The 144,179-nt window shown below is 35.4% G+C and overlaps 2 protein-coding genes across 8 annotated transcripts; both read left to right on the top strand.

Moving 5' to 3' along the window:
* Nucleotides 1-34,620: 34,620 nt before the first annotated feature.
* On the top strand, nt 34,621-41,982 carry LOC149780768 (uncharacterized). Its single transcript, XM_089937844.1, has 4 exons — nt 34,621-37,244; nt 37,678-37,723; nt 38,551-38,607; nt 39,196-41,982. The coding sequence occupies exons 1-4, from the start codon at nt 36,999-37,001 to the stop codon at nt 39,597-39,599; spliced, it is 753 nt and encodes a 250-aa protein (XP_089793970.1). The 5' UTR covers nt 34,621-36,998; the 3' UTR covers nt 39,600-41,982.
* Nucleotides 41,983-51,420: 9,438 nt separating this feature from the next.
* On the top strand, nt 51,421-111,414 carry LOC149780767 (tumor necrosis factor ligand superfamily member 6-like). 7 transcript variants are annotated; one of them, XM_089937841.1, is made up of 6 exons: nt 51,421-51,633; nt 63,080-63,101; nt 104,848-104,931; nt 107,202-107,244; nt 107,879-107,926; nt 108,885-111,414. In XM_089937841.1, the coding sequence occupies exons 3-6, from the start codon at nt 104,920-104,922 to the stop codon at nt 109,307-109,309; spliced, it is 528 nt and encodes a 175-aa protein (XP_089793967.1). In that variant the 5' UTR covers nt 51,421-51,633; nt 63,080-63,101; nt 104,848-104,919; the 3' UTR covers nt 109,310-111,414. The 7 variants fall into 7 exon arrangements, with proteins under 7 accessions (XP_089793967.1, XP_089793964.1, XP_089793966.1 ...); XM_089937838.1 differs by having other exon boundaries at nt 63,080-64,215; XM_089937840.1 differs by having other exon boundaries at nt 51,421-51,642; nt 63,080-64,215.
* Nucleotides 111,415-144,179: the final 32,765 nt, after the last annotated feature.

The following is a 144,179-nucleotide window of genomic DNA, read 5'->3' as shown; positions in this document are numbered from 1 at the left end:
ATCAATACTGCTAGGTGTTAACTGGCTGTGGATTTCGAATCCACGAGTAATACAGTGGATAGAGTGGTATGACCAAACCCTGTATGTGAGTGTCATGTGACGCTCTTGCATCATGCACTGCTTTATTACATGCATGTCTGATTGAGTAATAATTCATTTGTGTTCAGTTGAGCTTGATAAACCATTCTTGGTGTTAAACTTTAATTTCCCATTTAACATGTAACTTAATTTTTTTGAATATAAAATTCGGGGGTCTGTAACAATATTTTTTGAACGACCACATTTAACCTGAATGTAGTGATTAATAGCAGCCCTGATAATTTCTAAAATTTTAAAATGGGTTTTTGTGGTAGTCTTCAACTTGGACTTCAGGGAACATACTCGTTAGTGTTGTGGTGACCTTGGGGGTTGCTTCAGGATAATACAATGGCTAGCTTTTGGGCAAAATCTGCAGACTCAACTGATTCAGATCTCATTGTTCTTTTTTGTTGCACCAAGGTTAAATTCGTGTGGCTTTTAATTGGGTAGTAACTACTTTAATATATTTTAAATACTTGCATTTTTAGGTAAAATCATTTATGCACATTTCCTTTTCCACAAAATGTATTTATATAACATAATTGTATAATGTCACAAATATTAATGTTAAGATAAACTACATTTTATTCATTGCAGAGCAAGTTAAGTCTCATTTGTATATAAATGGTATTAAAGATTTAAAAATGAATTTTGTTCTTTTTCTATGTGCAAATAAATAACATATCGCTTTTTCATAATATATGATTTTTAAAAATGATAACCAAAGCAAATTATGTATCAAACAATATTATTTAAGCTTAGATTAATGAGAAGCTCATGATAACTGAATGAATGAATGAAGGAGCGAACGAACGAACGAACGAACGAACGAACGAACGAATGAATGAATGAATGAATGAATGAATGAATCTACCTGTGAAATTGATGTAGCCCCACAGTAATTTTCTTGATAGATTCTGAGTATCGTTACTCAGAGGTGTTTAAGAAATCTTCCTCTTTAAGTGATTTAAAGCGTTATGGTCTGTGATCATCATCCTGATATTTAAATGGGAACCAAACTGGTGCTGGCTCATTCAAACTTCTTGATAACTCAGTTTGTAATATTTCTTTAACTTCAAAAAGCTAGTCAACTACGGATGGGTCAAACTGTTCAATATCTAATGTCTTCGTGCATGAAATCTATCTGATAATGCAAATTTAGCGAAAACTCTTGAATTCTGACATTCCAGTCTCAGCAGTTCGATACTGATACACTATAGACTGATGACCTTGACCTAGCGCAGTTCCAACACCTTTATCAATATTTCTTAAACAAAGTTCCACTACGATTTTGTCAGGAAAGATCAGAAATATTTGTTGCTTTTAGTCTGTTAAATTCAATTTATTAAAATGTTTGTCTTTTGTGTGTTTTTTTTTTTTAAATTGTTCGAATTTTCTTTTCTTTTGCACCTTGTGTCGTGTCTGCCTTCACTGGCAGTGTTTACTTGCTTTACAGTTAGGACATAAATTAACGCAATTCATTTCCATAACGCGGTATCAGTCTGACGGAAATCTTTGTTACCTTTACTGCCTAATGCCATCGCAGTTAGTCTTAAATATTCAAGTTGTCAAAGATGGCTAATAAGCTAAATAATAACAGAATATACCACGCCCTTAGTCAGCTTGCCTCGGGTAATTTGTTTGAGTGAATTTATAAAGGCGATGCGATGATTCGAGTATGTAAGAATTATATCAAGTTTACAGTATAACTGTTGCTGTAGGACACACGGTACTAACGATACGGAAAATGGGAACCCGCCTGGAAATGGGTGTACATGACATAGAGTATATGTATAAGTTTGACTGACCAGGATTGGTTAATATTGTAAGTTATGTTTTAGGGAAAAGAATCTTTTGAGAACTTATCCTAGTTGTAAGTGAAGAAAATAAATGACATTGTTTTTATTGATGGAATTTTAGTCTTTTAACAGCCTTGAGTTTGGAACACTCATTACTAAAATTAGCACCTGACTCTTTGGTGCGGAATTGAAAGCACATGTTTCAAACACATGCAGGTCCAGAAAATACCGCGGCTCATATCCTTTCCTCAACACAGAATCTGACATCCAGGTTTTACCTATACTGATAAATATAGGTTTGATCACGAGCACTCAAATATTTTAAGTTATTGACATTTTAATATGATGGTGTTTGCATGGGTTTACACTGGGAACTGAATTAGTACCTTGATTTCTAAAAGCTATGATAACTTTCATTTTCAGACGGTGACTCGCTATTTTCAGTAGGACACGTTTTTGAATTGTGTGATTTGGATTTTTTAGCGTTGCTTTTGAAACATTTCAGTCATACTGCCTCCATGTCTGCAGCGTGGCAGTTTATAGTGATGTCTAGCACTGGGACATCATGCCGCAGACATCTGTAGCATGATGTCCCACCCAGTAAGGTTTTCCTGACACCAGGCCGACCATTTCTAACATTAACCTCTTAATGCTGGGCGATTAGCGAAGCAGCTGTAAGTACCATTTTTATAAATCTTTGCTATGACTCGTCTGGGATTCGTACCCATGACCTCCCGCATCCGAGGCTGGCGCTTTAACCAGTAGGCCACCGTTGCGGTCGTTTTTGAATTCAGATAATTAAGCATAATTTTAATAAAAATAACGAAACATAACAACATTATACTGGAAATTTCTTAGTCCATAGTGTTGTTGTTGTTGTTGTTGTTGTTGTAGGGTTTAATGCCATTTTCAGCACAAGATAGGCTATACATGGCGGCCAGTATAGCTGGTGGAGGAAAACTCCGGGAAAAACCACCGACCCACGAGAAGCTACTGGCAAGCTTTCTCACGTACCCACGTGAGCCGAGCCTGCGATTCGAACCCACTTAGACAGAGGTGAGATGGCAGTAATCCCGAACGGTGAGCGCTTTAGACCACTCGCCCACTCGGGGCCCCAGTCCATAGTGTAGTAATATGGTAAATCTAGGAATGTGTAGTCAGCTCCTGTTTAATGGATATAAATTAGTATCATGTTTGCCAAAAGAACATAAAATGGTCATTCTTACCATTATATCAAACAGTTATTGTTTCTTTCTTAACAGTTTCAAAAGTAGAAATTTGTTTTCACATTCGGGTCAACGTTGGTTTCAAGCTGAAAGTCCACACTGCCATATTTTTCTTGACATCATATCAACGTCAGACTGTTATCAGGGCAGGGCGTCGGTTTTGCTAGCATTGAACATTTTTATTTGCATAAAAGGTGAAAATGAATGGTGATACTCACTTCTCTTCTCAAATAGTTTTCCCGTTCATACTGACGAAAGCGTGTTCGTACTGACGAAAACTAGTTCCTGCGTTATTGTATCATCAGAGTAGTCAACACCATACACCATTACACGTTACATTTCCAAAGTGCTTCCTGTCAACCTTTCCCAAGCACCTGCCCACGACAGGGAAAAATCCCAAGAGAATATAGCTGCTATTCTCCTGCAGGCATGTGTGGGCGATCCGAAATTTATATCTTTTATATTCAACTACCCCCGCAAATCACTATCGTTCATACCGAACCATCCCCGCAAGTCACTATCTTTTATATCGAACCATCCCCGCTAGTCACTATCTTTTATATCAAACTACCCCGCAAGTCACTATCTTTTATATCAAACTACCCCCGCAATCGAACCATCTCCGCAAGTCACTATCTTTTTTATCAAACTACCCCCGCAAGTCCGTCAAAACGCAAACGGCAGATCAGATTGGAATGTGAAATGCGTGTTATAATTTTATGAATATATCTTCTATTAATACACGATGCAGTATTCCAACTCATGTTATTCTACGTCTGTATTTTTTTAAAAGTATTTAGGATGTACATTCTGAGTTGAATATTTACCCCAGCCAAGAGTTCTCTTTACATTTTATGTGTGTTATATTAGAATACTAGATTTTCATATGTTCATATCGTATGTGAGTGATTTTATATGCATTCTTTTCAAATATCACACGCGTAAAATGCCAAATTGCATGATTTGGACCCAGAATTTCTTAGGTGCTACTGAAAATTCATTTGATAATATCTTAACTGATACGGCAGTAAAAGAAACAACATCCCGGAAATCACAATATAATTCAACGAACGCTGGAAGTGAGGCAGGCTGGAATAATAAGTGTAATTTGTGGAGGACCACATGGTAGATGCATCTTACAAGACCAAATGGTTTATCCTTGTTAAAGGTCGCTGGCCACCTATATTGTACAAACGTGAGTTATTATTATAGTTATAAAGAAAACGCATTGGTTATATATGCACACCATAAAAATATTTAATTGAACTTAAAACTCCGCTTTTTTAAATGAAAATTTTTTTCGGCAATCGCCGTAAACAATCGGTAGTTTCCGCGTGCCAAAACTGGATATGACGTACATTAATCCCTTCTATTCAACCTAGCCATTCAAGTGTTCAATTTCCCCACGTAAATGTCTATGTAATATATCGTACGATCGTGCTTTTGTACAGCAAGTAACAATAGCTTGTACGTTCTTTTTCTTCAACATACAAGTAGATGCTATGTAAGATATTTTTTAATGAAAAAAACTACATTTAAACAGACTATTTTGATATTCTTTGAAAGAAAATAATCATACTTTGTATCGTACATATTTATGAGAGAAAACACAAACTGACATATCTTGCTTGTTCTAATTAAAATATTTATATACATTTTTGATGCTAAAAATATATGCATCTGAACAACGACATTCTCGTTTTAAGTCTTCCGGTCAAATCATCAATAATCATTTATAAAACAATAATACTCAACAGATAATATTCTAAAGAATACGTCTACTTTTTTCTAGGGGTAGTGTACATGAGATATTATAACAAATATACTTAATTTTAGGCTTCACGTTTTAACACTGCTGCATACAATACACACTCGATTACACGAGAGAGAGAGAGAGAGAGAGAGAGAGAATAATGTTGAGCATTTTGTAAGTATTTAGTTGCTTGAATGTGAAGCTCTTACCAGTTAATTTTATTGTTTGTTTTTAATTTTCAAATTGCCTTAGTGTGTGCATGCGTAAATTGAAAGCATATCATTACTGATAAATATTGTCAATCATATTTACTCCTTTATTCCGTACAAATTAGAAAGGAAATAAATTTGTGTTGAATTTGTGTCCCCCCTCCCACGGTACAAAAGAAATTGATAAAAATACACTTGTTTGAAAATAAAATGAAAGAAATTAACCTTGCATTGTTAGCATATATTCCTCCTCTTTTCATCATGCGAAAATTATTTTTAAAAAAATATATATCCACGAATTCCGTATATGTAGCGGATGCCGGCTTGCGCATGCATCCTTACCGTAGTGTGTATCGCTTATGTCAAATAACACAATCGAAAATGAGACGAAAATATCAGCCGATTGCTGGAAGGCACCTGCCATTTAGGCATGATAAGTTACTTATTGCAAACTGACCCAGACTATATTGTATCCAGGTTAACTATAAGACGGTATACCGCAAATAAAAAATCATTATTTTAAAATTCATTCATTGTGATTGTAAATGATGATCTTTTTAGTAGCATGGGTTACAAAAGTATTATTAAAGCAAGTTATTAGTGTGTATACTATTTGCCCTGCAAACATCAATTATGATTACATATGGCAAACAAATAGAAGCCCGGGGGATAAACACAACTGGCAGGGAGAAATAAACTCGTTATTTAAACTTACCGACATGATATCAAATACATAGGTTATTTTATTACAAAGCATACCATCCCCGGAAACTGACTTTGGTATCTTTTTGTGTGCCGATTTTATCTTATGAAGTCGGCGGACAAAAGGAAGTTAAGTTTGGTTCCTTTTTATTCTTGAATGTGCCGATTTCTTTCTTCTTTTTTTAATATAAATTCTGCCGACACAGGGAAGCCATCATTTATTCTTTTTACCTGTATTAACAGGAATTTTCAGAATAAATTAAAACAATGGAACAGTTTCGAAAGCGACACAATCTAGTATGTCGTGCACGCATACCGATATAAGGCTGAAAAGTAAATTAGTTTACATTAGTTTCATCTAAATATTCCCTATCCATAGTTTATAGTGTTTTTTTTTTCGACAAGAAGCATGTACTTCGTCTTGTAGGGATAAAAGTACGTCATTTCCGGTTGGCGTCCTCAATAGGTGTGAAATCGTAACTAAAGGGAAGTAACAGCGTTGTATACTTCTATTTCGAGTAACTAAATAATTATTTCTTCTTTACACTTGATAATAATTTTGTTCTTTTTAGCTACTTTTAATCATGTAATGCAAATCTGATGTAAAAAGGAAAATGTTGGAGTATGGCTGGTGACCTTTAAATAAAGATTATTGTTATTATTATTATTCAGGGTAATCGCCCATTATGAACAGGGCCTGTGCAATGGTATTGGCACCCTAGACGAACCTTCCACCTTGCACTCCCCCTACCCCCGGGCATAGCTTATTATAAAATGTTCATTAGTATCAATACAGGTTCCGCTTGATAATTTTTTAATTTCATTATTTAGTCTACGTATTTAATGATAATAAATAAATAACGACAGCTTACTTCGTTTCTAACGCTCTCTCCCTATCACAACCTTGGCGCCCAAGGCGGCCGCCTAGTTCGTCTGGCGGTTAAACCGGCCCTGATTATGAACCATAATGCACTGAGGTCTGGTACAACACAGATTATAAGCTAGGCAAGCACACTCACGAATCCACAATCTCATGAAATGTAATGGCTCCTCATAATTTAATACACGAATGATGTATCTTAATACTCGATATTACTTTGAATTGTTAAAGTGGACATTGTGTAATGTTACTTTTAACACTAACACATCGTTTTACCATATAAAAACAACAATTCTGACAAGCACAATATAATGTCCAATCATCGCTGTGTATTTCAACAGATACAGTATGAAAAATCTTCTAGTACTTCATTTTAACAGTTCAAATCTGTAGTCACAAGTTACCATACATATATTTCTTTAATTTTGTTTACTACAGTACTGTTGTAGTGGTTTAAAAAAAGATCTGAAATTTACGTAAATAATGTTTAATCTTAACATTATATTTACTGAAGAATAAAACTGTCGTGTGATATTAATTATTTCGTCACTTCGATATTCATAAGTGATAAAATAGAATATGACATTTGTGCATTGCATACGTTATATCTATTTATGTGTGTTTTTTTAAATTTTCTTCTGAGAAATGAAAATTGACAGACATAATCGGGAGTTCTCTGAGAAAAATCGGGAGATATCACGAGATCGGGAGGTAAGTGTGGAAATACCCCCCCAAATCGGGGAGCTTTTTTCCCCGCATGAGAGTTGACAGGTATGAACTATCCGGGACTGTGGAATTTCAGTCATAGCTGGTGAGTTTATTTAAGTCACCAGCCCAGGGCCTGTACCTAAAACAATTTCTTTGAGCACTGACCCGCACAGTACATTTATACCAGACATACTATCAGATCTGTCAATACGCTATCCGTTGCCTGCATGTAAAATGCACTGCAACTGAATCATAAGAATGAAGCTTCTTAATGTTTAAATTAATTACTTATGCATAAGTTACGACCGATGAAACCCGTTCTCAATGCCTATCACACCCCCCTCCGGTAATGGATATTGTTTCACACACAAGTCGGTCCCCGTTCTAGTCTCTGTGCCCAGAATTCAGTATTATCTCTAAGTGTTTCAGTGTTGATGTATATTTTCAAGATGTTAGCCCTTAGGTGGTGTGTGTGTGTGTGTGTGTGTGTTGGTAGGTAATGAATATGTCAATTATATATAATACGATTGTACCTCATCCCTCTTAAATAAATTTATGGCATTATGGTACATTTTTAATTTTTACAATGGGCACCATCACTTAATCCTTATTATATTTTTGTACAGCACGCATCTCATAAAGTATTTATTTTAAAATAACATTTCTTTTTTAAAATTCCAAAATATGAAATATGAGTACCTTCTTACTGTTGTACTTTTCAGCTGTTAGGTCTTAAATACATTGTTAACACACAATTCAACAGATATAGTTATGAGCATATCTCTGAAGCAGATTCAACTTTTGAATGTGCAAACCAAATCTGGTCTCCTTTCTGTCTCGTTCGGTATGTTTCTGTTTGTATTCGAGGACTGGCTAGTATTGCGTCACGGGACCACGTGATCTGTCGTCTCATCAAAACTCGGAAAAACTCGGCAATTTACGGAATCGTGGTATCTTTCGCGCAATATAATCACTACCCGAATACGATATTTAATTTATGAACATTACAGTCTAATTATAATTTGTAAAGAATTATATACATAAAAGGAAGTGTTTTATTTCTGGTCTCATATTCCTTGTTTTGTCGCATTCATGAAATTCCAATATCGATAATTATGCCTTTTTCCTATTTTAGCGATAAGGCCTTTTTCCAATATTATTGATTAGGCCTTGTTCATATACCAGTGATTAGGCCGTGTTCCTATATCAGTGATTAGGCCGTGTTCCTATATCAGTGATTAGGCCGTGTTCCTATATCAGTGATTAGACCTTGTATACACGAAGCTTCTCATTCTGAGTGCACACACAAACTAAAATTATGCACTTAACTGCACACAGTATTTCACAGACAGACAAATAGATAGATAGACTTATCCATGGGTGAACGGAATTTGCTGGGTGGACTGGTTTTGCTGTATAAAGATCAGTGGTTAAGTTTAAAACAGTTTTGTAAAAGAAAGATCGATGTTTATTTACCCGTGTTTTAAAGGTCGAACTATGTTACTTAACCTGAGTTCTTGAGTTGTGTTATTCTTTGTTCTTCATTGTTTTAATATAATACTTACCGATTTGAAGTTTGGTTCATTTGCACAAGTTTTTCAAATAACGCCCATCATGTGTTACAAGGGGAAATTATATCGTGAAAATTTAGTATCAACTTAATATAACATGTCTTTAAAATGAACATTAAAACAATTGAAATAACAATATGATGTCTTTTATCTTTTTTTTTATTATTCCAACTAATCAATGGAATTGCTGCGTATGTCATTTCTTAGACTTTTGCATGCGAATGTGGCTTTTGGAATACCTATCACATTCCATTTCACCTCTGATTCTTCCGTAATCGCGTCGCAACATTTGCCTACCGTTTCATACGGAATCACAAAATAATTCCCCACTACTGTTCAATTAGAAACGTTCAATTTTTGCACGAGGTGTGTGTAAGAAACGCAACTAGACATAGCTGATGGACTCTGATAAACTTGACCAGTTTTATATCCGCATATATAATCTTCAACATGCAAGATTGATCCATCGTTTCAAACGGAATAACAGAATAATTCCCCTCCATTATTTAGTTAGGAATGTCTTGTTTGAAAGACATGCCAGTAGGAAACACAATTGAACATAACGGATGCACTGAGATAAAACTTTACGAGTGAATCACAGTTAAACATGTATCAAAATTTTAGGGGATGGAACTTCCTCCGTAACCGTATATGTATGGAAACGCACAGAACTTGTTATAAAGCATCCATTTTTGTAGGATACTGTACTAAAAATAACAAAAAGACCATAATAGACTTGCACATTAGCTCACTATAAGAGTTAGGTGTTTCTTGATAGTGAAAATAAACATTGGTTCGCTTCCAAATAATGAGACAAGACGGTAGTGGAGACAGATGCTTGGAGAAGGATTTCCAATTCGATAGATCCAAGAATAAAACTTGTCCTGTCATGTGGATAAAACTTGTCTTTATCTCGACTCTCGTTGCCTTATTTGTTTCTATTTTGGTAAACGTTACAGTTCAAATATTAGTCAAGACAAACGTTTACCTGAATGTGTCCAGGCACGTGGAAGTTTTGGATAGTACACAGGTGAGTAATGAATACGAAGTTCACGCATTTGGTAAATGTATTATAGTTGGGAATGTTATCCTGAAATATCCTATATTCTACGGATTTTAATACATTTTGTTTTTGATTGAATAAGTTTTTCGTCAATACCTTTGTCGTGGTAGTTTTCTGATAGTTTTCGTCAATACCTTTTGTCGTGGTAGTTGTCTGATAGTTTTGTACCGTTCCGTTGGCCAAGTGGTTAGAGCGTCCGCTTCAAATGCGGAGGTCGCGGGTTCGAACCCTGGCCCAGTCATATCAAAGACTTACACTAACAGCTGCCTCGGTCGGCGTTCAAGAATAAGAGGTTAGTGTTAGGACTGGTCGGCCTGGTGTCAGGATAATGTGACTGGGTGGGATCATGCTACATGTCTGCGGCATGATGCCCCAGTGCTAGACATCACTATAAACTATCACAAAGCAGACATCGTAGCGATTTCACTGAAATTTTTTAAAGCAACGTTAAAAATACAAGACACACACACACACACACACACACACACACACACACACACACTGATAGTTTGTAAATTAACTATACGTTAGGAAAGTTTAATGATTTTCGATAATTTTGAATGCAAGATACATTATCTCATCTAAATATACTTCTTTCCTTTTTGAAATGGCATTTGCGATATTATAAAACTCCTTTAAAAGAACAAGATCTGACTGTAAAACGTTTGTCCTCAGGTAGTGCTGTATATTACGAACTGATACAGTTCAAGTCTGCAGCAACTACATAGAATTGTCTTTAAATGTTGTACTGGTCTTATTTATTTATACTGAACAATATTTGTATACGTATATTATAACGCCAGTACTAATTCCCGTATCTTCACTTCGTATTTTTCTTTTAGGATCAGATGGCATACGCTCTAAAAGGGACAGCAACAGGTGAAACATTTAAGAATTTTGCTGAAATTCTACCCAACTATGACAGTACTATTACTTCTCACTGAACAAGAATATTCTAATATTTCCTGCTTTTTTTCAAAAATGATTTTCACTTTGAGATTAAATGTAGTTTCTGACATTATGCAACCATATACTCTCTCACGAATTTGCCCCCCCCCCCCCAACGTAGTGAGAATTGTCTGTGGTATGTGATATAAACTTAAATGACGAAATGTTCTCAGCACTCTACGTATATTTTTAGCCTTTTTTCGTTATAATTTTTCATTCGGAAAATGCTGTCTTTTCTTATATGACCTAAAAATTCTGCCATTTGCAATTCAAAGGCCTGCAGACGAGTTAATGAAATATCAAATCTTTAAGATTTTTTGTCTATGAAATAAAAATATGTAATCTAGTGTACAAGTATCTAAAACACAATTTATTATTATTATTATTATTATTATTATTATTATTATTATTTCAGCTGATTCGCCTATAGGACTCGTCAACGTTTTCCTCGATGCGAGAAAATTCAACGAATCCCTCAGTTCAGGTAAATTTATATAGAGACGGGTGGGTATGGGTTAATACTAGCTGAATGCAAATATTTTCAATGAAAATTATAAATTACCGACATTCAAATTACTCAGTGAAAACCATACTTATAATATTCATTTGTTTTAATGATAGCACATGAATCCAAATATGACTTTCTAGTTCTAGACTTCTGAGGCCCAGTTTGTGTACTTTTGAGAACACAGTGTAGCGCTAATATAATGCAAGAAGTGTGTATTATCTAACGAAGCCTTTAAATTGAAATAACCGTAAAAGTATATATTTGATGTATATTCCTGTCTATAGATACTGTTAAGAAACAGCACGAACAAAAGTGTTTTGCAACTAGGTTTAATCGTAATGTGAGAAACGTTTTGATAATTTCCATGTTAAAACTTCCATAACTTGAACCCAATTTCAGGTCATCAGACACGGATACCTTGGGACGCAGCAAAGACTGGTACCTTTATATCTACGGATATACAATATATTCCTTCTAGCCGCCATTTCCAGGTCTCCGTTTCCGGAATGTACGAGCTGAATGCCAAGTTGACTTTCTGGTACGACGAAAGTACCCCACGTGATACTATTCTTTATTCAACATTACTTAGAAACAACACTCAGATCACGCTGGAACGATTTGTGTTTCCTTCCGGTATTAAAATAAACTTTTACCATGTGCAACATGATCTATGGTATTTACTTCAAGCAGGGGACGCAATATCTGTCACGGCCACCGCAGAGGCGACACAATATTTGGATCCAAGATGGAGAGCGAGCTACTTCGGTATTCGTCTTATTCAGAAAATGCAGTAAAGAGATCTATGATTGAAATTCAAATGATGTATTTTGGTCTATTGGACATGTCATAATTTCATGCATACAAATTTGGACCTTCATCGCGGCCATGTTGCAGGTATCGATAAGTTAGAATTGATTATATAGCGCGTTTGATGTGAAACATACAATTCATCGACACCGATAAAAACATTGAAAACATACAGCGTTAGATACATTCGTCATTTATGTGCAAATTTTATTTCAATATGATTAGTCAAAAGTTGAGATTTTTTTGTTTACTTATATAGAACCAGTACCAGCATATCCCCAACATATATAAATTTGTATATTGTTTGCTAGTGACCTTACTGAATTGGGTCTACTTTGTTGAAGTAGCTTAAGAAATATCGAGAATATGAATTTTAAGTCTATTCACGTGTTGATACTTAAAGTTGTAAATACAATGTTAATGTTGGTAACACGACATGGTTTTATTTATATAGGTAATAAAACGTAATTTGATTAGTTTTGATAGTTCGTGTCAAATCATTTGACACTTTCAGATAAGAAATAATAACAGACTCGAAATCTGCATTAAATCAGATCATTGAACTTGCTCTTTTCTCATTGGTACGCTCACCACTAGTTCTCATTGGTACGCTCACCACTGGTCCTCACTGGTACCATCAACACTGGTCCTCATTGGTATAATCACCACTGGTCCTCATTGGTACACTCACCACTAAACTCACCACTGGCTCTCATTGGAACCCTCACCACTGGTCCTCATTGGTACACTCACCGCTGGTCCTCATTAGTACATTCACCACTGTCCCTCATTGGTACGGTCACCACTGGTCCTAACTGCATATACTCTAGCTCTTCTGCAGTGGAATACGTGGGGTGGATTGAAATTTATATGACTGTTCTCCATATCTATACGAGAATTAAGCATAATGCTATGTCTCGCTCGCACCGCCATTGCATAATCCACAAACCGTTCCGAGTCACAAGAACAAGAAAACTAGGTCACTGTCAGTGTTTAAACTTGGCTAAAAACGTTGTAGCCTAGAAGGGCTTAAAGAAGTTGTAAACTGCAAGCTCTTCCTCAGGTCTGTAGGCCCCACGACACGAGCAACGTTCCCTCTAAGCGAATGGTAGATATGCGCGCTATGCGCTCTGCATTGTGCAAGCATTACGGTAATTTGAGCAAAATCTTTAGATCTTCGTCGATTGCGATGCACGGTGATGTCTGAGCAGCTTAGAGGGAACGCTGCCCACGAGAACAATTTTAAACTACAATGTAAACTGTATGTCCTTCATGGGGTCTGTAGGCCCCACAGTAAGAATGACTAAATACGAGGTAACTAGTCTGGTTCCCAGCTTCGTATTTTCCTTGCGTTGCTCTCCGCTATTCGTATAGCGGCGTGCAACGCAGGGAGCAAACGAAGCAGAGAAACAGATTAAGATGTAACCTGCCATTTCTTCATGGGGTCGGTAGGTCCCACAATACGAATGACAAAATAAGTGGAAATACAGAATAACAAATGCGTTCCATGTTTTATGCATCTGCAGTAGGGTCATCATCATCATGGCTAGAAACATCGTCAATATCCGGGTCACAGATTAACAATGCAGAATTGCAGAACATTTCTTTTCAGTCGTCGCTTCCTGTTTAACATTTTTCGCATCCGACCTGGTATACATGCTTTTTAATTATAAACTGTCATAATTTCAATACGTCGTTTGCTTGCTGTTGCTGATCACACTAGTGAGAAGTATCTAGAATACTGATCGGGGGAGGGAGGCGGGGGGGGGGGGGATGGGCGGGGGCGTGATGGGTAAAGGATATGGTGTCGGCACGAAAGAAGTGGAAAGTTATGCACTGGAAACATTTAAGATGCAGAGATTATGGAAGCTTAGCCCCGTGGGTTTCCACAAGGGGGTCACATTCACTTTGTCTACTTGTTTGCGACACCCTCCCGCTAAAGAAGAACGATGTTCCCAAATTCCGCCCCTGGTATCTGTAAAATAACCCACACCCATCAAGTTTAATGAATGTACATTCTGTAGAGTTAAATAAACTGAACTAGATGCCAAAGCCTTACCTGTTTTTCCTGTGACAGACAGTATACCCCACAATGAATACATCCATCATGCTTCGTTACAGTACATACTAAATTAGTATTCAAACCGTGATAAATTCCGAAACTTAATGTTGACGTCTACTTCAATAACAATAACGGCAACGCCATAGAAAATAGGATAGCTGTATATCACCTATGCTCGGCAGGCGAGACAACAATTCAAGTCATGGCATTTGACTTAAAGTTATGAATATTTTGATTTCCTCTTGCCTACATCAATGCTTTGTCTTGAATATATTGTAGTAAATTTAGAATATGTGCACTTGGTTGTAGTGCCCCGTTTTAAGCAATTCTTAGATTTGTGTGATTACTTGTTTGATTATTGGAATTCGGCGCCATGGAAATATTCCTGGCCCGAACTAATGAGCTAATGAATGGGAGCAAACGTCACTTAGTGAAGTGTTAGTGTGTTTCCATGATGTCCCGGTTCACTAGTAGTGAATTCCGACCAAAACCGAATGAATGTCCCTGTCGTAAAATAGTACATATTAAAATCTAGTGGTATACATTGGTAGCGTGACTGCAAGGACAGTACTTACGGTATTAAACCGGTAAACTACACAAGGGCATAAATAAAAAGGGACTTGACAGACACCGTTTATGCCGCCATGTGGGCGAATATGGTGCAGTTATATCGGCGAAATGTGCCTGGAAAGCGTCATTGACTGGCCTAAGGTGGCGGAGTTAAAATAGTTCCCATTGTTAGGGAGTACTCATATATGTTCTAAGGCGTGCACGGTTGGTGGTACGGAAACATAATGAAGCCAAAACACGCAGATGTACGGTTGATAGATAGTTGGCAGTTTGGTTTATCTGTGGTCTTGCATTAATTAGAGGAAAGTTTAGGTATAGAATGGACACGTCGGGCTTTCTGATTTACAACTGAGGTTGTATGGAAGTCTTTGGAAAGTCGGGGAAACTTATGACTTCTAGCGAGAATCGCGCCAGGGTTTGACAACCGCTCGGTCAAGTAAATACCCGTGTGCATGTAACAATATTATTGACAAAGAAAGACACACATGCTAGATATTAAAGGGGAAAATGGTGATATTCAATCTTGAGACGTCTTTCATTTTGGGGGTTGGATATACAGAGAAAATTTTAAACTGAAATCAAGACCACGCATTCTGAAACAATAAAAGTCTGTGGTGTTTGGAGTTTGTGAAAAACATACATTTACTTTTGCTACTCTTGAGTCATGACCATAAATGAACCTTTAGGTTTGTCTTGCGCTTTTTGTCCTTTCTTGTCCATTTAAATATGTGTATATACATATACATCTTTTAAGCTTCGATAAACAATTCTAAAATGAGCGAGGTCATAGATAAGGAAGGGCAAACTCCCATATTAGGCAAACATATGATTTATAATTGTGTTCAATTTCCGACTCAACACACACACCCAACACGTTCACGCGTTTTGAAAAAACTAAAAATAAAAACAATTGGGATATCGTCATAACTTCCATCCGGCCTCATGCATAGCATAGTTAGATATCCATTCACGAGACCCTCTATCAGCAGTTCCATATAATGTAAAGCAGTACGACACGTGTTAAGTTTCCGTTTCCGATTTCGATTCCAGCCCAACAACCAACGTCTCGCACACAAGACAAGGAATGATGTCAAAAGTGAAACAAGTTTTAAATTTTGTACATAGGACTGACAACCAGTGGTCGATCAGGAATATCGTAGGGGCAAGGTGTTGGAGGAGCAGGCTGGGCCCTAGGGCAAGGCGAACGAGGCAACCGCCTTGGGCCCCTCGCTTTCAGGAAACGAACTCTGCAATGCAATTTGTTTGCTTGGGGCCCCGCTCATCGTTTTTGCTGCCTTGGTCCCCGTATGTTGCCTTGTGCTCTGCACATCCTATAGTCGGGCCTGGGGAGGAGGGGTCAGGTGGCGACATATCTGTAGGACGAAACCTAAGGTGGGGTCCTGGGTGGAAAAGCCCCCGGTTGCGTCTTTATTATTAACGTTTACAGTACATAAGTGTATCCATCTGACTGTAAAGAAGCTTACTATTAGAGACATTGCTATTGTATTGAGATTATTTTTAGGGGGAGGGAACTAACGACAACACATACCATCCCCCACCCCACCCCAATCGGCAAAGGTAAAGATTTTTCAAATATCAAAGACGAATTCAGATTTACATATGGCCCCTGGGTCTTTCCATATCCTTTCCACATACGTGGTTTTTGGCTTATAGCATGTGAAATATCCCCAGGCAAGTACAACATAGGCGTGAGAAAAAAAATGCACACTAGACTCTGGGTCCGTCCTTATCCCCATGTACTCAGAATTCGGGTCACGACTTTTAAATTAATAATACCTACTTCCCCCAACAATATATACACATACTGTTCATAAACAGGCGAATACAATATGCAACCTATATTGGTCGCCTGGTGTAACTTTGACCCAGTGACACAAAACTATATGTACTCTAAATGATGCCTGCGTCCAGCGAGAGTCTAGCGAGATTCCTTTGTGCAAGCCTACAGACCATCACATGTAATAAAAATCCACGCTCACCTTCCTACGACCTCTTCTTCAAACAAGCAAACACACGCACACACACGCACTTATATATATATATATATATATATATATATATATATATATATATATATATATATATATATATATATATATATATATATATATATATATATATATATATATAAAGCAGAGGAGGCGAACATACCTTTTGCTGAAACGTAACTTTGAAAACTTAAAACCTCATACAAAAAAAAATGTAAAAAAATAAGGTCAAGAACGTCAAACCAAGGCTCTAACATATCGAGAGCGTCTCTCCAAGCGTCCCATTTGTTTTTTTTTGTTGTTTTTTTGGTTACTTTATCGTTGTCGTTTGTGTTTTTGTCAAAATTTGTATGTTTTTTTTTTGTTTACCTGTCTGACGTCTCATTGAGGTCGCGCCTCCTCTGCTGTTATAACTAGATCAACCAAAAATTGTATAAAGACCTACACGATATCTTGTTCTAGGATCGTGTAAATTTATTGTTATAAATCCGTGTGGGGTAGTTTGTGCTTTTGAGAAGAAATTTCTAAATCTAATTATGTCCATATCTCCGCTGCACCAAGTTTGATGAATATTTCTCAGAGTATGTGTATCAACTCCATTAAAGACAACTAAAATGTTACAGCTATCTCTGATCACTTTTGGTATTTGTGTATATCGCTGAGTGACATAAATAATATCTGTATTTTTATGCCTACCTCGAGAAAATATTCTAGCTTGATTTGATTGTTTGTCCAACATTACGTCATCATATACTACGAGATTATTAATAAACCCGTCTAATTCATCTACGGACGGTGCTTCATCAATATCAGTTATTAAATTAATAACATCGTCACGATCTTCATTTAACAATCTTGCGTTTTCATTAAAAAGTACATCGTATCACCTCTGATCATCAACTGACGGTGCAACTAAATACCACTTGTCCCACTTTAACCATCTCATTATCAAATTAAGTAATAATTGTGTCTTTCCATTTCCAGACGGGCCTATTATAATCATTCTGACAGAATTTGGTAATGCTGAAATATGTTTTATTGGCTCTTGCTTTCGCGTCGCTTAGAAATCAATTACATCCATATTATAAATATACATGAATCTATATTGTTTACGTTGTAGAGTTAAATTCTAACCACTGATTTAGTCACGGTTTCAACAAAATATAGAAAACTAGCATATGGTCGAAAATGTGCAATATGTAACAGAATTTATTTTTCGTTTTTACCTAAAATTCAACGTAAGGATGGTGGTGATATTGCTACATTAATGTCAAAATTTCCAGGAACTCCATGGGCTAAATATCCTGGAGAAAAACATCTTCCATGATATAATTATTGTTGTCCTGGTACCCGACTTGATATCCGACTTGACGAACGAGATCAACCAAGACCTGGAGAGTATCCTATAAATGATATTGATAAAGCATGTGACGTTCATGATGTAGCCTATAAAAATAAAGATTTTCAACAACGACATATTGCAGATGTGAAGTTGATTTATTCGTTAAATTCCATAAAAATAAAAATATCAGAGAATCATTAACTAATTGGTTGGTAAGATCTGCGATGAAAGGTAAACTAACATTAGGGGCTGGTAATTAATTAACCAGTTATTAAAATAATGGAATCAATTTATTATAGCCCAAGGGGATAATGGAGAGGTAGAGCAGCAATCAGTAAACTTGCTGATGCAGCAAACGTTACACGTTCTACTGCTGCAAAATGGTTAGCACGGCAGGCAATATGGCAAAGTTATATACAACCACCTAAAGGAATTCAGCATGCACGTTTTGATGTCAGTATTCCTAATGAAGTTCATGATGCTGATATTCTATTTTTACCACATGATACTATCAAAATCGGAAGAAGTCAATTAACATATAAATACGCGTTTACTGTCGTTGAAGTTGCAAGTAGATATAAAGAAGCAGACCCATTATCAGCTAAAACAGCTGCTGAAGTTGTATCTGCTTTTAATCGAATTTATCAACGAGGACCCTTACGATGGCCACAACAATTACAGGTTGGTCCTGGCAAGGAATTTCTTGGTGCAGTATCATCTCTGATGAAAAAACATAATGTCGAAATTAGACGAGGACATACTGCAATACATCGTGATCAGGCAATTGTTGAACGATTTAATCGAACGCTTGCTGAGCTTTTATTTGGATATCAGTATGCGAGGGAAATAATTCCAGATACGAGATCTCGTGAATGGGTTGCAAGATTACCAAGTGAGATAGCTGCATTAAATAATGAAATTACTCGAACAACCGCCATGAAACCCATTAATGCAATTACAAAAAAAAAAAAAAAAAAAAAATATGCCAATAGAACGAAATGATTTTTCAAAACAACCAGTATTAGGTAATGTTACTGTCAGATATTTACATGAACCTGGTGAACTTGAAGGTGGCAAAGAAAAGCAACTGATCCTATTTGGATTGTAACGACACGTAAACTATCTAGCGTGGTAAGATCTACGGGTAGACCTGCAATCTACAGATTAGATTCAACTGCTCCTCAACGTGGATTTGTACGTGAACAATTACAGATAATTCCTAAAGACACACAATTACCACCGCATTCACTTTTGTAAACTAACGCCTCGACGTCGATTACATTCAAGACAGGTCAGCATTACATTTTCGCGTGTATGACCAAACTTACTATTAATTCTGTCTACGGTAAATTGTCTTGGATCATTACTCGAGTATCGCCACAACATTACTGTATTACAGCTCGCACAATGATTATTTTGCTATTGTTTCAGCATCATTATAAATTCAGCATCAAGGTCAAAGTCGCGTTTATTTTTTTGTCACACTGTTTATAACTATTTTTTTCCCTACCATACCATTGTCACTAACATCGCCAGTGCTTTCTGTAACGTCTATAATAACCCTCCGCAACTGAGATATTTTTCTAACTCTAGACACTGCGAGATAAACTAAATTTGACTATTCGATACGATCATCGACGATCCAAACTCGAGTATCAGAGATGATTAACCGCTGAGATGAATGAATCGTCATCGCGTATCCTAGCGTCCAATGAGTTTTGTCCATAGTTAACGCTCTCTCAGCAACATTGACAGGAACTAAAACAATATCATTTAGCACAATATTTTATTTCTCTGACGATCCTGGTATATCATCGTCGATATACTGCCGGCGCGTATCAATCAGTTGATAACATAATGGTACGGGTAGATTTGAAAATTTTTCTTTATGTAACATAAATAAGTGTATCACGAACTATCTTTCTACTTGCCACTATCAAATCATTTGGTCTTCATAAATTCCAAAAGTTGCTAATAGGAGTTTCTGAAATTATATCACGCATTGTTTCACACTGAACTTTATTCGGTTGTAGTCTGATTAATTTCTTAAACTCTCTTAATTCTAGGTCAAGAGATCTATGATCATCAGCTATTTCTTCATAATAATCAATACAATTCTTTAACCATTCATATGGAGACAATCCAACAAAAGGTGGTGGTTGACCATGATCGCCACGCATTATTACAACAGTAATTTTTGTCAATAACCATTCAAGAAATATTTTTAATGTTTCTAACGACAGTGTACATATTTCATCCCAAACAATTATCTTTGGAGTGTATTTTTCACCCATTCGATCAGGAGTCCATGCTTCTCCTTTCCATCGAAAAAAGCTGTGATAAGTACATGATCTAATATTTCTTCCTCTCATTTCTCTTGCAAGTCTGCGTGTAAGGGTTAAAACGATCATATAAAAATTCCGAAATAGTTCAATCACACGAGTTGTTTTACCAGAACCTCTAGGTCCATTAAGATAAATTGTTTTATATCTAGCTACGGGATCATACACTAACGGTGCAGATGATAGCTTTAATGTCTGATATTTTCTGCAATAAATAACTTTAATCAAAACATCTGCGGATTCAGAATAATCAAGTATATGTTCCTGTTTTATTCTTCATTCGCCCCATGATGCATAAGTGCCGATATTTAATTTTTCCAACAATCCTGAATATTTTTTACTGATATAAAACGAATCCGTAGCGACTCTGAGAGCAAACTTAGAAACTCTGTTTATCATCGATAATATATTTATCGTAACGTACGCGAGCATTGAAGATCTTAAATTAGTAAATTGTGGTGACTCACAGTCCATAAAACTCACAATTATACCGAATTTAGTTCCATTTGGCAAGAAAGCTATTTCACGATTTATAAATTTTCTCGTTGTATCAGCAATTATAAAATCTAAATCAGCATCATCTATAATCAATCTTGTATAAGGTCATTTATGATCATATGATCCTCCTTCTGTGAATTTACCGAATATTTTTCTGCCAAGATCTTTTGCAATTTTATTTCATAATCGTTTATATCAGGATTTTCATCATCAGAAGATTTCTTTTCTGGTGGTAACCAAACTTCTTTCTGCGGACGATATGATATAATTGTTTCACTTACTGTCAGAAATATCATTATTTTTACATCAAGCATATATCGTAATAAAACTATTGGTACCCACATTTTTTCTGAAAACTGTTTGCCAAACCAAGCATAACAAATCGGATGAAAACCTTTAGCAAACTCGAATGACTCGATACAAGCGAATCCAGTTAGGTCAAAATCCGGTATTGGTCCGTTTATCGATACTCTGGTCATTTCGTGTGTGGGATGACCAAATCGCTCAAAATGCTCAGAACACTCTCCCATACCAAGAAAACTTCCGGGATAACATGCAACCATATCAACCGAGATAACATCTCTGTGATCGTATTTACTATTCCACAATCCACCGTGTCCATATTCGACACAACTCGATATTATATCATTGAGAAAATCAAACCGAATTGGTTTCCACGAATTTTTCTCACTAGCAAAATGAGCCGCAGCTGACGGAATCGTAAAACAATTACTCAGTAATTGTTCAGCATCATTGGTATATTTTAACACAATATTTTTCTTCGTGGAGAGGTTCTGTGCGATAAATAACGCCATTATGTTGTACAAACTGATCATAGTTTCCATCATCAGAACTTTTGAAATAACCATACTGATACAGGATCGTTTTTACTTATTTCGTTAATAAAATCAAATATATCTCCTTGACAAAATTTAACAGTTCGATTTCGTGGAAATATCGTTATTGTATTAGTCCACGCGTGCGCATTATGATCAATAATTTCGACCGAAGCTCCTTTTGATTCATATTTTGATTCGTGACAGTAGAATTGCGCATGAAAATCTTCTACGAATATCTTTCAGCATTGATCGTTGTGATAAAAAATTCTAAGTTGTAATCTGTATTAGCACCATGAGACATCGGCCACGCCGCATCATCAGCAGTGTCGGTATCGTTTCTTGGTCGTCTTATATTATGCGGTCTGTGGTCAGGGCTGTCAGTACCGTCTTTGGCGAACATCATTGTCGGGCCGGCTGATCTTGTATAATCATCTGAATATCTTGCTAGACCTATTATCGTCGTGGCAACGTCAACGTCCTTCTGAATTGATTCAATATTTCAATATCGATTATATATGTGGCACTGTCAATTAACGCCATGATATCGTTGTTAACAAAACCAACTCTAACATCAGCTGCGTATTGAGTATTATCTGCTTTTATAATTTCACCTTCTACCTCAGTAAATGCTTCAGCGGGTAAGAAATATCTGCTTGTATCTTGAACTTGTAATTCAACTCGCCCACGCTGATTTGATTGTCGTGCGTCATAAGAATAAAATTGATAATCGCGTATAGATTCATCTTCAAGAACCGGTGCGTCTATATCGAACGCTGGATCGGATGCACGTTTGAACATTGTATTATAATTGTTATCGTCTAACACAAAGACCACTTCTAGCTATCAAACTTGAAGCTATATTTGTTTCTGCTTCACCAGCCAACTCTGATAGTTTCTGGCTTGCGACTTGATTTATTATTTTACTGACATTTGAAGGCATAACTTCAGTACTAGGTAATTTTACTGGTTGTGGTTTTCATCTAATTAGCCGTGCTAGTCTATCCTTGATTGTCGAGAACTCTTTACCGGCAAGATTACCAACAGCGCCAATGCCTTTATCACAAACAGCCTCAATAGCCTTCATCCCTAATTGTTTTACAATCGGTACTGCTTTTGGGGCTATCCTTCTAAATAGACCTTGAACAACATCACCAAGTCCATCTCCATAAATCGCTTTGTAAGTTGGTAATCGTGAGTTCACTACCCTGACCATTACGGGTCTACGTTGTGCATTGTGTACAATCATTTTTTAAATTACATGTTGATTAATTAGTTGTTTTTCAGTTGCTGTGATAATCATCAGCAATTTCATCGATGAGAGAACGATAAATGTTGCAATCCATAATACCGCCAGTAAATAATCTTTGATAAATAAAAGATATTTCATTAATAATTTTCGGCGAATTATTTCCTGCGCATTTTCCTCCAATCAGAACTTATAATCTATCAACGTCGGTAAGAACACTGTCAGGATAAGCAATAAGACCACCTCCTACTGGCGTAGTTGAATAAAAACCACTTCCAGCAGTTCCTGACGTATGTTCGTAAATTTCAACAGGGTCATTCTGTCGCCGTTTAGCTTCTTCAACGGTCACATTTTCTTCTTTAGCTATTATTTTATATATTCCCTATGTCTCATTATTTCTTGTTTAAAGTCAATTCAATCCTGACTAGTTTATTTTCTATCTCAAAAATGGCAGCAATAATACCTGCTGATGATGCTAGATTATTAAGTAATGCATGACTTCCTTTTCTAAATATATTTCTGTAAGAACTAGGTTCTTGCTCAGGAGGTTGTGGTTCTGATTGTTTCAGTTCCTCACTATAAAGTCTTTTTATTTGACAAATAAAACTTTTATACTTTAGATCATTATCTCTAGCTTGTTTTTTGTTGTAAAATACCTACTTAACGAAATTATCATCATTTACAGTATCATAACCAGGTTTTAAAATTTTAGATTTATTAAAATTATCCTTTAATATTACACGAAGTAAATCTTTTTCTTTAATATTTTTAAATTCCTCAATAAAAATCAGTTGGATGTGTTTTTAAAAGTTTGTTTTTTGGATTTCTTAGTTCTTTCTGCTATTTTTCTAGTATCTGTGACAGTCTGCTCTAACGTTGGGCGAAGACCTTCAGTAGCTTCTGCAACTCATTCAGTAACCTTTGTAATAGGTTTAGATAATTTTTCTGTACCTTCTGCAGTTTTTGTCTAAAAGCATCGCGAACAGGTAAAAAAGTTTTAGTTGCTTCTAATCTTTCTCTAGCTAATCTAGCTGTATAAGATTCTGTACCCGGGGGTCAATATTGATATAAAATAATGATCTAATTACAGCAGCAGAGGAGGCGCGACCTCAATGAGATGTCAGGCGGATAAACAAAAACACATATATACTTTTTAAAAAACGCAAACGACAACGATAAAGTAATTTAAAAAAATAAACCAAGAGAGACTCTTGGAAAGAAACTCTCGGTATGTTAGAGGCTTGGTTTAATGTTATTGACCTTATTTGTTTTGTATGAGGTCTTAGTTTTCAAAATTACGTTTGAGCAAAAGGTCTGTTCGCCTCCTCTCCTGCTATATATAAGATAATTTTTGACGGGGTATTTGTTGGATTTCCTAGTGTTTTCTTCAGGGTGGTTCTTCTGAGTTGGTTTCTATCACCTTTCTCGAAGTCCCATTCCTGATTTTCTAGTTGACCTTGGCTAGAGGTCACCTATATCCCGTGTTAGCTATGTGTATATTGCTATATGTATGTGTGCTATATATAGTTTTCTTTGTAGGGATAGCCGGTTATTTCAAATTTTATCCCAGTTGTCTTACAATCTTATATTTTATTAATGGTTATCTTTATTTCATATTTGGAATTTGGCGAAGAAACTATTGGTTTTGAAAGAAAAAAGAAGCCATTGTTGTATGTGTGTGTGTTGGTCTGTGTCGTTCTTAAATTAATATGATTAGGTCGGTTGGGCTCCAACAGGGGTCCACACTTCCTTTATTTACTGTATTTCTCCGTGCTCGAGTTAGTCCGCCTTTATTTATTTTAGATTTTGTTCCAAAAAAAACAAAAGGTAATTTTTATATTTATTTCCCGCTAAATGAGGATGGATACACAGTACTGGAGCTGTTTAACAGAGACAGAGTGAATTAGGTCCAGAGTATATACGAGTAGTTATTTCTTTGTTTTGTACGCCTGAGTTTCCCACCTGGGGATATTTCTAAAACTCTTTCACGGGCCTGTTCACTTCGCGTATCGCCATGTGACGTAGCCCCGTGACTTCATTATCTCGTACTTCCCCCATTAGGGATCTCTGTCCCTCACTGTTTTTCTCATTTCCTATACCCATTAAGAATCAGAGAATGATGGAGAGAAAAAATCTTTAGGTTTAGGAGTTATGTGACTCGAAGATTTGAGTCATAATAATAATTTATGTGTGGGATAGTTCTACAAATATTTAGTGTTAGGAAGTTATATGACTGGGAGATTTTTATATTTACTTGTTAAATGTTTGAGATTTAAATTGCGATTGAAATTAATACATTGAATTTTTTATGTTGTTAATATTTTTGAATATTTTTTTTATTTCCCTATCACTATGATCTGGCCACAGGCTTTCATTGTGTCTACAATATAGTCAGTTATTTGATACAGTGTTTCTTTGTCAAACCTCCCATCTAAGTATAGTAAGTTTTCTTTTCTATATCTGTCGTTCTTACTAATTTTCTCTATAACTCTTAGTCTTTCGACTTTTCTTTTCTCGCACTGAGTGATAACATGATGTTTGCTAAAAATAGTTTTATTTTTTACACAGTGGACAATTTGGCGGTACTCGGACCATATGCCGTCGCACTGCAACCTCTCCCGTCAACCATGCTTCATGCATGTATTTGAAGCAGAGGCTTTGTATTTTAAGGGAGGTTAGTTTAACCCAGTGCTCTTTCCCAATTAATATATAGCTTATCTTCTTCTACTTTATTTTTATACTTTTTGAAGTTATTTCCCTTATCCATTTGTATGTAAGTTTATCATCTAGTTCCCATAGCTCTTTATTCTCTCTATACATATGTAGTAGTTCTTTGATATATCTAAATATTCTAGGTACTTAGTTTTTTCTACAAGTTTATTATTTTGATAGATGTCTCTTCTGTTTCTCATTTAAAAAACAAAAACAAACCAATATACATATATCCCTTCCCACAGATATTCTGGCTCTGTTTGTATTTTTTTAAAATCTATTTAGAATATTAGCATGCTTAATTAACTTTGGATTCGGTATTGCTATTCCTCCTTTATCCCTTGCTTTGTATATAAAGTTTCTTTTTTTACATAATGTGTTTTAAAATCCCAAATATAGTTAATGATGGGTTTATCTTTTTTTTTGCAATGTTGTATTATTAATGTCGTTTGACTTTAGTATGTAATTAATATTTGTATATATGTATATTTTGGCCACTTGGGCCCGTTCCATGAGGCAGAGTCGCGTAAGTGCCCAGATGTTCACATGTTTGTCTATTTTCTCTCTCATTTTCTTACAGTTTGCTTGCTCTTCTCCTTTTCCGAAATATATACCTAGTGCTTTGATTTTTTCCTTGATCTGATGGGAGGAGGGTAATCCAGAGTGATTTCCCCTCCAGTTTCCTATTATTAGTATTTTCGTTTTTTCATGATTGATTTTTTACCCCCGAGGCTTTTCCAAATTTTTCAAATTCCTGTATCAAGTATTTATAGCAATTAGGGTCTTTTATGAAGTTTGTACAATCATCGGCGTGTTGTAACATTTTTATTTCCTCTTTTATGTTTGGAACTTTTATGCCTTCCGTTCTTGTATTTAGTCTTATTTTTATACTTAGCATTTCTATTGCTATTACATATAATAACATAGATAGTGGGCATCCTTGCCGCACTGATCATTGGATTTCAAATTACTCACTACTAGCTACGTTGACCCGCACCTTTGAAGTTATTTTGTTGTACAGGATTCTGGTCCATTTTTGGAAATTGTTTCCAAAACCAAATTTTTCTAGCGCTTTTTGTATGTAGTTATGCTCTAATCTGTCGAAAGCTTTTACCTGGTCAAAAGGTACCATGGCACCTTTTTGACCACATTCCTTTAAATAATCTACAGTTGTTATTATACTTAAAATATTGTTTTGAATATCTCTACCTTTCAGTCCACAAGACTGATTTTTATTAATTATTTTGTTCATCCCCTTCTTAAGTCTTTCTGCTAGTAGTTTACTTAGTATTTTATGGTCAGTGTTTAGGAGAGAGTTGGGTCTCCAATGTTTTAGGTCTTCTCTATCTCCCTTCCCTTTATATCTTAATTTGATTATTCCTTCCCTCATACTTTTTGTCATGGTTTCATTTCTTAGTAAAATGTTGTTGAACAACCATTCAAGAATGGGCGACAACTCACTGCTGAATTTTTGATAGAATTCTGCGGTAAGTCCATCGCCACCTGGGGATTTCCTTTTGGTTAACGTCTTGATTGTATTTAAAATTTCTTCCGTCAAGGTGAGTTCGTCACACAAGTCTTTGTGTTCTGACGATATCACCTCGCATTCAATTTCTTGCAAATAATCATCAATTGATTTATCTTCTATTTCTTCTGTTTTGTATAAACTAGTGTAGTAGTTTTTAATGTGGTTCAAGATTGAGTCACACCGAGCAAACAAAGAGATAAGGGCATTAGAAAAATACTTCAACACTAGATGGATAGAACCAAATGATGGATCTTTTTTGGAATGTACGTACAATAAAAGGAGCCCAAGAGATAGACATGTTAGGATTATCGAGAGATAGAGTGAAGGGAGTAGCCTCAGTTATGACAGTGATTAAAGTTCAACACCCAGACAGCTTGAGAAAAAATATACTCGATTAACCCGAAGGGATATCAAGGATTTATAGTACGCCCAAAAGGAACAAAACCAGTACTACCTTATGGAGAAATTCAGATCGCTGGAGGAAAAGCTTTGATTAAAGAACCTACACCAATTGTGCGTAAAATAAAAAAGCAAACTGGAGAGCTACACCTGTCGGACATTCCATTAGAAATACCTTTGGAGGCTACAGTACACAAATTTTAGGAAAAATTGAAGATAAAAGTTATCTCATCAAGACTGGATACAATCTTCTCGACATCCATATACAACGGCACAAGAATTCTGGAAATAGAAAAAAGCAAATTGACGGAAGTAAAAAATGGTTTTTTTTTTTACCAAATCGTGGTACAAAGGGTGTATATATCACAGAAAGTGCAGCAGATGCCAACGAACTGGACATACAACACACAAATGCCCCCAAAACCAAGAGACTACGACAAGGATAAATGAACAGGAAATACAAAGACGACGACAACAACATCAAATATCCATAGACAAACAAATAAAGGAAATGCACAGCCCAAAACATCAACAACAACAGAGCCACCAACGAAAAGAGAAGCAAATCCACACTGAACAGACAGTACAAATCCAACAGCAGCAAGAAAAAACAACTTCAAATCAAAGACAGAAGGTACAACAGCAACAACAAAGACAACAAGAAGAGCAAATAAAAGAACCAAACCCCCAACAATGGAAACTACAACAACAAGTGGAACGGCAACAGGAACAATCCAAAGAAAAAGACAAGAACAACAAGCAACAGCAAAACTGCAAAATTATCTAAACCAACAATGTCAACAGCACCAGCAAAAAAGAAAAGAATTTTTTTACAAGCCCAGTCATCGATAATAATCTCAGAACAAATACAACCAGCACAAGAGGAAAATCGAGGATTACTACAAACGATAAATCCATTACACCAACAGCAACCTGGATTACAACCAGAGCAAGAAACACCAACCAGGCAGAGAGATCAAATACATCACTCACAACAACAACAAAGGGACCAACAACAACAACAGCAAACGAGACAAAATAGCCAACAATGGGAACAACAGAAACAAGAAAAGGCACGAGCCTCAAACACAATAACAACAATAGAGACTGAAACAGCAGGGAAATCTAACTTTGAACCAACAGCATCAACGAAATCAGCAGGACAAATGACAGAGAATAGAGATATAGTAAAACAAAAGCAACAAACTAGTGCACAAGACCAAGATGCGGAAAGACAATTATCAAAGAGAATGGCACAAGGCGAACAAAATAGGAAAGAGCAGATACCCGCATTATCAACAACGGCAATTACAGAAACTTCAGACCAAAAAAGAGAAAAGGACAAAATTAGGAGGAAAGAGAATAGAAGAAGGCAGAAAGAAGAAGAAAACGCAAGGATGGCAGAAGATTTTTTCTTCTTCTAGAAAAAGTTGAATGTTTAGATTGAAAGAAGAAAAATAAAAATTAAAAAAAAACTTGAAAAACAATATATACCACACAACCAAATATACAATATAATATAGCAAACATTTGGAAGAAGGCAGGAGGCCCTCCCTAACTGATCTCAGAAGATCAAACAGGTGAGAGCACCCTCCAAAAGAAAGAAGAAAAAAAAAGAAAAAAAAGAAAAAAAGAAGAAAAGATATTCATTTCATCCATATAAAGGAATTGATGCCTTGAAACAGGATTTTAAAGGTTTGACTGGAATAATGACTTTGCAGGTGGCGTGGAAGAATATGGGAATCTACTGACAGATAAATTAACACGACTCAAATATAAATATATTCATAAATGGAAGAAATCTTGAATGAAAAGAAAAACCAAATAAATTGGGACGAATTTCGCATCACTATATAACCAATAACTAGACAACACTTGCTTTCAGTTCCCGAGTTTTATATCCGGTTTCAACACATATAAGTTTGGTCAGAATCCTAGTCTTCTGTCCTACTGTCTTGTCTCTTTGACCTCAAATAACACTACGCCGCCGTCTTAGCCGTCGAGAGCGCATCACTTAAGATGCGAAAACGTCTTGTGCAAACAACGTTTCGAAAACAAGCGTCAGATTTGAAGATATATCAGTATATTATGACGGGAAATAAGCAATTAATTAAGATATCCTTAATGCTGAATGAGATAACCATATTCATTTTCATGGGAAAATTGTAACCAAAACTAAGGAAACAAAAGGGATATAATGCCCCCACCTTCTGCATGGATCATGAAACTCTAAATCCCCTGTTTAACACCTAAGTCGTTATGTTTTTTTCAGATACCTATCAGGTTTATTACAGGTATGCATCTAATGCTTCCGTATTAGCTTACCTTGATTAGTTTTATTTCCGCATACATACGTGTCCGATGCATAGACCACTATCTGTTGAGAAAAGGTGGAAAGCAATTGGGCAGTACAATATTCGTCTACCGTTTCATACGGAATCACAGAATACCCCGCCACTATTCAATAATGAAGTTCCTTTTTTAATGATACGTGTGTAGGAAACTTTACCAAGTAATCGCAGCTCGACATGAATCACGATTTTAGGGAATGGAAATTCCTCTGTAAACTTGTATGCGTGTAAAAACATATAACTCTTTAAAAATAATCTATCTTTGTAGGATATCGATCGATATGTATTCGATATTAAGAAAATAACCCAATAAACGTCTACATTACTCTATTTGAGTGTGCGTGTCCTTTTAATAGTGGAAATAATATATTGGTTCGGACGTTGCAAACAATGAAGCAGATGGGTAACGTCGACACTCAAGACGGTAGTGGAAACAGATACCTAGAGTGAGATTAAGAATCGGATGGATCAGAAAATGAAACGTGTCCAATCATGTTGAAAAACAAATTGTCATCTCGACTCTCGTTCCCTTATCTGTTTCATTGTTGTAAACATTGTGATTCAGCTATTAGTAAAGACAAACGAGTACGTAAATTTGTCCAGGGACGAGGAAGTTATCAATAGCACACAGATCAGTAATGTGCACGAAGCTGTTTTAACAAATCAGTACATCATTTATCAAAGATTAGGATTTGCTATGGAGTGTAATACAATGAAACATGTATATTTACATGAGAGTTCATTATTTTTATTTATAGTATTTATCGTGCATGCCTTTGTCGTCGTGGTGCATTGCTTATATTTTTTAAATTAACCTATATGAACATCGACTGTTTAATACAGACAGTACCGGATTAAGGCCTTGCTGGGCCCTATACACTGAAAATCTGATGGTGTCCCCAACCCCCTTCAAAACGTGAACCACCCCACCCACCCCATTAAAAATATTAAAAGCTATAAAAATACTCGTACATATATTATTCATTCAATTTATCATCAGCAGTTAATTTGAATTTTTATGGTGCCCCTGTTGGGCTTGTGCCCTAAGCACGTGCTTAGTTTGCTTATTGGGTAATCCGGCCCTGAATGCAAGATGCATTATATCGTCTAACCATGTATTTTTTCCTTTTTTTTCTTGAAGTGGCATTAGCGATATTATGAACTTTCATATAAAAGAAAGGATATGATAGTAAAGCACATTTATATTTGTGAATTTTAAGTTATCACCAAAAAATTAGCCTTTCAGTTCGTTTTGTGCTTTTTGTCTTCTCTTGTCCTTTTAAATATGTGTGTGTACACTTATATCTTTAATGATTAGATAAACAATTCTAAAATGAATGACGTCATGCGTGGCTGCAGGAAATGAAAAACTCCGACGATCGCAGTCAAGCTTTTGGTCTGGCATTGCTATGGCGTGAATTGTGCGAAATTTTGCACATCACACTTTAAACAAATCCGGGACCTCGTGATAGCTGCTATCCGTCCGTGACGATTTTATCCTCATAGAGTTTTAGAAATCTATTCATGAAACATAGTTCATTAGTTCCTCAAAATGTAAAGTAGTACTTTGTTTCCAGCTCCGATCCGCTGCCACCAATCCAGCCACAACCAAGAGGGATGAAAACAAATGCAACAAAATGAATGAAATTGAACATATTGTATCAACAACCAGCGGCCAATCCAGAAATATCTTTGGGGAGGGAGAGTGTAAAGAAAATAGGCAAAGGGTCTGTGAGACAGAACCTCAGATGGTGTGTGTGTGTATGTGTGTGTGTGTGTGTTTGCAAAGCTCTTGCCTTGCATTTTAAGCGTTTTACGGGCGTACTTGTAGATTAGGCTTACTGTTTAATAGAAGTATTTATAAGCCGAGTCTCGAACAAAGGACCCTTGCTTACAGGGTTTGTTATCTACCACCGAGCTATACAGACCATAGGAGAATTTGGCCAATGGATTATCAAAATATCCTGTAGCCGATTAAATCACCAAAATAGATTTTTCAAATCCACATATGTTTTATCAATGTAGCTAATCGCGAATTCCGGTTAAACTTACCCGTTAACAGACAAAGATTGGAGCTTTTTACAGATACGATTATCGTAATAAAAAAAGGGCTACGGTGATGAACGAATTCAGGTGTAACCAAGCGGTATGCGACTGCTGCAAACGGGTTAAATTAATAACGTTCGATTCTGAGCAAAATAAATTTCTATTATCAAAGGCATTAATTTGTCAGTTCGAAACGTTTTGTGCAAGATAGGTCCCGCATTTGTTGACGACTGATCAAAAAACTCATCCGGGTGGAAATCGCTGGAATGAGAGTGAAAAAAATGATGAAACATGGATTTACTTTTCTGAACCCGACACAAATATTTGAATTAGAGAAAACGAACAAAGATTACAAATCGCTAGACATAGAAGGCTGTGAAGAGAGTTGGTATGTATTATTTTTCCATCTAAAAGATCTTGACGCCCAGGTACCTATGCCTCAATCTACTGGTGTAATTGAAAATTGGCATGCCTCCACAGTATTGCCAAAATTTCTTATATTACGTGCTTAGGCTCTAACAAATAGTAACAAAAGAAAAAGTGAAAACAACAAGCTTTGAAAAGTTTAAAAAATAATGTATTTCCCTGGAAAATCAATGTCAAAATGAAAAGAAAGAAAAGAACTTACGGTTTCAAGAATCAAATCCAAAAATAATCCAAGAATAATCCACAAATGAAATTCTAAAAGTCCTAGTAATGAAATATTCAAATAAATTCATGTTCGAGTCCCGACAAAAAATCCAAAATGGAAGGCGATGACATATACAGTAGTCAGTATAGCGTAGATGAAATATTCAAATAAATTCATGTTCGAGTCCCGACTAAAAATCCAAAATGGAAGGCGATGACGTACACAGTAGTCAGTATAGCGTAGATGTGTTTACAGTTCTTTGCGAACCACAAAAAATAATATTCCGGTGTTTGAATTCCGAATAAAATTTAAAGAAATATCTTTGTCCAAGAAGTCTGTATGAGCACTTAAATATTTTCAGAAAACAAATTAATCTTTTAGAATCCAAATAATTTGAATAAAAATTAAAATGTAACTCCAAACTGGTCACAACGAAACACTTTCCAGTTTCCAATGTAAAAGCCCAAACTGGGAGATATCTCTCAAAACATCGCTATTAAATCTAACTACTGCGCAGTTTCTGAAAACACAGAATTGCGAAATAGAGGCTGTTTACATATATAAAATTACGTCCTCCCAGTATGACCTTGATAAAAACCAATTAATTTACTCAAGAGAATAAAATAAAAATAGAAAGTTGTTCACTTGCCTCTGTGATTTCTCAGTCAAGGTCTGGAATTAAGTCAAAAATAGAAACAGTGTTTCTGTTATTACGCGTTTTCAACTGAACAGTCAGGTCAATCTAATTTCTGGAAAATATCCTAGTAAACAAAATTACATTGCTTTGACATGTAACGAAATTAAAAAAAAAGATCTGAAAACTTACAAAGAATTAAATTAAATCAAATATACATAATTCTCCCCATAAAGAAAACAAAGATTTATATGATAAGACAGTCTTTTTGCCATATATTAATTTATACATGAGGTTAAAAAGAACTCTTATAAATTATATAAAGTGTACATGAAATAATGCATTTCTATACACGTGAAAGTGCGTCTGCTATTAAAATATCTTTCCCGTTGATGTGCATGATATCAATATCATATTCCTGTAACAACAGACTCTAACTTAGTAGCCTTTGATATTTATTTTTCATCTTGCCGATGAAAGTAAAAGGGTTGTGGTCACTAAACACAATAGTCTAAGAAGGAGTTGAACTAATGTAAACTTTAAAATGTTGTAATGCCAATATCAAAGCCAAACATTTCTTCTCGATTGTTGAATAATTTAAGTGGTAATTATTTAATTTCTTAGAAAAATAGTACACCGGATGATCAGTACCATTTACGTCTTCTTGAATCAAAACTGCTCCAACCCCAACATCTTACATCAACAGACACTTTAACTGATTGGCTGAATTTGGAGCTGTAAGAACTGGCGCGCTTTTAAGTATGGCTTTTAACTTATCAAATGTCTTCTGACATTTGTCAGTCCAAGGGAACTTGTTTATCTTACTCAATAAATTTGTCAGGGGTTCAGCACTTTTTGAAAACTTGGAACAATATTTACGATAGTATCCAGATATACCTAAAAATCGCATCAGTTGCTTTTTATTTACAGGACTCAGGGAATTCAGAGATAGTCTTGGCCTTAGCATCAATAGGTTTAGCTTGTCCATGTCCCACGATATGTCCAGGAAAAGTTACACTGGCACGCCATGTATAGCCTATCTTGTGCTGATAAATGGCGTTAAACCCTGCAACAACAACAAAAATCAAATAGTACACAACCGTGTACAAATCAACCACTCGCACATACCTAATGGTGCACGCGACTTTAATCCCGAGTAGTAGTAATCAGCCAATCAAAGCCTCGCTTCCAATACAATAATCACTCAATCAAAGCCTCCCTTCGAAGCACAATCACTTACTGATCGCTAAAAGTGGCACTTTCAATGATGTGTAGGAAATTGTTACATTGTGTTGTTGACGACGTAGTTTTGTTTACGTAATCTCAAGGAAAAACGAGGATATCTCTACCGAAGTAGCGTCGGATAATATTGGAACATAGTGGATTACCCGTGGCTTGCAACGAGCGTGAGTAAAACTGTCCCCGATACTGACCCTACATTTCATTTCACACTGCATGACACAATCAAAGTATCTCTTCTACAAACAGTTATCGATCAATAAAAATCCACGTCCATGGATGTATCCCACCCCTAATGAGCGTGAATTTCATCATTCGCACTGACGACGAACGAACGTATCTTTTGTAGTCATTCTTTTTCATGTTTTGTTTTATTCGTTACAGTTAATGCTGCGTCTCTTAACTTCCTGGTCTAAAAATAGATAATACATGTATAATTGCATCAAATCTTTATTATTGCCATGTTAATCGATTATTAAGAAGTAATATGGCATATGGAGTTTCATTCGGCCAAAGAACTTTGACCTGTCGATCTATCCACAATACAGAGGTACATCTGCATATAAATCGTCATGTGAAAGCTGTGTTACGAGACGGGTGATGACAAGAAAATGTTTTCTCGTTTCATATAGTCACCGTTTTGGGGCGTATGCAAAATTATATAATGGGATCAGATAGTAGGCAGTATGCGAATTTGTGAATTAAAAAAAAAAAAGGCACCGAAAAGAGTATATCGGTAATACAAGCGATATTGAACTTATGATCCCATGCGATTTCTGATTTATTTTGCCAAAGCAAACGGTTTGTAACACACACACACACACACACACACACACACACGGACGGCAACGATAGTTTACGGCTGGTGGTGGTAATGGCTGATGAGTATTTGTGAATTTTGATGTTGCGTAGTAAATTGAATTCACTCAACTACTTTGATCACTAAAGCTCTTTTTATTATTTTGAAACGTATTTGCTAAATAATTTATCCCCTCCCTGGCGATCACCACCACCAAAAAGAACACCCATCCGCGCCTCCCTGGCACTTATTCTGAAATGACAGGGAAAACACGATTAGTGCTCTCCCTACAGAGATGCAATATACAGGTTTTAGCTTTTAATTCTGGTCTGCATGTTTCTCTTCTGATGATCATTTTAATGTTTTATTATTTTCGATATCTTTATATTCTTATATAGTTAACAGCTATATAAAATTTAAAAAAAAAAACGTTTGGAAGACGTCTTCACATGATTTCAGATAATTTATGAAACGTTACGTTTGTGTCCAACATCGAGGTTTTTGAATTAAATTTAAAAAAATATTAAATTCGAACTCTTAGTTGTATATATATTCCCTGATCGAATAGCACTAATAAAATATATGTCTTTAGTGGATAAAAATACTTCTAATTTTCTGTGGAAAAAAATGAGGTCAGAAAAATGAAAATATATTTAAAGATTTATGAAAAGGATCATAAACTAAATTTATTTATTAGCCATGCAGACACACAAACACGTGAACTAGTAAATTATATCGATAAAAAGACAAATACAAAGAATACACGCATCTCTCTTGCAGTTCATCCATCCGTCTAGCTATCTAGATCAGTATATCAAATTATAGAGATAGACAAGCAAAGAATTTCACAAATGTGTAATCTATTCATAGAAAGGGAGAAATGCGAAACAAAGTTGACAAATAATAGGCAAAACTTAATAATGCAAAATAATAGAAAATAATTAGTGAAAAAGCAAAAAATTTTCTTTAATTTCCGCAACCATCATTGAAAGTTTCTATTCATTGTTTTATCCGAGTTTTCCGCTTTTACGGTAATTGTTTGTAGTGATGATCTATATCAATAAGTGAAAGACAACTGCATCACTAATGGTTGGTGAACAAACATGAATCGAGTGGGAATTACCTTCCTGTTATTTTGTTTTAGTATAGACCACTTTATCGTGCTTTCTGTGTTGTGACGTGGGCGAGATTTCCACAGTAGTAGGTATTCCCCAATCTAAAATAGTGATTGATGGGGGGGGGGGGGTACCGGTAGCTTCTGTCACGCGCAGGAAATTTTTATTTTTAAAGATAGATCTGTAAATTCCATATAAAGCATATATATATAGATGGTACCTTACATATGTTTGAGTAGTATCGTGCTATTTATCGTTCATTCATAAACGGGAACACTGAGAACATTAGCCGTTTCAAAACTTCTGGATAACACTCGATCGAATAATAGGCCGGCGATTAATTAATTATTATCACACACTGATTGTTAAAAAGAAAATTGAAAAATGGAACCTAACGGTATCCTACGTGAAGAAGCATTAAGAATTAGTTTTGACGATGAAAAATGTGATGGAAAGAAGTCGAAAATCAAGCGGCGTAATAGATGGAGTTATTACCTATACTATATAACAATACCAAGTGTCGCAACTGTAATTACATTTGTACTTATGGTGGTCATCGACAGAAAATTAATTCCACTATGGTCGCATCCCTTGACAAATTCATCTTCAGCTGAAACAAGTTCATTTCAGGTGGGTATTCATTGCCTACACTCATTTTGAAATAGATGAAATTCTTATATCTTCCGGTAAACATTTTTTGTATAATATAAACACCATGTTTTGGACTGAGTTTTATTCGAAAACCTAGATAAATATGAGATGTGCTGTCGTATACAACAGCAAGAATGTGCTCAATAGTTACAGCATTGTTTCCGCCGTGTGTGTGTGTGTGTGTGTGTGTGTGTGTGTTAACTAAGTAACTGCATAGCTAGAAAGATATGAAGAGACTGACAGCCCATCGCAAATTAGTCACTGTGCCATTATATGCCTTTGGATTTGACGAAAGTGATAGTTGTCTTTTCTTCTCGTTCAAAGACGCTTTGAAGAGCATACATTCATTTCTGGAAGAAACAAAAAATGTAATGGCGTTAATCTAATTTTTTTTTATTTTATACATATTCAGCTGTCTAACACAGAAGCTTCGAAGGCTGTAGAAGATACAAAGCGAGGTAAATATAGCTTACTCAATTAAGCGAAAAATATGCGTGTTTCCTGTTGCACTGGTTTTAAAATTAAGGTAGGAAGGTGGGTTTTTTTTAAAAACATATATATTTAATGTTATTTTTTGTGATTTTGTATTTACCATGTGGGAAAAAGTGCTAGAGTCGGCAATGAGAAACAGGGACGGTCTGAAGACCGTAAACACGCAGTTTTTCCTTATGACTTAACATCTAATTATCATTCTATAATTAATTGACTCATTTCAGAAATTGATGTTTTAGTCTTGCTGTAACATATTGATTAACATGCACTTGTAAGAACTATTCATGTAAAGAAGCCATCTTACATTTAAGTAAAAGATCATTGAATAATAATGTTGTTTTCCTCAATATCAATACTAGATTGTTATCATATTTTTAAATTCACGTATGAAGTATATCAACAACAAAACATTATATATGTCATCGTAAGCAAATTTAGATTTTTTTCGTTTGTTATTAATGACCAATAAGTTAATATGGACTTAAACCATTTTCTGAATAAAGTACTTTTCGATTTAATATTGCGAAACAAAGGTATAAGAGTCATTTGGGAGAGAGAATTTTCAAATTATGTCAATTGAAATAATCATTGAAATTTATTGAAGTGTGTGTGTGTGTGTGTGTGTGTGTGTGAATGTCTACTTAGTTCTTGAAGTGCTATTTAACATGATCGGATAGTACACTGCCATGCAAAAAGAAAATTAAATTCATATCGGACTAGTTTTGCTGACTGGGATAATTAGGTGAATAGGACTACACTGATTATCCATTATTTCTTTTTGTTTTCTTTTCAGAAACACATGCATCAGCCCATCTGTTTTATAACCCAAATTCACGTAATAAAACTTCCGGTGAGTCTTAGTTTAGATTATTTTCGTATCCTCCCCCTCCCCATCTGTATCATCTTTATATTTTTCTTCTGTACAACTACTAGTGCTACCGTTTCTCCTCGTCCATTTTCTTTCAACGCGTCGTCTGCTGCTACTGCTTATACTGATGGGTTATCTACTAGCAAACTTCGTAACTTCCGTTGTTTTTCAAATCCTATCAGTTCCATAAGGCATTATGGGATTGCGGACTACACGCAAGATTTACTTGCCTCCGAAATTGAGAATCTAACAACGAAGTGCTCCAGTGAGCATAGCAATATAGTGTGGCCTCTCTCTCTCTCTCTCTCTCTCTCTCTGTAATCAGTCAGTTTGCATTGAATACATAACACAACAGTGCAAGGTACGCCTTTTTCACATAAACCTGAATACCTGAATATCCATGAAACAAGTAAAATGAAACCAACCGCGATGAATATATATATATATATATATATATATATATATATATATATATATATATATATATATATATATATATATATATATATATATATATATACGTGTGTGTATTAAAGTTTTATTAATAGAAACTTTATGTTACTCTCGTAGGTGCTAACTCCTGTGTGATGTGGGACGATTCAACACCGGGTTCATTTGTTTCGGAAGGGATAATATTCCAAAGCGATAAAAGTAGCTTACAGATTAAAAAACCGGGCTTATATCAAGTTTATTCAAAACTTACATTAAAAAACGAGGGAACAAAGTCTTCAGGAGGGCAGCCAACCAAACCATCTTATTCAGTATTGTTGAAAAATGAAAACCAGCTGACAATGGAACAGTTCCGATTACCGCTTCCTGGCGAGGACAACACGCATCACGTGCTACATTTTGGAATATATCATCTGGATGCAGGCGACAAATTGTGTATCACTATGTCCAGTGACAGCATCAATTACATATGGGGCCGGGCTAGAGCTAGTTTCTTTGGATTAAATTTAATTGGTCCAAAATAAATCTATTCAGGCTTATACAGCATGGACATCGTCTCATTGGCCTGAATGTCTTATTCATACGGCTGGAGTTAACGTGATTTTTTTTTCATCACTGAGCGGAATGTACACCAGAGAAATCATGGCTAAGTAATTTATCCTTTGATGTTCGTGGTGAGATTCCAGCCCGTGCCCTTCTAAACCAGAACCAGAGTCTCTGATCCTGAGCTATGACGCTTTTTGGATAGGTCTGATCCGTTCGTATTTCATTCGTTAAACATAAAGCGCATGGACTCATGTGTAAATTCCAGAAAATGTACGCTACATTGACGTCAATATATTCATATGGAATTATTTGCAAAATATTCACAAAAATGAGAGACATTCGAAAAAAATACACGTGGGAACAAAATGACTTGACACATGTGGAACATGTTTATTTCTACATGCTAAAGGATGTTTTTAATTTAATTAAGACATTGTAATCTGTGAAAAGTCATAAATGTAACGATCTGATTTTCCTCGTATGACACGATAAGGCGACGTGGGATTTTCGATACAGAGGTCATCATTTATGGATACCGGGATTATCTCCCTTTGTCTTCTCTTGCCAGTGTGACGAGCGAGTTTATTATCAAATTCTATAAATATGTAAGCACGCACGTGACTTAATGATTACCAGGAAGTAGGTGGAAGTTATGATTAAGAACAAATAAAAGAAGAGAAAAACAGAAATTTTGTAACCATGAAATTTCCAAAAGGGTGTATTTTTTTTGTATTCGCTTTCATTTCTTTCATTTTGGATACCACTTGATACGTCACAATCCATATATAATCTATGACGGGTGCATTGACGTTGTTTTCCTTCAAATTGTACATTACAAATTCGAAAGTACACAAAATTAATCAGACAGCGAGGAAGGAAGTTCATCCTAATGTTTTAGCATGCGTACGAGTCTTCTTATGGACTTAGCAAACGGAATATACAGGTGACATTTGAATTAAAACTAAATATTAGAGATTTGCCACATTTAATAAAGTTCAGTAAAAAAGTTCTTCTTACAGTAACTACAATATGTAAAATTTATATAAATATACAACCAGATGCAGCTGTACTAATTAAAACTTTTTCCTTGAAGAACTTTATTAACCATTTTTTCTTCTTTCTTATTCTTTTTAATATTTATTAAAGACAAAGCATGGCACCAATACATTTCGGTGATTTAATGTATCAGCTACATTACTCACTCACACCGATATAATCAATCAATCAATCAATCGATTAATCAAGGCATTACATTTAGAAACAGATTAACAGGAACTTGATCAAGTAGGAAGTAGTTTTTTTTGTCCTTCCTTTTGCATTTTGAATTTAATATCAGTTAATTTTCTACCTCATACATGCCAGCACAAGAATTGCATTCATTAAGCGACTACTCACGTATCAACTGATTTCATTGGTTTCATCTAAAAGTTAGTTGTATTAATGTACTCTTGGCCAGTATAAATGACATCATCCGTAATATCACTGTTCCGGAGCATTTCTTTGTTGACAAGAATTTGTGGTTTCCTGGAGTTTGGAAAGCATTTATTTCCTCTTTTATTGGACACACACACACACACACACACACACACATATATATATATATATATATATATATATATATATATATATATATATATATATATATATATATATATAGAGAGAGAGAGAGAGAGAGAGAGAGAGAGAGAGAGAGAGAGTTAAAAATTAATCATTCTACAGTGAGTCCGTACGTTTGTCCATCATTAATCCATCATGAAAGCGAAGGTTAATGATAAATTATATTTGTTGTGTCTTAAATTAATTTCATGATCATGGCGGTTTTTTTTCCCATTAAGGTTGCGTTCCATTATAAATAAGGATAATGTGACTGGGTGGGACATCAAGCTATAAGTCTGCGGTATGATGCTCCAGTGCTAGACATCACTATAAACTGCCACACTGCAGACATCGTAGCGATAGGGCTAAAGAATTGTTAAAGCTACGTTAAATATCCAAATAACACACATATATAAGATTATTCAACCCGTTATACTTTTTGTGATGTCATGATCTGTATACAAAACATGTAATTTATATTAGTTTAATTTATTTAATGTCTATATTTTACATATATGATTGTATGTTATTATAGTTGTGTTATCATGCATTGAGTTGTTACATTGTGTTGATATATATGTACATGTATGTTAAATGGTCGTGCAATAACTATTTAACAATGTTAAATAAAATTAAAATATGATTTTGTCACTTACTCAGAAACCCTCAGGGATTGTCACTTTGTCTTGTAATTTTATTATTTTAATTTTTTTAAAATATATTTCATATTTATATACAAATAAAAATAATGCTGAAACTTAACAATATATTTTGTATTTATTACCAAGAAAGACTGCTACAACAGTTACTGAATTATTTTTCTTAATAATACACAAATCTCTTTCTTTTTTTTTTCTCTCCCTCTCGTAAAATAAAAGGAAAAAAGGATTATCCCTCTATCTGTTTATTTATATGACACACACACACACACACACACACACACACTAAAATTCACCCATAGTGCAAGTGTAATGTTAATGAGAGAAGTTGTATATAAATGATATTAAGCATGAAAAACTAAGACAAATGGATCCATATAAATAGATTAACAGAGTCAATCCTAAACTCCATAAATATGAAGGAGCACTACTGCATAAAGTTTCAAATTTTTTACTTTCCTTTCTTTTTTTATGTTAGGTTCGAAATGTCGAAAAATATTGGAATTATGTTCGATTCATTCTAAAAAGACCGAAAATCGCGTTTAAAGACGGCGTAAGTACCCAACATAAAGTAAAGCAACATTTTCACGCAGTTTTAGAGCAATGAATAAAGCACGTACTGTCTTGAGTTATGGGATCGTGGGGGTCATCTCAACATGTTAAACGTCATCACAACTCTCTATCTCTCTCTCTCGTAGTAGTAGTATTAGTAGTAGTAGTAGTAATAGTAGTACTAGTAGTAGTGGTATAAACTAAAGGGATGAGCCCTCTATATATTTGTATATGATAAACACATACTAATCTTACGTTCACCAATACTGAGAGTTTAATTTAAATAAGTAAAGCTGTAATAGACATTTCAGCATGGACACGGAAGACAGAAGGGCCCACACATATAGACAGACAAAGTGAATCCTATATACCGTCAGCTTATTGACACGAAGGTTTCAAAGGAAATATTTTGAACAGATCGCAAATATTATCTGTGTTGAAAGAAATGGAATGACTTTTACTGGGGTTAATGTAACATACATTGAAATAAAATAATGAAGTATGGCTTACTAAGCTAACATTGAAATAAAAGTAAAATACAAGAAATAATAGTAATTTGCTGGTTCAGCTGGGTTCAGAGATTTTCCTCCTTGTTGCGTCAAAATAAGGGACTGTCCATTTAATTTTCAGAATGGTGTCGGTGGTTCAAACATTTTACTCCCAAATTTACAATGTTCGGTCCTCAAATAGCTTGAAAAAATTCTCTCTCAGATTTGTGGACAAACACTTATTATCTCGAAGGTGAACCACTGCCGCTCCTCCAAAATAAATAGTTGGTTTCTTAGCTATTTCTAGTTCTTCATAGATGCGGCTATTTAAGAAAATGTATACTCGGATAAAGTTTATGTCACTTAATAAGTTCAGGCAGGACAGATGATAAATGAATAATGTATGATAGTCTGCGTGACATCTCTCACTTTCTATGAAGCTTCTTGCAGTTGCAGTACTTCTCAAATTCTTAGCCTATTTCACAAATGTCTTCACGTGAAGGATTCTTAGGAACCAACATATTTGTTATATTAAACTTATGGATGGTAATTTTCAAAACGATGTCATCAGAAGAACAGCATGTCTGCATCCTCATCACTTTTAGGAGCTTTCTCAAACAAGGGTGTTTGCTCGAGAATGATTTCATAGAACCGAGTTAACGTGACTAGAGTTCACGAAGCATTCTTTTACCGAAACATATAATACTTTCTGCATGTGCATTGACTATAGAAAAGTGAATAGTCTGTCTAAAACATATTCATTTCCATTGCCAAGAATCGATGACTGCGTTGTTAACACTGGAAATGCAAAATATAGTACCAAATGTGACCTTCTGAAAGGATTCTGGCAAATTCCACTGACGGAACGAGCATGCTGGACTTAATCAAAGGACATGTATGTATGTATGTATGTATGTATGTATGTATGTATGTATGTATGTATGTATGCTTGCATGTATGTACGTACGTACCTACTTACGTGTGTATAGTGTAAAGTAAATGTTGGTATTAAAGCATGCATACACAACAAAAATAAACGCAAATGGTGGTAAAGTCCTTAAAATACAAAGTAAAAGATGGAATATAAACTACACTTTTTTAAAAACTGGACCTTGGGTCCAGTAAGTGACACTTTAACCATGCAGTATGCAGCTGAACAGGTGTCAATTGTGCGTTAAGATCACAGGGAGTTCAAGCAACCACCCTCTGTCATTTGACACTTAATAAGTATCAAATTTCGCGGCTTAATCAAGGGGTTGTCACATGCGAGAGGAGGCGGAGAAGAAGGTCTTGAACCTTGCTTCGGGTCTTAGCGGACCACATCTTCGCTAACCAAGATTCCGATATGTTTACCTATCACCTTGTCGGATCTATCCGATATTTCAGTGCTTCAGGTCTGTGAATTTCATTGGATACACTGCATCTAACAGCAATTGCTGAAACATTTATGATTGTCACTGTCAACAGCATTGCGACTTGTCAACTGCCTCCACCATTTTCGCCCGATATACAATGCACCGCTCTTACACGTTATTCTGCTTGTTAGTTGGCATTACATACGAAGGGAGCCACCTAGTGAAATCAAATAAATATCGCTAGTTCAAAGCACTGAAGCATAGGATCGATCCGCCAAGGTGTATATAGGTTAACATATCGGAACCTTCGCTAGGGCAGATGTGCTGACCATTTAATGATCTTTCCTAATGTTGATTGTACCCTTTGCTGACTATTATAAGCTTTTCCGCGGAACATCTGAATGTAGCTTCAACTCGAAGGAACATACATTCGAGTCGCTCGAGACGTTACCGATATAATATAACCTGGGATAGACATACATATTACGCATACGTAAGAAACACGTAGGGAATGAGACTGGATACTACAATTAAAAACTCATGGGGGGTTGGGTTAAAGAATCTGATCTTCCCGTTGCAGGCTAGTCAAAAGTACATTCAGTTTGCAACCCACGTAAATTTTGCGCTAATCTACCCAAGTAATACTTTTTATCATTTATTATTATTATTATTATTATTGTTCAGACACAAAATTATTTTAACATCTTTCCTTCGGAACCTCCAAAGATAACTCTACCTGGATATAATTTCTGACATAGATCTCTCGCCACGCTTTGTTCCGTACTTTGTTTACAATTTACAATCAGGTTAAAACACACTGGTATGTGATAGACACCAGGACCCACTCGGCTATTATTTCTGCACAACTTTGTATTGTTATATCACTTGTTGTAAAATGCCCTGGTGATTCTAATATGTAGGAGCCGTATTATTTTGTGAAGTGTTTGTTTTGCATATGTAAGTGGTATTTTTTTCCCCTTGACTAAGAACTTATTTAGCCCGAAACCGTTTCTACCCACGCCTCTCTCTCCCTCCCTCCCTCTCTCTCTCTCTCAATATTTGTGTGTGTGTATATACATTACAGGATCTTTGTTGTTTGCAGTTTCATACCACTTGTAAGCGAATACTTGCGGTAGTTTTGCACTTATACCCAATACATCGTAAAACAACTGAATGCAACGAGTACTTCTTTTAAAAAAATGCTTTATAACGCCTGTTTAATGATTTAAGCATACGGGCACAGGCCAGATTGAATGTGTTTGCTTGTTCATGGTTGTTAGTGTTTACATAATTTTAACTGACCTCTTTTGAACCAGTGTCTGTATCTATCAAAATTTAAATGCTATACATTTGTCTCATCCATGATATAGTTATTTAGACACAAACACGGGTATATATAGAGTGAAAGAGAGAGACAGAGACAGACAGGGAGACACCCCCACACGCACGCACACACGCACACACACACACACACACATATATATATATATATATATATATATATATATATATATATATATATATATATATATATATATATATATATATATATATATATATATATATATATATATAATTAATTAGATGATCGTCAGTCATTTATGTAATATAGATTAGGTTATATCGAACTGGGGAGTATCTGCGGCACTATTTAGTAAACGTTTGTTATTAATTAACAATAAATGAATTAGCAGCAAATCAAGCTGCATTTGAATAATACGTTAAACAAAATCAAGGTATGGTGATCTTGAAAACTGGCATACTATGTTAGATAATAATAATAATAATAATCAATTTGATTTAACGAAGATAGCACATTTGGTCATGAAAAACTCATCTGCCATGCGGTACTCAATTTTGTAAACGGTTATGTTTTAAAAAAATGTCCTTTACGCACACTCAAGTGTCCTCCCACACGTACTCGTACATATTTAAAATGAATTATTATGTGTAACTATACTGCTCCACATATACATATATTAACAATATTCTATAAACATGTATACACATTTCAGCATGCCAAAAGTCGTATATACATATATCAAATAAAACATGCACTATTATTTCTGGACACAGCGATACAGTTCTTTATTGGGAGGCATTGTACATCTCATTCGAAACTGGTCAGAAAAGAATTTATTTAATGAGGTTTAAACGAAGGAAGGGAATTTGAATGGCGTATCCTCACGGGTAAGGAATTACCAAAGGCAGGTGCTCATGCGGAGAATGAGCATTTGTAATGGTTGATTTTTTTTAACGACGGAATCTGGAGGTTATTGCTAGTTGTTGATCGGAGGATTACGCTCAGTCATTGATCATCTTTGTTCTCTTAGGTTAGAGATACAATCTGGAGAAAGAGCGTTTAATGACTTATATGTCATGATGCCTTTAAATTAAGAATACGTTTGTGTATGGGTAGCTATTGTAGACGTCAAAACAAACCATTTGAGGGAGTCATAATAGGAAGTTTTATAATTATTTGGGCGGCCCTTTTCTGGAGTTTGTCAGTTCTGGATATATTTTAACTGGATGTTTTTCCCCATATGGTATACCCGTAATCTATCCGTGGTAGTATATATCCCGAAAATCAAAGTTCAAGTGAATGGGAGAGGTAGACATTTGGCAATTCTTAGAGACTTATTCTTTTGACTACCACTGCAAATATGTGATCGATATGTGTATTCCAGCTGAGCTGTTGATCAATATAGATACCACGAAGATTTTTATTTTTGAAAGTAGACACGTATAAGCCATTTTGAGTTAGAAGTAAATCCAAGTTAGTCCATTGTCGCTGCCTTGTTCTGATTTTCACACAGTGCCGGATTACCAAACAGGCAGAGTAGGCACCGGCCTAGGGGTTCCGCGATAACGGATCAAAATAATATTGATAAAACGTATTAGGAGATAAGTTGCGAGCCCCCCTTCCCCAAGATTTCGACTGCCTAAGTGCCTCCACAGGGATAAATCCGGCAATGTTAGAGACAATAATTTGCATTCTGTTTTATTGACACCACGCTGATATTTTATTGAGGTAGATTTGAAGTTTATTTTCAATGGAGTCAAGCAATTTGCCAGATGTAGAGTAGATGTAGAGTCGTCAGCGAAAAGATCTTTGTTAGAGTGTACTGGACACAGGCTAAGTCATTGATAAACAGTAGGAAAAGAAGAGAAGTGTACAGGTCAATGGAGCTGTAACGGAAAAATTTGACATAGAAAGATCAGTGAGGCAAGATTGCCCACTGTCAATGCTATTAAATGTAATAGCAATAGAAATTCTAAGTATTAAAATCAGAACCAACAAAAGAATAGAAGGTATCAAAATTCCAAATTTAAAAGAAGAGTTTAAAATGATCTAACATGCTGATGATTGTACAAACTTTATTAAACACTCCAATTCCTTTAAACACTTGGAAAAGGAATGCGAATCTTTCGGAAAAGTGTCGGGGTCAAAAATCAATCGTGACAAAACTGAGATACTAAAAATAGGGAACTGAAGGGGAAACCACCCGGGTTTACGACCACACTTAATTACAGACAGGGTTAAAGCCCTAGGAACTTTTTTTTTTGAAAAAAACGAAGAAAAGGAAAACTGCAAAAATGAAAATAAATGAAAATATCAAAATCTGGGCACTTACGCTATTATGCATAATGAAGCGAACACAAGTTGCAAAAACGTATTTATATTCTAATATGAATTAACTTTTAAATTATGTAGATGTAGGGAACAATGAACTTGACAAAATTGATAATGACATTATCAAATATATTTGGAATTTTAAAACACATTATGTTAAAAAATCTACACTATATAGGGCCATGAATAGGGGAGGGCTGACCCTACCAAGCCCAGTTTTAATTAAATATTCCAATATTTTAAATAGATTTAAAAAGCTAAATGACCAACCAAAAACTCTTTGGGAAGCGTTATATATTTATTAGTTTGGTTTTACCATTAGGAATAGAAGTGATATATATAAAAATAATAAGTTAGTCAAAAAACTGGAAGTAACACGGAATTTTAGGAATATAAAAGAACTTTTATGTAAATATAGGGATGTTGATGAACTATGGGGAATTGAAACGAAGAAAAGTTATAATTGGAAAAAGGAAAATTTAACCCTAAAAATAAAAAATAAAGTAGATGCAGAAAATATCTGGTTAACTGGAGAAGTCGCACTACGAAGAAGAATGATTAGAACAATTGTTAAATGCCCCATGTGCAAAAAAAGCAAATTTTACGAAATATCATGCTATAGCACAGTGCGAAGAAAGGAAAACTTAAAGAATTCAATTGATAATGGAATTCTATAAGAAGGAGAAATACGGAAGAAATAAAATCCTATATTTAGACGGAAACTTCGATAAAAATTTAGTAAGGAAGATTACGGATTATATAACTAAAACAATCATAGCATGTGGCCAAGTCATAGCAATTAAAAAATAATAAATTATAATAACTAAAGTAAGATTCATTTAAAGATTTTTGGGGACTATGGACTGGGGATGAGGAGAAGGGGGGCGAGAGATGGCGCTTCGGAGGGCACCCCTTATGGATGTCACCTTGAAACGGACCGGAGCTCCCAGTCTCGCTCCCTGACTCTGAGGCTCTCTGGGCCGTGAGGCAACATGAATCTCTAGATGTGTTTTAAGATTATAATAAATGTAACAATTCTAAAAATAAATAAATAAAATTTAATTTAAGCATAGACACTGTGGGTACCTTAAAAACTATCTTTTTAGATTAAGGAAAATTTTAAATACTCTAAAAAATATAAACAGGGAGGGACAGGGATCCTTAATGGGGAAAGTACGAGATAAGGACGTCATGGGGCTATGTCACCTGGCGCCACGCGAAGTGAACAGGCCTATGAAAGAGTTTTGGAAAACTACCCCAGGTAGAAAAACTTACATGCATAACATAAAAACAAAGACTCTCGTGCAATTTTCTCTTCTATTTCTTTCCTTCAACTGTACAGCTCCCGTACTGTACAAATAATCCCCTTTGTATGTGAAACTTAAACCTTCTTGGAACTTTGGCAATAATCCAATAAATAATTAGAGGCGGCCTAACTCGAGTTGAGAGAAATACAAATGAATAAAGAAAGAATGTGTGGACCCCAACTCGAGCACAGCCGACCTCAATCAATAAATCAATTATGCGAAGAACGACACAGATTAACACTCACATGAAACAATATAGGGAATTTTTTTTCTTTCTTCAATCAAACCAGTATTACACCGTTACTTCGCCAAAATTCAAAATTCAAATGAATTAATATAAAAGTAAAGTTTTGATCCAATTATCATCTGGATCGCAATACAACTGGGGACGATTTGACAATAACTGGCTATCCCTACACGAAAACTATATATATAGCACACATACAATATAGCATATACTCATATAGCACACACGGGATATAGGCGACCTTTAGCCAAGGTCTATTTGGAATCTAGGGAAGGGATTTAGAGTTATGCGATAGAAACCCACTCGGAAGAACAACCCTATAGATAACACTAGGGATTTAAAAAAATACCCCATCTAAAATATATCTAAATACATTTTTGATCTAAATTCTATCTTAAAATAAAACAAACAACATATATGTGGGGGTAACACTTACATACAAAACACCTTTTATTTCATTTTTTGATACGTAGAGGGGGGCATCTGTCTGGTGACCCCCCTCCCAAAAAAAAAAGAAAAAAAAAAAAAGAAGAGGACTTAATATAGATCCTTGAGAAACACCACTTAAGATATGACTTGGTTCGGAAGTATATTTACCCGTGAAACAACATGGGTCTGCTAATGAGAAACGACTTGACCCAACAACTGAGTTGAAGAAATCTTGTGAGCTGAAAGTTTTTTTTTAATGAGCACCGAATGGTCAACCAAAATCAAACGCCCTTTTTTTAAATCAGTGAAGTCTGCGCCAGTAAGTTCGCCTGATTCGATCGCTTTTAGCCATTGGTCTATACGTTTTGTCAGTGCAATTTGGCACGAATGATTCTGGCGAAAAGCTGACTGATTTATGTAGGAGTTGGCACTTGTTAAGATATTCTAAAATATGCTTCCTTACTGGGTTTTTTAATATTTTTGAAAATACAGATAAAATGGATATGGGTCGATATTTTGGATCTGTCATTCTTTTCAATTCCCTTACGAATTGCAAATACTTTTTGCTATTTTTCAGTGACTCCGGAAATTTATAGGAGGTGAGACAACATTTATTTACTTATTTCTACGACTCTGAGATTAAAAAAGAGGACATTTTCAGAGGTTTTGGGTGAATTCCATCTAGACACACTGATTTGTTTGTTTATTTTATTAATAATTAATATCAATTGCGTAATTTATTGCTGTTAGGGAGATATCGAAACTAACATGAGCGGGTACCCTTTCATTCACTAAGGCAATCAGTTTGTCTATTTTGGGCTCTGTACAATTAGATCTGTAAAGTTTTTGTTATATAGTAATAATAAAAAGAGGTTCATTTGGTTGCAATATCGTCTTTATCAGTATAACTAGTGCCATAAAATATAGTCAGCTTCCTCTTATCATTGTTTCATTTGAGCGACACACCCTCAGGCATTTAGATTTTTGACACACTGTGCTCATTATAAGAAGCCATCCACAACCGAGAAAAACAAATGACAAATTTATTAATCAAACAATTTATTATCTATTCCCTCAACGGCGCAAAGCTGATTTACATAACAGCAGAGTGGCCGTGTGGTTAAAGCGCTCACCGTTACGGATCATCTCACCTTTGTCTGCGTGGGTTCGAGTCTCTGGTTCGACTAATGTGGGTATGTGAGAAAGCTTACCAGAAGCTGTTCGTGGTTCGATGGTTCTTTCTGGGGTTTTGCTGGGTTCTTCCTTCACCATTTAAACTGATTGCCATGTATAGCCTATTTTGTACTGAAAATAGCGTTACACACACACACACACACACACACACACACACACACACGCACGCATGCACACATTTACAATCAACATTTTAAGATTCATGTGTCATGGGCTTTGCTGAAATTACCAACAGATCAACGCTTTCCGTCCCTGCCAAGGTCATGTTTGAGTAGTGGGATCTGTTTTTACTTTCTGAATACCTAATATGAAGTAAAACGTGAGGGTTGGCCATGTTCAGAAAACTTCGACTCTATTTCCTGGAACGTCTAAGTTCTATTTTAATGAATGGTATTGTGATGAAATGGAGTATTTATACTGCTTGTCAACTCGGAGAACTTCAAGATCCTTCCAAAGGTTCAGAAACATCAAAGTGGACGTCTGAGAAGTAAACTGAAGAGAATACAATGTACCTAAGCAGCTCCAACTGACGACTGAACGTGGGATCATGGGTAAGATATGTATGTAAATCAAATATTAGTCATATAGATCGTTGTGGTTTGTTTTTGCTTTTTTAAAGTAATACCTCAGCTCAGATTTTAGGGACATTTCATGAGAGAGAGAGAGAGAGAGAGAGAACTGTAGTTACTGATACTAGCTTTTGAGATTTCTTTACATATTTTGACTGTATAAACATATTGTCAAAGACTTGCCACATTGTCACATATTTTGATAGTGCAAATTGCCAGTGTCACGTGTTTTGAAATAAGCAAACCTACTGTCAAAGGCTTGTCACAACATCGTATATTTTAAACTGTGCAAAACATATTGTCAAATGCTTGGACACATTTGTTAAGATTAGCAAGACAGCTCCATTAATCGTGTCACTGAATATACTAATGAGTTTTACTATTTGCAAAGTCAAGTCGATAAGGTTGAAGCAATTGCTAATAAAGTAGATGATAAGTTGAGATGGCGGGGGTGAGGCTAGCGCCATTTTTCAGCACATTATAGGCTATTCATATTGGCCAGTATACTTGCTGCATGGAGAAACCAGAAAGACCCCATTAAGTGCCCCTGGCTTACGTGAACAAACTGGCAGTCTTTCTCATATGCCCACGCTGGTCGAGCCTAGACTCGAACTCACGCAGACAGAAATGAGATGAGTGAATGATCTACATAGATGGCGCACTACGGCTGCCTGTTGTGCATAGTGTTAGATTCCTCAAGAAAATGAATTATCCAGGTTTTCCTCATTCGTTAGTATAATGTATTTAAAAACGGCCATGTACATATATCTGAGTTATTGTTCAAAGAAATTTTATTTCCCTTTATTTGGTGTAAGATTGATGGGTCAATTTGGGTTATATAGTATAGAATTTGGCCTTACTTCAGATGTGCATCTATCAAAAAACTATTACTCCACTTGGTCATGTTCACTTCCTGGACTTCAATATGTAAATTATAAAAAAGCTGATAACCTTTATTACTTTATACACATGTTGTAATTCATTCATTGCATTTTTAGAAGCAGATATTGTCTAGTCGGGTAAAATTCGTTTTCCCTGTTTTAAAACTGCTAACCATAGTGTATTTTAAACTAATTCAGGCTGATTTTTCGAGCACATGAGAGCAGCCATTTTGATTAGAAGTGTGCTTCGATCATGTACAATTTCCACAAGTACAATATCCAAATAAAATTCAGCCACAATACATAATAATAGCATCAGAGGTACGCCAACATTCACTCAACTGTGCATGTTGCAAATGCAAACAACTTCACCTTACACCTGTCACTCTAACATTATTGCACAATATAAGCTAAGGAAGTAAAATATGTAATGGGATCTATTATCTGTGTACGTATTCGTCTGCATTGTTCGGCGGGAACATGATAAAAATTATATCATCATTCGTGAATTAACAGAATTAGGCCTTTGGTGTTGGCGGACGATGGTGGCAGTAGTATTAACAGTAGAAGCACTAGTTGATATTGTAATAATATTAGTGGTGGTGATTGTGCTGGCAATGAGCCTACACACTGGGTCCTCATTTCAATAACTTTCCTTAACTCAGTTCTACTCTAGACTAATCTGATTGTATTTGTCGATTTCGAGGAATAATTTCGACTCGGGAGTAATGTAAAGTATTGGTTTAGATCTGCGGTCTCAAACGCGCATGCGACCCATGGAGTTATTTCCTTTAGCCAGCAACGACACCTTGAATTTGTAAAATATTGAATAATCAAAACATTTGCTTGATGCCAGTTGGTGTTCATACAAATTCGATTGTTATATCGTTTACTTCTTGTTTCCAACATTTCAACTGGTTACCATTTATATGAGTCGCTTTCACTGTATGAAAATGTTTCAGTGATGCGACTCTCGGACCACTGTACTTGTCCTCATGTGACCTTCGTGGTTGTTTGAGTTTGAGACAAACACCGACAAAGCAATCGGAAGATGTTGTCCGACTTGGACGAAATAGACTAGTGATATTTCAATTACCTGTCGTTGCCCAAACTCAAGGTTAAAAATACGGTAGTGTCTACTTCTACTTAGATTTTAAACATTATACCTGGATAGTCTTCCAAGTATTGTATTTTCGATTTTAACAATACTGGCCCTGTGTTTAAAATCTATACTCTTCCCATATAAAACTTCTTAAATCCAGGAGATGTATTAGTTGTGGGTGTGAATAGATCAAAATTTAGAATCCTTGTTACCTTCCCCGCGGGGGGCGGGGGCGAGTGGTCTAAAGCGCTCACTGTCACGTTTCACTGCCATATCATAGGTTCGAGTCTCGGAATCGGCCAATGTGGGTAGGTGAGAAAGCTTGCCAGTAGCTTCTTGTGTGTCGGTATGTCGTTCCTGGGTTTTCCCGGGTTCTTCCTCCACCATTTATTCTTGCCGCCATGTATAGTTTATCTTGTGCTGAAAAATTGCGTTAAACCGAACAACAGCAACAACTTTCCCCAAGAAAACATTATGTTGTGTTGTCCAATGTACATGTTAATATCTGTCACTCAAGACAAACAGTTAAGGGAATGTTATTCAACAATATATTATAATCTTCATGAAATTCCGAAATTCCCTATTTTGCTACCTTTGATTCTGAACTACTTCATCATACAAATTCAAAATGTTTACAGTTTGAAAACAATAACTAGTTTAAAATTTTTAAACATGTTTATTATTGCTATTACTGCTGCGTTAAATAGTTGTAGTGTTATGTTGAACGTGTTCTGGCTATTGTGAATAAGAATAATCTGAAAGTTTTAAGTATATACAATTGATACGGACATTGGAATAGGGTATAATGATGAAATTTCATGTCTATACACACATTGGAGCTCATTCTAAGGCAAGTCTGGGTTTTACTTCGGCAATGGAGTCACAGAGATTCGTTGAAAATGTATTAAGAAAGTTTAGTCTTTTAGCATTATATAGTAGTAGTAGTAGTAGTAGCTGTGTTCGAGGTTATTCAGTCATATTGAGAGAAATTCATTGATTTCATTTAATCATTTTTTGAATGGCAGTTTTCGAACTATTGAGATTAATTGGAATAATAGGTGACACGAAAATAATGGGAATTCATTCAAACACAGTTGGATATTTAATAACTGTCACTGAAATACTGCGAATTCAATCAAATACATTTATAGTTATCACGGAATTACTGTGAATGTGAATTCTTTAAGGACATTTGGATTTATAGTTGTATAGGAAATACCGTGAATTCATTATGTGATTATGTCATAGTGATTCTTCTGTACTGTTCATACATCAGTACATTACTGACCATTATTCGGAATACTATTGGAACTCATTTGGATTACTCAATAATTTTGGACTTGATATAATTATTGAGGAGTTTAGGATTTCATTCACCATACTGTAAGTGATATTTAATCTTTCACTTTGCATTTTAGGGAAATAAATTATATTTTCAATTCTACAACACTAATATGTTTTCGATCTCTTTTGTTACTTATTTTAAGACTAAATAGATAGACAGATAGATAGGTGTCGTGCCTTATTTTAAGAGACCTGATTCAAACATCCAGTGCAGCACAATGACCCGATGTATCAAGAAGTCTCAACTTCCCACTCCCCTTCAAATTATCAACTCATATCTCGTGTTTCCACTCTCTCATACACCGTGAACTGATTTTTGTGATGAGCAGAGGAAGGTATTAAATTCCAAGCCCTCCCTCCCCACGGCGTTATCGTTGCATGTAAATCTAAGTATTACGGGGGAGGTGGGTCGAGAATGGTCAAGATATCTAACCACGTAGCAATCGGTGTATCTATGGAGAACTAGAAACTTGCAAAAAGCTTATTTTGGCAGTGTGGGAGTGGTTGATCTTGGATTTCCTTTGAAACTAGAGATTTTTCTATTACCTCAACCTTATTAATTATTTTCATCTAGAATAATGGTTATAACAAGTTTTTGTCCACAAACCTGAGCGAAAAATTCATAAAGCTATTTGAGGGCTACAAATGTTGAATGTTTGGGGTTAAATATTGGAGCCTCCAACACAAGTCTGAAAATTGAATGGGCAGTCCTTAGATTACTAAAACAAGGCGAAACATCTTTGAACCCAGCTGAACCAGCAAATTAATATTAATATTGATTTTCTTTTATTTTACCTTTATTTCAGTGTTAGCCTAATATGCCATACTTGATTCTTTCAAAGCATATTTCATTAAACCCAATATATTTCACTTATTTTATAGACAAAGAGTTGCGACCTGTTAAAAATGTTTTCTTTTATACTTTCATGTTAATAACCTGGTTTATCTCGGATTTTCTTTGTCCGTGTGTGTGTGTGTGTGTGTGTGTGTGTGTGTAGGAGTCCACTGTCTTCCATGGACGTCATTGTTACAACACTTCCAAAGTAGTAGGACTAATACGGCAGAAATGTGGACTTTCAATCTGGAATGACTCACGAGCCCCCAGTCAGCAATGCCGACAACCTAAATACATGAACAAATCAAAGTAAAATATATAACAAATTAATCAGTATTAATCATAAAAAAAAACTATTAAAGTAATTTCTGGATATAAATCTTCCAATTAACTTCACTCATAAATAAATACATTAATTGGCCTGTTAACAAATGCCTTTCTTTATTTCATCACTTGAGAGGTAAAGTCCTAATGTGAGACTCTCCTTTCAGTGAGTAGTCCATTGTACTCATCTGCATTCGTTCTCTCTTCTTCTATTCTCCTTCCTTCTTCCCTCCTGCACTCTGCCTGTGCTACTCCTTGCACTCCTTCCTTCCGCACTCCTTCTGTACTAATTCTTGTACTTCAATCATCCCTCTCTTGGAGTTCAGTGCCGCCTCTTACGTGCACCCTGGCAGATTTCTGTAGAAAATATATGGAACGTACATCCTGTTCTCCCTATTCTCATTCTCGTAATCTACCACTCTCTCACTGACTTCTTATCAAATGGCAAACACTTTACCAGGCTATCTTCAGACACTAGCGTCTACTTATTTCATACACGCCTTGCTCTAGATACAAATAGTATTGCTGACGAAGTTCCGTAACACTCTCCCCCCCCACACACACGCACCGTCTAAATGTTATACGAAAATCCACACAAATATTCAGCTGAGATATTTCTTACCTGTAAAAGGTTTCGATTTCTTAACTAGTTAAAAATTCCTCTTCCCCTTGTTTGCGAGTCTCGTTCGCTCGGAGTGGTCATTCCCCCAGAATTCTTTTTGATAATTTCTTGTATGCTCCTTTCTTCCAAAAGGTAAGGAAACCACTGATTAATTTTACACAGGTATGAATAGATATTTCATTGTCCCCATGTCTGTCCGAGACATTAGCTTCTCCTACCGGCATATTTTTTAAATTCCTCTAATATCGATTGGCTGGTAGGCCTCTTTTTTCTTCTTTTTTGTGTTCGTCTTTGCTTAGTAAAAATCTGGTCTTATGAGCGACACAAAGAACTGAAATCCATTTGAAGCGACTAATTACTAAATAAACACATATCCGGCCATCTGCTGTTGGCCTCGCAATCTTTAATCGACTGTCATTAACCTTTCGTAATTCTTTCGTCAGAAAGACAGTTAGAATTACGGCCGTAAGGACGGAAAATGTCTGACTATATTTCCTCACATCCATGCTAAAACTTCTATACAGCTTCACTTATTAACATTAAGGTGTCATTATGCAGACATGGGATTAGTATGTGTTTACAGTATAAATAAACAGATAGTAACCCATCCCATTTGTTAGTTTATATTACGAATACGAGAGAGAGAGAGAGAGAGACAGACAGACAGACAGAGACAGAGATGTGATAAAGCTAATTTTCAATCGTCAAAAGTTTGAGATGACCCCGACGATCCTATTACACAAGAAAATACTTGCTGTATCCACTGCTCTAAAACAACATGCAAAAACTACTGTAATATAAGGAGGATGTATTACTGTGCATTAAAACTATATCATCCCATGAGCTGCAGCCACAACTAGTCTTTTGTAATCACAAAAAGTAACGTGAAAGCATAACAATCCACTCTCGCCGTTTTATTCCGTAAAGCGTCATTTGATTTAATCGCGTGACCATATTACCGTTAGACAAGTTACATTTTTAGTAGAGGAAAGTCCAACTTATGCGAAGTTTATCTGTCTTTAAACGCGATTTTCAGCATTTTTAGATCAAACACGATGATCATTTCAACAGTTCTCGACATTTCGAATTTAACATAAAAATAAAATAAAAGACAAATTTGAAAGTTTATGCTATATTGCTCCTTTAAGTTTACTTTGGTAATCAACGTCTTTGGAACCACTTATATATAATCTCTAATTAACATTAAACTTGCACTATATATGAATTTGAGATGTGTGTGTGTGTGTGTGTGTGTGTGTGTGTGTGTGTACCATATAAATAAACATATAGACAAATCATACTTTGGAGAGAGGGAGAGAGAGTGAAAGGTTATAACCTACAGTTAGTAACACTTTGAGATGACCCCCTTAATCCAACTACACACAAATATTGCTTGCTTTATCAAATGCTGTAAAACTGCAAATAAAAACTACTTTTCTTGAAGAAAAGAACATTAATATGTATTAAAACTATTCGATCACATCGGCGGCAGCACATAGTTTTTATTATCATATACAGTTATGTCAAAGCTTGAACATCCACTCCCACGCCTTAGATTACTAGTCGATTTATCACGTGATCACATTAACGCCGTCAAAACTCTATTTTTAGACAAAGTAAGCCCGACGTACGTTGAAGCTGGGCCGTCTTTAAATGAGGTTTTCCTCATTAGATTAAATACAAGCTTAATTTAGAAGTTTTCGACATTTTGAATCAAATGGAGAAAATGAAAGTAATGTAAAAATGTTGGAAAATGGATGCAGTAGAGCTCCTTTAAATAATGAAAATAAAATATTTTGGATGGTATGTCATGTACTACTATCAAGATCCTCTCTGTAAAGTTAAGGTCTCAGTCATCTCAAGGTTACTTGTCATGTCTTGGCTGTAACTTAAAGCTATTAAAAAGCAGTATTATCCAACACAAACTACAAATGCATGGATACAAATATGTGTGATTTGGATTTTTAACGTAGCTTTAGCAATTTATCAGGCATATCGCTACGATGTCTGCAGTGTGACAGTTTATAGTGATGTCTAGCACTGGGGCATCATGCCGCAGACATGTAGCATGATGTCCCACCCAGTCACATTATCCTGTCACCAGGCCGACCAGTCGTAACACTAACCTCTTAATGCTGAATATATATATATATATATATATATATATATATATATATATATATATATATATATATATATATATATATAATGGCGCCAGAGAACTCTTCACATGAACCTATTTATGAAATTGGTTTTGAATATGAGGAGTATCCCATCTACTGGAGCTTCAATGATAAAGAGACATGACACGTACAGATCTTACATTATCCATTTATTAGACATGAAACGTACAGTATCATACATTATCTATTTGTTAGACAAGACACGTACAGTATCATGCATTATTCATTTATTAGACACGACCCATACAGTATCATGCATTATTCATTTATTAGACATGACCCATACAGTATCATACATTGTTCATTTATTAGACATGACCCATACAGTATCATGCATTATTCATTTATTAGACACGAACCATACAGTATCATGCATTATTCATTTATCAGACATGACCCATACAGTATCATACATTATTCATTTCTTATCTGTCCTACATGAACTTAGGATGCGACAGAAATTTAATTTCCCATAACAGTCAGATCAAAACTATGACATATACAGAAAAAGTAGATATATTTGGTTACACATTCCAGGCGTATTTTGTGTCCTTTCTTCCTGTTTTTTTACGAGAGAGAGAGAGAGAGAGAGAGAGAGAGAAAGGGTGGGGGAAAAAGAGAAATAGATCTTAAAACGTAAACTTTCACTGGGAAAAACGTAGACACACAAGCACACACACAGACACACACACAGACACACACACATGCGTGTGATCTCATTTCATCGCATTGGCCAGGGCCAGATCGAGGGGAGTGTCCAGGGTTTCCTGACCCCAACCCCCACCCCGGCTAAAAAAAATTGCACACGCATAAACGTACAGTCACTGGTCTATTGAAATTGAACTTCGTTTTATTGTTGCGTACGTTTATTGAGTATTGTGCACAATGTGAGTAAATAGACACATATACTTTTGTTTTGGTGCCCTTTAGAGGAAAGTCAGAACCTTTTTGAAATGGGGGGGGGGGGGAAACACCCCAAACACTTCACCTGATCCGGCCCTGTCGGCATGTGCAATGCATAGTCTTTATATTACCATAAAAATTAATGTGCAATCCTTTATAGATTAAAAACAAGCTTGATTTCAACATTTTTCGATATTTCGACTTAACAGAAAACGAAAGGAATGTAACATTTTTAAAATGTTAGCACTAGTGCTGTTTAATAGTCCATAATATGATCTTTCTTTCTTTCTTTGCCATGCATCAGTTATCACTACAGCCATAAATTAGCTACAGTACAAAACGACTCACCCAGATACTTGAAAATTTTAAAGGAAATTCTTAGGTAGTACGTACAGCGTATGGAAATAACCATGACCCATCCCTACTCATGTTCTGTACTCCAATTACAGTCGAATGACCCTAATTACCCTCCTCACAACACAGACTCTACCAAAATTACATCGGGACGAGGCAGTAGTAGTAATATTAGTAGCAGCAGCAGTAGCATTTGTGGTACTATGGTAGGAGTAGTGGTGGTGCTTATAATGGCAGCAGTGACTTGTTTGTGTGCATGTGTATTTTGCTTCCACGAATTACTTTCGAATAACATGTGATATAGCGAGATTCTGACATCGCTTGTAAAATATCTCCAGTTTTTGCCCTGATCCGATGATGACGATGATAACGAGGTGACACTGATAATTATGGTAATAGAGCTGCTGCTGATGATGTGAAGCTTCGTTACTGCAGATGTAGCTGATAAATTATGCAATTCCATTAAAACGGTTACACTTCAGATGTCAGTGGCTTTCTGGTGGTAGTCGCGGTTTTGACGGCACAATCAGTCACGGATGATGAAGTAGGATGGTAAAAGAAAGGACATAGGTCGCCATTGTCGTTTTAGAAAAATTCTACCTCACACACACGACACAAATATAAATTCACTGTGTAGGAGATATAGTGTTAGTAGATTTCCTGTGATATATATTTTAATGGAGTGATTTCCTGACTAATTTTTTCGCAGCCCCTCCTCATTTACATAGGGACATAGACTAACAAATTAGAAGTTATTTTTTTCCAAAATATGTACCAACAACCACAGAAATAATAATAATAATAATAATAATAATAGTGGTGGTGGTATTAATAATCGAATTAGTGGTAAAAAAAATAGTTTCTATGAAGGTATGTTAAAATAATTTATTAATGATTTAAATTTTTTATTCTTTTGCCAAAACTATGACAAGTGTTTCAAAACCACCCCACCCCACCCCAAGATTTTGGAGTTTTTCGAAGCTTATAGTTTCAGAAACCTTCCCCAAGTGTTTGCTCTGACTGGCAAATTTCATCGTTTGCATTGGACAGCGCACCAACACAGCCTTTCTGGGGAAAGTAACGGGAATTAAATTTTGGATTCTATACATTGCCACCCACACAGATATCTAATACTACTCCTAGATTTCGGAATTACCGATGGAAAAGATATGGACTATAAATCCAAGAACATAAGTGATAATCTAGAAGAGAAGCCATATTATTATTTTTATTTAAAAAGGGGGTCATTAAGTTTTTTCTGTCGTAACCTCAATAGATCTGAATATCTCTCTAGCTGTTTTTGAGTGTCGAATTCGGAAAAAATGTTCCAATTGCTTTTTCTGTGCATTTTTTAAGTTACAATAGCTCGACCATGAATTGAATTAAACGTGAACTTGTGAACATGACCATAATTTAAAATGAACGTTACCATAAATTGAATGTGAACTTGACCATAATTGAATGCGAACTTCACCATAATTGAATGTAAACTTGACCATGAATTGAATGTGGACTTAACCATAATCGAATGTGAACTTGACCATGAATTCAGTGTCAGATTGACCATAATTGAACATAATCTTGACCATAATTGAATGTAAACATGACTTATGAATTGAGTGTGAACTTGACCAACTGGACCATAATTGAATGTGAACTTGACCATAATTGAATGTGAACTTGACCATAATTGAATGTGAATTTTTTAAAAGCTTGTTGTTTTCACTCTTTCTTTTGTTACCCGTTTATTAGAGCCTAAACACGTAACATAAGAATTGGGGACTAGACCATGGATTTTTTAATTTCGGCTAAAGTATTTAAGAAAACTCTGTTATTTGAAAAATTTCAATTCCACATGCTTTTGAAATCTTTAGTGAAATCGGCAAGCTGTTTCTAAAATATCATCAAAAGGGGAAATCTTTCTTTTAAGTCCTACCCAGAATCAATTAGACCTTTTTTAAAAAAAGGCGAATTAATTCAACTTGCCAGAAAATATGATCTTTCTGAGGTAATGACTTCCTTAACGAAGCAAGAAATAAAAAATATTGTGGTCCGTACTTGGTAGAAAATAAAAAATATTGGGGTCCAGTACTTGGTAGAAAATAAAAAATATTGTGGTCCGTACTTGGTAGAAAATAAATAATATTGTGGTCCGTACTTGGTAGAAAATAAAAAATATTGGGGTCCAGTACTTGGTAGAAAAGAACAGTTTGGATAAATGTGCTTTGGTTTCGATCAGTAAGTTTGTATCAGACTTTGACAAACAAGTAAAGGAATTAGAATGAAAATAGAAGATGGAATTGGAGTTGAGGAAGCTAGAACTTCAGAAAGATAAAGAAGAAAAACAAATGCAAATGTAGTCGCAATTGGAGAAAGAGAAAGAACAAATGTTATTACAGAAAGAAGAAAAACAATTGCAGTTACAATTTGAGAAAGAGGAGAGAGACAGGAAAGAGAGAGAAAAAAAAACAAATGCAGTTACAATATGAGAGAGAGAGAGAGAGAGAGAGAGAGAGAGAGAGAGGAAAGAGAGAAAGAAAAACAAATGCAGTTAGATAAGGACGAAAGAGAGAACGAAAGACAAATGCGGTTACAGAAATGACAAATACAGTTACAGAAAAAATAAATGCATTGACAATTGGAGAAAGAGAAGCAAGAGAGGGAACATCAATGTAGAATACAAGAAATGGAGCTGACAAGTGAAAAACTCATTCCAACTTCAAATCCAAATATCAGTTTTGATTTTGCAAAGAATATCAGGTTAGTGCCCCCTTGAAAGTTTTTGAAAGTACAGATAAAACAGATATGGGCCGATATTTTGGATGTGTCATTCTTTTCAATTCCCTCACGAACTGCAAATACCTTTTTGCTATTTTTCAGCGACTCCGGGAATTTATAGGAGGTGAGACAACATTTATTTACTTATTTCTACGACTCTGAGATTTAAAAAAAGCGGACATTTAATGCGTTTTCGGGTGAATTCCATCTAGACACATTGATTTGTTAGTTTATTTTATTAATAATATAATCTGTGTAATTTATTGTTGTTAGGGAGATATCGAAACTAACATGAGCGGGTACCCTTTCATTCACTAAGGCAATCAGTTTGTCTATTTTGGGCTCTGTACAATTAGAGCTGTAAAGTTTTTGTTACATAGTAGTAATAAAAAGAGGTTCAATTGGTTTGTAATATCGTCTTTATCAGTATAACTAGTGCCATAAAATATAGTCAGCTTCCTCTTATCATTGTTTCATTTGAGGGACACACCCTCCGGGATTTAGATTTTTGACACACTTTGCTCATTATAAGAAGTAATCCACAACCGAGAAAAACAAATGACAAATTTATTAATCAAACAATTTGTTATCGATTCCGTCAACGGCGCAAAGGTGATTTACATAACAGCAGAGTGGCCTTGTGGTCTAAAGCGCTCACCGTTACGGATCATCTCACCTCTGCGTGGGTTCGAGTCTCTGGTTCGACTAGTATGGATATGTGAGAAAGCTTGCCAGTAGCTGCTCGTGGGTTGGTGGTTCTTTCTGGGGTTTTGATGGTTTCTTCCTTCACCATTTAAACTGATTGCCATGTATAGCCTATCTTGTGCTGAAAATGGCGTTACACACACACACACACACACACACACATTTGCGATCAACATTTAAGATTCATGTGTGATGGGCTTTGCTGAAATAACCAACAGATCAACGCTTTCCGTCCGTGCAAAGGTCATTTTTGAGTAGTGGGGTCTGTTTTTACTTTCTGTATACCAATATGAAGTACCACGCGAGGTTAAACCATGTTCAGAAAACTTCGACTCTAGTTCCTGGAACGTCTAAGTTCTATTTTAATGAATGACATTGTGATGAAATGGAGTATTTATACTGCTTGTTATCTCGGAGAACTTCAAGATCCTTCCAAAGGTTCAGAAACATCAAAGTGGACGTCTGAGAAGTAAACTGAAGAGAATACAGTGTACCTAATCAGCTCCAACTGGCGACTGAACGTGGGATCATGGGTAAGATATGTATGTAAATGAAATATTAGTCATATAGATCGTTGTGGTTTGTTGTTGCTTTTGTAAACTAATACCTCAGCTCAGATTTTAGGGACATTTCTGAGAGAGAGAGAGAGAGAGAGAGAGAACTGTAGTTACTGATACTAGCTTTTGAGATTTCTTTACATATTTTGTCTGTGTAAACATATTGTCAAAGGCTTGCCATATTGTCACACATTTTGATAGTGCAAATTGCCACAATGTCACGTGTTTTGAAATAAGCAAACCTACTGTCAAAGGCTTGTCACAACATCGTATATTTTAAACTGTGCAAAACATATTGTCAAATGCTTGGACACATTTGTTAAGATTAGCAAGACAGCTCAATTCATCGTGTCATTGAATATACTAGTGAGTTTTACTATTTGCAAAGTCAAGTCGATAAGGTTGAATGAATTGCTAATAAAGTAGATGATAAGTTGAGATGGCGGGGGTGGGGCTAACGCCATGTGTCAGCACATTATAGACCAGTCATATCGGCCAGTATATTTGCTGCGTGGAGAAACCAGAAAGACCCCATTAAGTGCCCCTGGCTTACGTGAACAAACTGGCAGTCTTTCTCATATGTCCACGCTGGTCGAGCCTAGACTCGAACTCACGCAGTCTTGAGAAGTACAGTGTGTGTTGTTTTATCGTCTGAAAATGGCAAGGACAAAGCACTGAGGAGAGGTAGAAAGGGATATTTGTTTTTATACTAATACCTATTTACAAGTTATTTTTTGTATTACTGTAACATTTTCAATTATTCCGCACCGTTGCATGATATTAGTCCCGGCTGGGATTATGTGCGACAAAGCAGAGTGAGTTGAATTCACCTAGTCATTGTTGCAAACAGTGTTGTTTGCACTTTATATTTCATAAATTAGCATATTTGTAGTATTACTGTAAGATTTAGAAATAAAGCAGAAGGGGTTGACCGGCTATAAAACAACGAAATCAAATAGGGAAGATTTATTTCGCATTAATAGTAGCGTGCAACCCACACACACAATAATTAGAACAAAAAAATGGAAAAATGGATCAAGATGAAGGACAAACCGCACCAGTCAGATCCAAGATCCGGCAATACTTCCATACAGTATATGAGGACAACAGAATGATAGTCAATCACCCGGCTGGGTGTCAGACCATCGACTTTGAAGGGGCCACCAACCCACCAAGACAAAGTGAAGTTTTGATGGGACTTCACACTATGGGAGTAGACATAGGAAAGATTGAAGCCCTACAAAACGGCGGTCTAAACAAGTTCGTGATCTACCCAAAAGGAGGGGTATCATTACTAAAAGAGGAAGAACTAAGTATAAAGGGGATGATAGCCAAAGTCTACAAAGCAGCACCCTTCATCAGGACCATGGAACCCAGACTAACAGAAATCAACGTAATGGGGCTTCCCATGGAAGTGGACAGCCAAGAGTTGGTGGAAAAGCTTAAAAAGAAGACAGGAGTGACAGTTGTGACACACAAAATGGCGACTGTATGGGGTTTTGCCCCCATCCAGTCTGGAAATAGACTCCTATATGTAAGCACGGAAGACGCAAAGAAGATCCCGATCTTCTTCTATGTTTTGGGCTTCCGTCTTAAAACATGGTACAGGGGGAGCGAACAGGATAGAGTTTGCCCCCTGTGCCACCAAAAAGGACACGGACCCAGAGACTGCCAAGGGGGAATATAAAAGACCCAAACAACAGGAGGATACCTATGCCAGCAAAGCGGCAGGACAAGGGCAGAAAACTCCACTCCAGCAGCAAAAACAACAACAACAACAACAACAACAACAACAACTACAACAACAACAGGAAGAGATTCTAAACCTGATAAGGCAAGTAAGGGAGGAAAAAGAAAAGGAAAAAGAAGAAGAAATACAAGCCCTACCCGAGCTTGAAATCACTAAAATAGAAGGGCACAAGACACTAGAGTGGGAGAACTACCTGAGCCCAAACAAAACTTCAAGATCATGTGTGCAAAACGAAGAAGAGATAGTTACGAAAAATAGATTTGACATTCTAGGAGAGGAGAATACACAAATAGAAGATAGCCCACAGACAGATACCCCCCTGACGTCGACGCCGATGCCCAAGAGAAGGAGGGCGAAAAGGAACTCGGATGTAATATCACCCCAGGAAAAGTCATTACAACGGAAGAAAAAGAATAAACAGGGAAAGAAAACCGCAGAAGCAGAAATAGAGCAAATGCAAGAAGAAGAAGACCCAGAAATTGAAAGCGAGGGAGAAGCAATGGGGCGAAATGAATCTGAACCGGATACAGAAAATGACACAGAAATGGAGGAAGACACCGGACACATAATATCAACAACAGAATCTATACAAACATATAACACAGAAACAGAAAGTACGATCCAAACAACAGTGACAAGTGCAGGGGAAACCCAAAGTAGTACAATTACATCAGAGGGAGGTGGGGAAACCAGTGGCCCCCCCCCCCCCAACAGACTTTTCACAAACAAGTATTTAACACAAAAGCCAATAACAACTTGTAAAAGAATAGAATAATTTAAAAAAAAAAAAAGCGACACCCTGGGAAGAGACAAGAATGGAGGGAAAAAATTTACAGTTCTTGTCTATAAATATAAATGGCATAAATAGGGAAAAAATCTTTAAATTCCCTAAAGATCTAAATTATGATGTATTGTTAATACAAGAGACGCATGACGGTTGTAAAGATAATATAAAAATAACAATGGAAAATTACCTGAATGGAATTTTATTAATTAGTGATTACGAACACACAGATGTTAAAGGAGGGGTGGCAGTTTTAATCAAAAATAAAAAAGGGTTGTCATGGGATAGAATAGAAGTAGATAAGGTATTTAAAGGTAGGATGATACACATTACAATAGAGGATATGCACATAATTAATATATATATGCCAGCAAACAGGGAACAAAAAAAAATTTTCTTAGAGCATTTAAATAAATATATAGAGAAATATGCAACAGGAAATATTATTATAGGGGGCGATTTTAACTGGGTGGGAGAAAATATAGATAGGGAGGGAGATCTAGCACCGAACGATATTAGAATTAAACCGGATATGGATTTTTTATCAAAAAATATAAATTAACGGATGTTTACAGAGTACAGAACTTATTAAGGAAGGAATATACTTTTGATTATAAAATAAATAAAGGAAGTCGCTTAGATAAATTTTACTGCAACAACTATGATAAAAATGTACACAAAGAAACGAATATTACAGATTTTAAAATATCCGATCATAAACTTATTAATATGACTGTAACACTTAAAAATAGAATAAAATGGGGGTATGGAATTTAAAAAGTAGGAAACTGAAAACAGAAAGGGAAGCAATCAGATACCAACTACAAAAAACAAATGCTAAAGATATCGAGACCAATTTAAAAAACAGATTGGAAGAAATAAGTAAAATAGAAGGTAGGGGTAGAGAAATTAGGGCAGGGAAATTTACGGGGATATATAAAAATGCAGAGGGATTATATAAAAGAGAGGAGAAAAGAATGGGGGGGGGGAGATAAATTTATGGAGAAAATCAAAATCAACACAACAACAACAACAATAAAGGAAAAACATGAAGTTATGGATCATATTAAAAACTACTATGCAACACTATATACGTCTCAAAAAATATCAGAGAATGAAATTGATGATTACTTACAAGAAATACCATGTGAAAAAATTAACGACAATTTTAAACAAATATGTGATGATTTTATATCATAGGAAGAAATTTTAGATAGTATAAATACAATGAATAAGGGAAAATCTCCAGGAGGAGATGGACTCTCTGCAGAATTCTATATGACATTTTGCGGAGAGCTGTTGCCCATTCTAGAATGGTTATATAACAGTATATTTTTAAGAAATAAAGAAATGTCGGAAACGATGAAAGAAGGGGTCATCATTTTAATATATAAAGGCAAAGGGGATAGGGAAGAACTAAAAAATTGGAGGCCCATCTCCCTCCTTAACACGGATTACAAAATATTGAGTAGAATCTTAAGCAATAGACTAAAAAAGGGGATAGGTGAAATAATAAATGTAAACCAAACGTGTGGGCCAAAAAATAGGGACATACAAAATAATATATTAAGTATAACTGCAATTATAGACTATGTACAAAATAAGGGACAGAAAGTTACTATGGTACTTTTTGATCAAGAAAAAGCCTTTGATAGAATAGAGCATAACTATATACAGAAAGTCCTGGAAAAATTTGGTTTCGGAGAACCTTTCCGGAAATGGACAAAAATTTTATATAATAACATAACCTCAAGAGTTCAAAATAACGGAGCCATGACAGAACAATTTGACATTAAAAGATCAGTGCGGCAAGGGTGCCCACTATCGATGCTATTATACGTAATAGCAATTGAAATGCTCAGTATCAGTGTAAAACTAAATAAAGGAATTAAAGGTCTAAAAGTTCCAAATGTCAAAGAGGAAGTGAAAATGTTACAACATGCAGACGATTGCACTAACTTTTTAGAGGATCCGAAATCCTTTGAGAACCTTATAAAGGAATATGAAAAATTTGGAAGAGCATCGGGGTCCAAAATAAACCATGATAAAACAGAAATTTTAGAGATAGGTAACTGGCGCGGTAGGCTTTCTAGCATACCAGCCCATATGTTCAAAGATACTGTTAAAGCACTTGGTGTGTACTTTGGCAAAAATGGAGAAAAGGAAAACTGTAACAAAATGGAAAGTGAGATAAAAAGGAATATCGATATCTGGGCACTTATGCCGTTATGTTTAATGGAACGGGCCCAGGTGGCCAAAACATATATGTATACAAATTTGAATTATATTATGAAGTCTACCAACATAAGTAACATAATTTTAAATAACATAGATAAACTTATAATCAAATATATGTGGGATTTTAAACTACATTATGTGATAAAAGAAACATTATACAAAGCAAAAGAATCAGGGGGAATAGGGTTACCAAGCCCCATAATTTTAAAAATTACCAATATTTTAAATAGATTTAAACGACTGAGTGACGAACCTAAAGTACCATGGGAGGGGATATATATATATTGGTTTGGTTTCGTTTTGCGGAACAGGGAGGGAATATATAAAAATAATAAAGTAATGAAACTTTTAGAAACACCTAGAAAATACAAGAGTATAAAAGAATTATTAATGAAATATAGGGACAAAAAAGAATTTTGGGACCAGGACGAAAAACTCTCATATAAATGGATTCGGAATGACATAACCAAAAATATACAAAGTAAAGTCGAACGTGAAAATTTATACGTTAACTGGAAAAAGGCATGGGGGCACTGGTCACAATTAGGATCTTTAAAAATACAAAGCCTCGCCTTCAAATACATGCATGATGCGTGGTTGACGGGAGAGGTTGCAGCGAGACGGCATATGGTCGGAGCACCGCCTAAATGTCCGCTGTGTAAAATAGGCATTTTCAATAAAAAAACACGTAATGTTAAATTGTAGGGAAACACATAATGATAGGAAAAATATAATTGATGAAATAAACATAAACAGTAATTTTAAACCACAATGTATACTATATCTTGATGGTGATTTTAGCAAAGCAACTTTATATAAAATTTCAAGTTTTATTGTTAATATTAAGAAGTGTGGCCCAATTAAATTTTAACTTAGGGAATACCTCAAGAGGGAAAGTACAGATAATGATGCCATGGGGCTATGTCACATGGCGCTACGCGAAGTGAACAGGCCCATGGCAGAATCTGGAAAGGAACCCCTCTTGAAAAATAAATTTTAAACTGAATCTCTATCTTGTCTATCACTAACTTCAACAAAAATCTATGTGAATTGAAATTGGAATTTAAATTTAAATTTAAAACTTATTTAAACTTTAAAAAAAATGTATAAAATCAGAATTTTGGTTTGCAACTCAAATCAATTTAAATTTAAATTTTTTTTTTTTTTTTTTTCTCTACGATTGAACCATTTTTGAAATATTTCTAATTAAAAGATAGACCAGCTCCAAGGGGGAGAAGCATAATAACAAAAAAAAATGTGAACCCTTCCTGGAGCTCAGCCTAATCTTATTAAGAAAGGTGATTTAACACATTCATAAGAATCAATAAGATTCAAAAAATAAGGGGACATCACCGTTCTTCAAAATTCAAAAAGTATAAAAAGAAGTTCCGTTGTATATGAATACGGAATATAATAGGAAAACTTATACACTACAAGAATTTGATCCAATAAGCTATCCCAACAAAAACACAATATAGCATAAATAACCCATAACACAAACATATAACAAACATGGGATGTAGGAGACCCTAGCAAGGTCACAAGGAAAACAAACTAGGGGAAGTTAAACCGAGAGGATAAGTGAGATCACTCTCGGAGACACTCCCCTATAGATACACTAGGGATTGAAAAATACCCGAACTCCTAATTCACGTTATAAAAACGATGAAATAATACAATACAACAAATCTGGGGGAACACAAAAACACATAAATAATTAGTATAATTAGGATGGGGGGGGGGCATCTGTCTGGTGCCCCCCCCCCCAAAAAAAAAAGAACTCACGCAGACATTTATGAAATGAGTGAATGATCTACATAGATTTAATCGGTTCACAATTAATACTTCCAGTTCAGTACCCATGAATGTAGTTCTAGTCTATTTTTAGAACATTTTTTCCTCTCTCATTTTGGTGGTGATAGAAGAGTTTTAGTTATGCATTTTTGGTAGGGATTTAAAGGTAACTGTTCATTCTTGATAATATGAGCTCAGGGTGTTGTTGTATGTGTGTATTTCGGCGACAGAGCACAGTGAGTAATAAGGCCTTGGTGATGATCTGGAAGTGAAATCTGTGTTCTGTTTACATGCTGCTATGTTGACAGTTCAGCATCTAAAAAAGAGTAGGTCAACCTTTGACAAGAACTTCACCGTGAAGTCATCTTTGAAGGTATTTAGATTAACATATGATTTGCATTGATTGACACACAGTGGAAAAGTCAGTACTGACAAACAAATGTAGAGAACATATAGTAAAATTAATTGTGTCCTATGTCCAGATGGCGCACTAATGATGCCCATTGTGCATAGTGTTAGATTCTTGAAGAAAATGAATTATCCAGGTTTTCCTCACTCGTTAGTATAATGTACTTAAAAACGACCTTGTACTTGTATCTGAGTTATTGTTAAAATAAATTTTAATTCCCTTTATTTGGTGTATGATTGATGGGGACAATTTGGGTTATAGATTATAGAGTTTGGCCTTACTTCAGATGTGCATCTATCAGAAACTGCTAACTCCACTTGGTCATTTTCACTTCTTGGACTTCAAAATGTAAATTGTAAAATAAAATAAAAGCTGATAAACTTTATTACTTTATACACATGCTGTAATTCATTCATTGCATTTTTAGAAGCAGATATTGTCTAGTCGGGTAAAATTCGTTTTCCCTGTTTTAAAACTGCTAACCATAGCGTATTTTAAACTAATTCAGGCTGATTTTTCGAGAACATGGGAGCAACCATTTTGATTAGAAGTGTGCTTCGATCATGTACAATTTCCACAAGTACAATATCCAAATAAAATTCAGCCACAGTACATAATAATAACATAAGAGGTATGCCAACATTCACTCAACTGTGCATGTTGCAAATGCAAACAAATTCACCTTACACCTGTCACTCTCACATAATTGCACAATATACGCTAAGGAAGTAAAATATTTAATGGGGTCTATTATCTGTGTACGTATTCGTCTGCATTGTTCGGCGGGAACATGATAAAAATTTCATCAGCATTCGTGAATTAACAAAATTAGGCCTTTGGTGTTGGCGGACGGTGGTGGCAGTAGTATTAACATTAGAAGCACTAGTTGATATTGTAGTAATATTAGAGGTGGTGATTGTGCTGGCAATGAGCCTACACACTGGGTCCTCACTTACAATAACTTTCCTTAACTCAGTTCTACTCTAGACTAATCTGATTGTATTTGTCGATTTCGAGGAATAATTTCGACTCGGGAGTAATGTAAATTATTGGTTTAGATCTGCGGTCTCAAACGCGCATGCGACCCATGGAGTTATTTCCTGCAGCCAGCAACAACACCTCGAATTTGTAAAATAATTAATGATACAAAATTTTGCTTCAAGCCAGTTGGTGTTCATCCAGCATTTCAACTGGTTACCATTTATATGAGTCGCTTTCTCTGTATGGAAATGTTTCAGTGATGCGACCCTCGTGCCAGTGTACTTGTCCTCATGTGACCTTCGTGGTGGTTTGAATTTGAGACCCACACCGACAAAGCAATCGGAAGATGTGGTCCTACTTGGACAAAAAAGACTAGTGATATTTAAATTGCCTGTCGTTGCCCAAACTCACGGTAGAAAATACAGTAGTGTCTACTTCTACTTAGATTTCAAACATTATACCTGGATAGTCTTCCAAGTCTTGTATTTTCGATATTAACAATACTGGCCCTGTGTTTAAAATCTATACTCTTCCCATATAAAACTGCTTAAATCCCGGAGTTGTATTAGTTGTGGGTGTGAATGGATCAACATTTAGAATCCTTGTTACTTTCCTCGCGGGAGGCGGGTGCGAGTGGTCTAAAACGGTCACTGTCACGTTTCACTGCCATCTCATCTCTGTCTGCGTAGGTTCGAGTCTCGGATTCGGCCAATGTGGGTATGTGAGAAAGCTTGCCAGTAGCTTCTTGTGTGTCGGTATGTCTTTCCTGGGTTTTCCCGGGTTCTTCCTCCACCATTTATACTTGCCGCCATATATAGTTTATCTTGTGCTGAAAAATTGCGTTAAACCGAACAACAGCAACAACTTTCCCCAAGAAAACATTTTGTTCAGTTCTCCAATGTACATGTTAATATCTGTCACTCAAGACAAACAGTTAAGGAACTGTTATTCAACAATATATTATAATCTTCATGAAATTCCGAAATTCCCTATTTTGCTACCTTTGATTCTGAACTACTACATCATACAAATTCAAAATGTATACAGCTTAAAAACAATAACTACTAATTATATGATGAGTTATTAAACATGTTTATTATTGCTATTACTGCTGCATTAAATAGTAGTAGTAGTAGTGTTATGTTGAACGTGTTCTGGCTATTGTGAATAAGAATAATCTGAAAGTGTTAAGTATATACAATTGATACGGACATTGGAATAGGGTATATTGAAGAAATTTCATGTGTATACACAAATTGGAGCCCATTCTAAGGCAAGTCTGGGTTTCACTTCGGCAATGGAGTCACAGAGATTCTTTGAAAATGTATTAAGAAAGCTTAGTCTTTTAGCATTATATATATGCGTGTGTGTTTGTGTAGCAGTAGTAGTACTAGTAGAAGTAGTAGTAGCAGTGTTCGAAGTTATTCAGTCATATTGAGAGAAATTCATTGATTTCATTCAATCATTTTTGGAATTGCAGTTTTCGAACCATTGAGATTAATTGGAATAATAGGTGACACGAAAATAATGGGAATTCATTCAAACACAGTTGGATATTTAATAGCTGTCACTGAAATACTGCGAATTCAATCAAATACATTTATAGTTATCACGGAATTACTGTGAATGTGAATTCATTTAAGGACATTTGGATTTATAGTTGTATAGGAAATACCGTGAATTCATTTAGTCATTATGTCATAGTGATTTTTCTGTACTGTTCATGCATCAGTACACTACTGACCAATTGCCATTATTCGGAATAATATTGGAATTCATTTGGATTACTCAATACTTTTGGACTTGATATAATTATTGAGGAATTTAGGATTTCATTCGCCATACTGTAAGTTATAGTTAATCTTTCACTTTGCATTTTAGGGAAATAGATTATATTTTCAGTTCTACAACACTTCTATGTTTTCGATCTCTTTGGTTACTTATTTTAAGACTAAATAGATGGACAGATAGATAGGTGTCGTGCCTTATTTTAAGAGACCTGTTTCGAACATCCAGTGCAGCAATAGTAATCACAATGACCAGATGTATCAAGAAGTCTCAACTTCCCACGCCCCTTCAAAGTGTCAACTCGTCTCCATTGCTTCCACTCTCTCATACACCGTGAACTGATTTGTGTGATGAGCAGAGCAAGGTATTAAGGTCTCACTGGATAGTTTCGTATTTTGACACCCCCTAATTTTTGCGGTAGAAGGCATGAACCTAATTATCAGAAGCCTAGCATTTATAAATTCACACAGAAGCTAAATCTGTAATGTGGTGAGATTTACTTTGAGTTAGGCTTGGAAATGGGTTGGCTTGTTGGTGACTGCCTGTCACAGTTAGAGAGCATTGGAGATCAAATTCGTAACTTGGACTGCAAATGAGCAGCCGACTTGGCTTACGTATTTACATGTGTCTGCTACAGAGGTAAATATCTAAAAATCTAGATGGTTGAGGGGTGATGAAAAGTATGCTAACTTGTTCTTGTTAAGTACTAGTGAACTTGATTCATGTATAAGGCACATACTGATTCTTTAAGCTGCCTTGTCACAGGAAAATATTGAAAATAGCTTTTTCCTGTCATAAATGAATGTAAAAAAGAGGGGTTGGTGACAGTGTTGGTTCAGTATAAAAGCCACCAGTTGCATTTGGAATTAACCTGATTGCCGCAGTCAAAATCTGACATGTATGCTTTCTTTCAAAAGTCATTAGATTGTTTTCATTTGTCTCTTCAGTGTAAAATTATTCTCATTTATCTGCAATAGGTCATTGTCGGATGAAAATTCACCACATAAACTGTCTAGTCAGACCTAAATTCCAAGCCCCCTCACAAACACACATACACACACACACACACACACACAACGTTATCGTTGCGTGTAAATCTAATTATTGCGGAGGAGGTGGGTCGAGAATTGTCAAGATATCTACCCTCGCAGCAATAGCTGTATCCATGGAGAACTAGAAACTTGCAAAAAGCTTATTTTGGCACTGCGGGAGTGGTGCATCTTGGATTTTCTTTAAAATTAGAGATTTTTATATTACCTCAACCTTATTAATTTTTTCACCTAGAATAACGGCTATAATAAGTTTTTGTCCACAAACCTGAGCGATAAATTTATGAAGCTATTTGAGGGCTAAAAATGTTTAATTTTTGGATTATATATTGGAGCCTTCAACACCCGTCTGAAAATTGAATGGGCACTCCATACATTAGTAAAACAAGGCGAAACTTCTCTGAACCCAGATGAACCAGCAAATTAATATTAATATTGATTTTCTTTCATTTTACCTTTACTTCCATGTTAGCCTAGTTAGCCATACTTGATTCTTTCAAAGCATGTTTCATTGAACCCGGTAAAATTCACTTATTTTCTTTAAAAGTATACAGAGTTGCGACCTGTTAAAAATATTTTCTTTTATACTTTCATGTCAATAACCTGGTTTATCTTGGATTTACTTTGTCCGTCTGTGTGTGTAAGGGTCCGCTGTCTTCCATGGACGTCATTGTTACAACCCTTCTACAGCAGTAGGACTAGTACGGCAGAAAGGTGGACATTTATATTTTGAATGACTCAAAAGCCCCCAGTCAGCAATGCCGACAGCCTAAATACATGAACAACTCAAAGTAAAATATATAACAATTTAATCATTATTAATCATAAATAAAACTATTAAAGTAATTTTTAGATATAGATCTTCCAATTAACTTTACTCATAAATTAGTACATTAATTGGCCTGTTAACAAATGCCTATCTTTATTTCATCACTTGAGAGGTAAAGTCCTAATGTGACACTCTCCTTTCAGTGAGTAGTCCCTTGTACTCATCTGCATCCGTTTTCTCTTCTATTCCCCTTACATCTTCCCTCCTGCACTCTGCCTGTTGTACTCCTTGTACTCCTTCCTTTCGCACTAATTCTGTACTAATTCTTGTCCTTCATCCTACCCTCTCTTGGAGTTCAGTGCCGCCTCTTATGTGCACCCTGGTAGATTCCTGTAGAAAATATATGGAGCGTATATCATGTTCTCCCTATTCTTATCGTGATCTACCCCTCTCTCACGAACTTCTTATCAAACAAATGGCGAACACTTCAGCAGGCCATCTTCAGACACTAGCGTCTACTTATTTTATACACGCTTTGCTCTAGTATTACTTACGAACTTCCGCAACAAACACACACACTCTCTCTCTCTCTCTCACACACACACGTACCGTCTAAATGTTATATTGTGACACAGCAATCTACTTTTGTAATGGTAATCGTTCACATTGCATATGTCCGACGAATTATAGAATGATACACAGAAATACGTAAATACATATGCATACAATTCCACTATGTATAATTCACATAATTCGTAGTCTACATACTAATAAAGGCAATTACACATTCCAATTCAAGTTTCTAATAGATTTAACCATACATTATGATGTAATATTCCCTAAGAATTCTAGGATATGCTATGTTCCATGTCCTAATAAATTAGCTTTACGTTATAATTCACAATCTATTATAATCCTTTCTACGCAAATCCGCATAAATATTCGTCTGAGATATTTCCTACATGTAAAAGCTTTCGATTTCTTTCCTAGCTCAATTCCTCTTCCCCTTGTTTGCGAGTCTCGTTCGCTCGGAGTGGTCTTTCCCTCAGAATTCTTTTTGATAATTTCTTGCATGCTCCTTTCTTCCAAAAGGTAAGGAAACCACTGATTCATTTTACTCAGGTATGAATAGATATTTCATTGTCCCCATGTCTGTCCCAGACATTAGCTCCTCCTACCGGCATATTTTTTAAACTCCTCTAATTCCGATAGGCTGGTACGCCTCTTTTTTTTTCTTTATTTTTGTCTTACTCTGTGCTTAGTAAAAATCTGGCCTTACGAGCGACACAAAGAGCTTAAATCCATTTGAAGCGACTAATTACTGAATAACCACATATCCGGGCATCTGATGTTGGCCTCACAACCTTTAATCTCCTGTCATTAACCTTTCGTAATCCTTTATCCAGCAAGACAGTTAGAATTACGGGCGTAAGGATGGAAAATGCCTGACTATATTTCCTCACATCCATGCTGAAACTTCTATACAGCTTCACTTATTAACATTAAGGTATCACTATGCGAACATGGGATTAGTATGTGTTTACAGTATAAATAAACAGACCCATCCCATTTGTTATTTTATTTTACGAATGAGAGAGAGAGAGAGAGAAACAGAAGCAGAGACAGAGACAGGGATGTAATAAAGCAAATTTTCTATCGCTAAAAGTTTGAGATGACCCCGACGATCCTATTAATCCTATTACACAAAAAATCATCGTTTAGAGAGAGAGAGAGAGAGAGAGAGAGACAGAGACACAGAGAGAGAGAGAGAGAGAGATGTTATAACCTACAATTAGTAACACTTTCGGATGACCCACTTAATCCAACTACACACAAAAATTACTTGCTTTATCAAATGCTGTAAAACTGCAAATAAAAATCACTTTTCTTGAAGAAAAGAACATTAACATGTATTAAAACTATCTGATTCCATCGGCGGCAGCACATAGTTTTTATTGTCACATATATTTATGTCAAAGCTTGAACATCAACTCCCACGCCTAAGATTACTATTTGATTTATCACGTGATCACATTAACGCCGTCAAAACTCTATTTTTAGACAAGGAAAGCCCGACGTAACTTGAAGTTAGGCCGTCTTTAAATGAGGTTTCCCTCATTAGATTAAATACAAGCTTAATTTAGAAGTTTTCGACATTTTGAATCAAACGGAGAAAATGAAAGTAATGTAAAAATGTTGGAAAATGGATGCAGTAGAACTCCTTTAAATAATAAAAATAAAATATTTTGGATGGTATGTCATGTACTACTATCAAGATCCTCTCTGTAAAATTAAGGTCTCGGTCATCTCAAGGTTACTTGTCATGTCTTGGCTGTAAATTAAAGCTATCAAAAAGCAGTATTATCCAACACAAACTACAATTGTGTATATACAAATATGTGCGATTTGGATTTTTAACGTAGCTTTAACAATTTATCAGGCATATCGCTACTATGTCTGCAGTGTGGCAGTTTATAGTCATGTCTGGCACTGGGACATCATGCCGCAGACATGTAGCATGATGTCCCACCCAGTCACATTATCCTGTCACCAGGGTGACCAGTCCTAACACTAACCTCTTAATGCTGTGTGTGTATATATATATATATATATATATATATATATATATATATATATATATATATATATATATATATATGACACAGATAATGGTGCCAGAGAATTCTTCACATGAACCTATTTATGAAATTGGTTTTGAATATGAGGAGTGTCCCATCTACTGGAGTTTCAATGATAAAGAGACATGACACGTACAGTATTATACATTATCCATTTATCAGACATGACCCATACAGTATCATACATTATTCAGTTCTTATCTGTCCTACATGAACTTAGGATGCGATAGAAATTTAATTTCCCATAACAGTCAGATCAAAGCTATGACATTTACAGAAGTACTTATATTTAGTTATATATTCCAGGAGTACTGTGTGTCCTTTCTTCCTGTTTTTTTAACGAGAGAGAGAGAGAGAGAGAGAAAGGGTGGGGAAGAAAGAGAAATAGATCTTAAAACATAAACTTTCACTGGGCAACACGTTGACACACACACACACATACACACACACACACACACCCACACACACATGCGTGTAATCCCATTTCATGGCATTGGCCAGGGCTAGATCGAGGGGAGTGTCAAGGGTTTCCTGACCCCAACCCCCCCCCCCCACTCTAAAATAATTGCACACGCACAAACGTAGAGTCACTGGTCTATTGAAATTGAACTTCGTTTTATTCTTGCACACATTTATTGAGTAGTATGTGCAATGTGAGTAAATAGACACATATACGTTTGTTTTGGTGCCCTTTAGAGGAAAGTCAGGACCTTTTTGAAATGAAGGGGGGAAACCCCAAACACTTGACCTGATCCGGCCCTGTCGGCATGTGCAATGCAGAGTCTTTATATTACCATAAAAATTAATGTGCAATCCTTTATAGATTAAAAACAAGCTTGATTTCAACATTTTTCGATATTTCGACTTAACAGAAAACGAAAGGAATGTAACATTTTTAAAATGTTAGCACTAGTGCTCTTTAATAGTCCATAATGTGATCTTTCTTTCTTTCTTTGCCATGCATCAGTTAACACTACAGCCATAAATTAGCTACAGTACAAAACGACTCACCCAGATACCTGGACATTTTAAAGGAAATTCTTAGGTAGTACGTACAGCGTATGGAAATAACCATGACCCCATCGCTACTCATGTTCTGTACTCCCTTTACACTCGAATGAACCTAATTACCCTCCTCCCAACACAGACTCCACCAAAATTAAATCGGGACGAGGTAGTAGTAGTAATATTAGTAGCAGCGGCAGTAGCATTTGTGGTACTATGGTAGGAGTAGTGGTGGTGCTTATAATGGCAGCAGTGACTTGTTTGTATGCATGTGTATTTTGCTCCCACGAATTACTTTCGAATAACATGTGATATAGCGAGATTCTGAAACCGCTTTTAAAATATCTCCAGTTTTTGCCCTGATCCGATGGTGACGATGATAACGAGGTGACACTGATAATTATGGTAATAGAGCTGCTGCTGATGATGTGAAGATTCGTTACTGCAGATTTAGCTGATAAATTGTGCAATTCCATTAAAATGGTTACACTTTAGATGTCAGTGGCTTTCTGGTGGTAGTCGCGGTTTTGACGGCACAATCAGTCACGGATGATGAAGTAGGATGGTAAAAGGAAGGACATAGGTCGCCATTGTCGTTTTAGAAAAATTCTACCTCACACAGACGACACAAATATAAATTCACTGTGTAGGAGATGCAGTGCTAGTAGATTTCCTGTGATATATATTTTAATGGAGTGATTTCCTGACTAATTTTTTTCGCAGCCCCTCCCCATTTACATGACTGAAATAATCATTTTATCGGGGAGGGGTAGAGAGAATGTCACATTTTTATGGGGGTGGAAGACATGTCTTCCATACATCGGCTCCATCTAGTTATTGTTACTTTACTGATATTGGAAGTTTGAAGGAAATCTCATAAAAATGATAAGACACTAATCAATATTTATCACTAAACTCATTTTTAAAAATACATGAAGTTGTTTTAATATCAACTTTGCAGATAATTTGCATGAAATTATTAGTATAATTTTTATACTTTATATTTGTAATACAATCTAAGTTATCTCAAAATGCTTCGCCTGTCGAAACAAAATCCAGGCTTGCCTTAGAAAAAAAAGAACTTCACACAGTTTAGAAGTCTGTAGGAACCTTACAATCATCTGGGCGGGTATGTACACTGGGAATTTCTTTTAAAAAGAACAATCTCATTCCAGTTTTTGAATTAGTGACATAGACTAACAAATTAGAAGTTATTTTTCATTCCAGAATAGGTATATTAACCAGAAAGTTCATTGTATAAAACAACCACAGAAAAAATAATAATAATAATAATAATAATAATAATAATAAAATTAGTGGTGGTGGTATTAATAATCGAAGTAGTGGTGAAAGAAAATTTCTAAGAAAGTATGTTAAAATAGTGTATTAGTGATTTAAAATTGCAAATTTTTTCCAAAACTATGACAAGTGTTTCAAAACCACCCCACCCCACCCCACCCCACCCCACCCCAAGATTTTGGAGTTTTTCGAAGCTTATAGTTTCAGAAACCTTCCCCAAGTGTTTGCCCAGACTAATAAATTTCATCATGTACATTGGACAGCGCACCAACACAGCCTTTCTGGGGAAATTAACGGGAATTCCAATTTGGATTTTATACTTTGCCACCCATGCAGATATCTAATACTACTCCTAGATTTCGGAATTACCTATGGAAAAGATATGGACTATAAATCCAAGAACATAAGTGATAATCTAGAAGAGAAGCAGCCAGATTATTATTTTTATTTAAAAAGGGGGTCATTTTCTATAGTAACGTCAATTGATCTGAATATCTCTCTCGCTGTTTTTCGTCCAATTCGGAAAAAATAGGTTCCGATTGCTTTTTCTGTGCATTTTTTAAATTACAATAGGTCGACCATGAATTGATTTAAACGTCAACGTGTGAACATGACCATAATTGAATATGAACATTACCATAATTGAATGTGAACTTAACCATGAATTGAATGTGGACTTGACTATAATTGAATGTGAACTTGACCATGAATTGAATGTGAATTTGAACATAACAGAATGTGAACTTGACCATGAATTGAACGTGAACTTGACCATGAATTGAATGTGGACTTGACTATAATTGAATGTGAAATTGACCATGAATTGAATGTGAACTTGACCATGAATTGAATTAAACGTGAACGTGTGAACATGACCATAATTGAATATGAATATTACCATAATTGAATGTGAACTTGACCATAATTGAATGTGAACTTGACCATGAATTGAATGTGAACTTGACCATGAACTGATTGTGAATTTGACCATAACTGAATGTGAACTTGACCATGAATTGAACGTTAACTTGACCATGAATTCAATGCGAATTTGAGCATAACTGAATGTGAACTTGACCATGAATTGAATGTGAATTTGAGCATGAATTGAATGTGAACGTGACCATGAATTGAACGTGAACTTGACCATGAATTGAATGTGGACTTGACTATAATTGAATGTGAATTTGACCATGAATTGAATGTGAACTTGACCATGAATTGAATTAAACGTGAACGTGTGAACATGACCATAATTGAATATGAACATTACCATAATTGAATGTGAACTTGACCATAATTGAATGATAACTTGACCATGAACTGAATGTGAATTTGAGCATAACTGAATGTGAACTTGACCATGAACTGAATGTGAATTTGACCATAACTGAATGTGAACTCGACCATGAATTGAACGTGAACTTGACCATGAATTGAATGTGAACTTGACCATGAATTGAATGTGAACTTGACCATGAATTGAATGTGGATTTGACCATAATCGAATATGAACTTGATCATGAATTGAATGTCAAATTGACAATAACCGAATGTGAATTTGACCATGATTCGAATGTCAAATTGACTATAATCGAATGTGAACTTGACCATGAATCGAATGTCAAATTGACAATAACTGAATGTGAACTTGACCATGAGTCGAATGTCAAATTGACAATAATTGAAAATGATCTTGATCATAATTGAATGTAAACATGACTTATGAATTGAATGTGAACTTGACCATAATTGAATTTGAACTGGACCATAATTAAATGTGAACATGACCATGAATTGAATGTGAACTTGATTATAATTGAATGTGAACTTGACCATAATTGAATGTGAACTTGGCTATAATTGCTCTTGATATTACTAACATTCGTTAAAAATTATCTTCACTAATAATTGTATACACGTGATTCACCATTAGAAATTTTTCCTCTTTCGTTCATTCTTAGATATATGTCAGTTATCATCAATCACCGCATGATGACTATAATATAAAAAGAATGACCCCAGTGCCTGAAAATTTCCAAAGGCAATTCTTATAGTATTCGTTCAACACATGCAAGTAACCCAAATAACCATGACTCCACCCGACCACCCTTTCTGTACCCATTCTGCACTCGAATGACTTTACCTTTATATTCAGAATTCCATTCCCCAACCCTACCATTAAAAAGAGACGAGGGTAGGGCTGGATGAGGAGTCACATGGGTAATGTTTGCCACGAATGTGCAAAGCTATATTCCCTCAAACTTCTTGGATTAAGACATTTAATGCACATTACAAACAACGTTAATCAAAAGTGTCCATAATCACATGTCAAGCCGTAGGTAAATACCTTTGAAAGAATCTACTGGTCTAGACGATGATCAACAGAACAAAGAATAAAATGAATAAACAGATAGACATGATAACCTGACTTTCGATTGAAAACATGTTCAAATAAGCTCTCTCTCCCTCCCCATACTTCTTTCTGTATTTTTCTGGAAACGACCCATTGGCCAGTACGGTCGTCAAGAAAATAATTAGTACCTACCATGACAGTAAAGAAAGACTAAAGACTGTGTTTTATGTTTTTAGAAAAAGTAATTTCTGCGATATTGCAACAATGGCAGCATTTTATTTCAGCGTCGTTGGTGATAAATAGTTCCTTTTATGCAGTGTAGAAACCTAGATTTCAACCTGTTTGCTATGTTTATATCAACAACTCAAGCGTACTCATTCTACTTCTCTTCTTTGTTCCCTTCCTGTTCCTCTATTAAGAATATATTTTTAAACTAAGTCATTCAAAGAAAAAAAAAACAAACACGTTTTGTAAAATTCAAAAAATTATTTATATCCCTAGAATATGAAATGAAAAATGTCAAAAGAACTTACAGTATTGCGAATTAAGTTCCAAATATTGATAGAATTTCTAACAAAAGATCTATTGATTAAAGTTCTTAATAAACGTTAGTGGTATTCCAAGATGAATTTAACTCTGGAAGTGTTGATGTGCCTGTGATGGCCTGTATTGTAGTGATGTACCAACAGTATTTTGTTGAATTACAATAATACAGTCCAAGAGTAAATCCTTTTTTGAATTTCACTATAAATCCAAGTTTCTGTTTCCAAGAATGTTAAATTATAATACTTTTTATTTCCATAGAAGAACAACGGAATAACTTGAATTAAATAATTTGAATAAATAAATTCCAGCCCGTACGAAAAATACTGGGCACAACAATAATACCACTGATTCTACTCAGATTTTACAGCACGAATTAATGATTTCTTGATAAACAAGATTCTATAGACCTCTTCTTGACCTCAGGTCACGATTAGCAGTTTCTAAAAGAATCTATTATCTAATGGAAAATTTCATTCTGAAAGGTTCCAAATATTCACAAGATAAAAACTAGTTATAATTAGAAGGTCTGTTACTAAAATTATAATATAAAAAAGTGGTAAACAACAAGTAGACCTGGCATTACAGAGATAAACATGTTGCTTACAAAACCAAAATCAATGATTCAGGTCAGGTAGAAAATGAACTTGATTTTGGACACGGTTATGTCCAAAATACAATTATCCATAGCATATACAAAAAACTATTAAACAATACATATTAAATATACATGACATGTTAATAGTGCATACAAGTGGAAAGGATGCATACATGCTGTGTTTTTATCTGATGAAACCGTTTTGAAAAATAAATTCCAAAGAACTCTTCACGTGAAGATATTTGTGAAATAGGCTAAGAGTCTGGGGAGTGTTCCAACTGCCAGTAGCTTCATAGGAAGCGAGTGATGGCAGTAGACTATCATACATTATTCATTTATCATGTGTCCTGCATGAACTTATGAAAGTAACAGAAACTTTATAAGAAGTTTACATTTTCTGCAATAGCTGTCTGTGAAGAACTAGAAACTGCTAAGAAACCAACTACTTATTTTGGCAGAGCGGCAGTGGTTCACTTTGGATTTCCTTTCAAACCAGACTTCTATTTATGTTTTCCTACTTCTAATTAATTCTTTTCAGCTAAAATAATGGATATGATAAGTTTTGCACACAAATATGAGCGAGAATTTTGCAAGCTGTTTGAGGGATAAAAATGTGTAATTTTGGGGGTAAAACATTGAAGCCACCAACACCCTTTCGAAAATTAAATGGACAGCCCTTTAGTTTAATGCAATAAGGAGAAAAATCTCTGAACCCAGTTAAAACTGCAAATTACTATTATTTTTCTTGCATTTTACTTTTATTTCAATGTTAGTCTAGTAAACCACAATTGATTCTTTCAAAGTATGCTTCATTGACACCACTCAAATTTATTTCATTTCTTTAAAACTTTACAAGAATTGCGATCTGTTCAAAATATTTTCTCGTATGCTTTTATGTCAATAAGCTGGCGGTATATATGATTTACTTTGTCCGTCTGTGTGTGTGGGTCCTTCTGTCTTCCGTGTCCATGCTGAAACTTCTATTACAGCTTCTCTTATTTACATTAAACTTTCAGTATGGGTGAACGTAATTTTAGTATGTTTTTACCATATACAAACAGATAGAGGGCTCATCCATTTTATTAGTTTATACTACGAGAGAGAGAGAGAGATGTGATAACGTTAACTTTCAATTGGTACAACTTTGAGATGATCCCACGATTACATTACGCAAAATAGTACTTGCTGTATCCACTGTTCTAAAGCTGCTAATAAAGACTGCTTTAATTTAAGGAGGATACTTAAACAGACGTTTAACCGTCTTTAAACGCGATTTTCGGTCCTTTTAGATCGAACACGAAGAAAATTTCAGTATTTTCCGACATTTCGAACCTAGCATAAAAACCGAAAGCAAAGTAAAAATTAAGAAAATGCATGCAGTAGTGCTCCTCTATGTTCGCGGTATATACGATTTGCTTCGTCCATCTGTGTCTTTGGATCCATCTGTCTTACTTGTTCATGCTAAAACTCTTATATATACAGCTTCGCTCATTAACATTAAACTTGCACTCTCTGTGTGTGTGTGTGTGTGTGTGTGTGTGTTTGTGTGATATAAATAAACACAGAGGGAGGGATCATCCTTTTCTTTCTTTTCTTTTTTTACGAGAGAGAGAGAGAGAGAGAATGTTATGACCTAAACTTATAATCGATAACACATTGAGATGACTCCCATGATCCAGTTCCACTCCCACGCCTTTTTCGCCCTAGATTACTATTTTGATTTGTGACGTGATTACATTAGCTTAGTCCATCTCTATTTTTAGACGAGGAAAGCCCTAATACGTCGCAGTGACAGTCTTTAAATCAGGTTTTCAACCTTAATAGATTGAACCATAGCTGAATTTCTAAATATTCCGACATTTTGAATCAAACTAAGAAAATGAAAGCAAAGAAAAAAAATTTAATGGATGCAGCAGAGCCCTTTTAAGTAATGAAAATAAAATAATTTGGATGGTGTATCTTCTACCACTATCAAGATTCTGACAGGAAAATTAAGGTCACTGTCATCCCAAGGTTACTTGCGAAACATTGACTTAGAACACGAGGAGTGTCCCAACTGCTGGGACTTCATAAAGAGTGAGCATCACACATACAGTATCATACATTATTCATGAACTTATGAAGCGATAGAATTTTAGTTTCCGTAAGAATCAGATCAAAAACATATTTTGATATCTAAATATTTTAATTGCACTATGGGTAAAATTGAGACGAGTATGTGTGTACTATAAATAAACAGATAGATACGTAGATAGAGTGCTCGTCCTTTCTGTTTGTTAGTTAACGAGAGAGAGAGAGAGAGAGAGAGAATAATGGTATTACAAACTTTCAATCGGTAACACTTTGAGATCCCCCCTCCCCCCGGTCATGCCATTTCGTCCCATCGGCGACACCAGTGCATAGTCTAAAGCGGTACATAGTCTTTTATATCGAACAGAGAATATGACAAGAAAGTAAATTTTCGGCAAATTTTTGCATTAGTGCTGGTTTAATACACTAGAACTGTTTTCTTCTTTCTTTTTTTAGACATATAATTTATCAATACATTCATAAATTAACTTTAATACACATCGACTTAACCCGATATCTGGAAACTTTAAGGCAATACTGACGTAGTACGCATAGCGTATCCGTCCCAACTCGCGTTCTGTACTACCTTTACAAGCGAATTACCCAATTACCTCCTCCCTCCCATTACAAACTCTACCAAAATTAATTAGGGGCGTAGTACGTATAGCGTATCCGTCCCAACTCGCGTTCTGGACAATTCTACCTTACACGGACGACACAAATATGAATTGATTACGTACGAGATAGTGGTAGTAGATTTCCTGTGATACATATATTTTTTTATTTTAAAAAAAGGAGGAATAGAGTAAATTGTTGGCTAATTTCCGTAGCCCCAATCACCATCAAAACGATTTAAAGGATTATTTTATGGGGGAGAGAGGGTATTAGATTATTTTATGGGGGGAGTAAGAAGTGTCTTCCATTCATGGCTCCCTGTGGTTATTGTTTCTTCACTGATACTGGAAGTTTGAAGAAGATCTCATAAAAATGATCAGACACTTGTTTTCATCTATCACTAAAACATTTGTAAAAATAAAAAAAGAACATAAAAGTGTTATAATATCAACTTCGTAGACAATTTGTATGAAACTGGTCGCATAATTTTCAGCCATTATATTTTTTAATACAAAGTTATTCCAAAATGTTTTCAACCGAACAGAGTGGCTCCTCTATCGAAGCAAAATATTGGCTAGCATTAAAAAAAAAAGAACTTTACACAGTTCAGAAGGATGTAGGAACTGTACAATCAGCTGGGTGGGTGGGTGCACTGGGGTTTTCTTAAATATACTCGATAACAATTTCTGAGTCAATGATATCGAATAACAACTTTGAGGTTATTTTTGTTTTCAGAATAATTATGTTAAACAGAAAGTTTACCAACAACCAATGAAATAATAATAATTACAACGGCAATAATAATAATAATAATAATTGTAATTGTAATGGAAGTAGTAATCGAAGTAGCGGTTAAAAAAATAAAGGTTCGTATGAATTTGTGTTAGGATCATTTATTAGTGATTTCAAAATTTTAATAATTTTGACAGAACTATGATGTAGTATTTCCTAATCAAAGGCAAAAACCACGAATTGGGAGTTTTCGAAGTTTATAGTTGCAGAAAAAGTCCAGAAGAGAATTGTCCTGAGTGACAAATATCTTCATGTAATTTGGACAGTGCACCAAACAGCTTCTCTGGCTAAAGTAACGGGGATTCCAGTTTGGATTCCATACACTGCCACCCACACGGATAACTAATACCACTCCTGGAGTTCGGAATTACCGATGGAAAAGATATGGACTATACACCCAGAAACAGTAATGTTGTTCTAGAAAACACAAAACTGAGGAGAGAATCCTTATTATTTTTTTTTTTAAGTGGGCACTATGTTAAATATTTTCCAGACTATAACGTCAATATAGATCGGAATATCACTCGGCCTTTTCGTCCAAGTCAGAAACAAATGTTCCGATTGCTTTGTCAATAGGTTTTTCAGTAACACTAACTTGACCATGATTCAATTAAATGTCAACTTGACCATGAATTGAACATGAACTGGACCATAACTTTAAATGTGAACTTGACCATAAATTGAATGCAAACTTAACCATTAATTTAATGTAATTTGACCATAAATTAACATGTGAACATGACCATGAATTGAATGTGAACTTTAACATAAATGAATGTGAACTTGACCATAATTGAATTTGAACTTGACTTTAATTGCTCTTGTTATTACTAACATTCGTTAAAACATTTTGTACACCAATAATTTTATTTCACGTGATTCGCTACTACCAGCCTTCAGAGTTTTTCGTTGATTCTTAGATACATGTCAGTTATCATCAATCTCCGTATGATGACTACAGTATAAAACGACTGACCCAGTGCCTGAACATTTCCAAAGGCAATTCTTATAGTGTTCGTTCAACACGTTCAAATAAGCAAATAAATATGTCTCCATCCCCACCCTCTTTATGTTCCCCTTTGCTAGACCGATAAATCAGCCCTTCACCCGTGTTGATATTGACTTTCGGGAGAGGGGATGATATCCCCATTTCATTAGAAGATAGAATTATCTGCTTGCAAATTTGGCTTCACACATCGGTGTACATTTTATACACTTACCGGTATTCCTCGTGGTTGTGCAGCTTCCCTCGGCTGAAGGGTTCTTTTGGTGACATGTACATTATATTTCCGGAGCAAATTATGTGTTTGGTGACTCGTAAATCCACCTGGAATAGCACAACCATCTGTCCTGTGACCATTTTGAAGTTCGCGCTCGTGTGGCGTTACAGATTATTGGTATATGTCTAAAGTGTACGCAGGTTTGTTCCAGAAAGATTTGCATGCAGCAAAACTGAACATTTTAATGAACAGGTCACATCAAACCCACACATCGTCCATCAGTATCAATACAGATTGGGGTGGGGTTGATTTATCGGACTACTCCTTTGCACCCGAATGACTTTACGTTAATATATGAATTCAATTCCCCCTCTGTACAGCAAACAAAGTAGGGTGAGGACGGAAGGGGGAAGAAGTTATTGTTTGCCAAAACTATGCAAAACTAGTTTCAAACAAACTTTTTTGATTTAGACATTTATTCCAAATTACCTATAACGTTAATCGCAAGTGCCAGTTATCATCTGACAAGGTCGAATGTAAATATCTTTGAAATCATAAATATAATTGAATCAATGAACAGATACAAACGATGACTTAATCGCATGCCAATGTTTAAGTTTAAACTTAAAATTGTTTAGTCATAATGGCATGCATATAGACAGGAACATGGTTTAATACATTTGTCGTTTTTGTTTTCGGTTCAGGGTTCGGTAAATTACATTTATGATGTTCTTTCTCTCAGTCATGTTTTTATAAGCATAAATGTTGATAGAGTTATCAATATCTTTTATTTTTTTAAACCGGATTTGCTGTGACAATACCACTCTCATTGAAGTTTCAATAACTGTGTTTAATTACACATGTCAAGGGGCCCCGTATGGCCGAGTAGTCTAAAGCGCTCACATTACCGATCAGTGTCATCTTACCTCTGCCTGCTTGGGTCCGAGTCTCGGGTTTGGCCAATATGGGTATGTAAAAAGGCTTGCCAGCGGCTTGCCGTTGGTCGGTGGTTCTTACCGGTGATTTCCCGGGTTCGACTTCCACCAGTTCTGCTGACCGCCATGTGATAGCTTGTCGTGTGCTAAAAATGCCTGCTTGGATAACGTTTACGGATTGAAATTCTCTGCCATATCCTACAATTCTGAGGTGGCTTTGAACGTAATGTAAAAATGTTGGAAAATGGATGCAATAGAGCTCCCTTAAATAATGAAAATAAAATAATTTGAATGGCATATCATGTACTACTTTCAAGATCCTCTCTGTAAAATTAAGGTCTCAAGTTTCTCAAGGTTACTTGTGATGTCTTATCTGTAACTTAAAGCTATTAAAAAGTAGTATTATCCAACACAAACTACAATTGTATATATGCAAATATGTGTGATTTAGAATTTTAACGTAGCTTTAACAATTTTTCAGTCATATCGCTACGATGTCTGCAGTGTGATAGGTTATAGTGATATCTGGCACTGGGACATCATGCCGCAGACATGTAGCATCATGTCCAACCCAGTCACATTATCCTGACACCAGGCCGACCAGTCCTAACACTAACCTCTTAACGCTGTGCGTACATACATACATACATACATACATACATATGAATATGGCACAATTAATGGTGGCAGAGAACTCTACACATGAGCCTATTTATGAAATTGGTTTTGAATATGAGGAGTGTCACATCTACTGGAGCTTCAATAAGAAAGAGACATGACACGTACAGTATCATGCATTATTCATTTATTAGACATGACACGTACAGTATCATGCATTATTTATTTATTAGACACGACCCATACAGTATCATGCATTATTTATTTATTAGACATGACACGTACAGTATCATGCATTATTTATTTATTAGACATGATACGTACAGTATCATGCATTATTTATTTATTAGACATGACACGTACAGTATCATGCATTATTTATTTATTAGACACGACCCATAGAGCATCATACATTATTCATTTCTCATAGGTCCTACATGAACTTAGGATGCGATAGAAATTTAATTTCCCATAACAGTCAGATCAAAACTATGACATCTACAGAAGTAGCTATATTTGGTTACACATTTCAGGAGTATTTTTTGTCCTTTCTTTCTTTCTGTTATTTTACGAGAGAGAGAGAGAGAGAGAGAGAGAGAGGGAGGGTGGGGGAGAAAGAGAAATATACCTTAAAACGTAAACTTTCAATGGCACACACACACACACACACACACATGCATGTGATCCCATTTCATCGCATTGGCCAGGGCCAGATCGAGGGGAGTGTCCAGGGTTTCCTGACACCCCACCCCCCCAAGTCTAAAATAATTGCAAAAACACAAACGTACAGTCACTGGTCTATTGAAATTGAACTTCGCTTTATTCTTGCACACGTTTATTGTGTATTATGCACAATGTGAGTAAATAGACACATATACTTTTGTTTTGGTGCCCTTTAGAGGAAAGTCAGGACCTTTTTGAAATTGGTGGTGATGGTGGTGTTGGTGGGGAAACACCACAAACACCTGACCTGATCCGGCCCTGTCGGCATGTGTAATGCATAGTCTTTATATTACCATAAAAATTAATATGCAGTTCTTTGTAGATTAAAAACAAGCGTAATATCAACATTTTTCGATATTTCAACTTAAAAGAAAACGAAAGGAATGTAACATTCTTTTTAATTTTTGCGCTAGTGCTCTTTAATAGTCCACAATGTGATCGTTCTTTCTTTCTTTCTTTCTTTCTTTCTTTCTTTGCCATGCATCAGTTATCACTACAGCCTTAAATTAGCTACAGTACAAAACGACTCACCAAGATGCCTGGAAATTTTCAAGGAAATTCTTAGGCAGTACGGACAGCGTATGGAAATAACCATGAACCCATCCCTACTCATGTTCTATACTCCCTTTACACTGGAATGACCCTAATTACCTTCCTCCCAACACAGACTCTGCCAAAATTAAATCGGGACGAGGCAGTAGTAGTAATATTAGTAGCAGCAGCAGTAGCATTAGTGGTACTATGGTAGGAGTAGTGGTGGTGCTTATAATGGCAGCAGTAACTTGTTTGTGTGCATGTGCATTTTGCTCACACGAATTACTTTCGAATAACATGTGATATAGCAAGATTCTGAAATCGCTTTTAAAATATCTCCAGTTTTTTGTTGTTTTGTTTCTGTCTTCTGGTTAGTCATTACAACAAAATAAGGTATATCGGGACCGTTTTTGATACTACTACTACTACTACTACTACTACTACTACTAATAATAATAATAAAGACTTTATTTAGAGAAGGTAACTCAATTAGTTACAGAACTAATTTACCTTGAGGCCTTCTATCTGTTATGTACAATATATACGGTATATACAACATGATGTGAACAGTTTGACTTGACACTAAATAATTAAGAAATTTTAAACAATTTGAATAATTAAAGTCCAGCCCAAACGAAAAATACTGGGCACAACAATAATACCACTGATTCTACTCAGATTTTACAGCACGAATTAATGATTTCTTGATAAACAAGATTCCATAGACCTCTTCTTGACCTCAGGTCACGATTAGCAGTTTCTAAAACAATCTATTATCTAATGGAAAATTTCATTCTGGAAGGTTCCAAATATTCACAAGATAACAACTAGTTATAATTAGAAGGTCTGTTACTAAAATTATAATATAAAAAAGTGGTAAACAACAAGTAGACCTGGCATTACAGAGATAAACATGTTGCTTACAAAACCAAAATCAATGATTCAGGTCAGGTAGAAAATGAACTTGATTTTGGACACGGTTATGTCCAAAATACAATTATCCATAGCATATACAAAAAACTATTAAACAATACATATTAAATATACATGACATGTTAATAGTGCATACAAGTGGAAAGGATGCATACATGCTGTGTTTTTATCTGATGAAACCGTTTTGAAAAACAAATTCCAAAGAACTCTTCACGTGAAGATATTTGTGAAATAGGCTAAGAGTCTGGGGAGTGTTCCAACTGCCAGTAGCTTCATAGGAAGCGAGTGATGGCAGTAGACTATCATACATTATTCATTTATCATGTGTCCTGCATGAACTTATGAAAGTAACAGAAACTTTATAAGAAGTTTACATTTTCTGCAATAGCTGTCTGTGAAGAACTAGAAACTGCTAAGAAACCAACTACTTATTTTGGCAGAGCGGCAGTGGTTCACTTTGGATTTCCTTTCAAACTAGACTTCTATTTATGTTTTCCTACTTCTAATTAATTCTTTTCAGCTAAAATAATGGATATGATAAGTTTTGCACACAAATATGAGCGAGAATTTTGCAAGCTGTTTGAGGGATAAAAAATGTGTAATTTTGGGGGTAAAACATTGAAGCCACCAACACCCTTTCGAAAATTAAATGGACAGCCCTTTAGTTTAATGCAATAAGGAGAAAAATCTCTGAACCCAGTTAAAACTGCAAATTACTATTATTTTTCTTGTATTTTACTTTTATTTTAATGTTAGTCTAGTAAACCACAATTGATTCTTTCAAAGTATGCTTCATTGACACCACTCAAATTTATTTCATTTCTTTAAAACTTTACAAGAATTGCGATCTGTTCAAAATATTTTCTCGTATGCTTTTATGTCAATAAGCTGGCGGTATATATGATTTACTTTGTCCGTCTGTGTGTGTGGGTCCTTCTGTCTTCCGTGTCCATGCTGAAACTTCTATTACAGCTTCTCTTATTTACATTAAACTTTCAGTATGGGTGAACGTAATTTTAGTATGTTTTTACCATATACAAACAGATAGAGGGCTCATCCATTTTATTAGTTTATACTACGAGAGAGAGAGAGAGAGAGAGAGATATGATAACGTTAACTTTCAATTGGTACAACTTTGAGATGACCCCACGATTACATTACGCAAGATATTACTTACTGTATCCACTGTTCTAAAGCAGCTCATGAAGACTGCTTTAATTTAAGGAGGATACTTAAACAGACGTTTAACCGTCTTTAAACGCGATTTTCGGTCTTTTTAGATCGAACACGAAGAAAATTTCAATATTTTCCGACATTTCGAACCTAGCATTAAAAACGAAAGCAAAGTAAAAATTAAGAAAATAGTGTGTCCTATATGTTCGCGGTATATACGATTTGCTTCGTCCATCTGTGTCTATGGATCCATCTGTCTTACTTGTTCATGCTAAAACTCTTATATATACAGCTTCGCTCATTAACATTAAACTTGCACTGTGTGTGTGTGTGTGTGTGTGTGTGTGTGTGTGTGTGTGATATAAATAAACACAGAGGGAGGGATCATCCTTTTTTCTTATATTTTACGAGAGAGAGAGAGAGAGAGAGAGAGAGAGAGAGAGAATGTTATGACCTAAACTTAGAATCGATAACACATTGAGATGACTCCCATGATCCAGTTCCACTCCCACGCCTTTTTTGCCCTAGATTACTATTTTAATTTGTCACGTGATCACATTAGCTTAGTCCAGCTCTATTTTTAGACGAGAAAAGCCCTAATACGTCGAAGTGAGAGTCTTTAAATCAGGTTTTCAACCTTAATAGATTGAATTAAGGCTTAATTTCTAAATATTCCGACATTTCGAATCAAACTGAGAAAATGAAAGCAAAGTATAAAGAAAAATGTTTTAAATGGATGCAGTAGAGCCCCTTTAAGTAATAAAAATAAAATATTTTGAATGATGTGTCTTCTACCACTATCAAGATTCTGATAGGAAAATTAAGGTCACTGTCATCTCAAGGTTACTTGCGAAACATTGGCTTAGAATACGAGGAGTGTCCCAACTGCTGGGACTTCATAAAGAGTGAGCATCACACATACAGTATCATACATTATTCATGAACTTATGAAGCGATAGAATTTTAGTTTCCGTAAGAATCAGATCAAAAACATATTTTGATATCTAAATATTTTAATTGCACTATGGGTAAAATTGAGACGAGTATGTGTGTACTATAAATAAACAGATAGATACGTAAATAGAGTGCTCGTCCTTTCTGTTCGTTAGTTTACGAGAGAGAGAAGGGGGGGGGGGAGGGAGAGAGAATAAAGGTATTACAAACTTTCAATCGGTAACACTTTGAGATCCCCCCTCCCCCAGGTCATGACATTTCGTCCCATCGGCGACACCAGTGCATAGTCGACAGCGGTACATATTCTTTTATATCAAACAGAGAATATGAAAAGAAAGTAAATTTTGGCAAATTTTTGCATTAGTGCTGGTTTAGTACGCTAGAACTGTTTTCTTCTTTCTTTTTCAGACATATAATTTATCAGTACATTCATAAATTAACTTTAATACTCAACGACTTACCCTGATATCTGGAAACTTTAAGGCAACACTGACGTAGTACGCATAGCGTATCCGTCCCAACTCGCGGTCTGTACTCCCTTTACAATCGAATGACCCAATGACCTCCTCCGTCAGGGCCCCGAGTGGCCGAGTGGTCTAAAGCGCTCACCGTTCCGGATCACTGCCATCTCACCTCTGTCTGCGTGGGTTCGAGTCCAATGCTCGGCTTGCGTGGGTACGTGGGAAAGCCTGCCAGTAGCTTCTTGTGGGTCAGTGGTTCTTCCCTGGGTTTTCCAGGTTTCTTCCTCCACCAGTTATACTGGTCGCCATGTATAGCCTATCTTGCGCTGAAAAATGGCGTTAAACCCTAGAACAACAACAACAACCTCCTCCCTCCCATTACACACTCTACCAAAATTAATTGGAGACGTATAGCTTATCCGTCCCAACTCACGTTCTTTACTCCTTTACAATCGAATGAACCAATTACCTCTTCCCTCCCATTACACACTAAACCAAAATTAATTGGGGGCGTAGTACGTATAGCGTATCCGTCCCAACTCGCGTTCTGTACTCCATTTACAATCGAATAACCCAGTTACCTCCTCCCTCCCATTAAACACTCTACCAAAATTAATTGGGGGCGAGACAGTAATAGTAATAGTGGTAACAACAGCAACCGCATTAGTAGTACTACAGTAGGACATAGAACACAATTAATTTTACTATATATTCTCTACATTTGTTTCTCAGTACTGAACTTTCCATTGTGTGAAAAGCAATACAAATCATACGTTGATCTAAAATACCTTCAAAGATGACTTCACTGTGAAGTTCTTGTCATATGTTCACCGGCATTTTTTTTGAGAGGCTGGACTCTAAACAAACCAACATGCAATGGAACACAGATTCACTTCCGAATCATCACCAAGGCCTTTTTATTCACTGTGCACTGTCACCGAAATACACACAGACAACATCATAAGCTCATGTCCCCAAGAATAAACAATTGCCTTTAAATTCCTACCAAAAGATATCATAAAAATGATCAGACACTTGTTTTCATTTATCACTAAAACATCTGTGAAAAACATAAAAGTGTTATAATATCAACTTTGTAGATAATTTGTATGAAACTGGTCGCATAATTTTCATACATTATATTTTTAAATACAAAGTTATTTCAAAATGTTTTCAACCGAACAGAGTGGCTCCTCTATCGAAGCAAAATATTGGCTAGCATATAAAAAAAAAGAAAGAACTTTACACAGTTCAGAAGGATGTAGGAACCGTACAATCAGCTGGGTGGGTGGGTGCACTGGAGTTTTCTTAAATATACTCGATAACAATTTCTGAGTCAATGATATCGAATAACAACTTTGAGGTTATTTTTGTTTTCAGAATAATTATGTTAAACAGAAAGTTTACCAACAAACAATGAAATAATAATAATTACAACGACAATAATAATTACAACTACAATAATAATAATAATAATAATAATAATAATAAAAATAATAATAATTGCAATTGTAATGGAAGTAGTGGTTAAAAAAATAAAGGTTCGTATGAATTTGTGTTAGGATCATTTACACTGGACAACAAATTTTTACAAAAGTCATGTTACTGAAATAAAATTAGTCAATTCTTATCAATTTTTATGTGCTGAACATGAATATGACAGTCAAATTGCAAAATTGGCTCTAGTTCTTTTGTAATCTGCAAGAAATTAATGTTTACATAACGAAATGCATTCCAATAGTAAAAGGTCAACTGTAATAGCCTACCTATAAAAAATCAAGTCATTGACTACATCTTAGATTTCTTCGCCTGTCTCTTGTACAGCTGTTCGGGAGCATCTCTGAGGAGTGTCCAGCAGTAGTCAGCCAGCATTGTAGTGGACCATTTTCCCTGGTATCTTTGTTCCATTGTTGCGATATCTTGATGAAAACGTTCGCCGTGTTCATCACTAACAATACCACAGTTGCTAGGAAAGAAATCCAAATGGGAATGAAGGAAGAAAATCTTTAGAGACATATTGCAGCCAAGTTTCTTACACTTCATCAACATGTCTTCTACTAGTTCCTTATAGTTTTCTGCCCTAACATTTCCGAGGAAGTTTGTAGAAACTAGGCGAAAAGCATTCCATGCTTGTTTCGCGTCACCTTCCAGCAAGTTGTTGAACCGGTCATCTTTGAAAAGCTCTCGAATCTGAGGACCCACAAAAACTCCCTCTTTAATCTTTGCTTCGCTGAGTCGAGGGAATTTTTCATGCAGGTATCGGAATGCTGGCAAAGTCCGGTCAATGGCTTTCACGAAGTTCTTCATCAAACCTAGTTTGATGTGAAGGGGTGGTAGCAAGATTTTCTGAGCCTCAACCAGAGCTGGGTGTTGGATATTCTTCTCTCCAATGGCTACATTCTGCCTGTGAGTCCATTCCTTCCTCATGTAGTGCATTTCCCTTGCTCGGCTATCCCACTCGCATAAGAAACACATGTATTTTGTATATCCTTGCTGCAGTCCCATTAAAAGGGCAACTACCTTCAAATCACCACAGAGGTGCCAGCTGTACTTGTTATACTCAATGGAATTCAGTAGCTGCCTTAAGTTATCGTATGTCTCTTTCATGTGGACAGCATACGCTACTGGAATAGATGGAAGAATGTTTCCATTGTGCAAAAGCACAGCCTTGAGACTCAGTTTCGAAGAGTCCACAAATAGTCTCCATTCTTGTGGGTCATGAGTGATTTTTAAAGCATTCATGAGGCCCTCAATATCGGAACAGAATATCAGATTACTTTCCTTTCTGAAGAAAGGCTCCAATTGCTGGTGGCGCTTTCGATATGCAGTAATTGTGACATCTTCTTCTAGAAGATTCCATTGTTGGAGTCTTGATCCTAGCAATTCTGCCTTGTTCTTTGATAAGTCCAAATCACGAATCAGGTCATTTAGTTCTTCCTGTGTTATTCTGTGTGGGGTTGATGATGCACCACAGTGAAAATCTGGATCACTGCATGCTGATGGACCAGGAGAAGAACAGGTCGACTCACCTTTGTCTTCGTCAGATGAATCAAGAGAATATTCTGCTGGAGGTTCTGGAATAGGAAGTCCCTCACCATGTGGAACTGGTCTCAATGCAGATGGAATGTTTGGGTAGACTATTCTCGACTTCTTTCGCTTCGTTATTCCGCCGGAAAGAGGAGGAACCAAGCAGAAGTAACAGTCATTTAGGTGGTTGCTTGGCTCTCTCCACACCATTGGGACTGCAAACGGCATTGATGACCTTTTGCAATTCAACCACTGTGAAAGCTGTGTCGTACATGTAGCACAGCATATATGCGGAGCCCAAGGCTTGTCTTGGTCACCAACCTTGCATCCGAAGTAAAGATGATATGCCTTCTTCACTTGAGAATTGATACTTTTCTTCTGGTTGGCAAATGTCACTTCCCCACAAATATAGCAAAAATTGTCCGCGGTATTAACACACTTTCGAGGCATAACTGTTCTTTATTGTACGTAAATGGATAAAATAATAAGTTTTATGTAACAGTAGCTTGAACTGTCTCGCACAACGTCTAAAATATTTTAAATGCTGAACCTATCTGATTGGGCTTTATATAGTACACTGCTTACGTCAGCTTCAGCAGCCGCCTGGCATTAGTATAATAGGCCTACACATGTATAGTACACTGCTGACGTCAACTTACTTCAGCAGCCGCATGGCATTAGTATTGCATTGCATCAGAAAATGATGCAATCAACTGTGGATGATGTGAGCATGATGGTATTATGCAATGTTACATCATTATTCCGGATGTTGCTGCAGTCCTACTGGAGAAATTTACACAGTGAAACATAGAAAATGAGGTATATGAATATCTTCAAAACGAGAGCCAATACAAATTTTTCACGGTTATATTCGTGTTCGGCACACCAAAATACTACAGATTAGGGCCTTTTCAAGTCAGTAATGATTTCACTGTTGACCAGTGTTATTAGTGATTTCAAAGTTTAATCATTTTGCCAGAAATATGATGTAGTAGTTCCTAATCAAAGGTAAAAACCACGAGTTGGGAGTTTTCGAAGTTTATAGTTGCAGAAAAAGTCCAGAAGAGAATTGTCCTGAGTGACAAATATCTTCATGTAATTTGGACAGCGCACCAAACAGCTTCTCAGGCTAAAGTAACGGGGATTCCAGTTTGGATTCCATACACTGCCACCCACACGGATATCTAATACCACTCCTGGAGTTCGGAATTACCGATGGAAAAGATATGGACTATGCACCCAGAAACAGTAATGTTATCTAGAAAACACAAAACTGAGGAGAGAATCCTTAATATTATTTTTTAAAAGTGGGCACTATGTTAAATATTTTCCAGACTATAACGTCAATATAGATCGGAATATCACTCGGCCTTTTCGTCCAAGTCAGAAACAAATGTTCCGATTGCTTTGTCAATAGGTTTTTCAGTAACACTAACTTGACCATGATTCAATTAAATGTCAACTTGACCATGAATTGAACATGAACTGGACCATAACTTTAAATGTGAACTTGACCATAAATTGAATGCAAACTTAACCATTAATTTAATGTAATTTGACCATAAATTAACATGTGAACATGACCATGAATTGAATGTGAACTTGACCATAATTGAATGTGAACTTGACCATAATTGAATTTGAACTTGACTTTAATTGCTCTTGTTATTACTAACATTCGTTAAAACATTTTGTACACCAATAATTTTATATCACGTGATTCGCTACTACCAGCCTTCAAAGTTTTTCGTTGATTCTTAGATACATGTCAGTTATCATCAATCTCCGTATGATGACTACAGTATAAACGACTGACCCAGTGCCTGAACATTTCCAAAGGCAATTCTTATAGTGTTCGTTCAACACGTTCAAATAAGCAAATAAATATGTCTCCATCCCCACCCTCTTTATGTTCCCTTTTGCTAGACCGATAAATCAGCCCTTCACCCGTGATGATATTGACTTTCGGGAGAGGGCATGATATCCCTTATTCATTAGAAGCTGGAATTATCTGCTTGCAAATTTGGCTTCACACATCGGTGTACATTTTATACACTTACCGGTATTCCTCGTGGTTGTGCAGCTTCCCTCGGCTGAAGGGTTCTTTTGGTGACATGTACATTATATTTCCGGAGCAAATTATGTGTTTGGTGACTTGTAAATCCACCTGGAATAGCACAACCATCTGTCCTGTGACCATTTTGAAGTTCGCGCTTGATGTGGCGTTACAAATTATTGGTATATGTTTAAAGTGTACGCAGGTTTGTTCCAGAAAGATTTGCATGCAGCAAAACTGAACATTTTAATGAACAGGTCACATCAAACCCACACATAGTCCATCAGTATCAATACAGATTGGGGTGGGGTTGATTTATCTGACTACCCCCTTTGCACCCGAATGACTTTACGTTAATATATGAATTCAATTCCCCCTCTCTACAATAAACAAGGTAGGGTGAGGAGGGGAGGGGGAAGAAGTTATTGTTTGCCATATATATGCAAAACTAGTTTCAAACAAACTTTTTTGATTTAGACATTTATTCCAAATTACCTATAACGTTAATCGCAAGTGCCAGTTATCATCTGACAAGGTCGAATGTAAATATCTTTGAAATCATAAATATAATTGAATCAATGAACAGATACAAACGATGACTTAATCGCATGCCAATGTTTAAGTTTAAACTTAAAACTGTTTAGTCATAATGGCATGCATATGGACAGGAACATGGTTTGATACATTTGTCGTTTTTGTTTTCGGTGTTCAGGGTTCGGTAAATGATATTCATGATGTTCTTTCTCTCGGTCATTTTTTAAAGCATAAATGTAGATCAAGTAATTAATATTTTAAACCGGATTTGCTGTGACAATACCACTCTCATTGAAGTTTCAATAACTGTGTTTAATTACACATGTCAAGGGGCCCCGTGTGGCCGAGTAGTCTAAAGCGCTCACATTACCGATCAGTGTCATCTTACCTCTGCCTGCTTGGGTCCGAGTCTCGGGTTTGGCCAATATGGGTATGTAAGAAAGCTTGCCAGTGGCTTGCCGTTGGTCGGTGGTTCTTACCGGTGATTTTCCGGTTTCGACTTCCACCAGTTCTGCTGACCGCCACGTGATAGCCTGTCGTGTGCTAAAAATGCCTACTTGTATAACGTTTACGGATTGAAATTCTCTGCCATATCCTACAATTCTGAGGTGGCTTTGTCATTTTAACGATGGCCGTGAATCCTGGGAAGATGTTCCAAGTTCTGGAAGACAATTGTCTGCGAATGGTGAGCGGGTGTTGCACCACAAATCGGTCTCATCGGAGCGTTTTAGGTTGAAATTCCATAATAATAACGCTGACCATCACAATGAAGAACAATCTGCGGGGAGAGGTACACGTGCTCCTGAAAATTTTCTAAAACTTTGCCAGAGTGGATATTTGTAAATAATGGCTAATTACTTAATGAAACACAGTCCTAAAACATTATGACGACAGATATTCATTGAAATCGATATTGTTGTTTTTATACCTCTGCGAGGCGAATGCTCATTACTAGTCACTTTTTCCTTTCCAAAGTACCATCATATCGCACACTCCCATCGCCATCGTATCATCGCTATCGTAACACTACATTGTCGCCGTCGTTACATCGCGCACGATGACATGATAGTACTTCGGTAGGCCCCAACCAGATTTCACGCTTCCAGCATAATTGGGCTCATTGTAATGAAACTTTGTGAAATTCACAATCACTAACTTAAGAAGCACTTACTTTGGAGACTTTGGGATGAATCCTTTAGACCGATTTATGTGCTATTGGACGTGGGATGAATCCTTTAGACCGGTTCACGTGATATTGAACTTGGGATGAATCCTTCAGACCGGTTTACGTGATATTGAACATGGGATGAATCCTTTAGACCGGCTTATGTGCTATTGAATGTGAGATGACTCCTTTAGACCGATTTATGCGTGCAATAAATTGAAACATGAATTTTTCCTGATATTGTTCATGCATGATATGAACTGTCTTAGACAGTTTTATGTATGCATTTAAACGCAATGACTTCACACAGTCTTTTCTTCAGCTTAGTTCTCACAGAAAGACAGCTCACAGAGAGCATCGAAGAATTAATGAGATTCTGAATCTATAATACAGTTTAGAACTGCAGCTTTACAGAAGTATTTATAAGCCAGGTCTTGAACCCAGGACCCTCGCTTACAGCGCTTGTTCAGTACCACCGAGCTATAGAGACCACGGTAGAATTGGATATTTGGATTATCACCACAGCCTGTACCTGATTACATTACAAGATTTGTTCAAATCCACTTATACATATTTATATCAATATAGTCAAGAATATCAGTGAATCTACTGCTTTTATATATATATAAAAAATATGAAAGTATGCAAGAATCGTAAAATGTTCATTAAGTAAGTATCACTATTGGTTGCTCAAGACTGGATCTTTTTACGGAAACCGTTACCGTAAAGAGGTTGCAATGGGAACGTTGAACGATGGGGTGCAGTTTAAGGCATACCAGAACGGGGAGTGACTGCTGTGAACGGGTAAAATTAATGAAAATGTTCGATAAAGAGTGAAAGTTATTTCGGTTACCACGGACATTAATATGTCAGCTGTTTTTAATACAATGGAGGCTGTTTTATGACAGTTGTTTTTAATACGATGGAGGATCTTTCATGACATTTGTTTTTAATACGATAGAGGATCTTTTCTGACAGTTGTTTTTAATACGATGGAGGATCTTTTATGACAGTTGTTTTTAATACAATGGAGGATCTTTATTTTATGACAGTTGTTTTTAATACGATGGAGGATCATTTATGACAGTTGCTTTTAATACAATGGAGGATCTTTTATGACAGTTGTGGGTGGAAATCACCAAACAGCTACTCGCCAAATATAAAAAGCGCTACCAGAGACGGTTTGTCCTCGGAGAGAGAGAGAGAGAGAGAGAGAGAGAGAGAGCAGTAACAACACAAGTTAAATGTTAGTACTTCCGATTAAGGTATATTAACTAGAAGCATTAAACGTTCTTAATGTATTTGAATGTAGTACTAATATTAGTACCCTTGTTCTATTAACGTAATACTAAAACGAGACGATATGACTGCTCCAGTTGCCTAAGTAGTTAGAGCGTCCGCAGCGGATGGGGGAGGTCGCGGGTTCGAGCTCAGGGTCATACCAATGACTTATAAAAATGGTACAAACAGCTTTCTCGCTTGGCGCTCAGCATTAAGAGTTTAGTATTCGGACTGGTCGGTCTGGTGTCAGGAACATGTCACAGGGTGGGGCATGATGCTACAAGTCTGCGGCATGATGCCCCATGGCTAGACATCACTATAAACTGCCAGACTGCAGACATCGTTGCGATATGACTGAATTTTTTTAAAGCTCCGTTAAAACCCAAATCACACACACACACACACATACACACACACACACGCACACTGTTACGTATATTTGATTTAATTTATATTTGATTTAATTTAATTGTTTGTAAGTTTTAAATTTCTTTTTATTTTTAATTTCATTACATGCCAATATCTTTATACTACTATTACTACTACTGCTAATACTACTACTACACTACTGTTGCTGCTGCTAGTCCAAAATTAAATGACGGATCCACAGCGCGATCGTCATTTCAAGACACTGCAAACATTCGTTAAGCTCTTTTATCACCTGTGAGATTTCCTCGTTTGGTATGAATATTCAATCGCTGCCAACTTCGCAAGCCACTGGTGGTAATACGCTACCCCTCCTTTATCACCCGTGGCAGGTAGTTCCACGAATATAAACAAACCTAATAAACTGGTTTCGTGCTTGGTATGCTCCATGCGTTGAAGTGTAACGCGGGGAGCTTAAGTAGTTGGGAACCAGACTACTATACCCTTCGCTAATACAGGCACTTTCACTGAGGTGTAGATGTTTTTTGTGACAATGTGTTTGTTGACCAGGTAGTTGTGTTTACACATTCTCAGGAAAAAGAGAATATCATTCGCACGTATCTTCGAATAATAAAGGAATATAGCGGATTATCACAGGTGGCTTGCGATTATGACTCAATGTAAACGTGAGTAAACATGTCATCTCAGTATTGACCCAGCATAACCTTTCATACTGTATATGACACAAAGTTTCACTTCCACACACAGACACGTATCGATCGAAAAAAACAAAAACAAACACCATAAACAAAAACAAAACAAAACTCGGCACGTTCATGGATATACCCCACCCCTAATGATCATGAGATTATTCACTCACACTGATAATGAATCTTTGTATCTTTTCATCCATGTATTTGTACGTGACCATTACTGTTAGGTCTCAACTTACTTGTCTGAAAATAGATAGTGCATGCATAATTTGCATCAAAACATTAATATTGCCTTGTTAATTGATTTTAAAAGGTAATATGGCATACGGGGAGCTTTATTTGACAAATGAACTTTGATCTGTCAATCAGTCTATAATACAGGTACATCTTTATAAATCATCAGGTCTGACACAGTTGTTTTTTTTTTTGTTTACAGGGCGATGAGTATGAAGAAAAACGGTCTGTTCTAAATATAGTGACTTTGTAGGGATGAATGCAAATTTTTTAAATGGGATTAGAGGTAGGTAGCATGTTAAGGGGGTTGGGGTTGGATTATACCAGTACTTTTATAATATTAAACACATGATTCCATAGGATTTCGGATTTATTTCTGAACATAAGCGCTTTGAAAGAATACACACACACGCACACACAGACACACATCAGCATGACAGATAGCACAATAGAGGAGTGATTCTGAATTCCGAGTTCGCATTATAACTTTCCCAATTAAGTTAAACACTAAATCTCTTAATTAAATATTGTAACCCTTTTACTGGAACATAACCTCCACCAAATAGCACTCGTTCACCCCTCCTTAATGCTATGACTTTACATGGATTCATGAAATAATGTCATCCGGTGTATCAGGGACGTCATGGGGGTGGGGGGATCCCCCCCGCCCGAATTTGCATGTGCTGTAAAATTGCTGTAGCCTATATAAGAAAATTAACAAACCCATCAAGTTTTGCCCCCACCCCCATCATGCTTTGCCCCTCCCCCCGAAAAAAGTTGAAATGACGTCCCTGCAGTGTAGTATTCGTCTTTTGCCTTTCAAGTTGTTTTTGTTTTTCGCTTCTTATTTAAACTTTTGATGATCAACATACCGTTTCGTTATTTTGAAGAACCGTAAATACGTACTTGGATCTTTTTCCTCATCTTGTGCGACTTCAAGGGTACAATAATACCTGTTATAGAAGACGCCCTCGTATGCTTTCATAAATGATTAATGTTAAGTTTTGTGTCCAATATCGAGGTTTTTGTATTAAATTATAATCACATTATTCGTCATATATCATTTCCCAGAATGATGGATACTACTAAGATTCAGTGTATAGCAAATTATTCATATTTTACTGTGAATTTTTTAAAAGGAACAGGCAGGAATGTAAAAATTTTTTTACAAAAAGGATTAAAAAATGTAAAGAATTTAGTCATGGAGACACACATAAAAACGGGTAAAATTAATAGACAGATAGGCAAATACAACGAATCCATCCATCTAGGTCATTATGTCAAATTAAGGAGATAATGGATAGGATTATTACATTAGACTATAAAATAATATGTAGTTGATTTATAGAAACGGACAGCTGTTGAACAAAGTTGATGTACAAGTAAGCAAAACTTGATACTGTATACTAACATAAACCCGTGTGATATATATATATATATATATATATATATATATATATATATATATATATATATATATATATATATATATATATATATAGTGAGAGAGAGAGAGGCCAATCTTCTTTCATTTCCGCTAGTACTGGACGTAATATTCATTGTTTTATCCAAGTCTTCCGCATTATAAAAAAAACTAGTTATTTGTGTATGGTCACTATAAATAAGTGAATGACAGCTGCGTGAGCAATTACAGACACAATTTGGAATCAAATGGAAATTAATTTCCGCTTGTTGGGTTTTTTTTGTGTGTCCTATTTTTACCGCAGTAGTACACTACCTGTAGTGCTCTTCCGGATATTCCTCAGTCTAATAATAAAAAAGTGTTTCATTTTCATAGATAGATTTGTAAATTCCACCTACATCACATAAATAGAGACGTTGATAGATATACGAGTAGTACTGTGCTAGTAGACGTCCATTCGATAATCGTGAAATCGTTGAATGAAGGAGAATATTGTTTCAAAAAATTCCGATAATACTCAGCTGAATATTAGCTCTGTGATATTAGTTGCAGTCACACACTAATATTTTGAAAATTTATACAAGCAAACTAGATTAAACACTTGATTGAAAACCAGACTGAAAAATGAATCCCCCAGATAACCAACGTCAAGAATTAGAAAGTGATGTTTTCGACGTAGAAAAAGGTGATGGAAAGAAATACGAAATGAAAAGGCGTAATTTTTGCCTATGTTCTATAATAAGACAGAGTGTTGTAACGTTAATTACGGTTGTACTTGTTATGATCATCGATAGAAAATTAATCCCACAATGGTCGCCTCCCTTGATTAATTCATCTGCAACGGAAACAGTTTCACATCAGGTGGGTATTCGTCTCCTACTGTAATTACGAATAGTGTGTGTGCGTGCGTGCGTGCGCGCGCGCGCGCGCGTGTGTGTGTGGTTAAATAGTAAGTAACTAGGTGACAAAAGAAGACGGGACTGAGAATCGATTTCAAATTAATTTGATAGCCTTTTGAATTGTTTTGAAAGTGATATTGGGGCGGGTTTTTTTTCCTTGAGACGTTATGAAATGCTTTCGTTTCTAGAAAAAATATAAAAGTGTTAATCATAATTTCTTTCTTCCTTTTTCAGATGTCTGAAACAAAATTTATGGCCTTAAAAGACATAAAGCAAGGTAAATATAGCTCCCATCATCATTATCATATTATCTCTCAGTAATTAATTGGCTCGCTCCAGAAATTAATGTTTCAATCTTGATGTAACATTTTGATTAATGCGCACGTGTAACAACTATCCATGTTAAGAAATCATTTTACATTTTTTTTTCGAAGATCACTGAATAATAATGTTGTTTCCCTCAATATCAATATTAGATTGTGCATCATTTTTTTAATCACCAAGCAATGAAATATATCCACAATAAAAGTTGGAAATCATCATAAAGTTAATAGTGACTTGCATTATATTCTCTATATTCCATGTGACTCTATCTGTCTTATCTATCTCACTATCTAGGTAGCTACCTACCTATCTATTACTTTTTCATTTAATATTGCAGTAAATATACACAGGTTATTTAGGAGAGAGAGAGAGTTTTCATATTACACGAGTTAAAAAAAACTCATTAGTAAAATTTATTAAAAGGTGTGTGTGTGTGTGTGTGTGTGTGTGTGTTTACTTGAAGTGTCCATATAACAAAATAGGATGAAACATGTATAATATATAAAAAAAATTCATATTGAACAGTGCTGTTGTCTAGGATAGGTAAATATGACCACACTGGTTATCCGTATTTTTTTCTTCTTCAGAAACCCGTGGAGCTGCGCATTTATTTTATAATCCAAGTAAAAAATGTAGTGAGTATTGATATGTATTAACTTTTCCACCTCTCCCCATCTTTGACATCATTATCATCATCTTTTTCTCTACTACTCCTGGTGCTACCGTTTCTCCACATCAATTTTCTTTCAACAAGTCGTCTGCTACTGCTTATACTCATGCTGCATCTACTACCAAACTTCATAATTTCCGTTGTTTTTCAAACCCGGTCACTTCCATTTGGGCACTATGGGATTGCGGACTACATTCAAGATTTGCTTACCCCTGAAACTGAAGATCTTTGACAACGTGCAAAAACTACACACCTCAAGATTTGGCAACGAAGTGCTGCAGAGGAGCATGGGCAAAAAGCATGTTACTTAGTTCAAATTATAATCAAGACAGCTATTTTGTTCAGCTCTTAACATACATACATACATGTCCGCTACGCTGCTGAGGATAGGGATCATATCCAAAATTGGATGCCAGACAGCATAGGCATTTATTTACTGGCGAGGGCACAGAGTGCATCTACAGCTACTGCTGGTGCCTTAGTCTAATATTTAATGTTGTGTGTGCATGCTCATTAATGCTCAATTTAGGAACGCCTCCTTGTCAGAAGGGTTATTTTGATGTATGGCTATCCCCTCTTTCTCTTTCTTTCTTTCTTTCTCTCTCTCTCTCTCTCTCTCTCTCTCTCTCTCTCATTGAATGCATAACACAAAAGTGCATGGCAAGAAATTTTCAAGTAATTCTGAATATCCATAGAAAATGTAATCAACCAGAATATATATATATATATATATATATATATATATATATATATATATATATATATATATATATATATATATATATATATATATATATATATATATATATATATATATCTGTGTGTGTGTGTGTGTGTGTGTGTGTGTTTTAATTCTGTTAACTGGTTTTAAATCTTTTGGATTTGGAAATCAACTGTCATTCAAACGATATTTTCTGTCTTAGGTGATGAATCTAATTGTGTGATGTGGGGTGCTCCGCCGACGTTGAACTCGTTCGTGTTAGAAGGGATCAATTTCCACAGCAGTAATGGTAGCTTACAAGTAAATGATTCGGGTATATATCAAGTTTATTCAAAACTTACATTAAAACACATCAGAACAAAGTCTACACAAAAGCAGTCATACCCACCGCAATATTCAACAATACAGAGAAATGGAAAACCAATATCAATTGAACACTTCAACTTCCCGCCTCCTGGCTTGCTGCTTCCCGATGAGGAGAGTACGTATCATGTGTTACACTTCGGAATATATCATCTGGATTCAGGCGACACGCTGTGGGTCACTATAGACAAAGACAGCATCAAATACCTATCAAACTGGGCCAGAGATAGTTTCTTTGGATTATATTTAATTGGTTCAAGATAAATATGTTCTGGATTCTACAGCCTATAGAGACATCGTTTCATTTGCCTGAATATATTATTCATAAGGCTGGAGATGACATGATTTTCATAACTTATTGGACAGGTACATCAGAAGAGAAATCAGTGCTAAGTAGTGTGTCCTTGGATATTTGTGGTGAGATTCTAACCCGTGTCCTTTCGAACAAGAACCCGAGACTCTGATCCTGAGCTATGACGCTTTTTGGATAGGTCTGAATCGTGCATGATCTGTTTTGTTATAAATAAAGTGCACAGGCCCACGTGTGAATTCCAGAAGGTTTTCATTACAATGACTTTAATACATTCATCTGGAATTATTTGCAAACTGTTCACAGAAAAGTGAGAAATTCGTATAAAATTAAGTGTATTTCAAGGGAAAATAAACCTTCCTGAGATTACTTACTAAAATATATTTTAATTTTAATGAAGACGTTGTATATACTGTAAGTAAAAAAGTATAACTAACAGTTTATATACTGATGTGATTCTCCACATGACAACATGGGAATTTGATAGAGAGGTCACCATTCACCCATGACGAATTTTCAACCCGGTGTCTATTTACAGCACTTGTTACTATCACATTCTAGGATCGTCTCCCTTGACTTTGCTTGCATGGGTAACGAATAAGTTCATTATCAAGTTCTATATATGTCATCAATGCACGTGACTTACTTTTTGTCAGGAAAGAGTTTGGAAGCTATAATTAAGACAACCAGGATTTCATAATAATGGAATTGCCAAAGGGAATGCTTTGTTCATATTCACTTTTATATGTTTTCATTCATATGACATATTACTTGACTTGTCTTCATCCATATTATCCACGATGGATGCACTGATGTCGTTTTCCTTTAAATTTTACATTTCAACTTGGAAAGTAAACAAGATTAACCAGACAACGAGGAAGGAAGTTCATCCTAATGTTTTGGCATGCGTACAAATCATCTTGTGACCATACAGGTGACTATGAATTATAACTAAATGTTGGAAATGGTTTAATATAATTTGATACATATTTTTAATCCCTTAAAATAACTGCTGCATGCAAAAGGTATATAAATATTTACCTACAGTCTGAGGAACCTATAAAATTTATAACTTTTTCCACGAATAATTTGATGTACCATTTTTTCTTCAGAGCACTATTCAAGAAAAAGCGTGGTACCAAAAGATTTTGGTGCTTTAATTTATCCGCATCATAAACCAATCACACTCAATCAGTTAGACAGTCAGGTACGGGATAAGCTAGATGGGTATTATGTTTAGAAAAAAAGGAGTATGGTTTTTACCTGTTAGGAAGCTTATTTTTTTTGTTCTTTCTTTTACATTTGGAATTTAATATCAGTCCATTTTCAGCTTTATTATCTCGAGCATATGAAATGTATTGATGAACCGACTGGTCACATTTAAGTTGATTTCATTGTTGTTATCTACAAGTTAACTGTATTAATGTACTCACTGCAATATAAATGACATCATCCATGATAGTCACTATTCTGGAGCATTTTATTTTCACGAGACAATGTTTATTCAAAGGTGATCATTCCAGTGTCTATGTCTGTATATACATGTGTGCACTTGATTAATCCATCATGAAAGTGAAGGTTAACGATAAATCATGTTCATTGTGTCTTGAATTAAGTTTATGATCATTGCATATATTTTTACATTAAGTTTGTGTACTATTATAAATAAGATTATTCAGCCTGTGATACTGTTTTTTTGTGAAGTGATGATTTGTTAGAACACGTTGATATATATATATATATATATATATATATATATATATATATATATATATATATATATATATATATATATATATATATATATATATATATATTTGTGTGTGTGTGTGTGTCTGTGTGTCTGTATGTATATATGTTTGTGTGTGTGCACATGTTAAATGGTTATTTAATAACTATTTCACAGTACATGTATTTATTGTAAGTAAAATTGAAATACAGTCATAAAATGAACATTTTCTCACTCAGGGATTTCCACTTTGTCATGTAGCATTATGATTATTATTTTGTAAATATTACATTTTCCTATTTATATGTAAATAAAAATGATGTTAAATAACTCATCAGCATATCTTGTATTTTTCCCAAGAATGATTGTTATAACAAATACTGCTCTCTCTCTCTCTCTCTCTCTCTCTCTCTCTCTCTCGTGACCACTTTGATGGCCTAAGTGGATAGAGCACCCGCCTCAGATGCTGGTGCTGGAGGACACGAGTTTGAACCCCGGCCGAGTCATACCATAGACTTAATAATTGGTACTAGCAGTTGCCTCGCTTGGCGCACAGCATTAGCAGGTTAGTGTTAGGACTGGTTGGTCTGGTGCCAGGATAATGTGACTGGATATGACATGATGCTACATGTCAGGGTCACGATGTCCCTGTGCTAGACTTCACTATAAACTGCCACCCTGCAGACATTGTAGCTATATGACTAACATTGTTAAAGCTGCGTTGAAAATCCAAAACAAATACTTTCTCTCTCTCTCTTTGGAATATTGAAATATCCGCTATATATATAGCAAAGATCGACCGACACTGTTAATTGCTAAAAATAGCATGCCTGTTTATAGTTCGCAGACTCAGCTGCAGAATAAAACAAATAAACCGGCTTTGTACTATAATATAATGGCGGTACACATTGAAGAGATTGCATCTATGCCTGAAAAGCGAAAAAATCGTGTTGTTACAAGACATTGTTGTTTTGGAATTTGTAACAGCGATAGTAGATATTCAGATCGTGAACATATGATGCATGTATTTTGCATTCCATTTCCAACCCCCAACCCCCCAAAAAATAATAATCGAGATAAGTGCCAGTGTTAGGTGCGACAAGATGGACATATATCTACAGTAAACATTTCATAGGTGGGAATAGACCGACAACGGATCATCCCGACCCTATCCCAGCAACACTTACACCAAATCAGGTTTGTCATTTACATCTATTTAGAAACTAGAACATGTTCGATTAACATCAGGGGTGGGGATGTTTTTAATCAATAGATGTGCTAGTAACGCAAAGTCTTTCACTTTTGTGACACAGGGGCGGATCCAGGAATGAAACGGAAGGGTCTAGATATATAAAAAAATTAAAAAAATACACAAGAGCTCAAACTTTGAAGTATATATATATATATATATATATATATATATATATATATATATATATATATATATATATATATATATATATATATACATACATACATACATACATACATACATACACACACACACAAAACGAATATACGACAGAAATAAGAAAATACACTTAAGATTTATTGAACTGAATAACTTTACAGCATAGTTTAGAATTGACCAGTTATTCTTTTGTTTATATTCAAAAAAACTTACTGTGGGGCTTGATTTATGTAGTACCAAAATTTGTTGTTTATATATTACATAGCAAGACAATGTTTAATGTTCAAATTTTTCAGGTTGAGAGATTTTCTAGAAAGAGGAAGCACCAACACCAAGGACCACAACTGTATCCAAAAGGTTACTAATGTAAGTGGGAGAGATAATGATGTCTTTACTAGACAACCCACCACTTCCAAATTCATCAGATTCTGAAATTCTCCCTAACAAGACACCAGATCATCTATACCCAAAGGTAAATGACAGCTTATTTAATATGTCAGAACCTTTATTCATATATTTCATTTTAAGGGTAAAAAGAAAAACAAGAGTAGACAAACTTAGGAATCTCACACATTATAAATTCAAGTGTGACATGTACCATAATTACTTATGTCTTTTCATTTGTTTTGTAGATACCAGAAGAGGCCATCATGTATAGAGCAATCCCTGTTTGTGATGCTGGGAAACAAACTACCTACTATTGCAGTGATGTGGTTGCCAATAAAATATAAAGAAGAATTAGAAACAATGATTCCAAAACGGTAGAAACGTCCTTAAAAAAAGAAAAAATTTGCATCACCAGCAGATTTTATTTTGATATTCTATCTAAAAGTAAAATGATACATGAATATTTCAGATAGCATGTTATTTACTAAATGACCAACATTTCTACATTGTCATCAGTTTTAAAACGTGTGTGTGTGTGTGTGTGTGTGTGTGTGTGTGTAACATCTGGCCACAATTGGCCTCAAGTTTTTGTACACTATGGATATAAATTTTACATTGTTGAAGGCTGTAAGATAAAAGCAGCAATAAAATTGCAGTTCCATACCATTGTTTTGTATTTCCTTATGAATGTTGATAAGGATGAATAACTGACAGCAAACTATAATACATGGACCCACTATAAATATAACAAGTCATTGTAAAATTGTTCATTCAGTATTTGAATAATTATGTTTTTATTGTCCCACTTTCTCAAGTTAAATTTAAAATGTGGAGAACCAATATTAACATAGGCAATGTTTCGAATCCTAAACCTGAATATCAACTGGCAAGTCACCTGGGGATTCTTATTTCAATATTATTATGATGAAAGTTTATCAGTTTTGAACATAAATCTTTCCAAAATTGAATAGCGGTCAATATTCTTTCTGCAATCATTCATTTTGAAGACCAAGTGACAAAGTCACAAAAAGTATACTTCACAAGTTCAATTTGCATCTGTACCTGGTAGTAATATTTATGTGATTTCTTTAAAAATGGCCTACCATTCATAACATTATTACAAATATTTTTTTCTTTTATTTGCATTAAGTTCATCTACACATAATGGGTCTTTACTCGTGCTAAAACAAATGGACATTTTATCTCAACTACACCTATTAGTTTATTGCTTGGTTGTAGACAAGGCCATCAGGACTACATCCAAGTTCTTGATACAGAGGATAGATCCAAAATCTACTTTTTTGTATTGTAACATCCTTTTTTGCATGTTCTGCCATGTACTCTTGAAAAAGCTTTCTCTTCATTTTGTCTTCCTTATTTTAAACTGGTAATTTTTACCCCATATAATTGTCTTCAGAAGATTATATTTTCCCTACAGAAACAGTTATTCCACAGAATCTGATACTGTGCCACATTTCTGACTCTGATCTTGTGTATTTGGTACTTCAAAGTGGACTGTATTCTTGACAAATTGCATTAAGTGTAAGGCAGACATAGTTCTATCCTTTAATACTTCCATAAAGTGTAAGGCAGACTTAGTTCTATCCTTCAATACTTCCATTAAGTGTAAGGCAGACTTAGTTCTATCCTTTAATACTTCCATTAAGTGTAAGGCAGACATAGTTCTATACTTTAATACTTCCATTAAGTGTAAGGCAGGCTTAGTTCTATCATATAATACTTCCATTAAGTGTAAGGCAGACTTAGTTCTATCCTTTAATACTTCCATTAAGTGTAAGGCAGACATGGTTCTATCCTTTAATACTTCCATTAAGTGTAAGGCAAGAATAGTTCTATCATTTAATACTTCCATTAAGTGTAAGGCAGACTTAGTTCTATTCTTTAAGTGTAAGGCAGGCTTAGTTCTGTCATTTAATACTTCCATTAAGTGTAAGGCAGACTTAGTTCTATCCTTTTATACTTCCATTAAGTGTAAGGCAGACATAGCTCTATCCTTTAATACTTCCATTAAGTGTAAGGCAGACTTAGTTCTATCCTTTAATACTTCCATTAAGTGTAAGGCAGACATAGTTCTCTCCATTAATACTTCCATTAAGTGTAAGGCAGACTTAGTTCTATCCTTTAATACTTCCATCAAGTGTAAGGCAGACTTAGTTCTATCCTTTAATACTTCCATTAAGTGTAAGGCAGACTTAGTTCTATTCCTTAAGTGTAAGGCAGACTTAGTTCTATCCTTTAATACTTCCATTAAGTGCAAGGCAGACGTAGTTCTATCCTTTAATGCTTTCATTAAGTGTAAGGCAGACTTAGTTCTCTCCTTCAACACTTCCATTAAGTGTAAGGCAGACTTAGTTCTATCCTTTAATACTTCAATTAAGTGTAAGGCAGACTTAGTTCTATCCTTTAATACTTCCATTAAGTGTAAGGCAGACCTAGTTCTATCCTTTAATACTTCCATTAAGTGTAAGGCAGACTTAGTTCTATTCTTTAAGTGTAAGGCAGACTTAGTTCTATCCTTTAATACTTCCATTAATTGTAAGGCAGACTTAGTTCTATTCTTTAAGTGCAAGGCAGACTTAGTTCTATCCTTTAATACTTCCATTAAGTGTAAGGCAGACTTAGTTCTCTCCTTTAATACTTCCATTAAGTGTAAGGCAGACTTAGTTCTATCCTTTAATACTTCCATTAAGTGTAAGGCAGACTTAGTTCTATCCTTTAATACTTCCATTAAGTGTAAGGCAGACTTAGTTCTATCCTTTAATACTTCCATTAAGTGTAAGGCAGACTTAGTTCTCTCCTTTAATACTTCCTTTAAGTGTAAGGCAGACTTAGTTCTCTCCTTTAATACTTCCATTAAGTGTAAGGCAGACTTAGTTCTCTCCTTTAATACTTCCATTAAGTGTAAGGCAGACTTAGTTCTATCCATTAATACTTCCATTCAGTGTAAGGCAGACTTAGTTCTATCCTTCAATACTTCCATTAAGTGTAAGGCAGACTTAGTTCTCTCCTTTAATACTTCCATTAAGTGTAAGGCAGACATAGTTCTATCCTTTAATACTTCCATTAAGTGTAAGGCAGACTTAGTTCTATCCCTTAATACTTACATTAAGTGTAAGGCAGTCTTAGTTCTATCCTTTAATACTTCCATTAAGTGTAAGGCAGACTTAGTTTTATCTTTTATACTTCCATTAAGTGTAAGGCAGGCTTAGTTCTATCCTTTAATACTTCCATTAAGTGTAAGGCAGGCTTAGTTCTCTCCTTTAATACTTCCATTAAGTGTAAGGCAGACTTAGTTCTATCCTGTAATAGTTCCATTAAGTGTAAGGCAGACTTAGTTCTATCCTTTAATACTTCCATTAAGTGTAAGGCAGGCTTAATTCGATCCTTTAATACTTCCATTAACTGTAAGGCAGACTTAGTTCAAGCCTTTAATACTTCCATTAAGTGTAAGGCAGACTTAGATCAAGCCTTTAATACTTCCATTAAGTGTAAGGCAGACTTAGTTCTATCCTTTAATACTTCCATAAAGTGTAAGGCAGACTTAGTTCTATCCTTTAATACTTCCATCAAGTGTAAGGCAGACTTAGTTCTATCCTTTAATACTTCCATCAAGTGTAAGGCAGACATAGTTCTATCCTTTAATACTTCCATCAAGTGTAAGGTAGGCTTAGTTCTCTCCTTTAATACTTCCATCAAGTCTAAGGCAGACTTAGTTCTATCCTTTAATACTTCCATTAAGTGTAAGGCAGACTTAGTTCTATCCTTTAATACTTCCATTAAGTGTAAGGCAGACTTAGTCCTATCCTTTAATACTTCCATTAAGTGTAAGGCAGACTTAGTTCTATCCTTTAATACTTCCATTAAGTGTAAGGCAGACCTACTTCTATCCTTTAATGCTTCCATCAAGTGTAAGGCAGACTTAGTTCTCTCTTTTAATACTTCCATCAAGTGTAAGGCAGACTTAGTTCTATCCTTTAATACTTCCATTAAGTGTAAGGTAGACTTAGTTCTATCCTTTAATACTTCCATTAAGTGTAAGGCAGACTTAGTCCTATCCATTAATACTTCCATTAAGTGTAAGGCAGACTTAGTTCTATCCTTTAATACTTCCATTAAGTGTAAGGCAGACATAGTTCTATCCTTTAATACTTCCATTAAGTGTAAGGCAGACTTAGTTCTCTCCTTTAATACTTCCATGAAGTGTAAGGCAGACTTAGTTCTATCCTTTAATACTTCCATTAAGTGTAAGGCAGATTTAGTTCTATCCTTAAATACTTCCATCAAGTGTAAGGCAGGCTTAGTTCTATCCTTTAATATTTCCATCAAGTGTAAGGCAGACTTAGTTCTATCCTTTAATACTTCCATTAAGTGTAAGGCAGACATAGTTCTATCCTTTAATATTTCCATTAAGTGTACGGCAGACTTAGTTCTATCCTTTAATACTTCCATTACGTGTAAGGCAGACTTAGTTATATCCTTTAATACTTCCATTAAGTGTAAGGCAGACATAGTTCTATCCTTCAATACTTCCATAAAGTGTAAGGCAGACATAGTTCTATCCTTTAATACTTCCATCAAGTGTAAGGCAGACTTAGTTCTATCACTTAATACTTCCATCAAGTGTAAGGCAGACTTAGTTCTATCCTTTAATAGTTCCATTAAGTGTAAGGTAGACTTAGTTCTATCCTTTAATAGTTCCATTAAGTGTAAGGTAGACTTAGTTTTATCCTTTAATACTTCCATCAAGTGTAAGGCAGACGTAGTTCACTCCTTTAATACTTCCATTAAGTGTAAGGCAGACTTAGTTCCATCCTTTAATACTTCCAATAAATATTGTAAGGCAGGCTTAGTTCTATCCTTTAATACTTCCATTAAGTGTAAGGCAGGCTTAGTTCTATCCTTTGATACTTCCATTAACTGTAAGGCAGACTTAGTTCTATCTTTTAATACTTCCATTAAGTGTAAGGCAGACTTAGTTTTATCTTTTAATACTTCCATTAAGTGTAAGGCAGACTTAGTTCTATCCTTTTATACTTATCTTAAGTGTAAGGCAGACTTAGTTCTCTCCTTTAATACTTCCATTAAGTGTAAGGCAGACTTAGTTCTATCCTTTTATACTTCCATTAAGTGTAATGGAGACTTAGTTCTCTCCTTTAATACTTCCATTAAGTGTAAGGCAGACTTAGTTCTATCCTTTTATACTTCCATTAAGTGTAAGGCAGACTTAGTTCTATCCTTTAATACCTCCATTAAGTGTAAGGCAGAGATAGTTGCATCCTTTAATACTTCCATTAAGTGTAAGGCAGACTTAGTTCTATCCTTTTATCCTTCCATTAAGTGTAAGGCAGAATTAGTTCTCTCCTTTTATACTTCCATTAAGTGCAAGGCAGACACAGTTCTATCCTTTAATACCTCCAATAAGTGTAAGGAAGACATAGTTCTATCCTTTAATACTTCCATTAAGTGTAAGGCAGACTTAGTTCTATCCTTTTATACTTCCATCAAGTGTAAGGCAGACATAGTTCTATCCTTTAATGCTTCCATTAAGTGTAAGGCAGACTTAGTTCTATCCTTTTATACTTCCAATAAGTGTAAGGCAGACATAGTTCTCTCCTTTAATACTTCCATTAAGTGTAAGGCAGACTTAGTTCTATCCTTTTATACTTCCATTACGTGTAAGGCAGACTTAGTTCTCTCCTTTAATACTTCCATTAAGTGTAAGGCAGACTTAGTTCTATCCTTTAATACTTCCATTAAGTGTAAGGCAGACTTAGTTCTATCCTTTTATACTTCCATTAAGTGTAAGGCAGAGTTCTCTCCTTTAATACTTCCATCAAGTGTAAGGCAGACTTAGTTCTATCCTTTAATACTACCATTAAGTGTAAGGCAGACTTAGTTCTATCCTTTTATACTTCCATTAAGTGTAAGGCAGACACAGTTATATCCTTTAATACCTCCATTAAGTGTAAGGCAGACACAGTTATATCCTTTAATACCTCCATTAAGTGTAAGGCAGACATAGTTCTATCCTTTAATACTTCCATTAAGTGTAAGGCAGACTTAGTTCTATCCTTTTATACTTCCATTAAGTGTAAGGCAGACACAGTTCTATCCTTTAATACTTCCATTAAGTGTAAGGCAGACTTAGTTCTATGCTTTAATACTTCCATTAAGTGTAAGGCAGACTTAGTTCTATCCTTTTATACTTCCATTAAGTGTGAGGCAGACACAGTTCTATCCTTTAATACCTCCATTAAGTGTAAGGCAGACATAGTTCTATCCTTTAATACTTCCATTAAGTGTAAGGCAGACACAGTTCTATCCTTTAATACTTCCATTAAGTGTAAGGCAGACTTAGTTCTATGCTTTAATACTTCCATTAAGTGTAAGGCAGACTTAGTTCTATGCTTTAATACTTCCATTAAGTGTAAGGCGGACACAGTTCTATCCTTTAATACCTCCATTAAGTGTAAGGCAGACATAGTTCTATCCTTTAATACTTCCATTAAGTGTAAGGCAGACTTAGTTCTATCCTTTTATACTTCCATCAAGTGTAAGGCAGACTTAGTTCTCTCCTTTAATACTTCCATTAAGTGTAAGGCAGACTTAGTTCTATCCTTTTATACTTCCATTAAGTGTAAGGCAGACACAGTTCTATCCTTTAATACCTCCATTAAGTGTAAGGCAGACATAGTTCTATACTTTAATACTTCCATTAAGTGTAAGGCAGACTTAGTTCTATGCTTTAATACTTCCATTAAGTGTAAGGCAGACTTAGTTCTATGCTTTAATACTTCCATTAAGTGTAAGGCAGACACAGTTCTATCCTTTAATACCTCCATTAAGTGTAAGGCAGACATAGTTCTATCCTTTAATACTTCCATTAAGTGTAAGGCAGACTTAGTTCTATCCTTTTATACTTCCATTAAGTGTAAGGCAGACATAGTTCTATCCTTTAATACTTCCATTAAGTGTAAGGCAGACTTAGTTCTATCCTTTTATACTTCCATCAAGTGTAAGGCAGACTTAGTTCTCTCCTTTAATACTTCCATTAAGTGTAAGGCAGTCTTAGTTCTATCCTTTTATACTTCCATTAAGTGTAAGGCAGACACAGTTCTATCCTTTAATACCTCCATTAAGTGTAAGGCAGACATAGCTCTATCCTTTAATACTTCCATTAAGTGTAAGGCAGACTTAGTTCTCTCCTTTAATACTTCCATTAAGTGTAAGGCAGACTTAGTTCTATCCTTTAATACTTCCATTAATTGTAAGGCAGGCTTAGTTCTATCCTTTAATACTTCCATTAAGTGTAAGGCAGACTTAGTTCTAACCTTTAATAATTCCATTAAGTGTAAGGCAGACTTAGTTCTCTCCTTTAATACTTCCATTAAGTGTAAGGCAGACTTAGTTCTATCCTTTAATACTTCCATTAAGTGTAAGGCAGACTTAGTTCTCTCCTTTAATACTTCCATTAAGTGTAAGGCAGACTTAGTTCTATCCTTTTATACTTCCATTAATTGTAAGGCAGGCTTAGTTCTATCCTTTAATACTTCCATTAACTGTAAGGCAGACTTAGTTCTATCTTTTAATACTTCCATTAAGTGTAAGGCAGACTTAGTTCTCTCCCTTAATACTTCCATTAAGTGTAAGGCAGACTTAGTTCTATCCTTTAATACTTCCATTAAGTGTAAGGCAGACATTGTTCTCTCCTTTAATACTTCCATTAAGTGTAAGGCAGACTTAGTTCTATCCTTTAATACTTCCATTAAGTGTAAGGCAGACATTGTTCTCTCCTTTGATACTTCCATTAAGTGTAAGGCAGACTTAGTTCTATCCTTTTATGCTTCCATTAAGTGTAAGGCAGACTTAGTCCTAACCTTTAATACTTCCATTAACTGTAAGGCAGACTTAGTTCTCTCCTTTAATACTTCCATTAAGTGTAAGGCAGACTTCTTAGTTCTATCTTTTAATACTTCCATTAAGTGTAAGGTAGAGTTAGTTCTCTCCTTTAATACTTCCATTAAGTGTAAGGCAGACTTAGTTCTATCCTTTAATACTTCCATTAATTGTAAGGCAGGCTTAGTTCTATCCTTTAATACTTCCATTAACTGTAAGGCAGACTTAGTTCTATCTTTTAATACTTCCATTAAGTGTAAGGCAGACTTAGTTCTCTCCTTTAATACTTCCATTAAGTGTAAGGCAGACTTAGTTCTATCCTTTAATACTTCCATTAATTGTAAGGCAGGCTTAGTTCTATCCTTTAATACTTCCATTAACTGTAAGGCAGACTTAGTTCTATCCTTTAATACTTCCATTAAGTGTAAGGCAGACTTAGTTCTATCCTTTAATACTCCCATTAAGTGTAAGGCAGACACAGTTCTATCTTTTAATACCTCCATTAAGTGTAAGGCAGACTTAGTTCTCTCCTTTAATACTTCCATTAAGTGTAAGGCAGACATAGTTCTATCCTTTAATACTTCCATTAAGTGTAAGGCAGACTTAGTTCTATCCTTTTATACTTCCATTAAGTGTAAGGCAGACTTAGTTCTCTCCTTTAATACTTCCATTAAATGTAAGGCAGACTTAGTTCTATCCCTTTAAACTTCCATTAAGTGTAAGGCAGACTTAGTTCTCTCCTTTAATACTTCCATTAACTGTATGGCAGACTTAGATCTCTCCTTTAATACTTCCATTAAGTGTAAGGCAGACACAGTTCTATCCTTTAATATCTCCATTAAGTGTAAGGCAGACATAGTTCTCTCCTTTAATACTTCCATTAAGTGTAAGGCAAACTTAGTTCCATCCTTTAATACTTCCATGAAGTGTAAGGCAGACTTAGTTCTCTCCTTTAATACTTCCATTAAGTGTAAGGCAGACTTAGTTCTATCCTTTAATACTTCCATTAATTGTAAGTCAGGCTTAGTTCTATCCTTTAATACTTCCATTAACTGTAAGGCAGACTTAGTTCTATCTTTTAATACTTCCATGAAGTGTAAGGCAGACTTAGTTCTCTCCCTTAATACTTCCATTAAGTGTAAGGCAGACTTAGTTCTATCCTTTAATACTTCCATTAAGTGTAAGGCAGACATTGTTCTCTCCTTTAATACTTCCATTAAGTGTAAGGCAGACTTAGTTCTATCCTTTTATACTTCCATTAAGTGTAAGGCAGACTTAGTTGTCTCCTTTAATACTTCCATTAAGTGTAAGGCAGACATAGTTCTATCCTTTTATACTTCCATTAAGTGAAAGGCAGACTTAGTTCTAACCTTTAATACTTCCATTAACTGTAAGGCAGACTTAGTTCTCTCCTTTAATACTTCCATTAAGTGTAAGGCAGACTTAGTTCTATCCTTTACTACTTCCATTAAGTGTAAGGCAGAGTTAGTTCTCTCCTTTAATACTTCCATTAAGTGTAAGGCAGACTTAGTTCTATCCTTTAATACTTCCATTAATTGTAAGGCAGGCTTAGTTCTATTCTTTAATACTTCCATTAACTGTAAGGCAGACTTAGTTCTATCTTTTAATACTTCCATTAAGTGTAAGGCAGACTTAGTTCTCTCCCTTAATACTTCCATTAAGTGTAAGGCAGACTTAGTTCTATCCTTTAATACTTCCATTAAGTGTAAGGCAGACATAGTTCTTTCCTTTAATACCTCCATGTCAACTTCATAATCAGGGTAGTTGGTCTCTATTATGGATCATAGCTTCTAAATCTATGTGCCGTTTATGTCTTGCTGTATGATGTTGAATGGCATGGTTGCAGCTGTCGTTTAGCCTTCTTCCCAACATTCCATGTACAAAGTTTGCTGGTGGATGCACATGGCTTATATCCAAACTAAAGAGTATGATTTTCCAAGGCAAAAAGTAAAGAAACAATATGATTGCATCTGCCCACAGAGAACGTTTTACAGTTACCAGATGCATTCTTTACTTTTCCTGAGAGTGTTGCTAGAGTCACTGATACATGATAGACAACTTGCTGCACTGATGATGCAATTACAGATGATTTTAAGAAATAATGGTCATCTTTATAATTATCTTGCAAGTTTTTCACATGGCAACTTATAAAATATTGCCTACCTTTCGACATAGGTTTTGATGTGTTGAGTCAGTCAAGTTGTGATCACTTTCACTATGAGAGGCAGATTTAAATGTGTACACCTTTGCAGTTGATATAATTTTTTTCGGAAAATCTCCCATAACAAAATCTTTTTGGAATATTAACATATGGGAAACTATTCCAACTGCTTGTAGAAAGAAAAGGCACAGTTTCTGTAGACTTACTGGTCCTGACAGAAGATAACACCTCACTCGCTTATTGTTCATACCATTTTTCTCCATCAACATGAATAGTTATGTGTTGTTTGATTATATTCACCCAAATACCTAAAATAATTATAAATTGTTTTCAAGTATTAATGGACAATATAAATTTACACAAAAACAATAACAAATGTGTGCAGTAACAAAAATGTTAGCAAATGAGTTGTTACCTGCATTTAGAATTTTAACGGATCGTAAAATGTTAGGCATTTAATTATTTTTACAAAACAAACAATTCAGCTGTTAAAACAACAAAAATATTTGTGAACATTTCAAAACACTATGTAACCCCAGGCATATTAGAACCTATTAATAATTATTGTAATGCCATCTATGTGTGTAATAGAATGGATAATTGTGCACATCCTTGTAATTATTGATGTCCTTGTGTGATTTTGGATTTGGATTTTGTTTTAACATAGCATTAATAATTTTTCAGTCATATCGCTGCGATGTCTGCAGTGTGACGGTTTATAGTGATGTCTAGCACTGATAGTATTGGAAATCAGATCGGCACCATTTTAATTTAGGACCAACCAGACATGATATGAAGTCTTCTAGTGAAGACAAAGTGTCGATAACACATTCCGTTTCTTAAGAGTAGCGATCGGAATATTTCAAGATGTCTGATATGGCGGCTGTATAAGATGTCAGATCGGCATCTTTTCCAGTAAGGGTCAACTAGGCATCAGGTCAAGCCTTCTTGTGAAAATCCCAAGTCTATTTGACTTTCCATTTATGAAAAGTAATGATAACAAGATTCTGAAGATGTCTGTCATGTTGGCCATACTAGTCGTTAGATCGTCGCCATTTTCATTGATTAGACATAATATGAAGGTTTCCATAAGAGCCCCATGTTGACTTGACTTCGCGTGCACGAGTAGTGATTACAAGATGTTCAAGATAGCTGCCATGGTGGCCATATTAGATGCAAGATCGGCACCATTTCCATTTAGGACCGATAAGACATCACAAAAGATCTTTTAGTGAAAACAGTGAACGGAATTTTTTTTTACTGTACCTTGTTACAAATATATATTCTTCTTAATGCCTCAGATTTAATTTTCTTACGGTCCCTGATTTTCTAGACGCTCTCTCTCTCTCTCTCTCTCTCTCATAGTCCTGCGAAAAGCAATGAAGAAGCGTAATGGAAATATTGTTCACTGTTGTAAATCTGATGGAACCTCAGTAGTTGGGATTAACACCTTGACGTCTGCTGTAGATGACAACTATGCTTCATGTAGTAATTGATGAGTGTTTGTTTCCTTGAAAGATACCATAGTATCCAGATTATCTCCCTTTGCAACATTATTTCGATATGAATATTTTTACATTTAAAATGACTACATTTTCTTTTTACTAATTAGCTTTCTGATTTTATCTGGATAATGGTGGTTTTTAGTCTAGTTAAGAAACTCTTTCAGTTCTCCTTCCGAATGGGCCCAAATAAAGAATATTTCCTTTATAAACCTATTATAGAAAAATGGCAGCTTTTGGGTCCTAGCAAATATTTATTTTTCCCATTCGGCTACATAATTGTTTGCATTAGATGGAGCAAACGTCTTCTCTATACCTGTACCATTGTGTAAGATACATAAAGTAAAATCATTCTTTTTCAAGACGAATTTTCAGTAAATTTAAAATGTTATCATTCGGTCGGTCTAGATCCTGATTATCCAGTTTCACTATTTTACAAGCAGCCAAACAACGGTCATGCTCGATGTTACCGTAAAATTCATAAGTATCTGCTATAACCAGAATACGGTTTATTGCAGGTATCATTTCATTCAGTTTTTCCAGAAAATCATTATATCTTTAACGTACGAAAACTGTTTCGGAGTCAAAGAGTTTTTTTAAAAATATATATCCGTTCCGCAGTACGTTCCGTCATGATTCGACAACTCGAAACACAGGCCCTACCGGGCAGTGTTCCCCTTGGTATAATTCAGTTTTCCACAGATTTGCACATTTTCAGAAGACAAAAAGCATGGGGTTGAGTTATTCGGAATCAAGTACTAGACTCTTCTTTATCCCAAAAGCACCTTCACCTGTTTTTTCCCAGTTCACATCTGACTTCCACTGTTGTGTCTTGATAAATTGGTTTTTTAAAAGGCTGATAATATTCCAAAGCATTTTATGGTCGACCCGCTTCAAAAATATACTCATCTCAGTTTTGTCATGACAGCTGTGGTATTTCCCTTTATGTGCGTATTTTTTTTAAATTACCAAATATTTGCTTTGGGATGAATTTTGCAACGATAAAATTTCATATTTAATGAGGTGTAATAACAGAACAAAAACGCCAGGCATGCTTTTTGCTTGTCTTTCTAATGTCAGAACTGCAAATTCTGCACATCCGCCGCTACATAAGCAAGCTGCCAGCTTGATTTGTGATTGAATTTCACGGGGCCGTTTTTTTTGTTTTTGAGTTGACAGATAAGTAAAATGAAATTTTACCGACAAAAGCTTTTCAAAATCTTTTATTTCCTCATTGGACGTATCTATAATTTCCGGTAGAGATACAAACTTGAGGCCGTTTTTGAAGGTTAGCCTTGCTCTGTGAAAGTCAGATTCACCAATGAAGTTCGGCGTACCGATTTCACACCTATAAAAAAAAGTGCACCAACTGTGTCATAATCGGAGAAGTTCAAAAGTAATAATGGGCTGTAATTTGAATACTTACAATTGAAATTGTGTATTCATTATGAACAGAAAAATATCACTTACCTGTTAACTAAATGTGATGTATTCATATTCATTTACTGTGTATGGTACAGGCTACCGTTAACAGTTATTTTCTCACAGGTATAGCAAATGATAGTCGAGTTAAAATGTTTTTCATTTTCATCTGTAAAATAGCATAGGTTCTGCATTTTTTGATTTGCTTTTTCATACATTAGTTCTGCAAGTTTACCCAATATGTCGCATAATACGGAATTCAACGACTGCCTCTGTAATAACTGGTTTTCAATTCCTGTTGAATGATTAATGCAAACTGAATGTGTTTTCTATTTAATGGCTGTTTGCGTCTTTTTACAGGACCTCTTTCAAATCAATGCTTGTATGTATCTCATTTGCAAAGCTTCATATTTGTGTCATCAATGATATATTTATTTGGGCACACATACGGGAGTAGTTGTATAAGGGTGTCTGGGAACGTAAGGGAATTTACATCAGCCCATAGGTTAATATGCGGCGTACTCTTTGGTGACAAACGGGAAATCCCTTGTGAGAATCGCTACAGGTTTAACATTGCTATGGCACGAAAGGCTTATATCACAAAGGGGAATTAAAAGTCTTGATTACAATCCACCACACCACATATAATATCTAGCAACCGCGTTTAATTACTATCCATATACACATCATACAATCCAGCAACTTCTTTTATATTATAATCCAACACACATTCCCATATTATCGAGCAACCGCTTTTTTCTTACAATGCAAACACACACACTCCTTAATTCTAACCAACGGGTCGAAGTGTTTACACACACACACACACACACACACACACACACACACACACCCTATAGTCACATGTATACAAGCATGATCACACAAGATCCGGTTAGGATGTTAGAGAAAGGGGATGAAAAAGATATACACTTTCAAACAAACATACCACATTCTGTCACAACAAGGGTAGGGAATGTTTATAATGCTATGTATATTTAATTCTTTTGCTTAAATTTTGTCCATTGTTGTAAATTGTAAAGAATGTGTTTAAATGATAACTTTTGTCCGTGATTGTAGGTTGTAAACAACATGTTTAATTAGTGATAGTGCAAGGTCAGTCTCGTCTAGAGTTAGACTAGGTTTTAGAGTTGGAAATCTTCAGATTCTATTACGCTACAGGTCAAGTGAAAATGTGAATAAATAGGGATTTGATACACAAATAATCCATTCCTAACTTAGATCAGTCCATGGCAATCCATTTGTGCTGCTGAAATCAGATATAATTCGAGAGGAATTATTTAAAATATTCACTGGAATTACTAAAGTGCTCATTCACCTCTTCCAACATTCCTTCTTCAAAAGGGCCCTGACTTTCCCCGAAAGGCATCAAAGCAAAAGTCTATTTGTATGTTTACTCAAAGTGCGCATAATACAAATGAATGTGTGCAAGAAACAATAGGTGGCTAAATATCAAGTCATGAGTACGTTCGTGTGTGTTCAAGGCCGTATTACTGACGATGCCAGTGAGCAAACGTTTGGTAGCTGTTCTTGGAAAATGCATTTTCTTCCATCTTCGATCGGAATGCAGAGGAAAAGGCGAGGGTTTTCATTTCCACTCGTAGTAGAGGATACATGGCTTTAGTTTTGTTTTAAGTTTGGTGTAGTTTCCAATTTTAAGCAAGACTTTCACATGGCACAGGTAAAGTCTGGCGTCTTTGATGATTATTTTTTACTCGTTAGCTTTAGCCATAAAATGGTGAACTGTACTACTTAGATTGTCTAACTAGTAAATCCACTACCTTTAACAGGATAATGTGACTGGGTGGGACATGATGCTACAGAAGCATCCGAAAAATGTGATTTTGGTTTCCTTTCCGTGGGTCTATAGAATCCATTTCGCTGAACAACGGATGCATGCATTTGTTGATGGAAGCTACTCTGGCATCAGAGCCTGTATTGCCGTTGTCCACTTTGAGAACTTCGATCTCTTCGGTTACAAATGATGTTATTCCGATTGAAGTAGTCTTTATTTTGTCCTTTGATTTTAAATTCGATAAGGGATGAGGTTGTTGATGACGACACAGGATGAAATTTTTGCCATTAGAATTCTTGCATAGTTTTTATCGCTAGGTTCATGACAAATAAATGGAGTTCTGACTTGGAACGTTTAGAGAAATTTGGGTGCACCATTTTCCCTCCTTTTGTTCATTTAGTAATAAAAAACGTCGATTTTCCTGACCGCTCCTGTTTTTCTTTTTTTATTTTTATTATGAATGTGCTCACGAGGTACGAATGCGTTTTGATGTTTCTTTCTGCCTCGAAATAGCTGTAGCGTAGAGAAAGAAGTAAAGCCCTGGATAAAAGCGTGAAGCGAATTTATAGGGGTGTCTCGGCGACCATAACGGTCATTTCCAGTTTGAAGAAATACATTTTCCTGTTTTTTGAGACTTTGTCAATTAGACCGTTTTGGAAGAATTCTTTTCCTTGTGTTAGATCTGTATTTGTTTAAAGCATGGAATCATCGAAATACCATCGGTTTTAAGATGGGTGTTATCGTACGAAAAGCTAATTATAATTTCCTAAACCATGTTTCACAGATTATATTTGTTTCTACAATTCACTAGAGAATAGTTTTCGAAAAAGTAGTTTCACCTTGACGTTCCCTTTCAAGAAAGAATAGTTTGTCTAAGTTCTCCATTTATGCCAATATTGACACTGCCAAAATAAAATTAACTGACAAGAAGATTATGTGGATGTGAAAATTATCGGTGAACGTGACAGGTGGTGCCCCCTTCCTCGTAAGCAGCGATTGTAAAATCTGCATTGAACGGAATGACTCAGTAACGGAGCGGCTGTGTTTTTCACAACGTTTTACTCGACCATAAACATCATATTCAGTCCTTTGTTCAGTTCGAAAGGGTAGCGAAAATACTTGTCGAATCGGTCGTTGTTGTGAATTTATTACATAGTTGCGAGGGAAGTGTATCCATCCAAAATGGAAAGCAAACCGGGACAAAAAATAATGACATATATTTTCTAGTGTCAGAAAAATGTACTTTAAGATGACGAGTAATTTTATGGTACTCGAACAGTATACTTTTGCAAGCTGTCACCAATGCTTTGCCAAACTGATCGTTGAGATAGCTGCAATCGTTCGACGAAATGTCGAGCCTTAAAATAACATCCGACAATAATTCTCATGGTATAGGTGATCAACTGAGGATTGGCTGGCGATGCTTTTTGGGGTTAGTCAAGGGGATGATCATTGTTGTCTAACTGTCTTTGAACTTTTTCGTTCGCAATATCGACAATGAAAGTGTATTGGCTTTCGTTGGTATCGAGGGCTTGCGTAGTATGAATGTTTCAACCAAAGCTACTTTCCAAACACCTTCGTGATCCAATGGTATGGTTCAGTTAATTTGACGGAGAAACAACCTAAAGTTTTGTAAGGAAACACATCTACAGAACTGTAACTATGTAATGTTTAATAAAATTGGTTTTTCATGTTTCAGTGGTACTGGGTTCCGAAGAGTGTCTCGTGTTTCAAAGGAGAATGATTTTTCAAATGTTTTAAAAGAGGGCTGCCGATGGTGTAAGTCGAGGAGTTATTGTGTTGACTGTCATAGGGAGCAAGGGTACCGTTCCTGTTGTTGTTACTGTTAGTAGTATATTTGAAGAGAGGACTGGCAAGAGGAAAACCAATACAACTGCAGAGTAAAATTGTCCACTTTTGTTTGTTTCCTTGTTGCAAACTCAGACTTGGAATTGCTGCTTATACGACACAATACACCACAAAATGTTTGTAGAAAAAGACATTCTGACTTTAAGAACATGCTCTCCAAAACGTATACACATAGTTTTTTTTTTTGTAGTTGTTAAGGACAGAAACTCCGATTAAGAGAGGTAGCTGCTGTGTTTAACGGCATAATGGCCACTTCTACTTCTTTTTATAGTCGATGCATTTGTAAGCGGCAATCCATGAATAAAATCTAGGACCCATACCCGTCATGAAGTCCCAAAAGGCTAAACTAAGGAGATATCCGTTCCAACGCATTTTCACTTTCTGAAGTCGATGTTACCCCCACTGTATGTGTTCTTCGCTCGAGAATACTTTCGATATCGTACACCTTTTTTTTTGGTCACTTGTAGTAACGCAGGTAAGTAAAAAATCCCTTTAAACACTTCTCCGTTCATGTCTTCCATTGACGTTATCCATTTTTGAAATACCTTTGTGAAATATACATTTGGTTCTCCAATGCGAACCCAGTATCCGATCTTTAACACTTTTTTCTTTTTGGTGGTGGATGATGTTCCAAATAATCGATCGAATACTGTCACTTCTTCTGGTGCAATCCAATCAAGCCCGGCCCTAAGGCAAGGCAAATGAGGCAACCGCCTTGAGCCCCGCGATTTCAGGAAATCAACTCCGCAACGCAATTTTTATTTTGCTTTGGACCCCTCGCTCATAGCTTGCTGCCTTGGGCCCGGCACATCTCAGAGCTGGGCCTGCATCCGATGCAAGGATGGTACGACGGGTTGTAAACGCGACATGGTAACACGTCAGTGTATTTGACAGTGTTTTGTTTTGTAAAATACTCCCACATAGGTTCTTCAACTGTCTTTAAAAAGTTCGACGACACTCTCTTTCGTTTCAGTGGTGTAAAAACAAATGTATTTTTTAAAAGTAGAAGCTTCTTTAGAAGTAGGGTTCCAGTTTTTTTTTTCTTCAATTTTTTGAAAATTAGGAAACTCTTGTCTTAAATCGTAGTTGGCAGGCAGCATCATGAACGGCGATAAAGAAGTATCGGGAGAAACTATCACCGGGTGGAAACGTTTTATAGAGTATGTGAACTTTCTATCAGTAGTAACACACACACACACACACACACACACACACACACACACACACACTACATTAAATTTGAATCTGTCTTAACAAAAGCATAAGCTTAACTTATGTAAATAACGTCCTTCCTCATTTTTCAAATTAATTTCCTTGTTGTATTGGCAGTTGAACAAACATCGTTTCCTGTTTGTAGTTACAATAATGTAATCTATATATTCCTATCAGTTCTACTGAATTGCAATGTATAGTATTTTATGTGTTGGTTGGAAGCAGCATGGCGAAATTACATGGTGTTATGACTAAAATACTCACCTAGACAATAGTATACGTCTTTAGCAGGTGAAGTAAGTCGACCCAAAGTTTCTCAAAGCGAGTTTTATCTTAGTACAGGTTATCTGACATACGACACGCAGACAGAACTCTTCCCTCTCATGATATATTCATAAATCAGGACTTCCTCTAACCCGTGTGGCATCCCAATATTATGTATGATCCAAGAGCAATTTCTGCGTTACGCATCTATGAACCATTTTTGTTTAGGAACTGGACAGTGTTCTTTCAAATGTTCAGCAAATGTGGCCTTCATCCTGTTTGATTTTCGAATAGTCGCAAAACCACCCACCCCTACTCCCTATTCAATAGTGTGGCATGATACCATCACTTAAATTTAAAATATAACTAAAAAATATTTACACTTTTATCTTAAAAATATTCTTTGATATATTTATATAAAACCTCACAGTTAAAAGGTTCTCACCATTCCACGTCTACATCATTCCACCCTTCTAGTATCGCAGACTCCGATCACCCGTTTGTAATACTGTATCATTAATGCTCAGCGATATTACTGGAATCGCACCAGGGCCAGATCAAGGCCTTTCAGGGCCCTAAGCACTGGAAATAGTATAGTGCCCCCCACCCCGGTGAAACTAAAAAGACAAAAAAAAAGATAAAGAGCTAAAAAGGTGGGAAAATACCAGTGTTGCATGCAGATCGAAATGGTCATATATAATTCATTACATTTTATCATCAATAATTAATTTGAATTTTTTCGGGTGCCCCTGTTGCGATGGTGCCCAAAGCACGTGCTTTTTATGATTAATGGTTGAGCTGACACTGAGTCACACACACAAACGCGCGCGCGTGCGCGCACACACACACACACATTAAAATAATTTTATCTAGAAATAAATCACCACAGCTTTCGGAATAAGAAATCAATCATTCATATTGGTTGGATTGACATTATAATTACATCTAGTTTTAATTTACATGACAAAATAAATAAACAGAAATACAGCAGCTTTTAACTTATCACCTTAAAATTAACGTCCCCACTTTTAACAAAATGTGTAACAAATACAAACTTCAGCTCAACGTCTATAAACAACATTTTCCCACCATTTTCCAATTAACTTCCTTTTTGTATTGGCAACTGGATACACATCTACGCCTATTTGTAATTACAATTATGTATATTGGGTATTTCTATCAGTTATTCTGAATGACATATTTATAGTTTCTCCTGATTTATTTGAAACACCATGATCATGTTGTAATGACTAAAATCGGCACATAGATAAAATTTTTAAAAAATTAGTCTGTGATAGGTGAAGTAAGTCGACCCAAAATGTTTCAAAGCGGGTTTTTATCTCAGTATAGATTATCAGATATCCGACACATAGAACCACGCAATAATATATTCGTAAATCAGAACTTCCTCTAAATCTGTGAGAAATCCTGATATTCTGTATGAAAAGGGACAATTATTTCGTTACGTTCTTTTGAAAATATACACATCGATAAATTCTGCGGACTACTTTTGGTTCCTTGTTTCCATGTCATTTGATGTAAAGTTTTATCTATATCAACCCATTACACCCTAATAATAACAACAATAAAACCCAACACACACACTCCTGTGATTTCCAATCAAAATTTACAAAGCAGAGATAAACATGGATATCGACGGCTATCGGCCATCGTACATGGACCATTATAAGTTAAAACATTGTAATTGTAGACCTTCTTGCACTCCACCACTCACCCCTTTTGCCGACGAAGGTATGTGGTAGGCTTTACGAGCCAATCTTCGGGAATCATTGCATTTCACCTCGACAACATGTCACATCCGCGGTTATTAAAGGCCAGAGTCATATGTCTAGCAAGGGATCTCACTAAAAATGGACACGATTTTGCTTTTGAAAGATCGAAATGCGTAGAAAGTAAAAACAACGTTGCTATAACAACACGTGAGATACGCAAGCGTAATTTTCGAAAAAAAGAGAATATCCTGGTTTAACCGGAACAACCATTTTTTATATATGAACTTAATGATTATAACAATATCTCACTGGCACGACCCGTTATGACATTCTACCCCATATCAATGTATAAAGAATCGATGAATATTGTCTAGCGCAGATCGGGTTATGTATTCTATCGCAGTGAAGAAGCTAATGAAAGAAAACTTCCATGTACATAAAAGGGAATGTTTTGTTGATTAAATCTGCTGATCTGATGTTAGAAAGGAAGTAAATTGGAATTATAAGGATTCAATGATCATGGTTGGGTATATATATATATATATATATATATATATATATATATATATATATATATATATATATATATATATATATATATATGACAAAGTAACAGAAATTCATTTAGCAGCTTTAAAGTTATCGCCTCAAAAATTAACTTCTCCACCATGAAATGAATTTGTCCAAAATAAAAGCTTTAGCTCAGCTTCTATAAATAACATCTTTCCGCCATTTTCCAATTAATTTTCTGGTTGTATTGGCAGTTTAACAAGCATCTTTACTGTTTGTAATTACAATAATGTAATCTAGTATGAAGCCTGTACTAAACATAAGCAGTGCTGTTATAAACTGTGAAGAAATTGTTATACGCTTTAAAATTGGCATTGACTATCAAGTGCAATTCGATTAACATGCAAACAAAAATACATATGTTGGTAAGCTTCAAGGTAACCGTCTTAAAACCTATTGGTCAGAAGTTAACTAGACTCAACAACTGACAATCTTCCAAACATTTATCTTATGCAGCTTAAATTTCTGTCCCTTAGCCTGGCATTTCTGCAATGACATGAACACTGTTAAGCTGGAAAAATACAAGAACGTGCCTTGATATTTGTGTGTGATGATTACACAACAGCGGTCATAAAATCTTACTTTTGGCAAACATTCGAATCCTGAAGGTGTGCAGACTTCGGGTTATGGCTCTTGAGACTTTCAAAATTCCGAATAAGCATACTCACAAATGTTTGGATAACTTAATATATTATAAACACAATAAATAAAATGTTAGATATCCAAATGTTTAAGATATCCCAAGAATTAAAACACCAACGTTTTGGTTTTAAAAAAAATATCTTTTAGATATTCATTTGCCATTCTGTGGAATGAGCTGCCAACAATGAACAACGAACTTTTATTTCGTTTTGATCATTAATTGTATCCTGTAATGGCAAAGACTGTAAATGTAAAATCTACAAATAATACCCACAACCCGCCATGGTGACGTCTGCTAAAGTTTGTTTTACCATTTTGTTATATCTGTCCTTGTCATATGTAATATGAAGTGCCCTATTGTTAGCTCCTTCCTTTTTAGTCCTAATACACACAAATATTAGGGCTTTAAAAAAAATTTAAAAAATTATCCTATGTTGTGGTTTTCATTTACCCAAATAATAAATTCAATGTTAATCGCTGCCTTTCTAAATGCTTTGCTTGCTCACGTTTCAAGGTCTGCGCCACGTGCTTTGACTGATTGTATCTATGCATTATGTTGTGCTTGTATGTCATACAATCATCCTTGTTTGAATAACTCAATTATGTATATGTAATGTTGGTAAAAAGCTCATTAGAATTTACGTTGATTTGCTGTTTTAAATCATGTCTACATTAAACAAATCGTATCATACATTACCAGTAGGTGTCTCAAATGTACACCGATGTGTTGCGGACAGGTGTGTCTGCATAAATTCTTTGATTTTATGGTAAGGTGAAATCGTATCATCAAATCATCCATCAATATCAACAAAGGCTGGCGGAAGGGGTGGGGTGGGAACCGAATTATTGGTCTTGAGCATTTATAGTCATGTTCTCATTCGATTCATTCTCAAAATTTTGTAACTGAAAAACACATTGAAATAAAACCGTAACATTTTCCGAGTTGGGCAAAAGCCATACCTTGAAAGACAATTAACTTCTAGCCTCATTCCTGGTTGTTCTTGTCAGTTTCGTATTTTCTTGATTGAGATTATTGGCGTTGCGTTTATAGCCCACGTCTTGTCAGTTTCGTATTTTCTTGATTAAGATCATTGGCGTTGCGTTTATATCCCACATCTTGTCAGTTTCCTATTTTCTTCCTTAAGATTACGGAACCTGCGCTTATAGTCCATATAATTCCCATCGAGAAATCCAAAATCTATGAGTAGTATTGGATATCCGTTTTGGTGGCAGTGTATGGAATCCAAAAATGGAATTGCCGTTAATTTCTCGGGAAAAGCAATTTAAATCCCTTTAACATAAATTAATTAACAATATTTTACTACCAATAGTTCCAGCACAGCCACCACTACTACTGATGCTACTGCAATAATAAAATTAATAATAATAATAATAATATTATTATTATTATTATTATTATTATTATTATTATTATTATTTCTGTAGCTGTTGTTATGATGAACATTCTGGTCCACATATCTGTTCTGTAAAAATAACATCATTCAGTAATTGGAACTGGCTATATGAAGGAAACTCCCAGTGCACCCACCACAAAGCTGACTGTACGGTTCCAAAGACTTCGGAACTGTTGAAAGTTTTTTCTTTTTTTCCAGGGCTAAACTAAGTTTTGCTCCACCTGGCGAGGAACCGTCTGAGGTTGAAACGTGTTATACGCTTGCTATATATTTAAAACAAACATAAAGTATATAAGTATAATTCTATATTAACTGTCTAAAAGAAATTAAATTATACGAATTTCATTTTTTCAGCTAGTTTAACTTAAACCGTTTCTAAAGTGCAAGATCGTTTTCTTTCAGAGCAATTTCATACTAAGAGTACGTACTAGGGAAGTAACAATAATCACTGATCCGATGTATAAAGAAATATCTCCCTCACCCCACAAGCAACCCCCTCACCTCTTCAATATACCTCCTTCGTCCCATCTCATGTACAACATGTAAATAGTAGTTGGGTGGGGGGAGGAGCCACGAAATATCTCCACTCAAATGTGTCTGTACATGCGTGCGTGCGCTTGAATATATCTCACATGAAATCTACTATCTGACCATGCCAATATAACTCTTAAACCATCAAATATTTCCTGTTGCTCTAAGGTTGAGGTTGAATATATTTACTGGTCATTTATTTTTCAGACACGAAGGTGTTGTTGATTTGTTTATAATGGTACGACTGAGTTTTTGATTGTTGTTTTGTTGTTGTTATTTCTTCATTCAACAATTGCTCTTCGCTGGCTGTTTTTCCTATTGTTTTCCGTTCCGCCTTTAACTGAATAATTTTTGCATAATATTCATTAATCGTTTTTAACAATTCAAAGCAATGTTATAGAAGACATTTTGATCTTACTTATTCAAGGGTTTATCATTCTTAATAAAGTCTAGAATTATATTTGTTTCCACAGCCGTTATTAACAATGAAATTATTTAAATAAGGATTTTGCAACTCAGTTAAGGGACCTTAGTGCATAAAGCGTACACGTAGCATAAAGTGACTATTCATGACCGTTAGTGATAGATACATTTTGACTACCTAAGTCACGAATAGTTACTTACATTTTCCTTCATGCAACAACTGATACCATGTAAAAAGTGTGCAATGTATTTTGAATATTATTGGACACTACCTATGTATGAATTTAATTTTTTCGCACTCCTGACTGTTTATGATGTCACTACGATGCATTCTGAACTTTAAAAAAAAAGTTGTCTACATTTGTGTAGATGATGCATATTCATTTGCGAAAGCTATCTATTCGTGTCATCAGTGATATATTTATTCACAGACTATTGTACATGTCAGGTCTTTCCCATTCGCAATGCCAAAAGAGTCAACTGACAAGAGAAAATGCACAAAATTTGTATGTAACTTCAAACAGTAAATAAATACAGCCAAAGAAACCACTTGTTAAATATATAAATATGTATATATGTTTAACATTCTGTCATTCTTAGCATACATGACCAGTAATAGTGTTGATCGTCAGTTATTTAGGCAGTATAGATTATGTTGTAAAGAACTGGAGATTATCCGGGACACTTTGTGGTAAATTTGTGTTATTGGCAATGGTTGAATTTGCAGCAAATAACGCTATATTTCAAGTAATACTTAAACACAAACATAGTATTCTGGTCCGGAAAACTCATATTCTGTACTTTTTTTAGAAAGACAGATGGACGGAGATAACTAAATTTCACCCTAAAATGAGAATATTAACACTAAATATTTTGTAATTGTTTCTGCTATTGACTGTTTTGCACGACCTAATTTACAGACAACCATCTATTTACCGTCGCAACTGCCTCTTATCGGCAATAAAAATAACAGCACCATGGCTACAACCATCACTACCACTACTACTGCTACATCTGTTGTAGTTCTGAACACAGTTTGCTTACTAATGAATAGGAGCATATTATCTCACTCCTGTTTCGACTTCCTAACCAATACTCAGCTTTGATTTCCTTTATGGGCAATAATACATAGCTGAATCAGTCTATTTTAGTCAACCAATCCTGCTTCTTAAATCCGTATGGAGATTCTGGCTCACTTTAATAGGTATGAATAATATGGGAATATGTGATCATTACACAATGTGGACTAACGGCCAATCACACTTGCGTTTTCCGAACGATTTGTTTTTGATTGGTTGTCGGAAAAATTTTGTCAGTTAATAGGGAAGTCCATATATATTTTGAAGGGGAAGTGCTCAACGATTTTGGTTTTGATACATAGTTTTCAATATGATAGTCATGCACAAGAAGACAAATAAATTAAACCATGTTTTTGTTCATATTCAGGCAGTGACGTATAAACAATTTTAAGTTTGAACTTAAAACATTGGCATGCGAATAACGGTTGTTTGAAGATAGATTAACGGTTGTTTTTGTTGATAGATTAACGGTTCTTTTTGTTGATATTGATCCAGTGTATATATAAACAAAATTAAAGTGTACTGTGGTACAATCAACATACCCACACGTTCCTGTTTAATACTATCCGACATGTTTTAAAAGGCTGAGGGGAAAATAATGTATGAATGCGATTGGAAACAACCCTATAGCTATTTATGTTTTCATTAGGATATATTTTTTCTCTGAATTCGGGAAAAAAGTGGCCTTTACTAAATCAGGTTTTAAATTATACACTTTCCTCCCTCTCCTTAACCACTCCAGTGACCTAGTGTTTAGAGCGTCCGCCTCGGATGCAGGAGTTCGCGGGTTTGAACCTCGACCGCGTCATACCAAAGATTTATAAAATGGTATTAACAGCTGCCTCGCTAGAGGTTTGCGTTAGGACTGGTCGGCCTGGTGTCATAATAATGTGACTGAGTGGGACATGATGCTACATATCTGCGGCATGATGCCCCAGTGCTAGAGATCACTATAAACTGTCACACTGCAGACTTCATAGCGATATGACTGAAAAATTGTTAAAGCTACGTTAAAAACCAAAACAAACACACACATACCTCCTTCCTCTTCTCAGACACACAGACGGAAACCATCCATCCCATGACACTGATGAATTTATTTTAAAATCTCATCTACTGGGCAGTATTCTTTCAAGACTTGAAACACACGTGACCTTCATCTTCTCTGATTTTCAGATATAGTCGTAAAAACATTCAGGCACAACCTCTCCGAAAGCATGGTATCATACCATCTATTCAATCTGAAATATAAATTAAAATATTTCTGTTAGAAATATTTCTTTGAAATATTTAAAAAGTCAAAATTGCATAGGTTTACACTTTCAGTAACTTTTAGATAGTGTAAATGTAATCATTCCACCCTACTTCATTCCACCCTTGTAGCCAGTGTTGTATATAGATTACTGTTGTAAAAGTGTTTAATTAAAATTACGATTGCTATAAAATTGTAGTAGTTGATTACAATTACTATGTCATACTTAAGTATTCAAACACAGTTACTTTTTATCCGGATAATTAGAGTACAATTACATTACTTCTGTTGCGTCTGACACAACTCGGTTCTGATTGGTTAATCCATGTTTTGCACATATCAGTGTTCTTCGCACTAGAGTTCCATGTAACACATACATTACAATATTGTAGAATATATTTCACAAAATTTGCAAACAGTTCTTTTCAAGTTAGAATATTACAGTTTCTAAAATGTATAACTTGATGAAGACGAATTATGATATATTCGTAAATCAGGACTTCCTCTAACCTGTGTGAGATCCCAATATTATGCATGATCGAAGAGCAATTTCTGCGTTACGCATCTATGAACCATTTTTGTTTAGGAACTGGACAGTGTTCTTTCAAATGTTCAGCAAATGTGGCCTTCATCCTGTTTGATTTTCGAATAGTCGCAAAACCACCCACCCCTATTCCCTATTCAATAGTGTGGCATTGTATCATCACTTAAATTTAAAATATAACTGAAAAATATTTACACTTTTATCTTAAAAATATTCTTTGATATATTTATATAAAACCTCACAGTTAAAAGGTTCTCACCATTCCACGTCTACATCATTCCACCCTTCTAGTAACGCAGACTCCGATCACCCGTTTGTAATACTGTATCATTAATGCTCAGCGATATTACTGGAATCGCACCAGGGCCTTTCAGGGCCCTAAGCACTGGAAATAGTATAGTGCCCTCCCCCCCTCACCCCGGTGAAACTAAAAAGAACCCAAAAAAAGATAAAGAGCTAAAAAGGTGGGAAAATACCAGTGTTGCCTTCATTCCAAGTCAAAATGCTCATGCAAGCAGATCGAAATGGTCATATATAATTCATTACATTTTATCATCAATAATTAATTTGAATTTTTTCGGGTGCCCCTGTTGCGATGGTACCCTAAGCACGTGCTTTTTATGATTAATGGTTGATCTGACACTGAGTCACACACACACGCGCGCGCGCGCACACACACACACACACACACACACACACATTAAAATAATTTTATCTAGAAATAAATCTCCACAGTTTTCGGAATAAGAAATCAATCATTCATATTGGTTGGCTTGATATTATAATTACATGTAGTTTCAATTTACATGACAAAATAAATAAACAGGGATACAGCAACTTTTAACTTATCACCTTAAAATTAACGTCCCCACTTTTAAATAAATGTGTAACAAATACAAACTTCAGCTCAACGTCTATAAACAACATTTTCCCACCATTTTCCAATTAACTTCCTTTTTGTATTGGCAACTGGATACACATCTACGCCTATTTGTAATTACAATTATGTATATTGGGTATTTCTATCAGTTATTCTGAATGACATATTTATAATTTTTCCTGTTTTTATTTGAAACACCATGGTCATGTTGTAATGACTAAAATAGACACATAGATAAAGTTTTTAAAAAAACTATTCTGTGATAGGTGAAGTAAGTCGACCCAAAATGTCTCAAAGCGGGTTTTTATCTCAATATAGATTATCAGATATCCGACACATAGACAGAACCACGCAATAATATATTCGTAAATCAGAACTTCCTCTAAATCTGTGAGAAATCTTGATATTCTGTATGAAAAGGGACAATTATTTCGTTACGTTCTTTTGAAATTTTTCAAAATTCGTTTTTATGTACTGGACTGTTTTCTTTCAAACGTTCAACAAATATGGCTTTCATCCTGTTTGATGTTCAAATAAAGTCGTAAAACAATCCAACCCATCTAAGAACGTGGTATCATGCCATCTATTTTGTTTGAAATATAAAATAATTCCAATTTGTATGAATTGAACGCGTTTTCTGCAGTTTGATTGGATGTAAACGGTCACTTGATACCGAACTGGATTTTTTCTTTTTATTTACACATCGATACATTCTGCGGACTACTTTTGGTTCCTTGTTTCCATGTCATTTGATGTAAAGTTTTATCTATATCAACCCATTACACCCTAATAATAACAACAATAAAACCCAACACACACACACTCCTGTGATTTCCAATCAAAATTTACAAAGCAGAGATAAACATGGATATCGACGGCTATCGGCCATCGTACATGGACCATTATAAGTTAAAACATTGTAATTGTAGACCTTCTTGCACTCCGTCACTCATCCCTTTTGCCGACGAAGGTATATGGTAGGCTTTACGAGCCAATCTTCGGGAATCATTGCATTTCACCTCGACAACATGTCACATCCGCGGTTATTAAAGGCCAGAGTCATATGTCTAGCAAGGGATCTCACTAAAAATGGACACGATTTTGCTTTTGAAAGATCGAAATGCGTAGAAAGTAAAAACAACGTTGCTATAACAACACGTGAGATACGCAAGCGTAATTTTCGAAAAAAAGAGAATATCCTGGTTTAACCGGAACAACCATTTTTTATATATGAACTTAATGATTATAACAATATCTCACTGGCACGACCCGTTATGACATTCTACCCCATATCAATGTATAAAGAATCGATGAATATTGTCTAGCGCAGATCGGGTTATGTATTCTATCGCAGTGAAGAAGCTAATGAAAGAAAACTTCCATGTACATAAAAGGGAATGTTTTGTTGATTAAATCTGCTGATCTGATGTTAGAAAGGAAGTAAATTGGAATTATAAGGATTCAATGATCATGGTTGGGTATATATATATATATATATATATATATATATATATATATATATATATATATATATATATATATATATATATATATGACAAAGTAACAGAAATTCATTTAGCAGCTTTAAAGTTATCGCCTCAAAAATTAACTTCTCCACCATGAAATGAATTTGTCCAAAATAAAAGCTTTAGCTCAGCTTCTATAAATAACATCTTTCCGCCATTTTCCAATTAATTTTCTGGTTGTATTGGCAGTTTAACAAGCATCTTTACTGTTTGTAATTACAATAATGTAATCTAGTATGAAGCCTGTACTAAACATAAGCAGTGCTGTTATAAACTGTGAAGAAATTGTTATACGCTTTAAAATTGGCATTGACTATCAAGTGCAATTCGATTAACATGCAAACAAAAATACATATGTTGGTAAGCTTCAAGGTAACCGTCTTAAAACCTATTGGTCAGAAGTTAACTAGACTCAACAACTGACAATCTTCCAAACATTTATCTTATGCAGCTTAAATTTCTGTCCCTTAGCCTGGCATTTCTGCAATGACATGAACACTGTTAAGCTGGAAAAATACAAGAACGTGCCTTGATATTTGTGTGTGATGATTACACAACAGCGGTCATAAAATCTTACTTTTGGCAAACATTCGAATCCTGAAGGTGTGCAGACTTCGGGTTATGGCTCTTGAGACTTTCAAAATTCCGAATAAGCATACTCACAAATGTTTGGATAACTTAATATATTATAAACACAATAAATAAAATGTTAGATATCCAAATGTTTAAGATATCCCAAGAATTAAAACACCAACGTTTTGGTTTTAAAAAAAATATCTTTTAGATATTCATTTGCCATTCTGTGGAATGAGCTGCCAACAATGAACAACGAACTTTTATTTCGTTTTGATCATTAATTGTATCCTGTAATGGCAAAGACTGTAAATGTAAAATCTACAAATAATACCCACAACCCGCCATGGTGACGTCTGCTAAAGTTTGTTTTACCATTTTGTTATATCTGTCCTTGTCATATGTAATATGAAGTGCCCTATTGTTAGCTCCTTCCTTTTTAGTCCTAATACACACAAATATTAGGGCTTTAAAAAAAATTTAAAAAATTATCCTATGTTGTGGTTTTCATTTACCCAAATAATAAATTCAATGTTAATCGCTGCCTTTCTAAATGCTTTGCTTGCTCACGTTTCAAGGTCTGCGCCACGTGCTTTGACTGATTGTATCTATGCATTATGTTGTGCTTGTATGTCATACAATCATCCTTGTTTGAATAACTCAATTATGTATATGTAATGTTGGTAAAAAGCTCATTAGAATTTACGTTGATTTGCTGTTTTAAATCATGTCTACATTAAACAAATCGTATCATACATTACCAGTAGGTGTCTCAAATGTACACCGATGTGTTGCGGACAGGTGTGTCTGCATAAATTCTTTGATTTTATGGTAAGGTGAAATCGTATCATCAAATCATCCATCAATATCAACAAAGGCTGGCGGAAGGGGTGGGGTGGGAACCGAATTATTGGTCTTGAGCATTTATAGTCATGTTCTCATTCGATTCATTCTCAAAATTTTGTAACTGAAAAACACATTGAAATAAAACCGTAACATTTTCCGAGTTGGGCAAAAGCCATACCTTGAAAGACAATTAACTTCTAGCCTCATTCCTGGTTGTTCTTGTCAGTTTCGTATTTTCTTGATTGAGATTATTGGCGTTGCGTTTATAGCCCACGTCTTGTCAGTTTCGTATTTTCTTGATTAAGATCATTGGCGTTGCGTTTATATCCCACATCTTGTCAGTTTCCTATTTTCTTCCTTAAGATTACGGAACCTGCGCTTATAGTCCATATAATTCCCATCGAGAAATCCAAAATCTATGAGTAGTATTGGATATCCGTTTTGGTGGCAGTGTATGGAATCCAAAAATGGAATTGCCGTTAATTTCTCGGGAAAAGCAATTTAAATCCCTTTAACATAAATTAATTAACAATATTTTACTACCAATAGTTCCAGCACAGCCACCACTACTACTGATGCTACTGCAATAATAAAATTAATAATAATAATAATAATAATATTATTATTATTATTATTATTATTATTATTATTATTATTATTATTTCTGTAGCTGTTGTTATGATGAACATTCTGGTCCACATATCTGTTCTGTAAAAATAACATCATTCAGTAATTGGAACTGGCTATATGAAGGAAACTCCCAGTGCACCCACCACAAAGCTGACTGTACGGTTCCAAAGACTTCGGAACTGTTGAAAGTTTTTTCTTTTTTTCCAGGGCTAAACTAAGTTTTGCTCCACCTGGCGAGGAACCGTCTGAGGTTGAAACGTGTTATACGCTTGCTATATATTTAAAACAAACATAAAGTATATAAGTATAATTCTATATTAACTGTCTAAAAGAAATTAAATTATACGAATTTCATTTTTTCAGCTAGTTTAACTTAAACCGTTTCTAAAGTGCAAGATCGTTTTCTTTCAGAGCAATTTCATACTAAGAGTACGTACTAGGGAAGTAACAATAATCACTGATCCGATGT

The sequence above is a fragment of the Sinohyriopsis cumingii genome, chromosome 16 (assembly GCF_028554795.1).
Source record: "Sinohyriopsis cumingii isolate HCF-2022 chromosome 16, ASM2855479v2, whole genome shotgun sequence".
In the NCBI taxonomy this organism is placed as follows: domain Eukaryota; kingdom Metazoa; phylum Mollusca; class Bivalvia; order Unionida; family Unionidae; genus Sinohyriopsis; species Sinohyriopsis cumingii.
This window is presented reverse-complemented; position numbering and strand designations above follow the sequence as displayed.

Bases quoted from the DNA above. Each gene is read 5' to 3' on its own strand.
- LOC149780768 (XM_089937844.1), top strand. From the start codon at position 36,999: ATGGAACCTAACGGTATCCTACGTGAAGAAGCATTAAGAATTAGTTTT. The intron at 37,245-37,677 runs GTGGGTATTCAT...ATACATATTCAG, and splicing joins CTGAAACAAGTTCATTTCAG to CTGTCTAACACAGAAGCTTC. The intron at 38,608-39,195 runs GTGAGTCTTAGT...TTACTCTCGTAG, and splicing joins TTCACGTAATAAAACTTCCG to GTGCTAACTCCTGTGTGATG.
- LOC149780767 (XM_089937837.1), top strand. From the start codon at position 106,693: ATGAATCCCCCAGATAACCAACGTCAAGAATTAGAAAGTGATGTTTTC. The intron at 106,930-107,201 runs GTGGGTATTCGT...TTCCTTTTTCAG, and splicing joins CGGAAACAGTTTCACATCAG to ATGTCTGAAACAAAATTTAT. The intron at 107,245-107,878 runs GTAAATATAGCT...TTTCTTCTTCAG, and splicing joins CTTAAAAGACATAAAGCAAG to AAACCCGTGGAGCTGCGCAT.